The sequence below is a fragment of the Stegostoma tigrinum genome, chromosome 10, assembly GCF_030684315.1.
Source record: "Stegostoma tigrinum isolate sSteTig4 chromosome 10, sSteTig4.hap1, whole genome shotgun sequence".
In the NCBI taxonomy this organism is placed as follows: Eukaryota; Metazoa; Chordata; class Chondrichthyes; order Orectolobiformes; family Stegostomatidae; genus Stegostoma; species Stegostoma tigrinum.
In genome coordinates, this window is record NC_081363.1 from 1,849,196 (window position 1) to 1,990,748 (window position 141,553).

Below are 141,553 nucleotides of genomic sequence, written 5' to 3' on the forward strand. Positions count from 1 at the left end.
CGTTTCGGGCCTAGATCCTTCATCAGAGCTTCCTTTGTTAGGTATGACTCCAACCAGTGGACAGAGTTCTCCTCATTTACACTGCAGCTTTGCTCAGGCTCCTGGATGCTACACTCGGACGAATACAGTGTTGATGTCAAGGGCTGTCACTGTCACCTCACCTCTGGAATTCAGCTCTTTTGTCCATGTTTCACCCAGGGCTGTAATGAGGTCAGGAGTTGAGTGGTCCCAACGGAACCCAAACTGTGAAGCAGGTAATGGGTAAGTGTCACCTTTTTGTCTGGTATGATATGGTGTGGATGACAATAACCATTGTCCCCCACTTCACAGGTGATTGCACTGGGACATTCATTGGCCAGTTTGGATTTTTCTTGATTTTTATGAACAGGTATTAAACACAATGTTTGACTTTAAGTTTCTACGAGATGAAGACATAGAACATAGAACATTACAGCACAGTACAGGCCCTTCGGCTAGCACCACGAATAGAGCTGACTGAATCTGAGACTAAATGTTAACTCTCAGCCAGCCCCAGTCTGATAAGGTAGCAAAGATGAACAAGAAAATGCGAGAGTTTGAAAACAAGCTCTATTTTACTTGCTCTGGAACTTCCACATTAACATCCAGGTTGTGGAGGTGCTGGTGACAGACTGCGGTAGACAAAATCAGAAATCACACATCACCAGGTTATAGTCCAACAGGTGTATCTGAAATCACAAGCTTTCGGAGCCTCACTCCTCTGTCAGGTGAAGACAAAGAGGCTGTGCTCTAAAGCTTGTACTTTCAAATAAACATGTTGGACTATAACCTGGTGTCATGTGACTTCTGATATTAACATCCAGGACAAACAAAGGATCATCTACAACCAGTGAAAATGGGGTCAGAGATGGACAGTGTGGTTCCTGTTCCTGTCAGGCTGGTGCAGACAGTAGCTTTGCTTCATCCTCATCCTGGCCTGCCCCATCCTCTGACTCAGTCAGCAGCTCGGAGGATACCTCAGTGAACAAGTGATCCCAGCTCCATGATTCATCCTCCTGCTCGAAGGCAAAACAGCAACAATCACTATTGCAGTAAAGTTCAGAGTCTCCATTTCATCAAAGCATTCCGTGCTGTTCAAACCAAGTGATCTACACTCCCACTGTTCCCATCAAACACTCCCTGGGATTGGGACAGCACAGGGTTAGACACAGAGTAAAGCTCCCTCTACACTGCGCCCATCAAACCCTCCCAGGACAGGGACAGCACAGGGTTAGATACAAAGTAAAGCTCTCTCTACACTGTCCCCATCAAACCCTCCCAGGACAGGGACAGCACAGGGTTAGATACAAAGTACAGCTCTCTCTACACTGCGCCCATCAAACCCTCCCAGGACAGGGACAGCACAGGGTTAGATACAAAGTACGGCTCTCTCTACACTGTCCCCATCAAACACTCCCAGGACAGGGACAGGGTTAGATACAGAGTAAAGCTCCCTCTAGACTGTCCCCCATCAAACCCTTCCGGACAAGGACAGCACAGGGTTAGATACAAAGTACAGCTCTCTCTACACTGTCCCCATCAAACACTCCCAGGACAGGGACAGGGTTAGATACAGAGTAAAGCTCCCTCTAGACTGTCCCCCATCAAACCCTTCCGGACAAGGACAGCACAGGGTTAGATACAAAGTACAGCTCTCTCTACACTGTCCCCATCAAACACTCCCAGGACAGGGACAGGGTTAGATACAGAGTAAAGCTCCCTCTAGACTGTCCCCCATCAAACCCTTCCGGACAAGGACAGCACAGGGTTAGATACAGAGTACAGCTCTCTCTACACTGCCTCCATCAAACCCTCCCAGGACAGGGACAGCACAGGGTTAGATACAAAGTACAGCTCTCTCTACACTGTCCCCCATCAAACACTCCCAGGACAGGGACAGGGTTAGATACAAAGTACAGCTCCCTCTACACTGTCCCCCATCAAACACTCCCAGGACAGGGACAGGGTTAGATACAGAGTAAAGCTCCCTCTAGACTGTCCCCCATCAAACCCTTCCAGGACAAGGACAGCACAGGGTTAGATACAAAGTACAGCTCTCTCTACACTGCCTCCATCAAACACTCCCAGGACAGGGACAGGGTTAGATACAGAGTAAAGCTCCCTCTAGACTGTCCCCCATCAAACACTCCCAGGACAGGGACAGCACAGGGTTAGATACAAAGTACAGCTCTCTCTTCACTGCCTCCATCAAACCCTCCCAGGACAGGGACAGCACAGGGTTAGATACAGAGTAAAGCTCCCTCTAGACTGTCCCCCATCAAACCCTTCCAGGACAAGGACAGCACAGGGTTAGATACAGAGTACAGCTCTCTCTACACTGCCTCCATCAAACCCTCCCAGGACAGGGACAGCACAGGGTTAGATACAAAGTACAGCTCTCTCTACACTGTCCCCATCAAACACTCCCAGGACAGGGACAGCACAGGGTTAGATACAAAGTACAGCTCTCTCTACACTGTCCCCATCAAACCCTTCCAGGACAAGGACAGCACAGGGTTAGATACAGAGTACAGCTCTCTCTACACTGCCTCCATCAAACCCTCCCAGGACAGGGACAGCACAGGGTTAGATACAAAGTACAGCTCTCTCTAAACGGTCCCCATCAAACCCTCCCAGGACAGGGACAGCACAGGGTTAGATACAGAGTAAAGCTCCCTCTAGACTGTCCCCCATCAAACCCTTCCAGGACAAGGACAGCACAGGGTTAGATACAGAGTACAGCTCTCTCTACACTGCCTCCATCAAACCCTCCCAGGACAGGGACAGCACAGGGTTAGATACTGTAGTCCTCTAGTTATTCAGGCCCTTTGGAGACTACAATCAGCAACTAATAGTCATATTTTCAAAAATAAGGGGTCTCTTGTAAAGATGGGATTGAATTGATGTGTTTTTCAGAGTATCTTGAATGATTGGAATTCTCTTCTGCAAGGGGCAGTGGAGTCTGATTCACTGAATGATTTTAAGGCAGAAGTTGTTCTACTCTTGGGTGAGAAGGGGGTCTAAGTTATCAGGACAAGGCAAGAATGAGGAATAGAAGACACAGCCAGATTACCCATGATCATAATGAAGGTACAGCAGGCTTGAGGGGCCAAATGGCCTCTTTCTACTCCTAATTTCTGTGTTCATGTTCCCAAAGGAATGTAGGAATTACTTCCCAGTGTCATGAATCAATTGATTGATAGGTTTTTCAGTCTATGAACTGACAGCAGTGGTTCTGTGGTGGATTCCCCATCACAAAGCCTGCTTGGTGAGTCTGATGCTCCCTCCCTGGTCTAGGCCAACTGTCAGCTTATACCTAGCTGCTCTCTGCTTCCGATGGGTTACTTTACATTCCCCGTGTTCCTCAGGCTCACCTCTCTGACCTCCTGCTCCGCTGACAACACACGGCTCAGCAGCTTCAGGTCAATATCACCATCCTAATAGAGACACATAGAGAGTCAGGTCAGTTCCCCACACTCCGAAACGCAGTCCAGCTACAAAACACACATCCTAACCTTGCAGTTATTTCATGCACTAACATGGTCAAACATCTAGGCAGGATTCACAGAAGCATTAGCCAAACCTATTTGAGACAAAGCCCCACGATGAGATACTGGATGGCCAATAGATTGGTCAAAGAACGAAGTGTAAAGATGCATCATACATGGGGTAGAGATAGAGAGACAGGGTGTTGAGAGAATGAATTTGGAGCTTAGGTTCCAAGCAGCTGAAGGCTTGGTCACCATTGTTTGTGTAAAGAAAATTAGGGGCCAAACTGAAGCAGCACACATATCTCGGGGGATAGTGGGGCGAGAGAAGATTACCAGAGATGGGGAGGGGAAAGCCACTGAGACATTTGTAAACAGAGAAGATAAAACTGAGATGTACTAGATTGGGACCTAATACAGGACCCCTCCAAGCCACTTACCATCCTAACTGGGAAATATATCACCATTCCTTCACTATCATCCTGGAATTCCCTCCCAACAGCATTGTGGGAGCTGAACTACCCACCAAGGTTGAACCAATATTGGTTCAAGAAAGCAGCTCATCACCATCTTGTCCATGAGACGAGTGATTGGCAATAAATTCTGGCCCAGCTGGGAATGCCCACATCCCATGAAAAAATGAAAGAAAAGGCTGTTTATTGAATAGGACTTCGTGTGAGTTAGGCTACAGAAAGAGTTCAGGTAAGCTCAGGTCTACTTAGTGTGCAAGCTCGGAGACTGGTAAGGTTAGAATTGGAATAGCCCTTGCTCAAAGCACAGTCTCATGCCCTGTGGGAGGTACTGACACTCACCAGAGTTTGGAAAGCTCCACATTTCATTAAGTCATTGTCCAGGTCTCGATACGTCATTACTCGGTTCACCTGAATGCTGAGAAAATGGACAGGATTTCAAGCTCAATCCTCACTCCCTTAAATTACTGCTCCCAATTTCCCTGTTGAGCTGTCAAGCTCTGTGAGATGTGTACTGTCTTGTTATCCCAATCCCATTCTAACCCACCACATCCCATTCCACCTCCCATCCCACGCGAGTTTCCCATTCCAACACTGATACGCCTGAACAATGGCTAACAGCTCCCTCCAGGTTTCACTGTTTCGCAGCTCTCTCCCCTGGACACTGAGGCAGTTCATTATCTCAATCCTCTCCCTGCCCAGTTAATTGGAAAGCTAACTAACTCTTTGTTCCTTGGTTGGATGATTCTTGAGCCACTTGCTTCCAGCTCCAAGGCTTTATACAACTCACAAATGAAAGAGGCATCGACAGTCATAAAATTTCCACAGAAAGGAACCCTTCAGTCTATTGCGTCCATGCCAATGATCAAATATCCATCTATTCCGATTCCACATTCCAGCACTTGCTCACAGCCTTGTAAGCTGAAGTGTTCCAAGTGCTCATTGTTTTTAAATGTTTTGAGGGATGCTGCCTCCACCACCCTTCCAGGCAGTGAATTTCAGATCCCCACCACCCTCTGGATGGAAGATTCTTTTTCTCAAGTCCTTTCTAAGCCTCTGGCCTGTTACCTTATAACTGTGCCCCCAGGCTACTAACCCCTCTCATAAAGGGGAAGGTTTCTCTCCATCTTCTCTGCCTATGCTTCTCAGAACTTTGTAAACCTCAATCAGATTCCCTCCAGTGCAATCACATCCTTCGTATAGTGTAGGACCAGAACTGCACACAGTGCTCTGGCTGTGACCTAACTAATGTTATATACAAATTCATCAAAACCTCCCTGCTCTTATATTCAATGCTTTAACTAATAAAGGCAAGTATCCCATATGCCTTCTTCTCCTTCTTACCGACCTGCTGCCTTGAAGGATCTATGAACATGTACACCAAGGTCCCTCTGATCCTCTATACATCCCAGATCCTACCATTCATCGTGTACACTCTTGCCTTGCTAATCCTTCCAAAATGCATTTTCAGAATTAAATATCATCTGTTACCATTCAGCCCGTCTCATCCGGCCTGTCTACATCATCCTGTAGTCTAAGGTTTTCCTCCTTACTAATTACCACATTAGTTTTTGTGCTGTCTGCAAATATACTTCTTACATTCATGCCTAGATCATTAACTTACACAAAACACCCAGCAATGAATCCTGTTTATGTCACTCAACACAGGCTTCCAGTCACAAAAGCACCCTTCAACCATCACCCTCTGTCTCCTGCCTCTAAGACAATATTGAATCCAATTTACCAAATAAACCTGGATGCCACAGACCCATGTGAGGCCTGGTGAAAAGCCTTACTAAAGTCCATGTTGATAATACTAGCCGCACCACCCTCTTCTACACAGCTAGTCACCTCCTCACAAAATTCAATCACAAAATTTATTGGGCACAATCTCCCTGACAAAGACATGTTGACTTTCCTTAATTAATCCTTGCTTCATTAAGTGGAGATTAATTCTGTCCCTCAGATTCTTTTCCAATAGTTTTCCTGCTGCAGAGTTTAGACTCACTAGCCTGTAGCCTGGTTTATATCTACCACCCGTTTTGAAGAACAGCACCAGATTAGCTGTCCTCAAGTTCTCCTGTGGCCAGAGAGGATTTGAATATTTATGTTAGAGCCTCTGTAATCTCCACCCCTACCTCCCACAGCAGCCCTGCACACATCTCATCTGGGCCTGGTGATTTATGCACCTTCAACCCTGATAAAACCACTAATACCTCGTCACTCCCAAAGCAAATTGATTATTAGCAAGCATTACAGTCCCCTCCTTGTTTTCAATACCTAGTCCGTCCTTTTCTACAGTGAAAATAAACACAAGTACCCTTTTAAAATATCAGCTATGTCTTCCAAACTGAATCACAGTATCAAAGATTTGTTATTGGCAAGGAGGCCAATTGGCCTATTATGCCAGTACTGGTTTTATTAACTCATGCCAAACTCCTGCCTTTCCCCACACAATTTCCACCCAAATAATCATCAAATTCTCCTCTTGAGTCACTCAACTGAACCTGCCTACACCTCATTCCAGACCCTAACTACTTGCTGTGTGAAAATGCTTTTTCTAACAATGCTCTTGCTTTATTCGCACATCACTTTCAATCTATGCCCCCCCCATTCTTGTTCCTTTGACAAATGGGAACAGTTTCTCCCTCTCTACTCTGTCAAGCCCACTCATGGTTTTGAAATTCTTTACCAAATCTCCTCTCAGCCTTTTTCTTTCCAGGGAGAACGGTGTCACCTTCCTCACTCTGTCCTTATTGCTGAAATGTCTCATTCCTGGAAACACTCCTGTAAATCACTTCAGCACTCTCTCCGAGGCATTCATGACTTGCCTATAATGTAGTGCCCACAACTGTACACAACATTCCAGCTGAGGTCTAACAGTTGTCTTGTACATGTTCAATATCACCTCCCTGTCTCGTATTCTACAACCTTAGTAATAAAGCTGAGGATGCTATGTGCTTTATTAACTGCTCTCTCTGTCACCTGTTGATCTGTGCACATATACACCCAGTTCCCTCTGCTCCTGCACCCCCTTTAAAACTGTACCCCCTATTTCGTGTTGTCTTTCAATGTTCTTCTGACTAAAATGTATCACCTCACACTTCTCTACATTTTGCTAATGAGCTCTACCACTCCCTGGTGATTCGCTTCTCCCTGAAATCCTCACAAAATACCTTTGAATTGTCCTTAATGTTACTCACCAGGGTTTTCACACATCTCCCCTTTGTTCTCAGAATTTCTTTTTTGAGCAACCTCCCACATTTTCGATATTCCCCTATGGCATCCACTGTTTTTAGTTTGTCATATCTACGATAAACTTACCTTTCTCTCTGTTATGCAATCCTGGACATCCCTTGTCATTCCGGGTTCTCTGGTCCTGTTGGTCCCATCCTTTGCCTTTCCTGGAATATGTTGGCCTTACACTCTCAACATTACCTCTGACTCCCCCAGGCATTGATCTGAGCTGGGCCAAGAAAAATCCTTCTCACCTGTTCTCATCCTTCCTGCCTGGCTAGGTTACGCAGCACATCAAAAGTGCAATTTCTAAATGAAATTAATACTATATTAAAATCATTTATGAGTTCTTATGAGCTGACCTAATACTGGTGTTTACCTGGACATTGAGCTAACTTTATACTGGTGTTTACCTGGGCAGTGAGCTAACTTTATACTGGTGTATACCTGGGCAGTGAGCTAACTTTATACTGGTGTTTACCTGGGTAGTGAGCTAACTTTATACTGGTGTTTACCTGGGTAGTGAGCTAACTTTATACTGGTGATTACCTGGGCAGTGAGCTAACATTATACTGGTGTTTACCTGGACATTGAGCTAAGTTTATACTGGTGTTCACCTGGGTAGTGAGCTAACTTTATACTGGTGTTTACCTGGACATTGAGCTAAGTTTATACTGGTGTTTACCTGGGCAGTGAGCTAAGTTTATACTGGTGTTTACCTGGACATTGAGCTAAGTTTATACTGGTGTTTACCTGGGTAGTGAGCTAACTTTATACTGGTGTTTACCTGGACATTGAGCTAAGTTTATACTGGTGTCTATCTGGACACCAAGCTAACTTTATACTGGTGTTTACCTGGACATTGAGCTGACCTAATACTGGTGTTTACCTGAGCAGTGAACTGACCTAATACTGGTGTTTACCTCGGCAGTGAGCTAACTTTATACTGGTGTCTACCTGGACACCAAGCGAACTTTATACTGGTGTTTATCTGGGCAGTGCGCTAGCTTTATACTGGTGTCTACCTGGGCAGTGAGCTGACCTAATACTGGTGTCTACCTGGGCAGTGAGCTAACTTTATACTGGTGTCTACCTGGACACCAAGCGAACTTTATACTGGTGTCTACCTGGGCAGAGAGCTCACTTTATACTGGTGTTTACCTGGGCAGTGAGCTGACCTAATACTGGTGTTTACCTGGGCAGTGAACTGACCTAATACTGGTGTTTACCTGGGCAGTGAGCTAACTTTATACTAGTGTTTACCTGGGCAGTGAACTGACCTAATACTGGTGTTTACCTGGGCAGTGAGCTGACCTTATACTGGTGTTTACCTGGGCAGTGAGCTGACCTAATACTGGTGTTTACCTGGGCAGTGAACTGACCTAATACTGGTGTTTACCTCGGCAGTGAGCTGACCTAACACTGGTATTTACCTGGGCAGTGAGCTGACCTAATACTGGTGTTTACCTGGGCAATGAATTGACCTAATACTGGTGTTTACCTCGGCAGTGAGCTGGCCAGGATGAACACAGCGCTGGGGGAGTAGATAGCAGCAGAAAAGAGAATAGGGACTGACAGTTAAAGTCGGAGTAAAGGAGAAAGGAATGAAATAGAACATAGAAATTACAGCACAGTACAGGCCCATCGGTCCTCGATGTTGTGCCGACCTGTCATACCGATCTCAAGCCCATCTAACCTACACTATTCCATGTACGTCCATATGCTTGTCCAATGACGACTTAAATGTACTTAAAGTTGGCGAATCTACTACCGTTGCAGGCAAAGCATTCCATTCCCTTACTACTCTCTGAGTAAAGAAACTACCTCTGACATCTGTCCTATATCTTTCACCCCTCAATTTAAAGCCATGCCCCCTCGTGCTCGCCGTCACCATCCTAGGAAAAAGGCTCTCCCTATCCACCCTATCTAACCCTCTGTTTATTTTATATGTTTCAATATCCACCCTATCTAACCCTCTGCTTATTTTATATGTTTCAATGTGAATCAACATTACACTGCAGCATGAATAGAAACAATATTCAGTATTATTGGTGCAAAGTTAAATTGCCCCTGGGCCAGTGAGGACATGTGGAACAGAATGGCCAAGAGTTGTGCTGTCAGTATTCGGTGATTCCGTGACCTTAGAAGGACCAGGGTGAGCCGATAATATCCTCTCCTGGGAACTGGGGTTTACCTGGGTGGAGCGGCCACCTGCATGGCCAGATCTTCCTCCTGCACTTCCTCCAGGTCTGGGATCACAGGAATATCTGGATCAAGGTTAGAATACACAAGTTATGGTTCTCCATGGAATAAGAGACAGATTATCGATAGGCAACTTGTAGCGGGCTAGGTTAATCCTGTTTGCATTTCCTGTGAACAATCCATGTGTGTATATCAAAACATGCATAAACATCCATCACTTGTGCAACTCACAAATGTTCTCACTTGCCCTCATTCCGGACCACATACGTGAAATAGGTCCTTTGGTCCCATATGACCGGTCTCAGACAGAGTGACACCCACGTGAGACTGATAGCTTGACTCAGCAGGGACAGGGTCAGTACTAAGGGAGTGCTGTACTGTCAGAGGGTCAGTACTGAGGGAGCGCCACACTCAGGGAGGGTGAGTGCTGAGGGAGTGCCGCACTGTCGGAGGGTCAGTACTGAGGGAGACCCACACTGTCGGAGGGTCAGTACTGATGGAGTGCCACATTGTCGGAGGGTCAGTGCTGAGGGTGCCGCACTGTCGGAGAGTCAGTGCTGAGGGAGCGCCGCACTGTTGGAGGGTCAGTGCTGAGGGAGAGCCACACTGTCGGAGGGTCAGTACTGAGGGAGTGTTGCACTGTTGGAGGGTCAGTGCTCAGGGAGTGCCACACTATCGGAGGGTCAGTACTGAGGGACAGCCGCACTGTTAGAGGGTCAGTGCTGAGGGAGTGCCACACTGTCGGGAGGGTCAGTGCTGAGGGAGAACCGCACTCTCAGAGGGTCAGTACTGAGGAAGTGCCGCACTGTCGGAGGGTCAGCACTGAGGGAGTGCTGCACTATCAGAGGGTCAGTGCTGAGGGAGAACTGCACTATCAGAGGGTCAGTGCTGAGGGAGAACTGCACTATCAGAGGGTCAGTGCTGAGGGAGTGCTGCACTGTCGGAGGGTCAGTACTGAGGGAGAGCCACACTGTCGGAGGGTCAGTGCTGAGGGAGAGCCACACTGTCAGAGGGTCAGTACTCAGGGAGTGCCGTACTGTTGGAGGGTCAGTGCTGAGGGAGTGTTGCACTGTCGGATGGTCAGTGCTGAGGGTGCGCCGTACTGTCGGAGGGTCAGTGCTGAGGGAGTGGGCGCTGTTGGAGGGTCAGTGCTGAGGGAGTGCCGCACTGTCAGAGGGTCAGTACTGAGGGAGTGGGCACTGTCGGAGGGTCAGTGCTGAGGGAGGGCCGCACTGTCGGAGGGTCAGTGCTGAGGGAGGGCCGCACTGTCAGAGGGTCAGTGCTGAGGAGGTGCTGCACTGTCGGAGGGTCAGTGCTGAGGGAGTGGGCACTGTTGGAGGGTCAGTGCTGAGGGAGTTCCGCACTGTCGGAGGGTCAGTGCTGAGGGAGTGGGCACTGTTAGAGGGTCAGTATAGAGGGAGAACTGCACTATCAGAGGGTCAGTACTGAGGGAGTGCCGCACTATCAGAGGGTCAGTGCCGAGGGAGTGCCACACTGTCGGAGGGTCAGTGCTGAGGGAGGGCCGCACTGTCGGAGGGTCAGTGCTGAGGGAGGGCCGCACTGTCGGAGGGTCAGTGCTGAGGGAGGGCCGCACTGTCGGAGGGTCAGTGCTGAGGGAGGGCCGCACTGTCGGAGGGTCAGTGCTGAGGGAGGGCCGCACTGTCGGAGGGTCAGTGCTGAGGGAGGGCCGCACTGTCGGAGGGTCAGTGCTGAGGGAGGGCCGCACTGTCAGAGGGTCAGTGCTGAGGGAGTGCCGCACTGTCGGAGGGTCAGTGCTGAGTGAGTGGGCACTGTTGGAGGGTCAGTACTGAGGGAGAACTGCACTATCAGAGGGTCAGTACTGAGGGAGTGCTGCACTATCAGAGGGTCAGTGCTAAGGGAGCGCCACACTGTCGGAGGGTCAGTACTGAGGGAGCGCCACACTGTCGGAGGGTCAGTGCTGAGGGAGGGCCGCACTGTCGGAGGGTCAGTACTGAGGGAGCGCCACACTGTCGGAGGGTCAGTGCTGAGGGAGTGGGCACTGTCGGAGGGTCAGTGCTGAGGGAGTGGGCACTGTTGGAGGGTCAGTGCTGAGGGAGTGCCGCACTGTCGGAGGGTCAGTGCTGAGGGAGGGCCGCACTGTCGGAGGGTCAGTGCTGAGGGAGTGCCACACTGTCGGAGGGTCAGTGCTGAGGGTGCCGCACTGTCGGAGAGTCAGTGCTGAGGGAGCGCCGCACTGTTGGAGGGTCAGTGCTGAGGGAGAGCCACACTGTCGGAGGGTCAGTACTGAGGGAGTGTTGCACTGTTGGAGGGTCAGTGCTCAGGGAGTGCCACACTATCGGAGGGTCAGTACTGAGGGACAGCCGCACTGTTAGAGGGTCAGTGCTGAGGGAGTGCCACACTGTCGGGAGGGTCAGTGCTGAGGGAGAACCGCACTCTCAGAGGGTCAGTACTGAGGAAGTGCCGCACTGTCGGAGGGTCAGCACTGAGGGAGTGCTGCACTATCAGAGGGTCAGTGCTGAGGGAGAACTGCACTATCAGAGGGTCAGTGCTGAGGGAGTGCTGCACTGTCGGAGGGTCAGTACTGAGGGAGAGCCACACTGTCGGAGGGTCAGTGCTGAGGGAGAGCCACACTGTCAGAGGGTCAGTACTCAGGGAGTGCCGTACTGTTGGAGGGTCAGTGCTGAGGGAGTGTTGCACTGTCGGATGGTCAGTGCTGAGGGTGCGCCGTACTGTCGGAGGGTCAGTGCTGAGGGAGTGGGCGCTGTTGGAGGGTCAGTGCTGAGGGAGTGCCGCACTGTCAGAGGGTCAGTACTGAGGGAGTGGGCACTGTCGGAGGGTCAGTGCTGAGGGAGGGCCGCACTGTCGGAGGGTCAGTGCTGAGGGAGGGCCGCACTGTCAGAGGGTCAGTGCTGAGGAGGTGCTGCACTGTCGGAGGGTCAGTGCTGAGGGAGTGGGCACTGTTGGAGGGTCAGTGCTGAGGGAGTTCCGCACTGTCGGAGGGTCAGTGCTGAGGGAGTGGGCACTGTTAGAGGGTCAGTATAGAGGGAGAACTGCACTATCAGAGGGTCAGTACTGAGGGAGTGCCGCACTATCAGAGGGTCAGTGCCGAGGGAGTGCCACACTGTCGGAGGGTCAGTGCTGAGGGAGGGCCGCACTGTCGGAGGGTCAGTGCTGAGGGAGGGCCGCACTGTCGGAGGGTCAGTGCTGAGGGAGGGCCGCACTGTCGGAGGGTCAGTGCTGAGGGAGGGCCGCACTGTCGGAGGGTCAGTGCTGAGGGAGGGCCGCACTGTCGGAGGGTCAGTGCTGAGGGAGGGCCGCACTGTCGGAGGGTCAGTGCTGAGGGAGGGCCGCACTGTCAGAGGGTCAGTGCTGAGGGAGTGCCGCACTGTCGGAGGGTCAGTGCTGAGTGAGTGGGCACTGTTGGAGGGTCAGTACTGAGGGAGAACTGCAATATCAGAGGGTCAGTACTGAGGGAGTGCTGCACTATCAGAGGGTCAGTGCTAAGGGAGCGCCACACTGTCGGAGGGTCAGTACTGAGGGAGCGCCACACTGTCGGAGGGTCAGTGCTGAGGGAGGGCCGCACTGTCGGAGGGTCAGTACTGAGGGAGCGCCACACTGTCGGAGGGTCAGTGCTGAGGGAGTGGGCACTGTCGGAGGGTCAGTGCTGAGGGAGTGGGCACTGTTGGAGGGTCAGTGCTGAGGGAGTGCCGCACTGTCGGAGGGTCAGTGCTGAGGGAGGGCCGCACTGTCGGAGGGTCAGTGCTGAGGGAGTGCCACACTGTCGGAGGGTCAGTGCTGAGGGAGGGCCGCACTGTCGGAGGGTCAGTGCTGAGGGAGTGCCGCGCTGTTGGAGGGTCAGTGCTGAGGGAGTGCCGCGCTGTTGGAGGGTCAGTACTCAGGGAGCGCTGCAGTGCCGGAGGCTCAGTGGAAGTGTATCAGTGTAAGGCAGTGTGTGCCTGTTTGAGGAGTTTGGGAGTGAGTGAGAGTTTGACGACTGCGTACGAGAGACTGCATGAAGCACGGTATGTGAACAAGTGAGAGTAAATGCAAGGGAAGCGAAGAGAGACAGGACATGGGAGTGTTAAGGAATGTATGTGCAAAAGATAAGGCTGAAGCATTCACAACAATCTTAGGCCAACAGTGCCGACTGGATGATCTATCTCGGCCTCCTTCAGTCGTCCCCAACATCAGAGATACCAGTCTTCAGCCAATTTAATTCTCTCTATGTGATATCAAGAAACAGTTGGAGACACTGGATACTGCAAAGGCTACAGGCCCTGACAACATTCCAGCAACAGTACTGAAGACTTGTGCTCCAGAACCTGCTGCTCCCCGAGCCAAGTGTTCCAGAACAGTTACAACATTGGTATATCCGACAGTGTGGAAAATTGCCCAGGTATGTCCTGCACACAAAAAGCAGGTCAAATCCAACCCGGCCAATTCCCGCCCCATCAGTCTCCTCTCAATCATCAGTAAAGTGATGGAAGGTGTCAGTAACAGGGCTATCAAGTGGCACCTGCTCAGCAATAACCTGCCCAGTGACGCCCAGTTTGGGTTCCGCGAGGGCCACTCAGCTCCTGACCCCATTACAGCCTTAGTTCAAACATGGAGAAAGGAGCAGAATTCCAGAGGGGAGGTGAAAGTGACAGCCCTTGATATCATGGCTGCATTTAACCAAGTGTGGCATCAAGGAGCCCAAGCAGAACTGGAATCAATGGATATTTGGGGGGGTGGGGGGTGCAAACGCTCCGGTGGCTGGAGTCCTACCTGATACATAAGAAGATGGTCATGGATGTTGAAGGTCAATCATCACAGCTCCGGGATATCTCTGCAGGAGTTCCTCAGGGTAGTGTCCTCGACCCAACCATCTTCAGCTTTTTCTTATTCATATTCGGGATGTGTGTGATGCTAGCTGTCCAGCATTTATTGCCCATCCCTAGTTGCCCATCTGCTTCCGTCCATCATAATGGGGATATTCACTAATGATTACACAACATTCAGCACCAGTCATGACTGTTCAGATATTGAAACTGTCCGTGTTCAAATGCAACAAGATGTGCGTAATATTCAGGCTTTGGTTGACAAGTTGCAAGTCACATTCGTGCCACACAAGTACCAGGCTGTGACCATCTCCAGTACGAGACAATCTAACCACTATCCCTTGACATTCTATGGTGTTACCATCACTGAATCTCCCACTATCAGCATCCTGGGGGTTACCATTGACCAAAAACTCAATTGGACTCACCACATAAACACAGGGGCTACAAGAGCCCAGAGGTTAGGAATACTGTGGCATGTGACTCACCTCCTGACTCCTCAAAGTCTGTCCACCATCAACAAGGCACAAGTCAGGAGTGTGAGGGAACACTCCCCACTTGCCTGGATGGGTGCACCCCCAACAACACTCAAGAAGCTTGACACTATCCAGGAAAAAGCTTAATTGGCACCACATCCACAAGCATCCACTATCCCCCCACTGACGCTCAATAGCAGCAGTGTGTACCAGCTACAAGATGCACTGTAGAAATTCACCAAAGACCTACAGACTGCACCTTCCAAACCCACGGCCACTTCCGTTTTATAGGATGTTACATACAGGGGAGCACTATCACCAGCAAGTTCTCCTCCCAGCCACTCACCACCCTGACTTGGAAATAGTCACAGTCACGGGGAAAATTTTGAAATTACATCCTTAAGGGCATGTGAGTCTGTGTGGACTGCAGCAGTTCAACATGGCTGCTCATCACCTCCTTCTGAAGGGCAATTCAGGATGGGCAATAAATATTGGCAAGCCAGCGACGTTCACAACGCACAAGTAAATTTTTAAAAGTGCAGGACAGCAAAAATCCAGGAGAGTGTAAATGTGTCTGAATGATTGCGAGAACGAGCAAGTCATTCACATTTGCAGCGATAATTGATAAATACACACCTTGACATCCATCTGTAGCATTGTTAAATGTCTGACAATTGTTTTTTTTTAATGTTCCGCTTTGTTTAAAAGAAGAAATCAGAAATGCTGCCAATTCTGATTGCATCAAATTCAGATTGTTGTGAGAAGGAGAGAGCTAAGGCAGTGCTTGGTGATTGAAATCCAATGCTGAATGGGGAATGACTCGTGTGATTTGGCTTTCGGCATAAGACATAGACATGGTCAGAGGCACGTGCCACATGTGGCTGACTCAACACTGACCCTCCACTGAAATAGGGCTTTGTTCAGCAAATACTCCCCCTGAGGAACGTGCATCCCGGTTAGTGGTCCTGTCAGTCCGGCCCCAAAATGGACACATCACACACACATTCCCTCCCGACAGATGAAAGTAACACTGCTTAAAGCTACAGATTGCTTTAGATGTGACAACAGGGGTAGGGAATACAAAAAGGAACGCATGTGTCAGGAACTAACTAACAGCGCAGGGCAGAGAGTAAACAGTCTGCAGCAGTTAATGCACAGAAAGAAATCTAGTGACAGGCGTCACTGGGGAGGTGCCTGGACCTGAAGAGCAATGTGCGCCCGCGGTAATGGGAAATGGATTTTGGAAAATAGAAAAATCAACTGTTTATGTGCAGTAAGTGTTCCCATTTACACGAGGTTAACAGAGAGTGAGTCACCAGCACAGAACACTCCCCTTCCCTGTCAGATAACATGCCGGGTGGCACATTTCTTCACCAACAGGGGCAAATCCCCACCAGTTTAGAACAGACTAAGAGAACGGGAACCCCCACTTTATCCAAACTCTTCAGCTTACTCACCAGTTCCTGCTACTCTTTTCAACCAAAAATAAATTCCCTCTACACTGTCCCCTCTCAAACACTCCCAGGGCAGGGACAGCACAGGGTTCGATGCACAGTAAAGCTCCCTCTACATTGTCCCCATCAAACATGCTCAGAAAGGGATAGCATGGGGTTAGATACAGAGTAAAGCTGCCTCTATACTGTCCCCATTAAACACTCCCAGGACAGGGACAACACAGGGTTAGATACAGAGTAAAGCTCCCTCTACACTGTCCCCCCATCAAACATTCCCAGGACAGGGACAGCACGAGGTTAGATGCAGAGTAAAGATCCCAATGCCACCATCTACAGGAGTAGTAAACAATGCACTGCTATACATTGCCATATACAGTTGAAGCAGTGCTGTATGGTGGTGATGGCTGTGTGTTCAGAGTTGATTTCCGGCTGTCCCCTCTTAGGAGTGGTCAACCTTACTGCACCTTGAGGTCTGAGATCCCTCAACGTGAGGGAGCCCTCAGGCTGTCCAACTCTGGCTCTTCATCATTCGAATTTAGCACTTCAGCCCTGCACTTGACACAAGTGTCATCGCTCACTCTGAAGACAAATGCCTTGTGTTAGATGCCAGCCAATTTGCATTAGGTCACAAATTTAAATCTCATTCCAACCCACTTTATGAAAAGCTCTCTTCTATTCTTTCCTTGATTGTGGCACCAGGCCCACTCCCCCTCCCAACATCGATCAAATGGAATGAGGCAACACAGGGCCGGCAGCTAAAAACAGAAAAGAAAATTCCACTTCGCAACATATTGATTGAGATAGAGCAGGGCCTTATCAGTAAATACGCAGCAAATTAAAGTGTGGAAATGACGTGCTCTCGATCGTAATGTGTTATTTGGAGGATGTATTCAGCTGCTTGCAACTTATTTTCCCCTGTTGATACAGAGAGAAAATTGAACAATTATATCTAACTCTGGCACCATCAGCTTTACTAGATTGCGCTGCTCTGTTTAATAAGGGCGAGCGAACCCCTGGTGAACATCACATCAAAAAGCTCACCTCCGCCATCATCTGAGTTCTCCGGGCTCCTGGGCCTCAGTCGGCTGCTGAGTGTAGGGGCAAGAAAGAGAAACAGGCAAAGTCAGATCAGAATCAGATGGAGACGGAGACTGTATCCAGCGTGGCTTCCAAACACAAGATTCTGAACAGAGATTAACACGTTCGAATTTCAGCACACTTCACATCATGCATTGATCAGTCCCACACAGGGCAAAATTGGTCACTCTCACCCAGACCCCGTCAGTCACTCTCACCCAGACCCCGTCAGTCACTCTCTCACCCAGATCCCGAAAGTCAGTCTCGTACCCAGACCCCGTCAGTCACTCTCACCCAGACCCCGTCAGTCACTCTCGTACCCAGACCCCGTCAGTCACTCTCACCCAGACCCCGTCAGTCACTCTCGTACCCAGACCCCGTCAGTCACTCTCACCCAGACCCCGTCAGTCACTCTCGAACCCAGACCCCGTCAGTCACTCTCTCACCCAGACCCCATCAGTCACTCTCTCACCCAGACGCCGTCAGTCACTCTCACCCAGACCCTGTCAGTCACTCTCACCCAGACGCTGTCAGTCACTCTCACACAGACCCCGTCAGTCACTCTCTCACCCAGACCCCATCAGTCACTCTCTCACCCAGACCCTGTCAGTCACTCTCGTACCCAGACCCCGTCAGTCACTCTCACACCCAGACCCCGTCAGTCACTCTCGTACCCAGACTCCATCAGTCACTCTCACAACCAGACCCCGTCAATCACTCTATCCCAGACCCTGTCAGTCACTCTCACATCCAGACCCTGTCAGTCACTCTCTCCCAGACATCATCAGTCACTCTCGTACCCAGACCCCATCAGTCACTCTCGTACCCAGACCCTGTCAGTCACTTTCACACCTAGACCCTGTCAGTCGCTCTCACACCCAGACCCTGTCAGTCACACTCACACCCAGACCCCGTCAGTCACTCTCACACCCAGACCCTGTCAGTCACTCTCACACCCAGACCCTGTCAGTCACTCTCACACCCAGGCCCTGTCAGTCACTATCTCACCCAGACCCCGTCAGTCACACACACATCCAGACCCCGTCAGTCACTATCTCACGCAGACCCCGTCAGTCACTCTCACATCCAGACCCTGTCAGTCACTCTCTCCCAGACCTCATCAGTCACTCTCGTACCCAGACCCCATCAGTCACTCTCGTACCCAGACCCTGTCAGTCACTTTCACACCCAGACCCTGTCAGTCACACTCACACCCAGACCCCGTCAGTCACTATCTCACCCAGACCCCATCAGTCACACACACATCTAGACCCCGTCAGTCACTCTCACACCCAGACCCCGTCAATCACTCTATCCCAGACCCTGTCAGTCACTCTTACATCCAGACCCTGTCAGTCACTCTCTCCCAGACCTCATCAGTCACTCTCGTACCCAGACCCCATCAATCACTCTCGTACCCAGACCGTCAGTCACTTTCACACCCAGACCCTGTCAGTCGCTCTCACACCCAGACCCTGTCAGTCACACTCACACCCAGACCCTGTCAGTCACACTCACACCCAGACCCTGTCAGTCACTCTCACACCCAGGCCCTGTCAGTCACTCTCACACCCAGACCCCGTCAGTCACACACACATCCAGACCCCGTCAGTCACTATCTCACGCAGACCCCGTCAGTCACTCTCGTACCCAGACCCCATCAGTCACTCTCGTACCCAGACCCCATCAGTCACTCTCGTACCCAGACCCCATCAGTCACTCTCGTACCCAGACCCCGTCAGTTACTCTCACACCCAGACCCTGTCAGTCACTCTCACACCCAGCCCTGTCAGTCAATATCTCACTCAGACCCCGTCAGTCACTCTCACACCCAGACCCCATCAGCCACTCTCATACAGAGACCCTGTCAGTCACTTTCACACCCAGACCCTGTCAGTCGCTCTCACACCCAGACCCTGTCAGTCACACTCACACCCAGACCCTGTCAGTCACACTCACACCCAGACCCTGTCAGTCACTCTCACACCCAGGCCCTGTCAGTCACTCTCACACCCAGACCCCGTCAGTCACACACACATCCAGACCCCGTCAGTCACTATCTCACGCAGACCCCGTCAGTCACTCTCGTACCCAGACCCCATCAGTCACTCTCGTACCCAGACCCCATCAGTCACTCTCGTACCCAGACCCCATCAGTCACTCTCGTACCCAGACCCCGTCAGTTACTCTCACACCCAGACCCTGTCAGTCACTCTCACACCCAGCCCTGTCAGTCAATATCTCACTCAGACCCCGTCAGTCACTCTCACACCCAGACCCCATCAGCCACTCTCATACAGAGACCCTGTCAGTCACTCTCACACCCAGACCCTGTCAGTCACTCTCTCACCCAGATCCCGTCAGTCACTCTCGTACTCAGACCTCGTCAGTCACTCTCACACCCAGACCCCGTCAGTCAGTCTCATACCTAGACCCTGTCAGTCACTCTATCCCAGACTCTGTCAGTTGCTCTCACACCCAGACCCCATCAGTTACTCTCAGACCCAGGCCCTGTCAGTCACTCTATCCCAGACCCTGTCAATCAGTCTCACATCCAGACCCCGTCAGTCACTCTCGTACCCAGACCCCATCAGTCACTCTCGTACCCAGACCCCATCAGTCACTCTCACCCAGACCCCGTCAGTCACTCTCATACCCAGACCCCGTCAGTCACTCTCTCAACCAGACCCCGTCAGTCACTCTCACCCAGACCCCGTCAGTAACTCTCTCACCCAGACCCCATCAGTCACTCTCGTACCCAGACCCCGTCAGTCACTCTCGCACCCAGACCCTGTCAGTCACTCTCACACCCAGACCCTGTCAGTCACGCTCGTACCCAGACCCCGTCAGTCACTCACGTACCCAGACCCCGTCAGTTACTCTCACACCCAGACCCTGTCAGTCACTCTCACACCCAGACCCTGTCAGTCACTCTCTCACCCAGACCCCGTCAGTCAGTCTCGTACCCAGACCCTGTCAGTCACTCTATCCCAGACTCTGTCAGTCACTCTCACACCCAGACCCCATCAGTCACTCTCAGACCCAGGCCCTATCAGTCACTCTATCCCAGACCCTGCTAGTCACTCTCACACCCAGACCCTGTCAGTCACTCTCGTACCCACACCCTGTCAGTAACTCTCACACCCAGATCCTGTCAGTCACTCTCACACCCAGACCCTGTCAGTCAATATCTCACCCAGACCCCGTCAGTCACTCTCACACCCAGACCCCGTCAGTCACTCTCACACCCAGACCCTGTCAGTCACTCTCTCACCCAGACCCTGCCAGTCACTCTCGTACCCAGACCCCGTCAGTCACACACACATCCAGACCCCGTCAGTCACTATCTCACGCAGACCCCGTCTGTCACTCTATCCCAGACCCTGTCAGTCACTCTCACATCCAGACCCTGTCAGTCACTCTCTCCCAGACCTCATCAGTCACTCTCGTACCCAGACCCCATCAGTCACTCTCGTACCCAGACCCCGTCAGTCACTCTCACACCCAGACCCTGTCAGTCACTCTCACACCCAGACCCTGTCAGTCACTCTCACACCCAGGCCCTGTCAGTCACTATCTCACCCAGACCCCGTCAGTCACACACACATCCAGACCCCGTCAGTCACTCTCACACCCAGACCCCATCAATCACTCTATCCCAGACCCTGTCAGTCACTCTCACATCCAGACCCTGTCAGTCACTCTCTCCCAGACCTCATCAGTCACTCTCGTACCCAGACCCCATCAGTCACTCTCGTACCCAGACCGTCAGTCACTTTCACACCCAGACCCTGTCAGTCGCTCTCACACCCAGACCCTGTCAGTCACACTCACACCCAGACCCTGTCAGTCACACTCACACCCAGACCCTGTCAGTCACTCTCACACCCAGGCCCTGTCAGTCACTCTCACACCCAGACCCCGTCAGTCACACACACATCCAGACCCCGTCAGTCACTATCTCACGCAGACCCCGTCAGTCACTCTCGTACCCAGACCCCATCAGTCACTCTCGTACCCAGACCCCATCAGTCACTCTCGTACCCAGACCCCGTCAGTCACTCTCGTACCCAGACCCCGTCAGTTACTCTCACACCCAGACCCTGTCAGTCACTCTCACACCCAGGCCCTGTCAGTCAATATCTCACTCAGACCCCGTCAGTCACTCTCACACCCAGACCCCATCAGTCACTCTCATACAGAGACCCTGTCAGTCACTCTCACACCCAGACCCTGTCAGTCACTCTCGTACTCAGACCTCGTCAGTCACTCTCACACCCAGACCCCGTCAGTCAGTCTCGTACCTAGACCCTGTCAGTCACTCTATCCCAGACTCTGTCAGTTGCTCTCACACCCAGACCCCATCAGTTACTCTCAGACCCAGGCCCTGTCAGTCACTCTATCCCAGACCCTGTCAGTCACTCTCACATCCAGACCCCGTCAGTCACTCTCGTACCCAGACCCCATCAGTCACTCTCGTACCCAGACCCCGTCAGTCACTCTCTCAACCAGACCCCGTCAGTCACTCTCACCCAGACCCCGTCAGTAACTCGCTCACCCAGACCTCATCAGTCACTCTCGTACCCAGACCCCGTCAGTCACTCTCGCACCCAGACCCTGTCAGTCACTCTCACACCCAGACCCTGTCAGTCACGCTCGTACCCAGACCCCGTCAGTCACTCTCGTACCCAGACCCCGTCAGTTACTCTCACACCCAGACCCTGTCAGTCACTCTCTCACCCAGACCCCATCAGTCACTCTCGTACCCAGACCCCATCAGTCACTCTCACCCAGACCCCGTCAGTCACTCTCATACCCAGACCCCGTCAGTCACTCTCTCAACCAGACCCCGTCAGTCACTCTCACCCAGACCCCGTCAGTAACTCTCTCACCCAGACCCCATCAGTCACTCTCGTACCCAGACCCCGTCAGTCACTCTCGCACCCAGACCCTGTCAGTCACTCTCACACCCAGACCCTGTCAGTCACGCTCGTACCCAGACCCCGTCAGTCACTCACGTACCCAGACCCCGTCAGTTACTCTCACACCCAGACCCTGTCAGTCACTCTCACACCCAGACCCTGTCAGTCACTCTCTCACCCAGACCCCGTCAGTCAGTCTCGTACCCAGACCCTGTCAGTCACTCTATCCCAGACTCTGTCAGTCACTCTCACACCCAGACCCCATCAGTCACTCTCAGACCCAGGCCCTATCAGTCACTCTATCCCAGACCCTGCTAGTCACTCTCACACCCAGACCCTGTCAGTCACTCTCGTACCCACACCCTGTCAGTAACTCTCACACCCAGATCCTGTCAGTCACTCTCACACCCAGACCCTGTCAGTCAATATCTCACCCAGACCCCGTAAGTCACTCTCACACCCAGACCCCGTCAGTCACTCTCACACCCAGACCCTGTCAGTCACTCTCTCACCCAGACCCTGCCAGTCACTCTCGTACCCAGACCCCGTCAGTCACACACACATCCAGACCCCGTCAATCACTATCTCACGCAGACCCCGTCTGTCACTCTATCCCAGACCCTGTCAGTCACTCTCACATCCAGACCCTGTCAGTCACTCTCTCCCAGACCTCATCAGTCACTCTCGTACCCAGACCCCATCAGTCACTCTCGTACCCAGACCCTGTCAGTCACTTTCACACCCAGACCCTGTCAGTCACACTCACACCCAGACCCCGTCAGTCACTCTCACACCCAGACCCTGTCAGTCACTCTCACACCCAGACCCTGTCAGTCACTCTCACACCCAGGCCCTGTCAGTCACTATCTCACCCAGACCCCGTCAGTCACACACACATCCAGACCCCGTCAGTCACTCTCACACCCAGACCCCATCAATCACTCTATCCCAGACCCTGTCAGTCACTCTCACATCCAGACCCTGTCAGTCACTCTCTCCCAGACCTCATCAGTCACTCTCGTACCCAGACCCCATCAGTCACTCTCGTACCCAGACCGTCAGTCACTTTCACACCCAGACCCTGTCAGTCGCTCTCACACCCAGACCCTGTCAGTCACACTCACACCCAGACCCTGTCAGTCACACTCACACCCAGACCCTGTCAGTCACTCTCACACCCAGGCCCTGTCAGTCACTCTCACACCCAGACCCCGTCAGTCACACACACATCCAGACCCCGTCAGTCACTATCTCACGCAGACCCCGTCAGTCACTCTCGTACCCAGACCCCATCAGTCACTCTCGTACCCAGACCCCATCAGTCACTCTCGTACCCAGACCCCGTCAGTCACTCTCGTACCCAGACCCCGTCAGTTACTCTCACACCCAGACCCTGTCAGTCACTCTCACACCCAGGCCCTGTCAGTCAATATCTCACTCAGACCCCGTCAGTCACTCTCACACCCAGACCCCATCAGTCACTCTCATACAGAGACCCTGTCAGTCACTCTCACACCCAGACCCTGTCTGTCACTCTCTCACCCAGACCCCGTCAGTCACTCTCGTACTCAGACCTCGTCAGTCACTCTCACACCCAGACCCCGTCAGTCAGTCTCGTACCTAGACCCTGTCAGTCACTCTATCCCAGACTCTGTCAGTTGCTCTCACACCCAGACCCCATCAGTTACTCTCAGACCCAGGCCCTGTCAGTCACTCTATCCCAGACCCTGTCAGTCACTCTCACATCCAGACCCCGTCAGTCACTCTCGTACCCAGACCCCATCAGTCACTCTCGTACCCAGACCCCGTCAGTCACTCTCTCAACCAGACCCCGTCAGTCACTCTCACCCAGACCCCGTCAGTAACTCTCTCACCCAGACCTCATCAGTCACTCTCGTACCCAGACCCCGTCAGTCACTCTCGCACCCAGACCCTGTCAGTCACTCTCACACCCAGGCCCTGTCAGTCACGCTCGTACCCAGACCCCGTCAGTCACTCTCGTACCCAGACCCCGTCAGTTACTCTCACACCCAGACCCTGTCAGTCACTCTCTCACCCAGACCCCGTCAGTCAGTCTCGTACCCAGACCCTGTCAGTCACTCTATCCCAGACTCTGTCAGTCACTCTCACACCCAGACCCCATCAGTCACTCTCAGACCCAGGCCCTATCAGTCACTCTATCCCAGACCCTGCTAGTCACTCTCACACCCAGACCCTGTCAGTCACTCTCGTACCCAGACCCTGTCAGTAACTCTCACACCCAGATCCTGTCAGTCACTCTCACACCCAGACCCTGTCAGTCAATATCTCACCCAGACCCCGTCAGTCACTCTCACACCCAGACCCCATCAGTCAGTCTCGTACCCAGACCCTGTCAGTCACTCTATCCCAGACCCTGTCAGTCACTCTCACATCCAGACCCCGTCAGTCACTATTTCACGCAGACCCCGTCAGTCACTCTCGTACCCAGACCCCATCAGTCACTCTCGTACCCAGACCCCCTCAGTCACTCTCGTACCCAGATCCCGTCAGTGACTCTCGTACCCAGATCCTGTCAGTTACTCTCACACCCAGACCCTGTCAGTCACTATCTCACCCAGACCCCGTCAGTCACTCTCACACCCAGACCCTGTCAGTCACTCTCTCATCCAGACCCTGTCAGTCACTCTCTCATCCAGACCCTGTCAGTCACTCTCGTACCCAGGCCCCGTCAGTTACTCTCACACCCAGACCCTGTCAGTCACTCTCACACCCAGACCCTGTCAGTCAATATCTCACCCAGACCCTGTCAGTCACTCTCGTACCCAGACCCTGTCAGTCACTCTCGTACCCAGACCCTGTCAGTCACTCTCGTACCCAGACCCTGTCAGTCACTCTCACACCCAGACCCCGTCAGTCACTATCTCACCCAGACCCTGTCAGTCACTCTCACACCCAGACCCTGTCAGTCACTCTCGTACCCAGACCCTGTCAGTCACTCTCGTACCCAGACCCTGTCAGTCACTCTCACACCCAGACCCTGTCAGTCACTATCTCACCCAGACCCTGTCAGTCACTCTCACACCCAGACCCTGTCAGTCATTCTCTCACCCAGACCCCGTCAGTCACTCTCACACCCAGACCCTGTCAGTCACTCTCTCATCCAGACCCTGTCAGTCACTCTCTCATCCAGACCCTGTCAGTCACTCTCGTACCCAGGCCCCGTCAGTTACTATCTCACCCAGACCCTGTCAGTCACTCTCACACCCAGACCCTGTCAGTCACTCTCGTACCTAGACCCTGTCAGTCACTCTATCCCAGACTCTGTCAGTTGCTCTCACACCCAGACCCCATCAGTTACTCTCAGACCCAGGCCCTGTCAGTCACTCTATCCCAGACCCTGTCAGTCACTCTCACATCCAGACCCCGTCAGTCACTCTCGTACCCAGACCCCATCAGTCACTCTCGTACCCAGACCCCGTCAGTCACTCTCTCAACCAGACCCCGTCAGTCACTCTCACCCAGACCCCGTCAGTAACTCGCTCACCCAGACCTCATCAGTCACTCTCGTACCCAGACCCCGTCAGTCACTCTCGCACCCAGACCCTGTCAGTCACTCTCACACCCAGACCCTGTCAGTCACGCTCGTACCCAGACCCCGTCAGTCACTCTCGTACCCAGACCCCGTCAGTTACTCTCACACCCAGACCCTGTCAGTCACTCTCTCACCCAGACCCCATCAGTCACTCTCGTACCCAGACCCCATCAGTCACTCTCACCCAGACCCCGTCAGTCACTCTCATACCCAGACCCCGTCAGTCACTCTCTCAACCAGACCCCGTCAGTCACTCTCACCCAGACCCCGTCAGTAACTCTCTCACCCAGACCCCATCAGTCACTCTCGTACCCAGACCCCGTCAGTCACTCTCGCACCCAGACCCTGTCAGTCACTCTCACACCCAGACCCTGTCAGTCACGCTCGTACCCAGACCCCGTCAGTCACTCACGTACCCAGACCCCGTCAGTTACTCTCACACCCAGACCCTGTCAGTCACTCTCACACCCAGACCCTGTCAGTCACTCTCTCACCCAGACCCCGTCAGTCAGTCTCGTACCCAGACCCTGTCAGTCACTCTATCCCAGACTCTGTCAGTCACTCTCACACCCAGACCCCATCAGTCACTCTCAGACCCAGGCCCTATCAGTCACTCTATCCCAGACCCTGCTAGTCACTCTCACACCCAGACCCTGTCAGTCACTCTCGTACCCACACCCTGTCAGTAACTCTCACACCCAGATCCTGTCAGTCACTCTCACACCCAGACCCTGTCAGTCAATATCTCACCCAGACCCCGTCAGTCACTCTCACACCCAGACCCCGTCAGTCACTCTCACACCCAGACCCTGTCAGTCACTCTCTCACCCAGACCCTGCCAGTCACTCTCGTACCCAGACCCCGTCAGTCACACACACATCCAGACCCCGTCAATCACTATCTCACGCAGACCCCGTCTGTCACTCTATCCCAGACCCTGTCAGTCACTCTCACATCCAGACCCTGTCAGTCACTCTCTCCCAGACCTCATCAGTCACTCTCGTACCCAGACCCCATCAGTCACTCTCGTACCCAGACCCTGTCAGTCACTTTCACACCCAGACCCTGTCAGTCACACTCACACCCAGACCCCGTCAGTCACTCTCACACCCAGACCCTGTCAGTCACTCTCACACCCAGACCCTGTCAGTCACTCTCACACCCAGGCCCTGTCAGTCACTATCTCACCCAGACCCCGTCAGTCACACACACATCCAGACCCCGTCAGTCACTCTCACACCCAGACCCCATCAATCACTCTATCCCAGACCCTGTCAGTCACTCTCACATCCAGACCCTGTCAGTCACTCTCTCCCAGACCTCATCAGTCACTCTCGTACCCAGACCCCATCAGTCACTCTCGTACCCAGACCGTCAGTCACTTTCACACCCAGACCCTGTCAGTCGCTCTCACACCCAGACCCTGTCAGTCACACTCACACCCAGACCCTGTCAGTCACACTCACACCCAGACCCTGTCAGTCACTCTCACACCCAGGCCCTGTCAGTCACTCTCACACCCAGACCCCGTCAGTCACACACACATCCAGACCCCGTCAGTCACTATCTCACGCAGACCCCGTCAGTCACTCTCGTACCCAGACCCCATCAGTCACTCTCGTACCCAGACCCCATCAGTCACTCTCGTACCCAGACCCCGTCAGTCACTCTCGTACCCAGACCCCGTCAGTTACTCTCACACCCAGACCCTGTCAGTCACTCTCACACCCAGGCCCTGTCAGTCAATATCTCACTCAGACCCCGTCAGTCACTCTCACACCCAGACCCCATCAGTCACTCTCATACAGAGACCCTGTCAGTCACTCTCACACCCAGACCCTGTCTGTCACTCTCTCACCCAGACCCCGTCAGTCACTCTCGTACTCAGACCTCGTCAGTCACTCTCACACCCAGACCCCGTCAGTCAGTCTCGTACCTAGACCCTGTCAGTCACTCTATCCCAGACTCTGTCAGTTGCTCTCACACCCAGACCCCATCAGTTACTCTCAGACCCAGGCCCTGTCAGTCACTCTATCCCAGACCCTGTCAGTCACTCTCACATCCAGACCCCGTCAGTCACTCTCGTACCCAGACCCCATCAGTCACTCTCGTACCCAGACCCCGTCAGTCACTCTCTCAACCAGACCCCGTCAGTCACTCTCACCCAGACCCCGTCAGTAACTCTCTCACCCAGACCTCATCAGTCACTCTCGTACCCAGACCCCGTCAGTCACTCTCGCACCCAGACCCTGTCAGTCACTCTCACACCCAGGCCCTGTCAGTCACGCTCGTACCCAGACCCCGTCAGTCACTCTCGTACCCAGACCCCGTCAGTTACTCTCACACCCAGACCCTGTCAGTCACTCTCTCACCCAGACCCCGTCAGTCAGTCTCGTACCCAGACCCTGTCAGTCACTCTATCCCAGACTCTGTCAGTCACTCTCACACCCAGACCCCATCAGTCACTCTCAGACCCAGGCCCTATCAGTCACTCTATCCCAGACCCTGCTAGTCACTCTCACACCCAGACCCTGTCAGTCACTCTCGTACCCAGACCCTGTCAGTAACTCTCACACCCAGATCCTGTCAGTCACTCTCACACCCAGACCCTGTCAGTCAATATCTCACCCAGACCCCGTCAGTCACTCTCACACCCAGACCCCATCAGTCAGTCTCGTACCCAGACCCTGTCAGTCACTCTATCCCAGACCCTGTCAGTCACTCTCACATCCAGACCCCGTCAGTCACTATTTCACGCAGACCCCGTCAGTCACTCTCGTACCCAGACCCCATCAGTCACTCTCGTACCCAGACCCCCTCAGTCACTCTCGTACCCAGATCCCGTCAGTGACTCTCGTACCCAGATCCTGTCAGTTACTCTCACACCCAGACCCTGTCAGTCACTATCTCACCCAGACCCCGTCAGTCACTCTCACACCCAGACCCTGTCAGTCACTCTCTCATCCAGACCCTGTCAGTCACTCTCTCATCCAGACCCTGTCAGTCACTCTCGTACCCAGGCCCCGTCAGTTACTCTCACACCCAGACCCTGTCAGTCACTCTCACACCCAGACCCTGTCAGTCAATATCTCACCCAGACCCTGTCAGTCACTCTCGTACCCAGACCCTGTCAGTCACTCTCGTACCCAGACCCTGTCAGTCACTCTCGTACCCAGACCCTGTCAGTCACTCTCACACCCAGACCCCGTCAGTCACTATCTCACCCAGACCCTGTCAGTCACTCTCACACCCAGACCCTGTCAGTCACTCTCGTACCCAGACCCTGTCAGTCACTCTCGTACCCAGACCCTGTCAGTCACTCTCACACCCAGACCCTGTCAGTCACTATCTCACCCAGACCCTGTCAGTCACTCTCACACCCAGACCCTGTCAGTCATTCTCTCACCCAGACCCCGTCAGTCACTCTCACACCCAGACCCTGTCAGTCACTCTCTCATCCAGACCCTGTCAGTCACTCTCTCATCCAGACCCTGTCAGTCACTCTCGTACCCAGGCCCCGTCAGTTACTCTCACACCCAGACCCTGTCAGTCACTCTCACACCCAGACCCTGTCAGTCAATATCTCACCCAGACCCTGTCAGTCACTCTCGTACCCAGACCCTGTCAGTCACTCTCGTACCCAGACCCTGTCAGTCACTCTCGTACCCAGACCCTGTCAGTCACTCTTGTACCCAGACCCTGTCAGTCACTCTCACACCCAGACCCCGTCAGTCACTATCTCACCCAGACCCTGTCAGTCACTCTCACACCCAGACCCTGTCAGTCACTCTCGTACCCAGACCCTGTCAGTCACTCTCGTACCCAGACCCTGTCAGTCACTCTCACACCCAGACCCTGTCAGTCACTATCTCACCCAGACCCCGTCAGTTACTCTCACACCCAGACCCTGTCAGTCACTCACACCCAGAGTCTGTCAGGCAAGGAAGGAGCTCAAAAATGGTCTGAGGAGAGCCAGGAGGGGGCACGAGAAAGGCTTGGCAGAAGGAATCCGGGAAAACACAAAGGCATTTTACACTTACGTGAGGAATAAGAGAATGGTCAAAGAAAGAGTAGGGCCGATCAGGGATAGCATAGGGAACTTGTGTGTGGAGCCTGAGGAGCTAGGGGAAGCCCTAAATGAGTTTTTTGCTTCTGTCTTTACGAAAGAATCGAACTGTGTAGTGAATGAAACCTTTGAAGAGCAGGTGTGCATGCTGGAATGGATAGAGATAGAGGAAGCTGATGTACTGAAAATTTTGTCAAACATTAAGATTGACAAGTCGCCAGGCCCGGATCAGATTTGTCCTCGGCTGCTTTGGGAAGCGAGAAATGCAATTGTTTCGCCACTTGCGAAGATCTTTGCATCCTCGCTCTCCACTGGAGTCGTACCTGAGGACTGGAGAGAGGCAAATGTAATTCCTCTCTTCAAGAAAGGAAATAGGGAAATCCCCGGCAATTATAGACCGGTAAGTCTCACGTCTGTCGTCTGCAAGGTGTTAGAAAGGATTCTGAGGGATAAGATTTATGACCATCTGGAAGAGCATGGCTTGATCAAATACAGTCAACACGGCTTTGTGAGGGGTAGGTCATGCCTTACAAACCTTATCGAGTTTTTTGAGGATGTGACTAGTAAGGTTGATGAGGGTCGAGCTGTGGATGTGGTGTATATGGACTTCAGTAAGGCATTTGATAAGGTTCCCCATGGAAGGCTCATTCAGAAGGTCAGGAGGAATGGGATACAGGGGAACTTAGCTGCTTGGATACAGAATTGGCTGGCCAACAGAAGACAGCGTGTGGTAGTAGAAGGAAAATATTCTGCCTGGAAGTCAGTGGTGAGTGGGGTTCCACAGGGCTCTGTCCTTGGGCCTCTACTGTTTGTAATTTTTATTAATGACTTGGACGAGGGAATTGAAGGATGGGTCAGCAAGTTTGCAGACGACACAAAGGTCGGAGGTGTCGTTGACAGTGTAGAGGGCTGTTGTAGGCTGCAGCGGGGCATTGACAGGATGCAGAGATGGGCTGAGAGGTGGCAGATGGAGTTCAACCTGGATAAATGCGAGGTGATGCATTTTGGAAGGTCGAATTTGAAAGCTGAGTACAGGATTAAGGATAGGATTCTTGGCAGCGTGGAGGAACAGAGGGATCTTGGTGTGCAGATACATAGATCCCTTAAAATGGCCACCCAAGTGGACAGGGTTGTTAAGAAAGCATATGGTGTTTTGGCTTTCATTAACAGGGGGATTGAGTTTAAGAGTCGTGAGATCTTGTTGCAGCTCTATAAAACTTTGGTTAGACCGCACTTGGAATACTGCGTCCAGTTCTGGGCGCCCTATTATAGGAAAGATGTGGATGCTTTGGAGAGGGTTCAGAGGAGGTTTACCAGGATGCTGCCTGGACTGGAGGGCTTATCTTATGAAGAGAGGTTGACTGAGCTCGGTCTCTTTTCATTGGAGAAAAGGAGGAGGAGAGGGGACCTAAGTGAGGTATACAAGATAATGAGAGGCATAGATAGAGTCGATAGCCAGAGACTATTTCCCAGGGCAGAAATGGCTAGCACGAGGGGTCATAGTTTTAAGCTGGTTGGTGGAAAGTATAGAGGGGATGTCAGAGGCAGGTTCTTTACGCAGAGAGTTGTGAGAGCATGGAATGCGTTGCCAGCAGCAGTTGTGGAAGCAAGGTCATTGGGGTCATTTAAGAGACTGCTGGACATGCATATGGTCACAGAAATTTGAGGGTGCATCCATGAGGATCAATGGTCGGCACAACATTGTGGGCTGAAGGGCCTGTTCTGTGCTGTACTGTTCTATGTTCTATGTTCTAATATCTCACCCAGACCCCGTCAGTCACTCTTGTACCCAGACCCTGTCAGTCACTCTCACACCCAGACCCTGTCAGTCACTCTCTCACCCAGACCCCGTCAGTCACTCTCATACCCAGACCCTGTCAGTTACTCTCACACCCAGGCCCCGTCAGTCAGTCTTGTACCCAGACCCTGTCAGTCACTCTATCCCAGACCCTGTCAGTCGCTCTCACACCCAGACCCCATCAGTCACTCTCAGACCCAGACCCTGTCAGTCACTCTATCCCAGACCCTGTCAGTCACTCTCACATCCAGACCCCATCAGTTTCTTTCACACCCAGACCCAGTCAGTCACTCTATTCCAGACCCTGTCAGTCACCCTCACACCCAGACCCTGTCAGTCACTCTCACCCATACCTCATCAGTCTCTCTCACATCCAGACCTTGTCAGTCACTCTCACCCAGACCCTATTGGTTACTCATACACACACAGGCCGTGTTGGTCACTCTCACAGAGATATTATTGCTAAAAGTGGTTCAGATGGTATTTTTCTACTATATGTGGGGCAGTTTTGACAAAGCAGACCCTGTCAGTCACTCTCACCCAGACCCTGTCAGTCATTCTCACACGCAGACCCTGTCAGTCACTCTCACACCCAGACCCTGTCAGTCACTCTCACACCCAGACCCTGTCAGTCACTCTCACATCCAGACCCTGTCAGTCGCTCTCACGCCCAGACCCTGTCAGTCACTCTCACATCCAGACCCTGTCAGTCGCTCTCACACCCAGACCCTGTCAGTCACTCTCACCCAGACCCTGTCAGTCACTCTCACATGCAGACCCTGTCAGTCACTCTCACCCAGACCCCGTCAGTCACTCTCACACGCAGACCCTGTCAGTCTCTATATGTGGGCAGTTTTGACAAAGCAGACAGGGTCAGATTCCATTCAAACAGAATGGAAGAGGGATAGACATGAAAAGGCAGAGGGGGAAAAGAGAGAGAGAGATAGACAGAGATAAGAGACGCATAGTGCTAGGGAAAATAAGTGAAAAGCAGTCAGAAATTCAAAGACCGAGAAAACAGCTAAAAAAAGTATAACGAGGGCAACAGAAATACATAAGGATAGAGATACATAGAGAGAGAATACTAAAAGAGAGGAAAACAGAAGACAGAGGTTGACAGAGATAAAAACGTGATAAAGAAGGTATGGAAGAGGCAAAGACAGCAGTGGAGAGAGGGATGACATAAGTGGGCGAAGTGCGGACAGAAAGATTTACAGCGAGAATGAGACAGAATATTGGTCAGCAAGAACACCACAGAACAATGCATGATGTCTCATTTGAAGGATTTCATTTTCCGAAAGCAGCATTCTCTCAGTCCTTTGCTGCGTTTCTGTATTCAAGTCAAAGAGTGGATCTCAAGTTCACAAACTTCCAACTCAGAGGGATAGCACTGGTCCAGAGCTGGCACTGTTGGGGAGGCAGTGACAGAAACACGGTGTTGAGGATGGACTCATTGGACTGTTGGGAGCATTGGTTATCTCAGGAATTGGGAGATCAGCTGTTTGGGTGGAGCTGGATACAACATTGAACATTGATCATTGCATTACATTTCATTACAACTTTGAAAATACATGTGGATGGGTACATGAATAGGAAGGATTTTTGGAGGGATCTAGGCCAAATGTTGAAAAACGGGACAATATGAGAGTGGGATGTCTGGTCAGTGCGGATGAGTTGGAGTGGATGACCCTATGTGTACAGTCTGCAGTTCATTGTGAGGAACTCACACAAACCTGCTAAAGCAGAGGAACGGGGGTTTAGTGATAATGACAGTCCAGAGACAGTACGTTCCTGTTAGGGTGAAGGGCGAGGCTGGGAGGTGCAGTGAATGCTGGATGATGAGAGAAGTTGAGGTTTTAGTCAAGAAAAAGGGAGAAGGACATGTCAGATATAGAAAGCAGAGGTGGAGTGAATCCCTAGAAGGGTATAAAGGCTGTAGAAGTATATTGAAGAGGGTAATCAAGTGAGCAAAAAGGGAATATGAAATAGCTTTGGCAAACAGGGTTTGGGGGAATCCAAAGGGATGCTACAAACACATGAAGGACAAAAACGTAACTAGGGACAGAACAGGGCCCCTTAAAGATCAGCAACGCAGGAACTGCAGGAGATGGGGGGAGACACTAAACAAGTATTTTGCATTAGTGCTTACAATGGAGAAGGATATGGAATATATAGAACGTGGGGAACTAAATACTGACATCTTAAGATAACATCCATAGACAAAGGAGGAGGTGCTGGATGTCCTAAAACACAATAATGTGGATAAATCCCTGAGATCTGATCAGGTGCACCTGAGAGCTCTGTGGAAAGACAGTGACGAGGTTACTGTCCCCTTGCTGAGATATTGTATCATTGACAATCACCGGTAAGGTGCCGGAAGATTGGAAGTTGGCTAATGTGGTGCCACTATTGAAGAAAGGTGGTAAGGAAAAGCCAGGGAACTATAGACAGTGAGCCTGGCATCAGGGCTGGGCAAGTTGCTGGAGGGAATCCTCAGGGACAGGATTTACACGTATTTGGAAAGGCAAGGACTGATTAGGGACAGTCAGCAAGGTTTTGGTGCGTTGGAAATTGTGTCTCACTAACTTGATGGAGTTTTTTGAAGAAATAACGAAGAGGATTAATGAGGGCAAAGTGGTGGATATGATCTTTATGTACTTCGTAAGGCATTCAACAAGGTTCGTCACGGTAAACTGGTTAGTAAGGTTAGATTGCGTGGAATACAGGGAGAACCAGCCATGTGGATACAGAACTGGCTCAAAGATAGAAGACAGAGAGTAGTGATGGAGGGTTGCTTTTTAGTCTGGAGGCCTGTGACCAGTGAAGTGCCATAATGATCGGTGCTGGGTCCACTGGTTTTCGTCATTTAGATAAATGATTTGGATGTGAGCATAGCAGGTAGGGTTAGTAAGTTTGCAGGTGGCACCAAACTTTGAGGTGTCATGGGCGGTGAAGAAAATTACCTCAGAGTACAACAGGATCCTGATCAGGTGGGCTAATGGGCCTATTTTAGATAAATGTGAGGGGCTGCGTTTTGGAAAGGTAAATCAGGTCAAGACTTATACAATTATTGATAAGGTCATGGAGAGTGTTGCTGCGCAAAGAGGCCTTGGAGTGCAGGTTCACAGTTCCCTGAAAGTGGAGTCACAGGTAGACAGGACAGTGAAGAAGGCATTTGGTACTCTTGCCGTTATTGGTCAGTGCATTGAGTGTAGAAGTTGGGAGGTCATGCTGCAGCTGTACAGGACATTCGATAGCTTACTTTTGGAATACTGCTTTCAATTCTGGTCTCCCTGATGTAGGAAGGGTGTTGTGAAACTTGAAAGGTTTCAGAAAAGACTTACAAGGATGTTGCCAGGGCTGGAGGGTTTGAGCTTAAGGGGTGGCTGAATAGGCTGGGGCTATTTTCCCTGGAGTATCAGAGGCTGAGGGGTGACCTTATACAGAGGTTTATAAAATCATGAGGGGCATGGATTGGGTAAATAGACAAGGTCTTTCTCCCAGGATAGTGGAGTCCAAAACTAGAGGGTTTAGGGTGAGGGGGTAAGATTTAAAATGGGCCTAAGGGGCGCCTTTTTCATGCAGAGGGTGGTGTGTGTATGGAATGAGCTGTCAGAGGAAGTGGTGGAGACTGGGCCATATGGTGGCAAATGGGCCTAGATTAATTGAGGATATCTGGGCGGCATGGATAAGTTGGACCATATCCAGCTCTATGATTATGACTGGTATGAGGAGGCAATAACCTGACATTTGAAAAACTTACTCTTCGATCTCTTCTGCTCCCTTGCGTCCTGACCTGCAATTAGAAAACATGAACTCAATATCAGTCAGTACAACATGAAAGAGGAAGGCAAATTAACACCATCAAGACCAATATTACATTATATCTCTATCTTTCTCAATATCTCTACATTTACACAAACAGTACCAGGGTTACATTAATACAAACAAGACCTGAATTATAATAACTTGGGGAGTGATGAAGTGAGGAGAGATGAAGTATGGGAAATGAAACTGGCAAAGTCAAGGACCCTGTCACCAAAGTGTCAGGAATCTTCTACTGCAGAAAGAGGAAAGACACATCCGAAGTGTTAGTATGGAAGATGATCTCATCAGAATAAAGCATAGAAACTGGGAGAGTGAAATAGACTGCTGACAGGAAGTTGGGTGTGAGGACATTTCATTGAGGTAGTTCTGGGAGTGCTTTGACTTACAATTAATATTGACATTAAGACCGTAAAAAGTGGGAGCAGAAGTAGGTCATTCAGCTCATCAAGTCTTCTTTGCCATTCAATGAGATTAGGACTGATTTGGTAATCGTCCATTTCACTTTCTTGCCTTTTCTCCACAACCCTCAATTCCCCTTATCATTAAAAATCTGTCCATCTCAGCCTTTAGTATCACTGTTGATCCAGCTTTGACAGCCCCCTGTAGTAAAGAATTCCACTGATTGACGGCCCTCTGAGAAAAAAAAATCCTCTTCATCTCTGTCTTAAATAGGCAACCTTATGGTTGTACACTCCCCAAAAAAGGCAAACAATCTTTCCATATCGATCCTGTCAAGTCCCCTAAGAATCTCGTATGTTTCAATAAGGCCCCTTCTCACTCTTCTGAACTTCAATCAGAACAGACCCAAACTAATCAACCTCTCCTCATAAAACAGTCCCTCCACAGCCTGGAGAAAATTCTCTGAACTATCTCCAATTCCCACATATCTTTCGATAGATGAGGGGCACCAAACTGTTGACAGTCATAGAACATAAAACAGAACAGTACAGCACAGTACAGGTTCTTCGGCCCACCATGCTGGGCCGAACTTTTACCCTAAACTTAAGGTCTATCTAACCTCCACCCCCACCTTATACTATCATCCATATGCCTATCTAACAGCCATTTAAATGCTCCTAATGAGGCTGACTTAACTACCCTCTCTGGCAATGCAGTCCACATCCCTACTACTCCCTGAGTAAAGAACCAGCTCTGACGTCTCCCCGAAATCTACCTGCACTCAGTTTAAAACTATGTTCCCTCAAAAAAGCTACATCCACCCTCGCAAAAAGTCTCTGTCTGTCCACTCTATCTATCCCTCTGATCATTCTGTACACCTCTATCAAGACACCTCTCAACCTTCGTCGTTGTAAAGAGGAAAGCCCTCGCTCTCTCAACCTTTCCTCGTAATATCTTCCTGCTATTCCAGGCAACATCCTGGTAAATCTCCTCTGCACCTTTTCCAATGCTTCCACATCTTTCCTGTAATGAGGTGACCAGCACTGGACACAATACTCCAGATGTGGCCGAACCAGGCTTTTGTATAGCTGGAGCATAACTTCACGGGTCTTGAACTCAATCCCTCTGTTAATAAAAGCTAACACACCACACGCCGTCTTAACAACTCTATCCACCTGGGTGGCAGCTTTCAGGGAATTGGGGACATGAACCCCAAGTTCCCACTACTCCTCCACACTGCCAAGAATCTTTCCGTTAACCCTGTACTGTGCTTTCAAATTTGTTCTTCCAAAATGAATCACCTCACACTTTTCAGAGTTAAACTCCATCTGCCACTTCTCAAGGCAGCTCTGCATCCTATCAATGTCCCTTTGTAACCCAGAACAGCCCTCCGCACCACAACGCGGCCCACCTTTGCATCATCCGCAAACTTGCTAATCCACCCTTCCACTCCTACATCCAAATTATTTACAAAAATCACAAATAGAAGAGGACCCAGAACAGATCCTTGTGGTACACCACTTGTAACTGAGCACCATGTTGAATATTTTCCATCCACTACCACCCTTTGTCTTCTAAGGGTCAGACAATTCTGAATCCAATCGGCCACGTTTCCTCCATCCGATGCCTCCTTACCTTCTGCATGAGCCTACCAATGGGCTAGAGATAGAGATGTCATAGAGATGTACAGCATAGAAGCAGAACCTTCGGTCCATGTTGACCAGATAGCCTAGATTAACCTAGTCCATTTCCCAGCATTTGGCTCATGTTCCTCTAAACGCTTTCCATTCATATCCCCATCCACAGTGTTAAGAAAAGGCAGGGTCACGGTAATGCACACGGTGGAACTGGCAGTCTGAAGTACATTTATTTAATGCACCGAGTATAAAAGGTAAAGCAGGAGAGTTTCAAGCCTGGATTGGTACATGAAACTACGACGCGGTAGCCATTACAGAAACTTGGTCGAAAGAAGGTCAGGACTGGAAGCTCAATGCTACGGGGTTTCAGGTGTGGCAGAGAGGGATATAAAATGTGTCAGGGAGCTGCATTACTGATTAAGGAGAATATCACAGCTACAGTAAGAGACAACATCTTAGGGGGCTCACCCAGTGAGGCTGTATGGGTAGAACTCAGGAATAGAAAAGGTGCAATCACTTTGATAGGGTGATATTATAGGCCCCCCAATTTCCAGCAGGGGATGAATGAATAGATTTGTAAGTAAACCATGGAATGATAAAAAAAATAGGGTTGTTGTAGAGGGTGATTTTAACTTCCCCAAAATGGACTGGGACTCTATTAGTGTCAAGGGCATAGATGGGGCAGAATCTGTTACATGCATCCAGGAGGGATTCTTGAAGCAATACATCAATAGTGCAATTAGTAAAGGGGCTACACTTGATCTCAACTTGGGGAATGAGCCTGGCCAGGAGATCAAAGTTTCAGTCGGGAAGCATTTTGAGAACAGTGATCATAATTCAAACCACAGAAAGATGGTTAAAAATTGGCAGAGAAATGGCAGATGCGGTTTAATCTGGGTAAGGGTGAGGTGATACATTTTGGGAGGTCAAATGCAAGAGATAAATGTGTAAATAGCAGGACCCTCAGGAGCACTGATATTTCCGAGGACAATGAGGTGCAAGTCCATAGTTCCCTAAAAGTGACAACACAAGTGGATAAGGTGGTAAAGAAAGTGTACGACATGCTTGCCTTCATCTGTCAGGGCACTGAACATAAAAGTTGGCGAGTCCTGTGACAGCTATACAAAGCTTTAGGTGGGCCACATTTGGAGTATTGTGTGCAGTTCTGGCCACAACACCATTGAAAAGCTTTGGACAGAGTGTGAAAGAGGTTTACAGCATGTTGCCTGGATTGAAGTATTTTAACTCGAAGGAAAGATTGTACAAACTTGGATTTACTGCAGCGTCAGAGGCTGAGGGATGAACTTGAAATTTGAGATCACACAATCCCCACAGTGTGGAAGCAGGCCATTCGGCCCATAGAACCTATCCAATCCCAGCCACCTACCAAATCCTTGTAACCCTGCATTTCCCATGGCCAATCCCCTTTGCCAGCACATCTTTGGACTGTGGAAGGAAACCGGAGCACTCGGAGGAAACCCATGCAGACACAGGGAGAATGTGCAAATACCACACAGTCACCTGAGGGTGGAATCGAACCCAGGTCCCTGGCACCGAGGCAGCAGTGCCAACCACTATACCACCATGCCACCCCTACAGAAGTCAGTGCTGATTGACCTTCCTGGTGACACTCACATCCCAGGAGTAAATAAAGAAACAGAAGTGGGGCTTGGAACCACAACGTTCTGATTCAAAGGCAAAAGTGAAGTTTTATGTAGCCACAGGCAAGAGCAGGTGAAGCAATAAGCAGATTGAAGATGTTGCTGAGTGTCAGTGAACAAGGACTGATGCTCTCTCACACAGGAAACCAGCAGATTGAGAATTAAAAGGACAAATGCACTGAAAAAAACCAAGGATGGAAATTCGCCTCAGATCAGTAACCTCACAGAATTTGGAATGAAAAACAATAGTTACTGAATCGGCGATGTGAAAAGTTAATTAAAGTGACAGTTGTAGGCTAGGCTGCCACTCCATCACTCTGTGAACATGTCAGCAACTCACTCTCTACTGCTTCACTGACTCATCACCATTTCCAGCTGTCATTCACCACAAAGATGTGTATCCCATTCCATCCGTTATCAGCCACTTTGTTCACCAGTCGTTTGAAACACTGCAGCTGAAGTAGCTATAGATGTGTTTGGAACATTTCAAACACCATTGACCTACATGCAGATCACTGCTCATGCTCTCCCACATCACTTTGTACTTTCCTTCAGCACACATACAAAGACTAACTAGATATCTCGTTACCACATTAACCCCATGGCATTCTTACTCATAGTCACCAATCAACATTGCAGATCCAACACAGTGTCACAGGTAACAAGGTGTAGAGCTGGATGAACACAGCAGGCCACGCAGCATCAGAGGAGCAGGAAAGCTGATGTTTCAGTCCTCGACCCTTCTTCAGAAATGGGGGCGGGGAAGGGGATTCTGAAATAAATATGGAGAGAGGGGGAGGCGGATAGAAGATGGATAAAGGAGAAGACAGGTGGAGAGGAGACAGACAGGTCAAGGAGGTGGGGACGGAGCCAGTAAAGGTGAGTGTAGGTGTGGAGGTGGGGAGGAGATATGTCAGTCCAGGGAGGATGGACAGGTCAAGGGGGCAGGATGAGGTCAGTAGTCAGGAGATGAGGATGGGGGTTGAGGTGGGAGAAGGGGATAGGTGAGAGGAAGAACAGGTTAGGGAGACGGGGACGAGATGGGCTGGCTTTGGGATGCGGTAGGGGAGGGGAGATTTTGAAGCTTCAGTACTGAGCGAGTGCCGTACTGTTGGAGGGTCAGTACTGAGGGAGTGCCACACTGTCAGTGGGTCACAACTGAGGGAGTGGGCACGGTTGAAGGGTCAGTACTGAGGGAGTGCTGCACTGTTGGAGGGTCATTGCTGAGGGAGCGTCGCACTGTCAGAGAGTCAGTGCTGAGGAAGCGCCGCACTGTCGGAGGGTCAGTGCTGAGGATGTGCCGCACTGTTGGAGGGTCAGTGCTGAGGGAGCAGGCACTGTCGGAGGGTCAGTGCTGAGGGAGTGGGCACTGTCGGAGGGTCAGTGCTGAGGGGAAGCCGCACTGTCAGAGGGTCAGTGCTGAGGATATGCCACACTGTCGGAGGGTCAGTGCTGAGGGGGCGCCGCACTGTCGGAGGGTCAGTGCTGAGGATATGCAACACTGTCGGACGGTCAGTGCTGAGGGGGCGCCGCACTGTCGGAGGGTCAGTGCTGAGGCTATGCCACACTGTCGGAGGGTCAGTGCTGAGGAGGCGCCGCACTGTCAGAGGGTCAGTGCTGAGGATATGCCACACTGTCGGAGAGTCAGTGCTGAGGGGGCGCTGCACTGTCGGAGGGTCAGTGCTGAGGATATGCCACACTGTCGGAGGGTCAGTGCTGAGGATATGCCACACTGTCGGAGGGTCGGTGCTGAGGGGGCGCCGCACTGTCGGAGGGTCAGTGCTGAGGATATGCCGCACTGTCGGAGCGTCAGTGCTGAGGATATTCCACACTGTCGAAGGGTCAGTGCTGAGGCAGTGCCACACTGTCGGAGGGTCAGTGCCAAGGGAGCGCCGCACTGTCGGAGGGTCAGTTCTGAGGATGTGCTGCACTGTCGGAGGGTCAATGCTGAGGAAGCGTTGCACTGTCAGAGAGTCAGTGCTGAGGAAGCGCTGCACTGTTGGAGGGTCAGTGCTGAGGATGTGCCGCACTGTCGGAGGGTCAGTGCTGAGGGAGTGGGCACTGTCAGAGGGTCAGTGCTGAGGGGGAGCCGCACTGTCGGAGGGTTAGTGCTGAGGGTGCCGCATTGTTGGAGAGATGAAGTGAAAGAGAGTTAGGGATGGAGTGAAATAGAGCACTCCACAAGGAAGTAGAGCGATTGTGTCAGTGAGACAGGGAGACAGATGTGACGGATGAGATATGATGGATGAGGTGGGATAGCGGGAAAGATAGAGGCACAGATGGAGAGAAATAGAGAGTGTGGTGTGGTAGATTGGGAAAACAAGAGACGTCAGAGAGTATGAAGGACAGATGCGAGAGAGTGTGAAATGGGGAGAGAGAGGGAAAATAAGACTAGGAGGGAATGTGAGAGAGGCATTGATTTCGGAAGAGAAAGTGTGAGACAGGGACAAATAATGGCACACAGAGATAGATGCAGGGATAGAGAATGAAAGTGACAAAAGGAGAGACAGAGAGGAAGAGATAAACTATGGAGACAGAGACAGACGGAAAGAGTAAGAAACTGAGTGATAGACAGGAAGAGGGAGAAAGAGACAGATAGGTGCTTAAAAGAGATGGTGAAATGGGGAGACAGTGAAAGCAAGACAATGAGAAACAGAGAGAGAATACGTCAGTGAGAATGAGTAAGAAAGTGTGAGGCAGAGAGAGCGAGTCAGTGAGAGAGACATAGATAAATGGACACTGATAGAGACAGAGAGAAAGAGAGAAATAGAAGCAGGGATAGAGGGACAGGGAGAGACAGTAGAGCAGGAGAAAAAGGGCGAGACAGGAAAAGAAAGGAGAAAAAAGCAGAAGAATTAGAAACACAAAGAGACAGGGATGGAGTGAGAGAGACAGACAGGGAAAGAGTGTAGCCATTACAGAGCCATTACTGAGACATGGATGCAGGATGGTCATAATTGGGAATTAATATCCAGGGGTATCAGAGTATTTGGAAGGACAGGCAGGAAGATATGGGAGGGTGGAGTTGCTCTGATATTTAAGAATGACATCAGGGTGACAGTGAGGGACATTACAGGTTTTGTGGAGAATAAGGTTGAATTTATTTAGGTGAAATTAGAAATTCTAAACAGAAAAAAATCACTGATAGGTGTAGTCTATAGGCTATGACACCAAACTAGCTCAGAATATAAAGACAGATAGCAAAAATATATACAAATATTTAAAACAAAAAAGTGGCTAAGGTAAACATTGTATTTTAGAGGATGAGAAGGGGTATTTAATAACGGGAAATGAAAAAATAGCCGAGGCATTAACCATTGTGTGTCGGTCTTCACAGTGGAGGAAATGAATAGCTTGCCAGTAATTGATGACAAAGAGGCTGAGGTAGGTGAGGGCCTAGACACGATCATTATCACATTGAGCAAGCCAACACAGCTAAAAGTAGACAAGTCTCCTGGCCCTGATGGAATGTACACCACATGTAGTGTCTCTAAGTTTGCAGATGACACGAAGATGAGCGGGAGAGCAAAGTGTGCTGGGGACTCTGAATGGAGTGAAATATAGATAATTTAAGTGAGTAGGCAAAAGTCTGGCAGATGAAGTACAATGTTAATAAATGTGAAGGCATCCACTTTTTGTAGGAATAACAGTAAAAGGAACTATAACTTCAATGGTAAAATATTGCAGCATGCTGCTGTGCAGAGGTACCTGGGTGTCCTTGTACATAAATCGCAGAAGGTTGGTTTGGAGGTACAAGGGCTAATTAAGAAGGCAAATGGAATATTGTCCTTCATTGCTAAAGGGATTGAGTTTAAAAACAGGGAGGTTATGTTACAGCTGTACAAGGTGCTGGTGAGGCCACACCTGGAGTACTGTGTACAGTTTTGGTCTCCTTACTTGAGAAAGGATATACTGGCTCTGGAGGGGATGAAGAGAGGTTCACTGGGTTGATTCCAGAGTTGAGAGGATTGGCATATGAGGAGAGGCTGAATAGACTGGGATTATATTCATTGGAATTTAGAAGAATGAGGGGGCATCTTCTGGAAACCTATAAAATTATCAAGGGAGTAGATAAGATAGAAACAGGGAAGTTGTTGTTTCCACTGGGAAACTAGATCAAGAGGGCGTAGTCTCAAAAGTAGGGGGACCAGATTTAGGACTGAATTGAAGAGGAATTTCTTCACCCAAAGGGTTATGGATCTGTTGAATTCCCTGTCCAGTGAAGCAGTTGTGGCTTCCTCGTGGAATGTATTTTAAGTTAGGATAGATAAATTTTTGAACAGTAAAGGAATTCTAGCTGAGGATTCTCTGAAGTTAAACTTGCAGGTTGAGTCATTAGCTAGGAAGGCAAATGCAATGTTGGCATTTATTTTGAGAGGAGTTGAATATAAAAGCAGGGATGTGCTACTGAGGCTTTATGAGGCTCTGGACAGGCCACATTTAGAGTATTGGGTGCAGTTTTGGGCCCCATATCTCAGGAAAGATGTACTGGCCCTGGAGCAGGTTCAGAAGTTCACGAGAATGGTCCCAGGAATGGAAAGCTTAACATATGGGGAATATTTGAGGACTCTGGGTCTATATTCATTGGAGTTTAGAACGATGAGGGGGGGATCTAATTGAAACTTACAGAATACATGCAGCCTGGATGTTGGGAAGATGTTTCCATTGGTGGAGAGACTAGGACCTGAGGGCACAGCCTTAGAGTAAAGGGAAGATGTTTTAGAACGGAGATAAGGACAAACTTCTTCAGCCATAGAGTGGTGAATCTATGGAATTCACTGCTACAGAAGGCTGTGGAGGCCAGGTCATTGAGTACATTTAAGAAAGAGATAGATAGGTTCTTGGTTATCAAGGGGATCAAGAGTTATGGGAAAAAAGTGGGAGAATGAGGGGTTCAGAAACTTATCAGCTATGATTGAATGGCGGAGCAGACTCGATGGACTGAATGGCCTAATTTCAGCTCCTATGTCTTATGGTCTATTTAAGGGCTATGGTGAGAGGGTGGGTAAGTGGAGCTGAAGCCATGAAAAGATCAGCCATGATCTTAGTGAATGGCAGGGCAGGTTGGAAGGGCCAGAAGGCCTGCTCCAGATCCTGGCTCTTATGTTCTTATGAGTGACAAAGAGATTGACGGAGAGAGAGAGAGACAGAGAGAGATAGAGGTAGGGATAGATAAATTAGAGACAGAGAATGAGAGAGAGAGACAAAGCAAGCAAGGGAAAGAGAGAGAGAGAAAGAGAGATAAACAGTCAAAAAGAGACACAGAGGGAAATGTACACAAATATACATAGTGAGTGTGAGCGAGAGAGAGAGAGACAGCGACAGGCAGAGAATGAGATTTGACGGAGAAAAGGCAGTGAAAGGGGGAAACAAGGTAACAGAGAAAGAAGAAAAATACAGCGTATTTGGAAATTGAGAAAGTGAGAGAGAAAGGTTGATGCAGATATGCAAAAGGATATGAGACAACGTGGAACTGCAAGGTGAGAGTGGGGTCACCCAGTAAGCACACTTAATTGTATCTTGATGAGTACATGATAGGGCCAGCGTTCCTTTAAACAATTATGCAGTTACCATTCTGTAAAGTTCCTAGTGACCGTAACTGATAGGAGGAGGCTGCATACTGGCAATCAGCACGGACACCAGAATCCGCCAGCATTATGCCAATGCTGCCCTCTGCTGTATGCTTCTCACTGATAGTTTGCCATAAGAAAGGAAAACAACTAAAAGACCGAAACAAACAGGAGAAAATCAAGCAATTACACTCACACTTACTGCACAGGAAAGAGCTATTCTGCCCATTAGGCATGCACTGCCTCTTTGAAAACTATCCCCTCATGTGAACATACAGTCATAATCATAAAAGAATATAACACAGCCGATCAAATCTGTGGCACTCAAAAACAGTCATCTAATTATTCTAATCCCATTTTCCAGCACTTGACACAAAAACTTGTGTATGGTGGCAGAATAAACATCCATTCCATGTCATCAAGATTTACCAGGATCTTACAGATCCAATAAGATGGCAATTCCTTAGCCTATTTGCTCCATCTACTTTTTGTATCTTTTTCCATTTTTTGTCTCTTTTCTTGCAATATTAATGTTATTTTACTTTTCTCCTGTTGAAAAGCATGATTGCTGAGATGGCATTGGCAATCGGTGGGTGAGATCAGTACAGTCTCATGGCGATCGGTGAGTGAGCTCAGTACAGTCTCATGGCAATCGGTGAGTGAGCTCAGAACAGTCTCATGGCAATCGGTGGGTGAGCTCAGTACAGTCTCATGGCGATCGGTGAGTGAGCTCAGTGCAGTCTCATGGCGATCGGTGAGTGAGCTCAGTACCGTCTCATGGTGATCGGTGAGTGAGCTGAGTACAGTCTCATGGCAATCGGTGAGTGAGCTCGGTACAGTCTCATGGCGATCGGTGAGTGAGCTCAGTACAGTATCATGGCAATCGGTGTGAGCTCAGCACAGTCTCATGGTGATCGGTGAGGGAGCTCAGTACAGTCTCATGGCAATCGGTGAGTGAACTCAGTACAGTCTCATGGTGATCGGTGAGTGAGATCAATACAGTCTCATGGCGATCCGTGAGTGAGCTCAGTACAGTCACATGGCGATCGGTGAGTGAGCTCAGTACAGTCTCATGGCGATCGGTGAGGGAGCTCAGTACAGTCTCATGGCAATCGGTGAGTGAGCTCAGTACAGTCTCATGGCGATCCGTGAGTGAGCTCAGTACAGTCACATGGCGATCGGTGAGTGAGCTCAGTACAGTCTCATGGCAATCGGTCAGTGAGCTCAGTACAGTCTCATGGTGATCGGTGACTGAGCTCAGTACAATGGCTGAGCTCAGTCCAGACTGATGGTGGTCGGTGAGTGAGTTCAGTGCAGTCTCATGATGGTCACTGAGTGACCTCAGTACAGACTCATGGCGATCCGTGAATGAGCTCAGTACAGTCTCATGGCGATCGGTGAGTGAGCTCAGTGCAGTCTCATGGCGATCGGTGAGTGAGCTCAGTACCGTCTCATGGTGATCGGTGAGTGAGCTGAGTACAGTCTCATGGCAATCGGTGAGTGAGCTCAGTACAGTCTCATGGCGATCGGTGAGTGAGCTCAGTACAGTATCATGGCAATCGGTGTGAGCTCAGCACAGTCTCATGGTGATCGGTGAGGGAGCTCAGTACAGTCTCATGGCAATCGGTGAGTGAGCTCAGTACAGTCTCATGGTGATCGGTGAGTGAGATCAATACAGTCTCATGGCGATCGGTGAGTGAGCTCAGTGCAGTCTCATGGTGATCGGTGAGTGAGCTCAGTACAGTCTCATGGCGATCGGTGAGTGAGCTCAGTACAGTCTCATGGCGATCGGTGAGTGAGCTCAGTACAGTATCATGGCAATCGGTGTGAGCTCAGCACAGTCTCATGGCGATCGGTGAGGGAGCTCAGTACAGTCTCATGGCAATCGGTGAGTGAGCTCAGTACAGTCTCATGGTGATCGGTGAGTGAGCTCAGTACAGTCTCATGGCGATCGGTGAGTGAGCTCAGTACAGTCTCATGGCAATCGGTCAGTGATCTCAGTACAGTCTCATGGTGATCGGTGAGTGAGCTCAGTACAATGACTGAGCTCAGTCCAGACTGATGGTGGTCGGTGAGTGAGTTCAGTACAGTCTCATGATGGTCACTGAGTGACCTCAGTACAGACTCAGGGCGATCCGTGAATGAGCTCAGTACAGTCTCATGGCGATCGGTGAGTGAGCTCAGTGCAGTCTCATGGCGATCGGTGAGTGAGCTCAGTACCGTCTCATGGTGATCGGTGAGTGAGCTGAGTACAGTCTCATGGCAATCGGTGAGTGAGCTCAGTACAGTCTCAAGGCGATCGGTGAGTGAGCTCAGTACAGTATCATGGCAATCGGTGTGAGCTCAGCACAGTCTCATGGTGATCGGTGAGGGAGCTCAGTACAGTCTCTTGGCAATCGGTGAGTGAGCTCAGTACAGTCTCATGGTGATCGGTGAGTGAGATCAATACAGTCTCATGGCGATCGGTGACTGAGCTCAGTGCAGTCTCATGGCGATCGGTGAGTGAGCTCAGTACAGTCTCATGGCGATCGGTCAGTGAGCTCAGTACAGTCTCATGGTGATCGGTGACTGAGCTCAGTACAGTCTCATGGCGATCGGTCAGTGAGCTCAGTACAGTCTCATGGTGATCGGTGAGTGAGCTCAGTACAATGACTAAGCTCAGTCCAGACTGATGGTGGTCGGTGAGTGAGTTCAGTACAGTCTCATGATGGTCACTGAGTGACCTCAGTACAGACTCATGGCGAACCGTGAATGAGCTCAGTACAATCTCATGACGATTGGTGAGTGAGCTCAGTACAGTCTCATGGCGATCGGTGAGAGAGCTCAGTACAGACTCATGGCGATCCGTGAATGAGCTCAATACAGTCTCATGGTGATCGGTGAGTGAGTCTTGTACAGATTCATAATGATCGGTGAGGGATCTCAGTACAGTCTCATGGCGATCAGTGAGTGAGCTCCGTACAGTCTCATGGCGATCAGTGAGTGAGCTCCGTACAGTCTCATGGCGTTCAGTGAGTGAGCTCAGTACAGTCTCATGGCGATCGGTGAGTGAGCTCAGTACAGTCTCATGGCAATCGGTCAGTGAGCTCAGTACAGTCTCATGGTGATCGGTGACTGAGCTCAGTACAATGGCTGAGCTCAGTCCAGACTGATGGTGGTCGGTGAGTGAGTTCAGTGCAGTCTCATGATGGTCACTGAGTGACCTCAGTACAGACTCATGGCGATCCGTGAATGAGCTCAGTACAGTCTCATGGCGATCGGTGAGTGAGCTCAGTGCAGTCTCATGGCGATCGGTGAGTGAGCTCAGTACCGTCTCATGGTGATCGGTGAGTGAGCTGAGTACAGTCTCATGGCAATCGGTGAGTGAGCTCAGTACAGTCTCATGGCGATCGGTGAGTGAGCTCAGTACAGTATCATGGCAATCGGTGTGAGCTCAGCACAGTCTCATGGTGATCGGTGAGGGAGCTCAGTACAGTCTCATGGCAATCGGTGAGTGAGCTCAGTACAGTCTCATGGTGATCGGTGAGTGAGATCAATACAGTCTCATGGCGATCGGTGAGTGAGCTCAGTGCAGTCTCATGGTGATCGGTGAGTGAGCTCAGTACAGTCTCATGGCGATCGGTGAGTGAGCTCAGTACAGTCTCATGGCGATCGGTGAGTGAGCTCAGTACAGTATCATGGCAATCGGTGTGAGCTCAGCACAGTCTCATGGCGATCGGTGAGGGAGCTCAGTACAGTCTCATGGCAATCGGTGAGTGAGCTCAGTACAGTCTCATGGTGATCGGTGAGTGAGCTCAGTACAGTCTCATGGCGATCGGTGAGTGAGCTCAGTACAGTCTCATGGCAATCGGTCAGTGATCTCAGTACAGTCTCATGGTGATCGGTGAGTGAGCTCAATACAATGACTGAGCTCAGTCCAGACTGATGGTGGTCGGTGAGTGAGTTCAGTACAGTCTCATGATGGTCACTGAGTGACCTCAGTACAGACTCAGGGCGATCCGTGAATGAGCTCAGTACAGTCTCATGGCGATCGGTGAGTGAGCTCAGTGCAGTCTCATGGCGATCGGTGAGTGAGCTCAGTACCGTCTCATGGTGATCGGTGAGTGAGCTGAGTACAGTCTCATGGCAATCGGTGAGTGAGCTCAGTACAGTCTCAAGGCGATCGGTGAGTGAGCTCAGTACAGTATCATGGCAATCGGTGTGAGCTCAGCACAGTCTCATGGTGATCGGTGAGGGAGCTCAGTACAGTCTCTTGGCAATCGGTGAGTGAGCTCAGTACAGTCTCATGGTGATCGGTGAGTGAGATCAATACAGTCTCATGGCGATCGGTGTCTGAGCTCAGTGCAGTCTCATGGCGATCGGTGAGTGAGCTCAGTACAGTCTCATGGCGATCGGTCAGTGAGCTCAGTACAGTCTCATGGTGATCGGTGACTGAGCTCAGTACAGTCTCATGGCGATCGGTCAGTGAGCTCAGTACAGTCTCATGGTGATCGGTGAGTGAGCTCAGTACAATGACTAAGCTCAGTCCAGACTGATGGTGGTCGGTGAGTGAGTTCAGTACAGTCTCATGATGGTCACTGAGTGACCTCAGTACAGACTCATGGCGAACCGTGAATGAGCTCAGTACAATCTCATGACGATTGGTGAGTGAGCTCAGTACAGTCTCATGGCGATCGGTGAGAGAGCTCAGTACAGACTCATGGCGATCCGTGAATGAGCTCAATACAGTCTCATGGTGATCGGTGAGTGAGTCTTGTACAGATTCATAATGATCGGTGAGGGATCTCAGTACAGTCTCATGGCGATCAGTGAGTGAGCTCCGTACAGTCTCATGGCGATCAGTGAGTGAGCTCCGTACAGTCTCATGGCGTTCAGTGAGTGAGCTCAGTACAGTCTCATGGCAATCGGTGAGTGCGCTCTGTACAGTCTCATGGCGATCGGTGAGAGAGCACAGTACAGTCTCATTGCGATCGGTGAGTGAGTTCAGTACAGTCTCATGGCAATCGGTGAGTGGGCTCAGTACAGTCTCATGGTGATCGGTGAATGAGCTCAGAGCAGTCTCATGGTGATCGGTGGGTGAGCTCAGTACCGTCTCATGGCAATCGGTGGGTGAGCTCAGTACATGTCATGGTGATCAGTGAGTGAGCTCAGTAGTTTCATGGCGATCGGTGGGTGAGCTCAGTACAGTTTCATGGCGATCGGTGGGTGAGCTCAGTACGGTCTCATGGCAATCGGCGAGTGAGCTCAGTACAGTCTCATGGCGATCGGTGAGTGAGCTCAGTACCGTCTCATGGCAATCGGTGAGTGAGCTCAGTACAGTCTCATGGCAATCGGTGAGTGAGCTCAGTACAGGTAATGGTGATCAGTGAGTGAGCTCAGTACAGTCTCATGGCAATCGGTGAGTGAGCTCAGTACCGTCTCATGGCAATCGGAGGGTGAGCTCAGGACAGGTCATGGTGATCAGTGAGTGAGCTCAGTACAGTCTCATGGCGATCGGTGAGTGAGCTCAGTACAGTCTCATGGTGATCGGTGAGCGAGCTCAGTACAAGGTCATGGCGATCAATGACTGAGCTCAGTCCAGACTGATGGTGGTCGGTGAGTGAGTTCAGTACAGTCTCATGATGGTCACTGAGTGACCTCAGTACAGACTCATGGCGATCCGTGAATGAGCTCAGTACAGTCTCATGGCGATCGGTGAGTGTCCTCAGTACAGTCTCATGGCGATCGGTGGGTGAGCTCAGTACCGTCTCATGGCAATCGGTGGGTGAGCTCAGTACAGGTCATGGTGATCAGTGACTGAGCTCTGTACAGTCTCATTGCAATTGGTGAGTGAGCTCGGTACAGTCTCATGGTGATCGGTGAATGAGCTCAGTACAGTCTCATGGCGATCGGTGAGTGAGCTCAGTACCGTCTCATGGCAATCGGTGGGGGAGCTCAGTACAGGTCATGGCGATCGGTGAGTGAGCTCAGTACAGTCTCATGGTGATCGGTGAGTGAACTCAGTACAGTCTCATGGCGATCGGTGAGTGAGCTCAGTACAGTCTCATGGCGATCGGTGAGTGAGCTCAGTACAGTCTCATGGTGATCGGTGAGGGAGCTCAGTACAGACTCATGGTGATCGGTGAGTGAGCTCAATACAGTCTCATGGTGATCGGTGAGTGAGCTCAGTACAGTCTCATGGCAATCGGTGAGTGAGCTCAGGACAAGGTCATGGCGATCAATGACTGAGCTCAGTCCAGACTGATGGTGGTCGGTGAGTGAGTTCAGTGGAGTCTCATGATGGTCACTGAGTGACCTCAGTACAGACTCATGGCGAACCGTGAATGAGCTCAGTACAGTCTCATGACGATCGGTGAGTGAGCTCAGTGCAGTCTCACGGCGATCGGTGTGAGCTCAGTACAGTCTCATGGCGATCAGTGTGAGCTCAGTAAAGTCTCATGGAGATTGGTGAGTGAGCTCAGTATGGACACATGGCGATCGGTGGGTGAGTCTTGTACAGATTCATAATGATCGGTGAGTGAGCTCAGTACTGACTCATGGCGATCGGTGAGTGAGTTCAGTACAGTCTCATGGTGATCGGTGAGTGAGTCTTGTACAGATTCATAATGATCGGTGAGTGAGCTCAGTACAGACTCATGGCGATCGGTCAGTGAGCTCAGTACAGTCTCATGGCGATCGGTGAGTGAGCTCAGTACATGGTCTTGGCGATCAATGACTGAGCTCAGTCCAGACTGATGGTGGTCGGTGAGTGAGTTCAGTGCAGTCTCATGATGGTCACTGAGTGACCTCAGTACAGTCTCATGGCGATCCGTGAATGAGCTCAGTACAGTCTCATGACGATTGGTGAGTGAGCTCAGTACAGTCTCAGGGCGATCGGTGAGAGAGCTCAGTACAGACTCATGGCGATCTGTGAATGAGCTCAATCCAGTCTCATGACGATCGGTGATTGAGCTCAGTACAGTCTCATGGCGATCGGTGAGTGAGCTCAGTACAGTCTCATGGCGATCAGTGAGTGAGCTCAGTGCAGTCTCATGGTGATCGGAGAGTGAGCCCAGTACAGTCTCATGGTGATCGGTGAGTGAGTCTTGTACAGATTCATAATGATCGGTGAGTGAGCTCAGTACTGACTCATGGTGATGGATGAGGGATCTCAGTACAGTCTCATGGCCATCAGTGAGTGAGCTCAGTACAGTCTCATGGCAATCAGTGAGTGAGCTCAGTACCGTCTCATGGCAATCGGTGGGTGAGCGTAGTACAGGTCATGGTAATCAGTGAGTGAGCTCAGTACAGTCTCATGGCAATCGGTGAGTGCGCTCTGTACAGTCTCATGGCGATCGGTGAGAGAGCACAGTACAGTCTCATTGCGATCGGTGAGTGAGTTCAGTACAGTCTCATGGCAATCGGTGAGTGGGCTCAGTACAGTCTCATGGTGATCGGTGAATGAGCTCAGAGCAGTCTCATGGTGATCGGTGGGTGAGCTCAGTACCGTCTCATGGCAATCGGTGGGTGAGCTCAGTTCATGTCATGGTGATCAGTGAGTGAGCTCAGTACAGTCTCATGGCGATCGGTGAGTGAGCTCTGTACAGTCTCATGGCGATCGCTGTGAGAGCTCAGTACAGTTTCATGGCGATCGGTGGCTGAGCTCAGTACAGTCTCATGGCAATCGGCGAGTGAGCTCAGTACAGTCTCATGGCGATCGGTGAGTGAGCTCAGTACCGTCTCATGGCAATCGGTGAGTGAGCTCAGTACAGTCTCATGGCAATCGGTGAGTGAGCTCAGTACATGTCATGGTGATCAGTGAGTGAGCTCAGTACAGTCTCATGGCAATTGGTGAGTGAGCTCAGTACCGTCTCATGGCAATCGGTGGGTGAGCTCAGTACAGGTCATGGTGATCAGTGAGTGAGCTCAGTACAGTCTCATGGCAATCGGTGAGTGAGCTCAGTACAGTCTCATGGTGATCGGTGAATGAGCTCAGTACAGTCTCATGGTGATCGGTGACTGAGCTCAGTACAGTCTCATGGCGATCGGTCAGTGAGCTCAGTACAGTCTCATGGTGATCGGTGAGTGAGCTCAGTACAATGACTAAGCTCAGTCCAGACTGATGGTGGTCGGTGAGTGAGTTCAGTACAGTCTCATGATGGTCACTGAGTGACCTCAGTACAGACTCATGGCGAACCGTGAATGAGCTCAGTACAATCTCATGACGATTGGTGAGTGAGCTCAGTACAGTCTCAGGGCGATCGGTGAGAGAGCTCAGTACAGACTCATGGCGATCCGTGAATGAGCTCAATACAGTCTCATGGTGATCGGTGAGTGAGTCTTGTACAGATTCATAATGATCGGTGAGGGATCTCAGTACAGTCTCATGGCGATCAGTGAGTGAGCTCCGTACAGTCTCATGGCGATCAGTGAGTGAGCTCCGTACAGTCTCATGGCGTTCAGTGAGTGAGCTCAGTACAGTCTCATGGCAATCGGTGAGTGCGCTCTGTACAGTCTCATGGCGATCGGTGAGAGAGCACAGTACAGTCTCATTGCGATCGGTGAGTGAGTTCAGTACAGTCTCATGGCAATCGGTGAGTGGGCTCAGTACAGTCTCATGGTGATCGGTGAATGAGCTCAGAGCAGTCTCATGGTGATCGGTGGGTGAGCTCAGTACCGTCTCATGGCAATCGGTGGGTGAGCTCAGTACATGTCATGGTGATCAGTGAGTGAGCTCAGTACAGTTTCATGGCGATCGGTGGGTGAGCTCAGTACGGTCTCATGGCAATCGGCGAGTGAGCTCAGTACAGTCTCATGGCGATCGGTGAGTGAGCTCAGTACCGTCTCATGGCAATCGGTGAGTGAGCTCAGTACAGTCTCATGGCAATCGGTGAGTGAGCTCAGTACAGGTAATGGTGATCAGTGAGTGAGCTCAGTACAGTCTCATGGCAATCGGTGAGTGAGCTCAGTACCGTCTCATGGCAATCGGAGGGTGAGCTCAGGACAGGTCATGGTGATCAGTGAGTGAGCTCAGTACAGTCTCATGGCGATCGGTGAGTGAGCTCAGTACAGTCTCATGGTGATCGGTGAGTGAGCTCAGTACAAGGTCATGGCGATCAATGACTGAGCTCAGTCCAGACTGATGGTGGTCGGTGAGTGAGTTCAGTACAGTCTCATGATGGTCACTGAGTGACCTCAGTACAGACTCATGGCGATCCGTGAATGAGCTCAGTACAGTCTCATGGCGATCGGTGAGTGTCCTCAGTACAGTCTCATGGCGATCGGTGGGTGAGCTCAGTACCGTCTCATGGCAATCGGTGGGTGAGCTCAGTACAGGTCATGGTGATCAGTGAGTGAGCTCTGTACAGTCTCATTGCAATTGGTGAGTGAGCTCGGTACAGTCTCATGGTGATCGGTGAATGAGCTCAGTACAGTCTCATGGCGATCGGTGAGTGAGCTCAGTACCGTCTCATGGCAATCGGTGGGTGAGCTCAGTACAGGTCATGGCGATCGGTGAGTGAGCTCAGTACAGTCTCATGGTGATCGGTGAGTGAACTCAGTACAGTCTCATGGCGATCGGTGAGTGAGCTCAGTACAGTCTCATGGTGATCGGTGAGGGAGCTCAGTACAGACTCATGGTGATCGGTGAGTGAGCTCAATACAGTCTCATGGTGATCGGTGAGTGAGCTCAGTACAGTCTCATGGCAATCGGTGAGTGAGCTCAGTACAAGGTCATGGCGATCAATGACTGAGCTCAGTCCAGACTGATGGTGGTCGGTGAGTGAGTTCAGTGGAGTCTCATGATGGTCACTGAGTGACCTCAGTACAGACTCATGGCGAACCGTGAATGAGCTCAGTACAGTCTCATGACGATCGGTGAGTGAGCTCAGTGCAGTCTCATGGCGATCGGTGTGAGCTCAGTACAGTCTCATGGCGATCAGTGTGAGCTCAGTACAGTCTCATGGCGATTGGTGAGTGAGCTCAGTATGGACACATGGCGATCGGTGGGTGAGTCTTGTACAGATTCATAATGATCGGTGAGTGAGCTCAGTACTGACTCATGGCGATCGGTGAGTGAGTTCAGTACAGTCTCATGGTGATCGGTGAGTGAGTCTTGTACAGATTCATAATGATCGGTGAGAGAGCTCAGTACAGACTCATGGCGATCGGTCAGTGAGCTCAGTACAGTCTCATGGCGATCGGTGAGTGAGCTCAGTACATGGTCTTGGCGATCAATGACTGAGCTCAGTCCAGACTGATGGTGGTCGGTGAGTGAGTTCAGTGCAGTCTCATGATGGTCACTGAGTGACCTCAGTACAGTCTCATGGCGATCAGTGAATGAGCTCAGTACAGTCTCATGACGATTGGTGAGTGAGCTCAGTACAGTCTCAGGGCGATCGGTGAGAGAGCTCAGTACAGACTCATGGCGATCTGTGAATGAGCTCAATCCAGTCTCATGACGATCGGTGATTGAGCTCAGTACAGTCTCATGGCGATCGGTGAGTGAGCTCAGTACAGTCTCATGGCGATCAGTGAGTGAGCTCAGTGCAGTCTCATGGTGATCGGAGAGTGAGCCCAGTACAGTCTCATGGTGATCGGTGAGTGAGTCTTGTACAGATTCATAATGATCGGTGAGTGAGCTCAGTACTGACTCATGGTGATGGATGAGGGATCTCAGTACAGTCTCATGGCCATCAGTGAGTGAGCTCAGTACAGTCTCATGGCAATCAGTGAGTGAGCTCAGTACCGTCTCATGGCAATCGGTGGGTGAGCGTAGTACAGGTCATGGTAATCAGTGAGTGAGCTCAGTACAGTCTCATGGCAATCGATTAGTGCGCTCTGTACAGTCTCATGGCGATCGGTGAGAGAGTACAGTACAGTCTCATTGCGATCGGTGGGTGAGCTCAATACAGTCTCATGGCAATCGGTGAGTGGGCTCAGTACAGTCTCATGGTGATCGGTGAATGAGCTCAGTGCAGTCTCATGGTGATCGGTGGGTGAGCTCAGTACCGTCTCATGGCAATCGGTGGGTGAGCTCAGTTCATGTCATGGTGATCAGTGAGTGAGCTCAGTACAGTCTCATGGCGATCGGTGAGTGAGCTCTGTACAGTATCATGGCGATCGCTGTGAGAGCTCAGTACAGTTTCATGGCGATCGGTGGCTGAGCTCAGTACAGTCTCATGGCAATCGGCGAGTGAGCTCAGTACAGTCTCATGGCGATCGGTGAGTGAGCTCAGTACCGTCTCATGGCAATCGGTGAGTGAGCTCAGTACAGTCTCATGGCGATCGGTGAGTGAGCTCTGTACAGTCTCATGGCGATCGCTGTGAGAGCTCAGTACAGTTTCATGGCGATCGGTGGCTGAGCTCAGTACAGTCTCATGGCAATCGGCGAGTGAGCTCAGTACAGTCTCATGGCGATCGGTGAGTGAGCTCAGTACCGTCTCATGGCAATCGGTGAGTGAGCTCAGTACAGTCTCATGGCAATCGGTGAGTGAGCTCAGTACATGTCATGGTGATCAGTGAGTGAGCTCAGTACAGTCTCATGGCAATTGGTGAGTGAGCTCAGTACCGTCTCATGGCAATCGGTGGGTGAGCTCAGTACAGGTCATGGTGATCAGTGAGTGAGCTCAGTACAGTCTCATGGCAATCGGTGAGTGAGCTCAGTACAGTCTCATGGTGATCGGTGAATGAGCTCAGTACAGTCTCATGGTGATCGGTGACTGAGCTCAGTACAGTCTCATGGCGATCGGTCAGTGAGCTCAGTACAGTCTCATGGTGATCGGTGAGTGAGCTCAGTACAATGACTAAGCTCAGTCCAGACTGATGGTGGTCGGTGAGTGAGTTCAGTACAGTCTCATGATGGTCACTGAGTGACCTCAGTACAGACTCATGGCGAACCGTGAATGAGCTCAGTACAATCTCATGACGATTGGTGATTGAGCTCAGTACAGTCTCAGGGCGATCGGTGAGAGAGCTCAGTACAGACTCATGGCGATCCGTGAATGAGCTCAATACAGTCTCATGGTGATCGGTGAGTGAGTCTTGTACAGATTCATAATGATCGGTGAGGGATCTCAGTACAGTCTCATGGCGATCAGTGAGTGAGCTCCGTACAGTCTCATGGCGATCAGTGAGTGAGCTCCGTACAGTCTCATGGCGTTCAGTGAGTGAGCTCAGTACAGTCTCATGGCAATCGGTGAGTGCGCTCTGTACAGTCTCATGGCGATCGGTGAGAGAGCACAGTACAGTCTCATTGCGATCGGTGAGTGAGTTCAGTACAGTCTCATGGCAATCGGTGAGTGGGCTCAGTACAGTCTCATGGTGATCGGTGAATGAGCTCAGAGCAGTCTCATGGTGATCGGTGGGTGAGCTCAGTACCGTCTCATGGCAATCGGTGGGTGAGCTCAGTACATGTCATGGTGATCAGTGAGTGAGCTCAGTACAGTTTCATGGCGATCGGTGGGTGAGCTCAGTACGGTCTCATGGCAATCGGCGAGTGAGCTCAGTACAGTCTCATGGCGATCGGCGAGTGAGCTCAGTACCGTCTCATGGCAATCGGTGAGTGAGCTCAGTACAGTCTCATGGCAATCGGTGAGTGAGCTCAGTACAGGTAATGGTGATCAGTGAGTGAGCTCAGTACAGTCTCATGGCAATCGGTGAGTGAGCTCAGTACAGTCTCATGGCAATCGGAGGGTGAGCTCAGGACAGGTCATGGTGATCAGTGAGTGAGCTCAGTACAGTCTCATGGCGATCGGTGAGTGAGCTCAGTACAGTCTCATGGTGATCGGTGAGCGAGCTCAGTACAAGGTCATGGCGATCAATGACTGAGCTCAGTCCAGACTGATGGTGGTCGGTGAGTGAGTTCAGTACAGTCTCATGATGGTCACTGAGTGACCTCAGTACAGACTCATGGCGATCCGTGAATGAGCTCAGTACAGTCTCATGGCGATCGGTGAGTGTCCTCAGTACAGTCTCATGGCGATCGGTGGGTGAGCTCAGTACCGTCTCATGGCAATCGGTGGGTGAGCTCAGTACAGGTCATGGTGATCAGTGACTGAGCTCTGTACAGTCTCATTGCAATTGGTGAGTGAGCTCGGTACAGTCTCATGGTGATCGGTGAATGAGCTCAGTACAGTCTCATGGCGATCGGTGAGTGAGCTCAGTACCGTCTCATGGCAATCGGTGGGGGAGCTCAGTACAGGTCATGGCGATCGGTGAGTGAGCTCAGTACAGTCTCATGGTGATCGGTGAGTGAACTCAGTACAGTCTCATGGCGATCGGTGAGTGAGCTCAGTACAGTCTCATGGCGATCGGTGAGTGAGCTCAGTACAGTCTCATGGTGATCGGTGAGGGAGCTCAGTACAGACTCATGGTGATCGATGAGTGAGCTCAATACAGTCTCATGGTGATCGGTGAGTGAGCTCAGTACAGTCTCATGGCAATCGGTGAGAGAGCTCAGTACAAGGTCATGGCGATCAATGACTGAGCTCAGTCCAGACTGATGGTGGTCGGTGAGTGAGTTCAGTGGAGTCTCATGATGGTCACTGAGTGACCTCAGTACAGACACATGGCGAACCGTGAATGAGCTCAGTACAGTCTCATGACGATCGGTGAGTGAGCTCAGTGCAGTCTCATGGCGATCGGTGTGAGCTCAGTACAGTCTCATGGCGATCAGTGTGAGCTCAGTACAGTCTCATGGCGATTGGTGAGTGAGCTCAGTATGGACACATGGCGATCGGTGGGTGAGTCTTGTACAGATTCATAATGATCGGTGAGTGAGCTCAGTACTGACTCATGGCGATCGGTGAGTGAGTTCAGTACAGTCTCATGGTGATCGGTGAGTGAGTCTTGTACAGATTCATAATGATCGGTGAGTGAGCTCAGTACAGACTCATGGCGATCGGTCAGTGAGCTCAGTACAGTCTCATGGCGATCGGTGAGTGAGCTCAGTACATGGTCTTGGCGATCAATGACTGAGCTCAGTCCAGACTGATGGTGGTCGGTGAGTGAGTTCAGTGCAGTCTCATGATGGTCACTGAGTGACCTCAGTACAGTCTCATGGCGATCCGTGAATGAGCTCAATACAGTCTCATGACGATTGGTGAGTGAGCTCAGTACAGTCTCAGGGCGATCGGTGAGAGAGCTCAGTACAGACTCATGGCGATCTGTGAATGAGCTCAATCCAGTCTCATGACGATCGGTGATTGAGCTCAGTACAGTCTCATGGCGATCGGTGAGTGAGCTCAGTACAGTCTCATGGCGATCAGTGAGTGAGCTCAGTGCAGTCTCATGGTGATCGGAGAGTGAGCCCAGTACAGTCTCATGGTGATCGGTGAGTGAGTCTTGTACAGATTCATAATGATCGGTGAGTGAGCTCAGTACTGACTCATGGTGATGGATGAGGGATCTCAGTACAGTCTCATGGCCATCAGTGAGTGAGCTCAGTACCGTCTCATGGCAATCAGTGAGTGAGCTCAGTACCGTCTCATGGCAATCGGTGGGTGAGCGTAGTACAGGTCATGGTAATCAGTGAGTGAGCTCAGTACAGTCTCATGGCAATCGATGAGTGCGCTCTGTACAGTCTCATGGCGATCGGTGAGAGAGTACAGTACAGTCTCATTGCGATCGGTGGGTGAGCTCAATACAGTCTCATGGCAATCGGTGAGTGGGCTCAGTACAGTCTCATGGTGATCGGTGAATGAGCTCAGTGCAGTCTCATGGTGATCGGTGGGTGAGCTCAGTACCGTCTCATGGCAATCGGTGGGTGAGCTCAGTTCATGTCATGGTGATCAGTGAGTGAGCTCAGTACAGTCTCATGGCGATCGGTGAGTGAGCTCTGTACAGTCTCATGGCGATCGCTGTGAGAGCTCAGTACAGTTTCATGGCGATCGGTGGCTGAGCTCAGTACAGTCTCATGGCAATCGGCGAGTGAGCTCAGTACAGTCTCATGGCGATCGGTGAGTGAGCTCAGTACCGTCTCATGGCAATCGGTGAGTGAGCTCAGTACAGTCTCATGGCAATCGGTGAGTGAGCTCAGTACATGTCATGGTGATCAGTGAGTGAGCTCAGTACAGTCTCATGGCAATTGGTGAGTGAGCTCAGTACCGTCTCATGGCAATCGGTGGGTGAGCTCAGTACAGGTCATGGTGATCAGTGAGTGAGCTCAGTACAGTCTCATGGCAATCGGTGAGTGAGCTCAGTACAGTCTCATGGTGATCGGTGAATGAGCTCAGTACAGTCTCATGGTGATCGGTGACTGAGCTCAGGACAGTCTCATGGCGATCGGTCAGTGAGCTCAGTACAGTCTCATGGTGATCGGTGAGTGAGCTCAGTACAATGACTAAGCTCAGTCCAGACTGATGGTGGTCGGTGAGTGAGTTCAGTACAGTCTCATGATGGTCACTGAGTGACCTCAGTACAGACTCATGGCGAACCGTGAATGAGCTCAGTACAATCTCATGACGATTGGTGATTGAGCTCAGTACAGTCTCAGGGCGATCGGTGAGAGAGCTCAGTACAGACTCATGGCGATCCGTGAATGAGCTCAATACAGTCTCATGGTGATCGGTGAGTGAGTCTTGTACAGATTCATAATGATCGGTGAGGGATCTCAGTACAGTCTCATGGCGATCAGTGAGTGAGCTCCGTACAGTCTCATGGCGATCAGTGAGTGAGCTCCGTACAGTCTCATGGCGTTCAGTGAGTGAGCTCAGTACAGTCTCATGGCAATCGGTGAGTGCGCTCTGTACAGTCTCATGGCGATCGGTGAGAGAGCACAGTACAGTCTCATTGCGATCGGTGAGTGAGTTCAGTACAGTCTCATGGCAATCGGTGAGTGGGCTCAGTACAGTCTCATGGTGATCGGTGAATGAGCTCAGAGCAGTCTCATGGTGATCGGTGGGTGAGCTCAGTACCGTCTCATGGCAATCGGTGGGTGAGCTCAGTACATGTCATGGTGATCAGTGAGTGAGCTCAGTACAGTTTCATGGCGATCGGTGGGTGAGCTCAGTACGGTCTCATGGCAATCGGCGAGTGAGCTCAGTACAGTCTCATGGCGATCGGCGAGTGAGCTCAGTACCGTCTCATGGCAATCGGTGAGTGAGCTCAGTACAGTCTCATGGCAATCGGTGAGTGAGCTCAGTACAGGTAATGGTGATCAGTGAGTGAGCTCAGTACAGTCTCATGGCAATCGGTGAGTGAGCTCAGTACCGTCTCATGGCAATCGGAGGGTGAGCTCAGGACAGGTCATGGTGATCAGTGAGTGAGCTCAGTACAGTCTCATGGCGATCGGTGAGTGAGCTCAGTACAGTCTCATGGTGATCGGTGAGCGAGCTCAGTACAAGGTCATGGCGATCAATGACTGAGCTCAGTCCAGACTGATGGTGGTCGGTGAGTGAGTTCAGTACAGTCTCATGATGGTCACTGAGTGACCTCAGTACAGACTCATGGCGATCCGTGAATGAGCTCAGTACAGTCTCATGGCGATCGGTGAGTGTCCTCAGTACAGTCTCATGGCGATCGGTGGGTGAGCTCAGTACCGTCTCATGGCAATCGGTGGGTGAGCTCAGTACAGGTCATGGTGATCAGTGACTGAGCTCTGTACAGTCTCATTGCAATTGGTGAGTGAGCTCGGTACAGTCTCATGGTGATCGGTGAATGAGCTCAGTACAGTCTCATGGCGATCGGTGAGTGAGCTCAGTACCGTCTCATGGCAATCGGTGGGGGAGCTCAGTACAGGTCATGGCGATCGGTGAGTGAGCTCAGTACAGTCTCATGGTGATCGGTGAGTGAACTCAGTACAGTCTCATGGCGATCGGTGAGTGAGCTCAGTACAGTCTCATGGCGATCGGTGAGTGAGCTCAGTACAGTCTCATGGTGATCGGTGAGGGAGCTCAGTACAGACTCATGGTGATCGATGAGTGAGCTCAATACAGTCTCATGGTGATCGGTGAGTGAGCTCAGTACAGTCTCATGGCAATCGGTGAGAGAGCTCAGTACAAGGTCATGGCGATCAATGACTGAGCTCAGTCCAGACTGATGGTGGTCGGTGAGTGAGTTCAGTGGAGTCTCATGATGGTCACTGAGTGACCTCAGTACAGACACATGGCGAACCGTGAATGAGCTCAGTACAGTCTCATGACGATCGGTGAGTGAGCTCAGTGCAGTCTCATGGCGATCGGTGTGAGCTCAGTACAGTCTCATGGCGATCAGTGTGAGCTCAGTACAGTCTCATGGCGATTGGTGAGTGAGCTCAGTATGGACACATGGCGATCGGTGGGTGAGTCTTGTACAGATTCATAATGATCGGTGAGTGAGCTCAGTACTGACTCATGGCGATCGGTGAGTGAGTTCAGTACAGTCTCATGGTGATCGGTGAGTGAGTCTTGTACAGATTCATAATGATCGGTGAGTGAGCTCAGTACAGACTCATGGCGATCGGTCAGTGAGCTCAGTACAGTCTCATGGCGATCGGTGAGTGAGCTCAGTACATGGTCTTGGCGATCAATGACTGAGCTCAGTCCAGACTGATGGTGGTCGGTGAGTGAGTTCAGTGCAGTCTCATGATGGTCACTGAGTGACCTCAGTACAGTCTCATGGCGATCCGTGAATGAGCTCAATACAGTCTCATGACGATTGGTGAGTGAGCTCAGTACAGTCTCAGGGCGATCGGTGAGAGAGCTCAGTACAGACTCATGGCGATCTGTGAATGAGCTCAATCCAGTCTCATGACGATCGGTGATTGAGCTCAGTACAGTCTCATGGCGATCGGTGAGTGAGCTCAGTACAGTCTCATGGCGATCAGTGAGTGAGCTCAGTGCAGTCTCATGGTGATCGGAGAGTGAGCCCAGTACAGTCTCATGGTGATCGGTGAGTGAGTCTTGTACAGATTCATAATGATCGGTGAGTGAGCTCAGTACTGACTCATGGTGATGGATGAGGGATCTCAGTACAGTCTCATGGCCATCAGTGAGTGAGCTCAGTACCGTCTCATGGCAATCAGTGAGTGAGCTCAGTACCGTCTCATGGCAATCGGTGGGTGAGCGTAGTACAGGTCATGGTAATCAGTGAGTGAGCTCAGTACAGTCTCATGGCAATCGATGAGTGCGCTCTGTACAGTCTCATGGCGATCGGTGAGAGAGCACAGTACAGTCTCATTGCGATCGGTGGGTGAGCTCAATACAGTCTCATGGCAATCGGTGAGTGGGCTCAGTACAGTCTCATGGTGATCGGTGAATGAGCTCAGTGCAGTCTCATGGTGATCGGTGGGTGAGCTCAGTACCGTCTCATGGCAATCGGTGGGTGAGCTCAGTTCATGTCATGGTGATCAGTGAGTGAGCTCAGTACAGTCTCATGGCGATCGGTGAGTGAGCTCTGTACAGTCTCATGGCGATCGCTGTGAGAGCTCAGTACAGTTTCATGGCGATCGGTGGCTGAGCTCAGTACAGTCTCATGGCAATCGGCGAGTGAGCTCAGTACAGTCTCATGGCGATCGGTGAGTGAGCTCAGTACCGTCTCATGGCAATCGGTGAGTGAGCTCAGTACAGTCTCATGGCAATCGGTGAGTGAGCTCAGTACATGTCATGGTGATCAGTGAGTGAGCTCAGTACAGTCTCATGGCAATTGGTGAGTGAGCTCAGTACCGTCTCATGGCAATCGGTGGGTGAGCTCAGTACAGGTCATGGTGATCAGTGAGTGAGCTCAGTACAGTCTCATGGCAATCGGTGAGTGAGCTCAGTACAGTCTCATGGTGATCGGTGAATGAGCTCAGTACAGTCTCATGGCGATCGGTGAGTGAGCTCAGTACCGTCTCATGGCAATCGGTGGGTGAGCTCAGTACAGGTCATGGCGATCGGTGAGTGAGCTCAGTACAGTCTCATGGCGATCCGTGAGTGAGCTCAGTACAGTCTCATGGCGATCGGTGAGTGACCTCAGTACAGTCTCATGGCGATCGGTGAGTGAGCTCAGTACAAGGTCTTGGCGATCAATGACTGAGCTCAGTCCAGACTGATGGTGGTCGGTGAGTGAGTTCAGTGGAGTCTCATGATGGTCACTGAGTGACCTCAGTACAGACTCATGGCGATCCGTGAATGAGCTCAGTACAGTCTCATGGCGATCGGTGAGTGACCTCAGTACAGTCTCATGGCGATCGGTGGGTGAGCTCAGTACCGTCTCATGGCAATCGGTGGGTGAGCTCAGTACAGGTCATGGTGATCAGTGAGTGAGCTCTGTACAGTCTCATTGCAATTGGTGAGTGAGCTCGGTACAGTCTCATGGTGATCGGTGAGTGAGTCTTGTACAGATTCATAATGATCGGTGAGTGAGCTCAGTTCAGTCTCATGGTGATCGGTGAGTGAACTCGGTACCGTCTCATGGTGATCGGTGAATGAGCTCAGTACAGTCTCATGGCAATCGGTGAGTGAGCTCAGTACAGTCTCATAGCAATCGGTGAGTGAACTCAGTACAGTCTCATGGCGATCGGTGAGTGAGCTCAGTGCAGATTCATGGTGATCGGTGAGTGAGCTCAGTACAAGGTCGTGGCGATCGATGACTGCGCTCAGTCCAGACTGATGGTGGTCGGTGAGTGAGTTCAGTGCAGTCTCATGATGGTCACTGAGTGACCTCAGTACAGACTCATGGCGATCCATGAATGAGCTCATTACAGACTCATGGTGATCGGTGTGAGCTCAGTACAGTCTCATGACGATTGGTGAATGAGCTCAGTACAGTCTCAACACGATCGGTGAGTGAGCTCAGTACAGTCTCATGGCGATCGGTGAGTGAGTCTTGTGCAGATTCATAATGATCGGTGAGTGAGCTCAGTACAGACTCATGGTGATGGGTGAGGGATCTCAGTACAGTCTCATGGCGATCGGTGAGTGAGTCTTGTGCAGATTCATAATGATCGGTGAGTGAGCTCAGTACAGACTCATGGTGATGGGTGAGGGATCTCAGTACAGTCTCATGGCGATCGGTGAGTGAGCTCAGTACAGTCTCATGGCGATCGGTGAGTGAGCTCAGTGCAGACTCATGGTGGTCGGTGAGTGAGCTCAGTACAGTCTCATGGCGATTGGTGAGTGATCTCACTACAGTCTCAAGGCGATCGGTGAGTGAGCTCAGTGCAGTCTCATGGCGATCGGTGTGAGCTCAGTACAGTCTCATGGCAATTGGTGAGTGAGCTTAGTACAGTCTCATGGCGATCGGTGAGTGAGCTCAGTACAGTCTCATGGCTATCGGTGAGTGAGCTTAGTAAGGTCTCATGGCGATCGGTGAGTGAGCTCTGTACAGTCTCATGGCGATCAGTGAGAGAGCTCAGTACAGTCTCATGGCGATCCGTGAATGAGCTCAATACAGTCTCATGGTGATCGGTGAGTGAGTCTTGTACAGATTCATAATGATCGGTGAGGGATCTCAGTACAGTCTCATGGCGATCAGTGAGTGAGCTCCGTACAGTCTCATGGCGATCAGTGAGTGAGCTCCGTACAGTCTCATGGCGTTCAGTGAGTGAGCTCAGTACAGTCTCATGGCAATCGGTGAGTGCGCTCTGTACAGTCTCATGGCGATCGGTGAGAGAGCACAGTACAGTCTCATTGCGATCGGTGAGTGAGTTCAGTACAGTCTCATGGCAATCGGTGAGTGGGCTCAGTACAGTCTCATGGTGATCGGTGAATGAGCTCAGAGCAGTCTCATGGTGATCGGTGGGTGAGCTCAGTACCGTCTCATGGCAATCGGTGGGTGAGCTCAGTACATGTCATGGTGATCAGTGAGTGAGCTCAGTACAGTTTCATGGCGATCGGTGGGTGAGCTCAGTACGGTCTCATGGCAATCGGCGAGTGAGCTCAGTACAGTCTCATGGCGATCGGTGAGTGAGCTCAGTACCGTCTCATGACAATCGGTGAGTGAGCTCAGTACAGTCTCATGGCAATCGGTGAGTGAGCTCAGTACAGGTAATGGTGATCAGTGAGTGAGCTCAGTACAGTCTCATGGCAATCGGTGAGTGAGCTCAGTACCGTCTCATGGCAATCGGAGGGTGAGCTCAGGACAGGTCATGGTGATCAGTGAGTGAGCTCAGTACAGTCTCATGGCGATCGGTGAGTGAGCTCAGTACAGTCTCATGGTGATCGGTGAGTGAGTCTTGTACAGATTCATAATGATCGGTGAGGGATCTCAGTACAGTCTCATGGCGATCAGTGAGTGAGCTCCGTACAGTCTCATGGCGATCAGTGAGTGAGCTCCGTACAGTCTCATGGCGTTCAGTGAGTGAGCTCAGTACAGTCTCATGGCAATCGGTGAGTGCGCTCTGTACAGTCTCATGGCGATCGGTGAGAGAGCACAGTACAGTCTCATTGCGATCGGTGAGTGAGTTCAGTACAGTCTCATGGCAATCGGTGAGTGGGCTCAGTACAGTCTCATGGTGATCGGTGAATGAGCTCAGAGCAGTCTCATGGTGATCGGTGGGTGAGCTCAGTACCGTCTCATGGCAATCGGTGGGTGAGCTCAGTACATGTCATGGTGATCAGTGAGTGAGCTCAGTACAGTTTCATGGCGATCGGTGGGTGAGCTCAGTACGGTCTCATGGCAATCGGCGAGTGAGCTCAGTACAGTCTCATGGCGATCGGTGAGTGAGCTCAGTACCGTCTCATGGCAATCGGTGAGTGAGCTCAGTACAGTCTCATGGCAATCGGTGAGTGAGCTCAGTACAGGTAATGGTGATCAGTGAGTGAGCTCAGTACAGTCTCATGGCAATCGGTGAGTGAGCTCAGTACCGTCTCATGGCAATCGGAGGGTGAGCTCAGGACAGGTCATGGTGATCAGTGAGTGAGCTCAGTACAGTCTCATGGCGATCGGTGAGTGAGCTCAGTACAGTCTCATGGTGATCGGTGAGCGAGCTCAGTACAAGGTCATGGCGATCAATGACTGAGCTCAGTCCAGACTGATGGTGGTCGGTGAGTGAGTTCAGTACAGTCTCATGATGGTCACTGAGTGACCTCAGTACAGACTCATGGCGATCCGTGAATGAGCTCAGTACAGTCTCATGGCGATCGGTGAGTGTCCTCAGTACAGTCTCATGGCGATCGGTGGGTGAGCTCAGTACCGTCTCATGGCAATCGGTGGGTGAGCTCAGTACAGGTCATGGTGATCAGTGACTGAGCTCTGTACAGTCTCATTGCAATTGGTGAGTGAGCTCGGTACAGTCTCATGGTGATCGGTGAATGAGCTCAGTACAGTCTCATGGCGATCGGTGAGTGAGCTCAGTACCGTCTCATGGCAATCGGTGGGTGAGCTCAGTACAGGTCATGGCGATCGGTGAGTGAGCTCAGTACAGTCTCATGGTGATCGGTGAGTGAACTCAGTACAGTCTCATGGCGATCGGTGAGTGAGCTCAGTACAGTCTCATGGCGATCGGTGAGTGAGCTCAGTACAGTCTCATGGTGATCGGTGAGGGAGCTCAGTACAGACTCATGGTGATCGATGAGTGAGCTCAATACAGTCTCATGGTGATCGGTGAGTGAGCTCAGTACAGTCTCATGGCAATCGGTGAGAGAGCTCAGTACAAGGTCATGGCGATCAATGACTGAGCTCAGTCCAGACTGATGGTGGTCGGTGAGTGAGTTCAGTGGAGTCTCATGATGGTCACTGAGTGACCTCAGTACAGACACATGGCGAACCGTGAATGAGCTCAGTACAGTCTCATGACGATCGGTGAGTGAGCTCAGTGCAGTCTCATGGCGATCGGTGTGAGCTCAGTACAGTCTCATGGCGATCAGTGTGAGCTCAGTACAGTCTCATGGCGATTGGTGAGTGAGCTCAGTATGGACACATGGCGATCGGTGGGTGAGTCTTGTACAGATTCATAATGATCGGTGAGTGAGCTCAGTACTGACTCATGGCGATCGGTGAGTGAGTTCAGTACAGTCTCATGGTGATCGGTGAGTGAGTCTTGTACAGATTCATAATGATCGGTGAGTGAGCTCAGTACAGACTCATGGCGATCGGTCAGTGAGCTCAGTACAGTCTCATGGCGATCGGTGAGTGAGCTCAGTACATGGTCTTGGCGATCAATGACTGAGCTCAGTCCAGACTGATGGTGGTCGGTGAGTGAGTTCAGTGCAGTCTCATGATGGTCACTGAGTGACCTCAGTACAGTCTCATGGCGATCCGTGAATGAGCTCAATACAGTCTCATGACGATTGGTGAGTGAGCTCAGTACAGTCTCAGGGCGATCGGTGAGAGAGCTCAGTACAGACTCATGGCGATCTGTGAATGAGCTCAATCCAGTCTCATGACGATCGGTGATTGAGCTCAGTACAGTCTCATGGCGATCGGTGAGTGAGCTCAGTACAGTCTCATGGCGATCAGTGAGTGAGCTCAGTGCAGTCTCATGGTGATCGGAGAGTGAGCCCAGTACAGTCTCATGGTGATCGGTGAGTGAGTCTTGTACAGATTCATAATGATCGGTGAGTGAGCTCAGTACTGACTCATGGTGATGGATGAGGGATCTCAGTACAGTCTCATGGCCATCAGTGAGTGAGCTCAGTACCGTCTCATGGCAATCAGTGAGTGAGCTCAGTACCGTCTCATGGCAATCGGTGGGTGAGCGTAGTACAGGTCATGGTAATCAGTGAGTGAGCTCAGTACAGTCTCATGGCAATCGATGAGTGCGCTCTGTACAGTCTCATGGCGATCGGTGAGAGAGCACAGTACAGTCTCATTGCGATCGGTGGGTGAGCTCAATACAGTCTCATGGCAATCGGTGAGTGGGCTCAGTACAGTCTCATGGTGATCGGTGAATGAGCTCAGTGCAGTCTCATGGTGATCGGTGGGTGAGCTCAGTACCGTCTCATGGCAATCGGTGGGTGAGCTCAGTTCATGTCATGGTGATCAGTGAGTGAGCTCAGTACAGTCTCATGGCGATCGGTGAGTGAGCTCTGTACAGTCTCATGGCGATCGCTGTGAGAGCTCAGTACAGTTTCATGGCGATCGGTGGCTGAGCTCAGTACAGTCTCATGGCAATCGGCGAGTGAGCTCAGTACAGTCTCATGGCGATCGGTGAGTGAGCTCAGTACCGTCTCATGGCAATCGGTGAGTGAGCTCAGTACAGTCTCATGGCAATCGATGAGTGAGCTCAGTACATGTCATGGTGATCAGTGAGTGAGCTCAGTACAGTCTCATGGCAATTGGTGAGTGAGCTCAGTACCGTCTCATGGCAATCGGTGGGTGAGCTCAGTACAGGTCATGGTGATCAGTGAGTGAGCTCAGTACAGTCTCATGGCAATCGGTGAGTGAGCTCAGTACAGTCTCATGGTGATCGGTGAATGAGCTCAGTACAGTCTCATGGCGATCGGTGAGTGAGCTCAGTACCGTCTCATGGCAATCGGTGGGTGAGCTCAGTACAGGTCATGGCGATCGGTGAGTGAGCTCAGTACAGTCTCATGGCGATCCGTGAGTGAGCTCAGTACAGTCTCATGGCGATCGGTGAGTGACCTCAGTACAGTCTCATGGCGATCGGTGAGTGAGCTCAGTACAAGGTCTTGGCGATCAATGACTGAGCTCAGTCCAGACTGATGGTGGTCGGTGAGTGAGTTCAGTGGAGTCTCATGATGGTCACTGAGTGACCTCAGTACAGACTCATGGCGATCCGTGAATGAGCTCAGTACAGTCTCATGGCGATCGGTGAGTGACCTCAGTACAGTCTCATGGCGATCGGTGGGTGAGCTCAGTACAGTCTCATGGCAATCGGTGGGTGAGCTCAGTACAGGTCATGGTGATCAGTGAGTGAGCTCTGTACAGTCTCATTGCAATTGGTGAGTGAGCTCGGTACAGTCTCATGGTGATCGGTGAGTGAGTCTTGTACAGATTCATAATGATCGGTGAGTGAGCTCAGTTCAGTCTCATGGTGATCGGTGAGTGAACTCGGTACCGTCTCATGGTGATCGGTGAATGAGCTCAGTACAGTCTCATGGCAATCGGTGAGTGAGCTCAGTACAGTCTCATAGCAATCGGTGAGTGAACTCAGTACAGTCTCATGGCGATCGGTGAGTGAGCTCAGTGCAGATTCATGGTGATCGGTGAGTGAGCTCAGTACAAGGTCTTGGCGATCGATGACTGCGCTCAGTCCAGACTGATGGTGGTCGGTGAGTGAGTTCAGTGCAGTCTCATGATGGTCACTGAGTGACCTCAGTACAGACTCATGGCGATCCATGAATGAGCTCATTACAGACTCATGGTGATCGGTGTGAGCTCAGTACAGTCTCATGACGATTGGTGAATGAGCTCAGTACAGTCTCAACACGATCGGTGAGTGAGCTCAGTACAGTCTCATGGCGATCGGTGAGTGAGTCTTGTGCAGATTCATAATGATCGGTGAGTGAGCTCAGTACAGACTCATGGTGATGGGTGAGGGATCTCAGTACAGTCTCATGGCGATCGGTGAGTGAGTCTTGTGCAGATTCATAATGATCGGTGAGTGAGCTCAGTACAGACTCATGGTGATGGGTGAGGGATCTCAGTACAGTCTCATGGCGATCGGTGAGTGAGCTCAGTACAGTCTCATGGCGATCGGTGAGTGAGCTCAGTGCAGACTCATGGTGGTCGGTGAGTGAGCTCAGTACAGTCTCATGGCGATTGGTGAGTGATCTCACTACAGTCTCAAGGCGATCGGTGAGTGAGCTCAGTGCAGTCTCATGGCGATCGGTGTGAGCTCAGTACAGTCTCATGGCAATTGGTGAGTGAGCTTAGTACAGTCTCATGGCGATCGGTGAGTGAGCTCAGTACAGTCTCATGGCTATCGGTGAGTGAGCTTAGTAAGGTCTCATGGCGATCGGTGAGTGAGCTCTGTACAGTCTCATGGCGATCAGTGAGAGAGCTCAGTACAGTCTCATGGTGATCGGTGAGTGAGTCTTGTACAGATTCATAATGATCGGTGAGTGTGCTCAGTACTGACTCATGGTGATGGTTGAGGGATCTCAGCACATATCAGCACCCCAAATAAAGGTGACAATGAGGATTGGTGTGAGGACAGAAGATGAGTACGTGGATTGGTGTGAGGACTGAAGGTGAGAACAAGGATCAGCGTGCGGACTGAAGGTGAGAACAACAATCGGTGTGAGGACTGAAGGTGAGACTGAGATCCGGCACATAGTATAAAGGTGAGACCAAGGATCGGTGTGCAGTAAGCCGAACGGCCTATTTCTTGACTCTTCGACTCTGACCCATGTACAAATGACATGTTTCAAAGTGTCCATGGTTCCATCACCTACACCTTGGAGAACACAAGTATAGATGTTCCTTCAGTGCAAAAACACCACCACGAGTGTGTTGCATATCACTCAGTCAATTTCTATCCTTTACGTCACATTCCCTTTGGTCCTATGGGCTTGAATCTTGCAGTCCACCTTACTGAGCATGGTTGACCTGAGCACAGGGCATCTTCATAATCTTGTGTTCCAAGTTGCTTCAAGATCTGCTCTTGCAAAGATGTTGGCATTACTCTGATATGCTACACTTGTCAAGTGAGTTATGAGGCTATGATCAGAGCAGTGAGTCTCCATATTTCACAGCTGAGGGGAAGTTTGATTGAACAGCATATGAAGAAAGAGGGAAGAAATTGTGTGGATGAGGAACAGGGCTGTAGGAAGGTCGTTGAGGCGATGGCCTAGTGGTATTATCGCTGAACTGCGAATTCAGAGACCCAGATAATGTTCTGGGGACCCGGGTTCTAGTCCTGCCATAGAAGATGGTGCAATGAGAATTCAATAAAATATCTGGAATTCAGAATTTAGTGGTGACCATGAATCCATTGCCGATTGTTGGAAAAACCCATCTGATTCACTCATGTCCTTCAGGGGAAGGAAACTGTCATCCTTATCTGGTCTGGGCCTCGATGTGACTCCAGACCCACAGCAATGCGGTTGACTCTTAACAGCCCTCCGGGCATTTAGAGATGGGCAATAAATGCTGCCTGGCCAGCGATGACCTCATCCTGTGAATGAATAATTAAATCATGGCACCGTGGCATGGGAGACCATTGAAGGGTGTGGGGGGGCAGATCCAGAAAGATAAGTGGTAGCTGTAGGGGATTCTATAATCAGAGGAGTAGTATCCTTTGTCCCGCGTGGTGTGTTGCCTGTCTGGTGCCAGGGTAAAGGATGTGTCTGATAGGTTTGAACGGATATTGGGCAGGGAAGGAGAGGAACCAGTTGTTGTGGTCCATGTCAGAATAAACAACATAGGCAAGACTAGGGAACATGGCCTGTTCAGGGATTTTCAAGAGTTAGCAATGAATTTAAAGAGCAGATCCTCGAGGGTTATAATCTCTGGATTACTGCCCGAGCCATGTGCAAACTGGCACAGGGACACGAGAATAAGGGAAGTAAACACGTGATGAAATGCAGGGAAGAGGGGTTCCTTGTCATGGGCCACTGGCGTCAGTACTGGAACAGAAGGGATCTGTGCCATTGAGGCAGTCTCCACCTGAATCGAGCTGGGACCGATGTTCTAGCAAAAAGGGTAAATAGGGTGGTCAGCAGGACTTTAAACTAGAAAGTGGGAGGGACAGGCATGGGCAAAACTCCAAGAAGTATAAAGGCCAGTGGGAAAAAAGCAGCAGGTGGGGCGGATTCAGCTGCATGGAAAAATATTTTAAAATGAAAAGAAAGGAGACCTCAGGAGTTCTACTAAAGTCTCCAGAACACAAAACAGGACAGGGACTTCAGAAAGAGTTAGGAATCAAACTTCAAGCACACCAGATTAACAAATGACAGTGAGAAGAGGTAACATTAATACAGGACTGAAGATGTTGTATCTGAATGCACACAGTATATGAAATAAGGTAAATGAGCTTGTGGAGCAGATCAAAATTGGCAGGTATGATGTGGTGGGCATCACAGTGATGTAGCTGCAAGGGAATCAGGACTGGGAGCTACATATCCAAGTATATACATCCTACTGAAAAGACAGGCAGGTGGGCATAGGGGGTGGGATTGTCTTATTAGTAATGAGTGTAAGAAACAACGTAAGGTCAGATGATGTAGAATCTGTGTGCGTAAAACCAGAAAGGTAAAAAAATTATAATGGGAGTTATGTGTGGGCCTCAAGATACAGCAGGAGATAGAAAAGGTGTGTAAGAAAGGTAAGGTTACAGTGATCTTGGGGAATTTCAATATGCAGGCGGATGGGGAAATCAGGTTGGTAGTAGACCATAAGAAAAGGAATTTGTGGAGTGTCTACAAGATGGCTTTTTGGAGCAACTTGTGGTGGAGCCCACAAAGGGAACAGGCAATTCTGGATTTAGTGTTGTACAATGAGGCAGATTTGATAGGGGATCTTAAGATTAGATTAGATTAGATTAGATTAGATTCCCTACAGTGGGAAACAGGCCCTTCGGCCCAACAAGTCCACACCGCCCCTTGAAGCATCCAACCCAGACTCATCCCCCTTTAACCCACACATCCCTGAACATTACGGGCAATTTAGCACAGCATATTCACCTAGCCTGCACATCTTTGGACTGTGGGAGGAAACCGGAGTACCCGGAGGAAACCCACGCAGACACAGGGAGAATGTGCAAACTCCACACAGACAGTCGCCCGAGGCTGGAATTGAACCCGGGTCCCTGGCTCTGTGAGACTGCAGTGCTCACCACTGAGCCACAATGCAGCCCATTAAGGTGAAGGAACCCTCTGCAAATTGAGAAGGAGAAGGTGGAATCAGATGTAACGGTATTACAGTTGAACAAAGGCAACTTCACAGGCATGAGGGAGGAGCTGACCAGAGCTGACTGGCTGAGGAGCCTGGTGGGAAAGACAGTGGAGCAGCAATGGCAGGACTTTCTGGGAGTAATTCAGGACACACAGCAAAAATTCATCCCCAGGAGAAAGAAGCACACTCAAGGGAAGATGAGGTAACTCTGGCTCACAAGGGAAGTCAAGGACAGCATAATAGCAAAAGAGAATGCATGCAATGTGGTGAAGGGCAGTGGGTAGCTAGAAGATTGGGAGCCTATAAAGACCAACAGGGAGCAACAAAAAAAGTAAGGAAGGAGAAATTATATATGAGGGTAAGCTAACTAGTAATTTAAAAGGAGATTGCAAGAGTTTCTTTAGATATGAAAGGGCAAAAGAGAAGCAAAAGTGGACATAGGGCCGCTGGAAAATGAGGTTGGAGAAGTAGTAATGGGGAACAAAGAAACAGCTGAGGAACTGAATAAGTACTTTTCATTGGTCTTCACAGTGGAAGACATGACAAATATCCTAAAAATTCAAGAGCGTTGGGGGGCAGAGGTCAGTATGGTGGCCAACACCAAGGAGAAGGTGTTAAAAAACCTGAAAGGTCTGAAGGTGGATAAATCACTTGGACCAGATGGATGATGCCTCAGAGCTCTTAAGGAAACAGCTGAGCAGATAGTGAAAGCTTCATTGGTAATCTTTCAGGAATCACTGAAGTCAGGGAAGATCCCAGAAGACTGGAAAGTCACTAATATAACCCTCCTGTTTAAAAAAGGAGTAAGGGAAAAGACAGGAAATTACAGGCCAATGAGCCAAACCTTGGTCCTGGGTGAGATTTGAAAGACCATTGTGAAGGATGCGATTTCTGAATACTTGGAAGTACATGGTATAATAGGGCAAAGTCAGCATGGTTTCAGCAAGGGGAGGTGCCAAAACTGTTAGAATTCTTTGAGGAAGTAACGAGCAGGTTAGACCAAGTGGAGTCAATGGATGTTATCTACCAGGACTTCCAGAAAGCCTTTGACAAGGTGCCACACAGGAGACTGCTGAGTAAGATAAGGGCCCATGGTTTTAAAGGCAAAATGCAGCATGGATAGGAGATTGGCTGTCTGGCAGAAAGCAGAGAGTGGGGATAAAGGGGTCTTCCTCAGGATGGCAGCCACTGACAAGTGGTGTTGGGACCACAACTTTTCACTTTGTACATTAATGATCTAGATGAAGGAGCTGAGGGTATTCTGGCTAAGTTTGCAGGTGATACAAAGGCAGATAGTGGGACAGGTAGTATGAGGAGGCAGGGAGACTGCAGAAGGATTTGGACAGGTTAGGAGAGTGGGAAAAGAAATGGCAGATGCATACAACATGGGAAAGTGTGAGGTCATGCACTTCGGTAAGAAGAATAGAGGCATGGACTATCTTCCCAATGTGGAGAAAATTCTGAAATCTGAACTGCAAAGGGACTTGGGAGTTCTAGTCCAGGATTCTCTTAAGGTAAACCTGCAGGTTGAATCAGCAGTTAAAAAGGCAAATACAATGTTGGTATTATTTCACGAGGGCTAGAACATAAAAGCAGGGATACATTTCTAAGGCTTTATAAATGTCTGGTCAGACATTTTAGAGTATTGTGCCACAGGGAACAGAGCTGGCACCATAATTGTTTATAAGAAATACTGATGTGGATGAGGGAAGTGAATGTACTGGAGGCATGTTAATATATACAATAAAAAGAGTTGGAAGGCAAGTAGTGAGGATCACTCAAAGAGATAATGGGAACTGCAGATGCTGGAGAATCCGAGATAACAAAGTGTGGAGCTGGATGAACACAGCAGGCAAAGCAGCATCTTAGGAGCACAAAAGCTGATGTTTTGGGCCTAGACCCTTCATCAAAAAAGGGGGATAGGGAGAGGGTCCTGAAATAAATAGGGAGAGAGGGGGAGGCGGATCGAAGGTGAATAGAGAAGAAGATAAGTGGAGAGGAGACAGACAAGTTAAAGGGGCGGGGATGGAGCCTGTAGAGGTGAGTCTAGGTGGGGTTGGTAGGGAGGGGGTAGGTCAGTACGGGGAGGACGGACAGGTCAAGGGGGCACGATGAGGTTAGGAGGTAGGGAATGGAGGTGCGGCTTGAGGTGGAAGGAGGGGATAGGTGAGAGGAAGAACAGGTTAGGGAGGCAGGGATGAGCTGGGCTGGTTTTGGGATGCAGTTGGGGGGAGGGGAGATTTTGAAGCTTGTAAAATCCACATTGATACCATTGGGCTGCAGGGTTCCCAAGCGTAATATGAGTTGCTGTACCTGCAACCTTCGGGTGGCATCATTGTGGCACTGCAGGAGGCCCAGGATGGACATGTCGTCTGAGGAATGGGCGGGAGAGTTAAAATGGTTCGCGTCTGGAAGTTCTAGTTGTTTATTGCGAACCGAGTGGAGGTGTTCCGCAAAGCAGGTCCGAAGCCTCCGCTTGGTTTCCCAGATGTAGAAGTAGCCACAACGGGTACAGGGGGTGCAGTATACCACATTGGCAGATGTGCAGGTGAACATCTGCTTGATGTGGATGAGGGAGGTGGTGTCGGGGCAAGTGTAGCACTTCCTGCGGTTGCAGGGAAAAGTGCCGGGTGTGGTGGGGTTGGAGGGGAGTGTGGAGCGGACAAGGGAGTCCTGGAGAGAGTGGTCTCTCCAGAAGGCAGACAAGGATGGGGATGGAAAAATGTCTTTAGTGGTGGGGGTCAGATTGTAGATGGCGGAAGTGTTGGAGGATGGTGCGTTGTATCTGAAGGTTGGTGGGTGGGATGTGAGAATGAGGGGGATTCTCTTCTGGTGGTTATTGTGGGGGCGGGGTGTGAGGGATGAGTTGTGGGAAATGCGGGAGACATGGTCAATGACGTTCTCGACCACTGCGGGGGGAAGTTGTGGTCCTTGAAGAACAAGTATATCTGGGATGTACGGGAGTGGAAGCCTCATCCTGGGAGCACATGCAGCGGAGGTGAAGGAGTTGGGAATAGGGGATGGCATTTTTGCAGGAGGGTAGGTGAGAGGAGGCGTATTCTAGGTAGCTGTGGGAGTCAGTGGGCGTGACATGGACATCAGTTACAAGCTGGTTGCCTGAGATGGAGACTGAGAAGTCCAGGAAGGTGAGGGATGTGTTGGAGATGGCCCAGGTGAACTTGAGGTTGGGGTGGAAGGTGTAGGTAAAGTGGATGAACTATTCGAGCTCCTCTTGGGAGCACGAGGCGACGCCGATACAGTCATCAATGTAACGGAGGGAGAGGTGGGGTTTAGGGCCAGTATAGGTACGGAAGAGGGATTGTCCCACGTAACCTACAAAGAGGCAGGCATAGCTGGGGCCCATGCGGGTGCCCATGGCCAACCCCTTTGTCTGTAGGAAGTGGGAGGAATTGAAAGACAAGTTGTTGAAGGTGAGGACAAGTTCGGCTAAGCGGATGAGGGTGTCTGTGGAGGGGGACTGGTCGGGCCTTTGGGACAGGAAGAAGTGGAGGGCCTTTAGGCCATCTGCATGGCTGCCATGGTTACCCGCACGGGCCCAAGCTATGCCTGCCTCTTTGTAGGTTACCGCATTGGTCAAGAATGCTCTCGACCGTGTCTCCCGCATTTCCCATAACTCATTCCTCACACCGTGTCCCCCCAATAACCGCCAAAAGAGAATCCCCCTCATTCTTACAAACCACCCCATCAACCTCCGCATACAATGTATCATCTACCAACAGTTCTGCCATCTACAATCCGACCCCACTACCAAAGACATTTTTCCATCCCCACCCTTGTCTGCCTTCCGGAGAGACCACTCTCTCCAGGACTCCCTTATCCACTCCACACTCCCTTCCAACCCCACCACACCCGGCAAACCGCAGGAAGTGCTACACTTGCCCCGACACCTCCTCCCTCACCCACATCCCAGGCCCCAAGATGACTTTCCACATCAAGCAGATGTTCACCTGCACATCTGCCAATGTGGTATACTGTATCCACTGTACCCGGTGTGGCCTCCACTACAACGAGGAAACCAAACAGAGGTTTGGGGACCGCTTTGCAGAACACCTCCGCTCGGTTCGCAATAAACAACTGCACCTCCCAGTCGTGAAACATTTCAACTCCCCCTCCCATTCCTCAGACAACATGTCCATGGGCCTCCTGCAGTGCCACAATGATGTCATCCGAAGGTTGCAGGAACAGCAACTCATATTCCTCTTGGGAACCAACTCATATTCCTCTTGGGAACCCTGCAGCCCAATGGTATCAATGTGGATTTTACAAGCTTCAAAATCTCCGTTCCCCCCGCCCCCACAACATCCCAAAACCAGCCCAGCTCGTCCCTGCCTCCCTAACTTGTTCTTCCTCTCACCTATCCCCTCCTCCCACCCCAAGCCGTACCTCCATTTCCCACCTTCTAACCTCATCCCGCCCCCTTGACGTGTCCGTCCTCCCTGGACTGACCTAACCCCTCCCTACCTCCCCACCTAGACTGACCTCTACAGGCTCCATCCCCGCCCCTTTAACTTGTCTGTCTCCTCTCCACCTATTTTCTCCTCTATCCACCTTCGATCCGCCTCCCCCTTTCTCCCTATTTATTTCAGAATCCCCTTCCCCTCCCCCTTTTTTGATGAAGGGTCTAGGCCCGAAACGTCAGCTTTTGTGCTCCTTTGATGCTGCTTGGCCTGGTGTGCTCATCCAGGATCACCCAAAGAGGCTGCAAATGGATACAGACATGTTAAGTAATAAGCAAAACCTGGCAGATGGAATGTAACGTGGGGAATGATGAGGTTATATACTTTGTCAGGAAGAATAGAGGGGCTGAATATTGGTTAAACAGGGAAAGACTGGAGAAAGCTGTGGCAGCACAGAGGGATCTGGGAATCCTCATCTGTAAACCTCAAACAGCTAGCATACAAATTCAGCACATAATAGGAAGGCAAATAGGTTGTTGGTCTTTCATAGAATGGAGAATAAAACTCAGAAAGTCTTGCCAAAACTGTATGAATCAGATCACAGCTGCATTACTGTCGACAGTAACATATCTAAGGAAAGATATACTGGCATTGGGTGCAGTCCAGAGAAAGTTCACTCGGCTGATACCAGGAATGGAGGTTCTATCTTATGAGCAGAGGTTGAGTAGAGTTAGAGTTAACTCATTAGAGTTTAGAAGAATGACAAGCAACTTTATTTAAACAAGCAAATGTCTTAAAAGGACTTGACAGCAAAGATGTGGAAAGGTTGTTTGCCCCTTGGGAAATTGTACGGCCAAAGGGTAAGGGATTGCTCATTTAAGACAATGATGATGAGGAAGTTCTTCTCTCAGGAACGGGTGAATCCGTGGTATTCTTTACCACAGGGAGCTATCGAGGCTGGGTTGTTAAGTAAAGACATTTTTAATCAGTAAGGGAACTAAGCATCATGGTGTTATGGACCAGACCAGAACCCCTCAAAATATTTTAAGAAAGTAGTCTAGAACCTAAACGTTTTCTTATTTTAAAGGCAAATGTGAAGTACTGTGTCCAGGTGCAATGCGACTGGTCAGACTACTCGACGTTAGGCAAAACACAATTTATTTAAACACTGTAGTTAAATACAATCAAAGAAAGATGAATTTTGATTAACTCAACTCTACTGGAACAGAATAACAGATACAGTAACTTACTAATTAACTGTTTCAATGTAGTAACATCCCATAAATATATCCTTTGGCAAAAAGGCAAAGTCAGAAACAGATTCTCACAGGCAGTCCTCCAATCCAGGAGGGAAAAAATCAGAGACAGTAGCAGGATGGGTTAGTAAATTTGCAGACGACACTAAGGTCGGTGGAGTTGTGGATAGTGACGAAGGATGCTGTAGGGTGCAGAGAGACATAGATAAGCTGCAGAGCTGGACTGAGAGGTGGCAAATGGAGTTTAATGCAGACAAGTGAGAGGTGATGCACTTTGGTAGGAGTAACCGGAAGGCAAAGTACTTGGCTAATGGTAAGATTCTTAGTATTGTAGATGAGCAGAGAGTCCTTGGTGTCCATGTACACCGATCCTTGAAAGTTGCCACCCAGGCTGACAGGGCTGTTAAGAAGGCACACAGTGTTTTAGCTTTTATTAATAGAGGGATCGAGTTCCGGAACCAAGAGGTTATGCTGTAGCTGTACAAAACTCTGGTGCGGCTGCATTTGGAGTATTGTGTACAGTTCTGGTCACCGCATTATAAGAAGGATGTGGAAACTTTGGAAAGGGTGCAGAGGAGATTATTTAGGATGTTGCCTGGTATGGAGGGAAGGTCTTACGAGGAAAGGCTGAGGGACTTGAGGCTGATTTCGTTTGAGAGAAGAAGGTTGAGAGGTGACTTAATTGAAACATATAAAATAATCAGAGGGTTAGATAGGGTGGATAGGGAGAGCCTTTTTCCTAGGATGGTGACGGCAAGCACGAGGGGGCGTAGCTTTAAATTGAGGGGTGAAAGGTATAGGACAGATGTCAGAGGTAGTTTCTTTACTCAGAGAGTAGTAAGGGAATGGAACGCTTTGCCTGCAATGGTAGTAGATTCGCCAACTTTAGGTACATTTAAGTCGTCATTGGACACGCATATGGACGTACATGGAATAGTGTAGGTTAGATGGGCTTGAGATCGGTATGACAGGTCGGTACAACATCGAGGGCCGAAGGGCCTGTACTGTGCTGTAATGTTCTATGTTCTTCTAAATCCCAGTGGAAAGTGACTCAATTTACTCAGCTTCTCGTCTCAGGAACCAATTTACAGAGTATTATTGGGGTTGCATCCACCCAGGGAGTATTCCTTTACCGTTCTGACTTGTGCCTTGCGGATAGTGGGCAGACTTTTGGAGAGTCAGGAAGTGAGTTACTTGCTGCAGTATTCCTCGTCTCTTAATAGCCACTGTATCTATACAGCAAGTCTAGTTGGGTTTCTGAATCCCCTGGATGTTGATAGTGCGGGATTCAGTGATGGTAACACCATTGAATGTCAAAGGACGGTGGTTAGATTGTCTCTGATGGGCATAGCCTGGCATTTATGTGGTGCAAATGTTACTCGTCCCTTGACAGCCCAAGCCTGGATACTGTCCGCACCTTGCTGCATTTGAACACGGACTGCGTCAGTATCTGAGGAGTTGGGAATGGTGTTGAATATTGTATAATCATTGGTGACCACAGAGAATGTTGAAGGGAAAGAGAAAACAAAGGGTGAATTGGCTCTGACTGGGTTTAGATCAAGACACAGTTTTTCTCAAGGAAGTTTCCGGACTGCTGTTTTGTGGTTACCTCTCTAATTTCTCTCCGGTTATCAATGTGTTGAATTTTTTGAGAAACAAATCTCAGTTGGTAAAAAAATAACCAGAAGTCTCCAGAGAACAGCTGTAACTGTTACCATTAACTGACTTTGAAATTCAAGCAAGATATTCAGTTCTATCCAAGTATTATCCATCCTCCAAGGATTTCATGAAGACCTGGTAATCATCGTTGAAATCGTAATTGAACAAACAAATTGATACTCTTTCATTTTTAAAAAAAATAGCCCTTAACTGTGTTTGTCTCTTAGTTTGAGAATGGGGGTTTATGGTCAAAGAAGATTGTGCTTAGATCATAGACAGTAATTAGGTTGCCTTGCTGGTTATTTGTGTTACGCTAAAAGCTACATTTTTAATAAATTGCTAATTTTTGTTTGAGTTATACGCTTGATGTCAAAGATCTGTTATTCATAAAATCTGGTTAAGAGCAACTGAGTAATTTTGAGGATCATTGAATGTTTGAATTTCACACTGTGAATCCAGTGACAATCCAGATTTGGTTGGACTTGCTATCTCTGTATTGTTACATGAGTAAGAGTCCAGCAGTTTTCTACCAAAGTAAAACCGGGTCAGGAATGTTCAAATACCTTATCTACAGCAGACGACGTAATCCCTTTAACACTCTGAAGTATTTGCCACTTACTTGGATGAACGAGGGGTATCATCTGCCCACCCTCCTTGCCGCCGTGCAGGTTTACTTATAGGACCCTATAACAAATGCAGAGCAGTTTCGTTAGCTGGGTTGCACATAGATAGAACAAAGCAGCAAGGAAGTGTCTATGAAACTGAACCCCAGGTGAGTCAATGTTTATGAAACTGTACCCAGGGGACATCAGTGTCAAAGGAACTATAACCCATTGGGTGTCAAAATGTACACCTGTGAGCATCAGTGAATGTGGAACTGTATCCCAGTGAGCGTCAGTGAATGTGGAGCTGTACCCCAGTGAGTGTCAGGGATTGTGGAACTGTACATCAGTGAGTGTCAGTGAATGTGGAGCTGTACCCCAGTGAGTGTCAGGGATTGTGGAACTGTACATCAGTGAGTGTCAGGGAATGTGGAGCTGTACCCCAGTGAGTGTCAGTGAATGTGGAACTGTACCCCAGTGAGTGTCAGGGAATGTGGAACTGTACCCCAGTGAGTGTGAGTGATTGTGGAGCTGTACCCCAGTGAGTGTCAGTGAATGTGGAGCTGTACCCCAGTGAGTGTCAGGGAATGTGGAACTGTACCCCAGTGAGTGTCAGGGATTGTGGAACTGTGTATCAGTGAGTGTCAGGGAATGTGGAACTGTACCCCAGTGAGTGTCAGGGATTGTGGAACTGTACCCCAGTGAGTGTCAGGGATTGTGGAACTGTACCCCAGTGAGTGTCAGTGAATGTGGAGCTGTACATCAGTGAGTGTCAGTGAATGTGGAGCTGTACATCAGTGAGTGTCAGGGATTGTGGAGCTGTACCCCAGTGAGTATCAGGGAATGTGGAACTGTACCCCAGTGAGTGTCAGTGAATGTGGAACTGTACCCCAGTGAGTGTCAGTGAACGTGGAACTGTACATCAGTGAGTGTCAGGGAATGTGGAACTGTACCCCAGTGAGTGTCAGTGAATGTGGAACTGTACATCAGTGAGTGTCAGGGATTGTGGAGCTGTACATCAGTGAGTGTCAGGGATTGTGGAGCTGTACCCCAGTGAGTATCAGGGAATGTGGAACTGTACCCCAGTGAGTGTCAGTGAATGTGGAACTGTACCCCAGTGAGTGTCAGTGAACGTGGAACTGTACATCAGTGAGTGTCAGGGAATGTGGAACTGTACCCCAGTGAGTGTCAGTGAATGTGGAACTGTACATCAGTGAGTGTCAGTGATTGTGGAACTGTACATCAGTGAGTGTCAGGGATTGTGGAGCTGTACATCAGTGAGTATCAGGGATTGTGGAACTGTACATCAGTGAGTGTCAGTGAATGTGGAACTGTACCCCAGTGAGTGTCAGTGATTGTGGAGCTGTATATCAGTGAGTGTCAGTGAATGTGGAACTGTACATCAGTGAGTGTCAGTGAATGTGGAACTGTACCCCAGTGAGTATCAGTGATTGTGGAGCTGTACATCAGTGAGTGTCAGTGAATGTGGAACTGTACCCCAGTGAGTATCAGTGATTGTGGAGCTGTACCCCAGTGAGTATCAGGGATTGTGGAGCTGTACATCAGTGAGTGTCAGTGAATGTGGAACTGTACCCCAGTGAGTGTCAGTGATTGTGGAGCTGTATATCAGTGAGTGTCAGTGAATGTGGAACTGTACATCAGTGAGTGTCAGTGAATGTGGAACTGTACCCCAGTGAGTGTCAGTGAATGTGGAACTGTACCCCAGTGAGCGTCAGTGAATGTGGAACTGTACATCAGTGAGTGTCAGGGATTGTGGAGCTGTACCCCAGTGAGTGTCAGTGATTGTGGAGCTGTACATCAGTGAGTGTCAGGGATTGTGGAGCTGTATATCAGTGAGTGTCAGTGAATGTGGAACTGTACATCAGTGAGTGTCAGTGAATGTGGAACTGTACATCAGTGAGTGTCAGGGATTGTGGAGCTGTATATCAGTGAGTGTCAGTGAATGTGGAACTGTACATCAGTGAGTGTCAGTGAATGTGGAACTGTACCCCAGTGAGTATCAGTGATTGTGGAGCTGTACATCAGTGAGTGTCAGTGAATGTGGAACTGTACCCCAGTGAGCGTCAGTGAATATGGAACTGTGTATCAGTGTCAGTGAATGTGGAACTGTACCCCAGTGAGCGTCAGTGATTGTGGAGCTGTACATCAGTGAGTGTCAGGGAATGTGGAACTGTACATCAGTGAGTGTCAGGGAATGTGGAACTGTACCCCAGTGAGTGTCAGTGAATGTGGAAATATACCTGTGATGTCGGTGTGTCGTATATTGCTGTTATTTGGGATCTTGCATTCTGAATTGGAGTAAAAATCGACTTTAGCTTTCAGTTCTATGTTTTTAACTAAGGTCATAAAATTATTTTTGAAACAATTAGTTCAAATGTCATTTCCAAGAAAGCATCTGATTGAAACTAAAGGACTCGATCTGTTCATTGTGAAGTTACTTGATTAAATATTTACAAAGTTGAATTTCTGTGATGCACAGAGAGACTCCCATCTCAGTGAGAGTCACAGTTAGAGAAACACAGAAAATAGGATGTGGGAAAACTCACTAGGCAACGCCGACCAGGTCTCAGGGAATCGAGATAATCTGCACAAATTATATCAGTCACAGATTTGATGCATTGTGGGTGGATGATTGAGAGATCCTTCAGAATTCCGCAAGCTGCCATCCTGAAATAGACCCCTTTATCCCCACTCTTTGTCCTCTGCCAATCAGCCAATCCTCTAGCCATGCCAGTACCTTGTTTCCCAACACCATGGCCTCTTATCTTATTTAGCAGCTTTCTGTGCAACACCTTGTCAATGGATTTCTGAAAATCCAACTAGATCATGTCCACTGGCTCTCCTTTGTCTCACTTGCTCATTGCGTCTTCAACGAATTCTAACAGATTTGTCAGGCATGATGTCCCTCGGATAAAACTGTCCTGACCTCACCCCATTTTGCCATAAAAATTACTTCACAATCACACCCTTAACAATGGGCACTAAAATGTAACGAATGACAGACACCAGACCAACTGGCCTGTAGTTTCCTGTCTTCTGCCTCCCTCCCTTCTTAAACAGGGTTGTAACATGAGCAACATTCCAGTCCTATGGGACCCTCCCCAATTCCACTGCTTCCTGAAAGATCACCACCAATTCCTCCACAATTTCCTCATCGATCTCCTTCAGAACTCTGGGGTGTAGTCCATCTGATCCAGGTGATTTATCCACCTTCAGCTCTTTCAGCTTCCCAGTGCCATCTCCTCAGTGATGGCCACCACACTCACCTCTGCACCCTGAATGTCTTGAAGTTCTGGTATGCTACTGGTGCCTTCCACAGTGAAAACTGATGCAAACTACCTATTCAGTTCCTCCACTATTTCCCATTACTGCTTCTCCACTGTCATTTTCCAGTGGCCCAGTGTTCATAGAACATAGAACATTACAGCACAGTACAGGCCCTTCAGCCCTCGATGTTGTACCGACCTGTCATACTGATCCCAAGCCCATCTAACCTACACTATTGCATGTATGTCCATATGCTTATCGAATGGCAACATAAATGTACCTAGAGTTGGCAAATCTACTACCGTTGCAGGCAAAGCATTCCATTCCCTTACTACTCTGAGTAAAGAAACTACCTCTGACATCTGTCCTATATCTTTCAACCCTCAATTTAAAGCTATGGCCCCTCGTGCTCACCGTCACCATCCTGGGAAAAAGGCTCTCCCTATCCACCCTTTCTAACCCTCTGATTATTTTATATGTCTCAATTAAGTCACCTCTCAACCTTCTTCTCTCTAACGAAAACAGCCTCAAGTCCCTCAGCCTTTCCTCATAAGATCTTCCCTCCATACCAGGCAACATCCTAGTAAATCTCCTCTGCATCCTAACCCTAACCCTAACCCTAACCCTAACCCTATCGCAATTCGCCAGGACTCTGGTCCCAGCATGATTCACGCAGAACAGCTCCCCCTTCCATTCTTCTACCGGTGGTAAAGGCCCATGAATTTGAACCCTTTTCTCCCATATCCACTCTTTGAGCCACAAATTTATCTCTTTAATCTTGTTGACCCTGTGCCAATTAGATCATGGTTCACGTAGCAAACCTGACGTTAGTACCCTATTGGTGATAATGGGAACTGCAGATGCTGGAGAATCCAAGATAATGAAATGTGAGGCTGGATGAACACAGCAGGCCCAGCAGCATCTCAGGTGCTCCTGAGATGCTGTTAGTACCCTCTTGATTCTGTTTTATAATTTAATCCATAGCTGTTTATATTCCCTCTGCAGAATCTCTTACTTCTTAATACCTATATTATTGTTAACTACTTATGGAACTATGATCACTGTTCGCCCACTGAAACTTTGATCACCCGGCCAGGCTCATTGCCCAATACAAGATCTAGTATGTCCCCTTCTCTAGTTGGACCATCTACATATTGTTTCAAGAAACCCTCCTAGGTACGCTTGATAAATTCTGACCCATTTAAGCCCTGGCACTAGTGGGGACCCAGTCAATATTGCGGAAGTTAAAAGCACCCACTACAACAATTTGGTGGCACATTTGTTCCTCTTCCGTTTCTCTGGACTTTTGTGGCATCATACCAACAGTGACAATAAGCCCTGCTGCAGCTGAATCCATCAGTAATGTCCACAATGCCCCAGTGTGGGGAGATGAAACAGAGCAAGTGGGAGGAGTGGGCCATTCATCCTTTCAAGTTTGTTCTGCCATTTAATATGATCATGGCTGGTCATCCATCTCAGGCCCCTTCCCACTTTCTCCCCATAGCCCAGTGATCCCTTTAACCCTAAGAACTATGTTTAACCCCTACGTAGAAACATTCAATGATTAGCCCACAACTGCTTTCCCTGGTGGAGAATTCCACAGGTTTATTACTCTCTGGGTGAAAACATTTCTCCTCATCTCAGTCCTAAACGGCCTAACTCAGTGTCCCCTGACTGTGACCCCTAGTTCATCAGGAACATCCTTCCTGCATTCTTCTAAACGCCACTCAAAACGAGAATGTTCTTAAGTTGGAATAATAAACTGCTGAGTAAGGATTTAATACCTTCATTTTACTGAAGGGGACACTCTTGGTTCAAGAAACATTTCAGAATTTCTTCAACTTAATTGACAAAAATAAACTTCTGAGGAATTTTGAGAGATCACATTGCTTAAAATAAAAGATGACTAACTGAAGTGTGGGAAAAGAACTGATGGGAGGCTGAGGATACTTTCGCTGTCCGAGAATCCGTGATGCTGGCACTGACATGGCCAAAGCTAACCTGAACCCAGACTATCTAAAGATAAGCTCTTCTGAGAGAGACCAGCACTAAACTAGATCCAACAGAGAGAAGGCAATGTAGCCATTGGGCAGATACACCCTAGAACTCTCTTTCCAACAGCACTGGGTATGTCCCTACAACCAAGGAATGTGAGCTATTCAAGATAGTAGCTCAACGTTGACTTCTTAAGGGTAAATTAAGGATAAATTAAGCTTCAGTGTGATTTGGACAGGTTGAGTGAGTGAGCAAATGCATGGCAGTTTGGGAAAGGGGAATGTGTAACAAAACCTGGATGTCCTTGTACATGTTGCTGAAAGGAAACATGCAGACACAGCAGGTTATGAAGAAGGAAAGTGGGATGTTGGCCTTGATAGTGAGAGTACAGGAACAGTGATATCTTACTGCAATGGTATAGGGGCTCACTGAGGCCACATTCGGGATCCTGTGTGCAGTTTTTGTCTCCTATCAGAGGAGGGATGCTCTGGCTTTGGAGGGAGTGCAATGAGGGATAGCCAAACTGATTCCGGGCACTGCATGACTTATGCATGAAGAGTGACTCGACCATATAAAACAAAATCCACTGGAGTTTAGAAGAATGAGGTGGGATCTCATAGAAACCAAGTTGAATTCCAGAAGGAATTAGATACAAGATAACAAAGTGTGAAGCTGGATGAACATAGCAGGCCAAGCAGCATCTCAGGAGCACAAAAGCTGACGTTTCGGGCCTAGACTCTACATCAGAGAGGTTGAAGGGTCTGATGAAGGGTCTAGGCCCAAAACATCAGCTTTTGTGCTCCTGAGATGCTGCTTGTCCTGCTGTGTTCATCCAGCCCCACACTTTGTTATCTTGGATTCTCCAGTATCTGCAGTTCCCACTATCTCAGGAATTAGATACAGTTCTTTGAGCCAAAGGGGTAAAATGATATGGGGAGAAAGCAGGCACAGGGCACTGAGTTAGCTGGTCAACCATGATCATACTGAATGGCGGAGGAGGCTTAAATGGCCTACTCCTGCTCCTATTTATTATATTCCGATGCTGACATAGCCAGTGGTTGATATTTGATGAACAATTTGGTTACAAGGTATTTTCTGTGTGTATTTGCAACAAAGAGAGAAAGTGACTGATTGTGTGTGCGCATGTAGGAGGAAAAACATGAATGTGTGTGCAAGAGTAAAACTGTGAGATCATAAATAATAGGAACAGGAGTAGGTCGTTCAGTCCTTCTAGCCTGCTCTGCCATTCTATAAAATTATGGCTAGTCCGTCATTCTTCATGTCAACTTTCCGGCCTTTTCCCGTCACCCTAGACTTCTGACTGGTCAACAATCTATCTACCTATCTCATCTTTAAATATACACAAGGACTCTGCTCCACAGCTCTCTGTGGCAAGGAGTTCCAAAGACTCACAACCCGCTGAGAGAAGAAATTCGTCCTCATAATGGTGTTAAACTGGTGCCCCTTTATCCTGAGGCTATGCTCTCTGGTCCTAGACTCTCCTATGAGGGGAAACATCCTCTCAGCATTTACCTTGTCAAGCTCCTTAAGAATCCTGTATGTTCCAAAGAGATCACCTCTCATTCTTCTAAACTCCAATGAGTAGAGTCCCATACTTCTTAGTCTTCGCTCGTAAGACAATCCCGCCAGACCAGGGGTCATCCTAACCGACCTACTCTGAACTGCGTACAACAAAATGATATCTTCCCTTCAAAATGGGGACCAAAACTACTCACAATACTCCAGAAGTGGTCTCACCAACACCTTGTACAGTTACAGTTTCCTACTCTTATACTCCAACCACCTTGAAATAAGGACCAACATTCCATGACCCTTCCTCATTACCTGTTGCCCCTGTGTACTACCTTTCTGTTTTTCAAGCACAAGTTCCCCCAAATCCCTTTGTGTTGCAGCTTTCTGCAGTTTTCACCAGTTAAATAATGTTCTGTTCTTTTGTTTTCCCTTACAAAATGAACAACTTCAAATTTCCCACTTTATACACCATTGCCAACTTTTTTTTAACCAATCAATGTTTCTCTATAACTTTCCTTTCCACCTATTTTTTTACACTTGTCTGCAAGTTTGGCAACAGTACATTCATTTTCTTCCTCCAAGTTACTTTGTGAGCTGTTGCAGTCCCAGCACTGATCCCTATGGAACCCCATGAGGCACACGCAAACCTGAAAAAGAACTCCTAATTCCCACTCGCTGCTTCCTGGCCATGAGCCAATAAAGCACCTCCAACACCATGGGCCCTTATAATGTAACCATTTATGAGGTGTCTTGTCAAACACCTTCTGGAAGAGAGTAAGATTGTGTGAGTGAATATGTGTGAGAGAGAGAGAGGCTGTGTGTGTTTGCACGTGTATTTGTGCATACTCACTCACTCACAACAATAACAGAACACGTATTAATTATGACACCATCTTCTTCCTGCCAATAAAAGTGAATTTCAGTGCAATACACAGAAATGCATCCTTTATACATTTTTTACTCATTCACAGGATGTGGGCATTGCTGGCTGGTCCAGCGATTATTGCCCATCTGTAGCTGCCCTTCAGACGGTGGCGGTGAGCTGCCATATTGAACAACTGCAGCCCATCTGCAGTATGAAATGTAAAAAACACACTTCTAGCTGTCAGCTGTGGTAAACTGTTAGCAGCACTCATGCCTCAGAATCAGAATGTTCAATCCCTGCTCCAGACACACCTGAACCCATACCTAGCCTGTCAGTCCAGCACGTTACTCAGGCAGTCCTTGCACTGCTCCAGAAATGCTGTCTTTCAGGTGAGACATTAAACCAAGATCACATCTTCTGAAAGAGATTTCTGCATGAGGGTAAAGAATTAGGTAGAGTGCCCAGAATTGTAAATACCATGTCTTTTTATTTTTCTGTAGTTTCAATGACAGACTGAAATGAGGAAAATACTGTTTTAAAAATCAAGGAGGTTGAAGGATTTCTGCACCTTTATCTGCCACTCACTGTAAGTGTTGCTTTTACAGCTGCTTGCTCAAGCAATGAGGTGGGGAAAAGTCTGCTTTCAGACAAGCTGGAAGCAAAAGATGTGCACAAATGTAGCTTCAGCTAGCAATAATTAGTAGATTGGTCTGTGGAATGGTGACTAGTTATTGATGACAAAAGTCTTCTGCCTATCAACAATTGTGTGATCAGCTCCTAATTAGCTGAACAGCTTGTGTAAATGCTCAAGGGAGAAGCAACTGAATCTTCGAAAGGGAAGGGGCTGCCCTTTCTCTGCAGTCAAAAACAAACCACCTCAAGCCTAGGTAAAGTCAGTTTATTCTTGCCTCAACAGTTGCTGTAAGCTATGATTATTAGTCAATAAGTCAGACAAAAGTAGTGAACCAGTAATTCTGTGTTTCCTGTAAGCAAATGAAAATAACTGTAGAAGCAAGTTCATAGGGCAATCCAAAAGATTCATCTTAGCAAATTCTGCAGACAGAGACTATTGAACTGTCTGCCTCATCTTTCACTCCACCCATAACACCAATGATGTTTTTTGCCCTGTGTACGTCTGTGTTTTTGACCATGTGGTGCGAGTTTATAAGGGCACTGGAGTTTCGAATAGTAGCTATATGTCAATGTTTCATAGTTGTTTATCTATCGTTAGAATTTACTTATTTGTAATAAATAGCCACCCTTGTTAAATACAGAAACCAGGTCTGTGCTTTCCATCGTCTAGTAGACAGGCAAATTGAGGAATTCTGTGCATCTTTAGAAGTCTTTAGCTGTATGAAGACTTGGAATAGTACTGCCCGTTTTCCAGCACATTACTCAGTGTTCACTATCTGAGTTTGAGTGAGGACAAGCTTTCAGCAGAGGGTGGTGACATGCTGATTGGCAACTGGGGCGAACGTATGCATCGGCACAGTCACCACGACCAAACAGGGGTTTGTGGAGAAAGTTTACCTCCTTCCCTCCATCCTCCTCTAACCAACAAAAAAATAGCCACTGTGAAAACCACAAGTGGAGCAGCAGAGTGAGTATAAACTACTGGAGCTCAGGACACATTGTAGCTGTGAGAAAAATCTGGAGTGACATCACGGGGAAGCTGTGACCTGATTTGCTGGTACAACCAAGAACTATCAATAAATTTACTTAATTCAATGAAATAGTTAACTAAGTAGAAATGGCTGGACAAGTGATGTGTTGTAGCTGTATGATGTGGGAGCTGGCTAATCCCATTGCAAACTGCAGTGACCACATCTGTAGCAACGGTTGGTTGCTTGAGGAACTTTGGCTCAGAGTTGACAAACTGGAATAGGCGCTTCAAACACTGTGGCACATCCGGGAGGGGGAGAAGTACCTGGAAACCTGGTTTCAGGAGGCAGTCCACCTGGTAGGTTAATTACTTCAAATTCAGTCAGTGGCCAGGGACAGCAGGGTGTGACTGTAAGAGAGGCAGGTAGAGGGATCCTGCAGTCAGGATCAGAGGAGCCTCAGCGCTTGACCTTGTCCAACAGGTACGAGGTACTTTCTCCCTGTGTGGATGAGGAAAAGGGCAGAGGGAAGGATGAGCCAACTGACCACTGCACCGTGGTACGGGAGAGTCCCACATTGTGTGTTGCCTGCCTGGTGCCAGGGCTAAGGATATCTCTGACCGGTGATGAAATGCAGGGAAGAGGGGTTCCTTGTCATGGGCCACTGGCGTCAGTACTGGAACAGAAGGGATCTGTGCCATTGAGGCAGTCTCCACCTGAATCGAGCTGGGACCGATGTTCGAGCAAAAAGGGTAAATAGGGTGGTCAGCAGGACTTTAAACTAGAAAGTGGGAGGGACAGGCATGGGCAAAACTCCAAGAAGTATAAAGGCCAGTGGGAAAAAAGCAGCAGGTGGGGCGGATTCAGCTGCATGGAAAAATATTTTAAAATGAAAAGAAAGGAGACCTCAGGAGTTCTACTAAAGTCTCCAGAACACAAAACAGGACAGAGACTTCGGAAAGAGTTAGGAATCAAACTTCAAGCACACCAGATTAACAAATGACAGTGAGAAGAGGTAACATTAATACAGGACTGAAGATGTTGTATCTGAATGCACACAGTATATGAAATAAGGTAAATGAGCTTGTGGTGCAGATCAAAATTGGCAGGTATGATGTGGTGGGCATCACAGTGATGTAGCTGCAAGGGAATCAGGACTGGGAGCTACATATCCAAGTATATACATCCTACTGAAAAGACAGGCAGGTGGGCATAGGGGGTGGGATTGTCTTATTAATAATGAGTGTAAGAAACAACGTAAGGTCAGATGATGTAGAATCTGTGTGCGTAAAACCAGAAAGGTAAAAAAATTATAATGGGAGTTATGTGTGGGCCTCAAGATACAGCAGGAGATAGAAAAGGTGTGTAAGAAAGGTAAGGTTACAGTGATCATGGGGAATTTCAATATGCAGGCGGACGGGAAAATCAGGTTGGTAGTAGACCATAAGAAAAGGAATTTGTGGAGTGTCTACAAGATGGCTTTTTGGAGCAACTTGTGGTGGAGCCCACAAAGGGAACAGGCAATTCTGGATTTAGTGTTGTACAATGAGGCAGATTTGATAGGGGATCTTAAGGTGATGGAACCCTCAGGAGTGACCATGTTATCACAGAACCATAGAATCCCTACTGTGTGGAAACAGACCCTTCGGCCCAACAAGTCCACACCTACTCTCAAAGCTTTCCACCCAGACCCATCCCCCTATAACCCTATAATTGAGTTTAAGAGTCGTGAGATCTTGTTGCAGCTCTATAAAACTTTGGTTAGACCGCACTTGGAATAATGCGTCCAGTTCTGGTCGCCCTATTATAGGAAAGATGTGGATGCTTTGGAGAGGGTTCAGAGGAGGTTTACGAGGATGCTGCCTGGACTGGAGGGCTTATCTTATGAAGCGAGGTTGACTGAAATTGGACTTTTTTCATTGGAGAAAAGGAGGAGGAGAGGGGACCTAATTGAGGTATACAAGATAACGAGAGGCATAGATAGAGTTGATAGCCAGAGACTATTTCCCAGGGCAGAAAAGGCTAACACGAGGGGTCATAGTTTTAAGCTGGCTGGAGGAAAGTATAGAGGGGATGTCAGAGGCAGGTTCTTTACACAGAGAGTTGTGAGAGCATGGAATGCGTTGCCAGCAGCAGTTGTGGAAGCAAGGTCATTGGGGTCATTTAAGAGACCGTTGGACATGCATATGGTCACAGAAATTTGAGGGTGCATACATGAGGATCAATGGTCGGCACAACATTGTGGGCTGAAGGGCCTGTTCTGTGCTGCACTGTTCTATGTTCTATGTAACCCACCGACTCCACACATCCTCAACACTCTGGGCAATTTTTCATAGCCAATCCAACTAGCCTGCACATTGTTGGATTGTGGGAGGAAACTGGAGTACCCAGAGGAAACCCTCGCAGACACAGGGAGAATGTGCAAACTCCACACAGACAGTCGCCCAAGGGTGGAATCGAACCTGGGTCCCTGGCGCTGTGAGGCTGCAGCGCTAACCATAGAGCCACCATGCACCGCTAAATATGATAGAATTTAATCTGCGAATTACAAAGGAGAGGGTGGAATCAGATGTAACTGTATTACAGTTGAATAAAGGCAACTACAGAGGCATGAGGGAGGAGCTGATAAATCAGTTGGACGACAACCCGGAGTTCTAAAAGATATAGATGAAGAGACAGTGGAAGAGTTAGTTGTGATCTTTGAGGAATCACTGGAGTCAGGGAGGGTCCCAGAGGACTGGAAAATCACTCACGTGGCGCCATTGTTTAACAAGGGAGTAAGGCAAAAGATGGAAAATAACAGGCTGATTAGCCCAACCTCGGTTGTGGATAAGATTTTAGAGTCCATTTTGAAGGATGAGATTTCTGAATATTTGTAAGTGCATGATAAAATAGGCCAAAGTCAGCATGGTTTCATCAAGGGGAGGACATGCCTGACAAATCTGCTAGAATTCTTCGAGGAGAAAACAAGAAGCCCAGGGTTGCAATAACAAGGGGATCTGATCTTGCATCCCACACTAATGCCCCGGTCCACGGCCCCACAATCCTTCTTCCCCTCCGGGCCACATTCCGTGTAAAATTTGTGCATGTGCTGCTCAAAGAACAGCATACAGCGCATGTATCAGAGAGAAAAGGAACTGCAGATGCTGGAGAATATGAGATAACAAAGTGTAGAGCTGGATGAACACAGCAGGCCAAGCAGGATTTTGGGAGCACAAAAGCTGACGTTTCGGGCTTAGACCTTTCATCCGAAATGGGGAAGAGGGTTCTGAAATAGACAGGGAGAGAGGGGAAGGCGGATCGAGGATGGATCGAGGAAGAGATAGAAATAACAAGATGTCGAGATGGATTATCACAGATAGGTCAATCCAGGGAGGATGGACAGGTCAAGAGGGCGGGATAAGGTTAGTAGGTAGGAAATGGGGGCGCAGCTTGAGGTGGGAGGAGGGTATAGGTGAGAGGAAGAACAGGTTAGGGAGGTGGGAACGAGCTGGGCTGGTTTTGGGATGCAGTGGGGGAGAGGAGATTTTGAAGCTTGTGAAGTCCACATTGATACCATTGGGCTGCAGGGTTCCCAAGCAGAATATGAGTTGCTGTTCCTGCAACCTTCGGGTGGTATTACTGTGGCACTGCAGGATGCCCAGGATGTACGTGTCATCTGAGGAATGGAACGGGGAGTTAAAATCGTTTGCAACTGGGAGGTGCAGTTGTTTATTGTGAACCGAGCGGAGATGTTCTGCAAAGTGGTCCCCAAGCCTCTGCTTGGTTTCCTCGATGTAGAGGAGGCCACAACGGGCACAGAGGATGCAGCATACCACATTAGCAGATGTGCAGGTGAACATCTGCTTGATGTGGAAAGTCTTCTTGGGGCCTGGGGTGGGGGTGGGGGAGGTGGTGTGGGGGCAGGTGTAGCACTTCCGGCGGTTGCAGGGGAAAGTGCCGGGTGTGGTGGGGTTGGAGGGGAGTGTGGAATGGACAAGGGAGTCCCGGAGAGAGTGGTCCCTCTGGAAAGCAGACAAGGGTGGGGAGGGAAAGATGTCTTTGGTGGTGGGGTTGGATTGCAGATGGTAGAAGTGTTGGAGGATGATACGCTGGATCCGAAGGTTGGTGGGGTGGTATGTGAGGACGAGGGGGATTCTCTTGTGGTTGTTATTGTGTGGATAGGGTGTGAGGGATGGGTTGCGGGAGACACGGTCAAGGGCTTTCTCGACCACTCCGGCAGGGGGGGGGGGGGGGGGGGGGGCGGGGGGAGGTGGCAGTCCTTGAAAAATGAGGATGTCTGAGATGTATGGGAGTGGAATGCCTCATCCTGGGAGCAGATGCGGCAGAGACAAAAGGAATTGGGAACAGGGCATGGCATTTTTGCAAGGAGGGTGGGAGGAGGTGTATTCGAGGTAGCTGTGGGAGTCGGCGGGCTTGAAATGGATATCGGTTTCTAGGTTCTTGCCCGAGATGGAGACAGAAAGGTCCAGGAAGGTGAGGGAGGTGTTAGAGATGGTCCAGGTGAACTTAAGGTTGGGGTGGAAGGTGTTGGTGAAGTGGATGAACTGTTCAAGCTCCTCGTGGGAACAGGAGGCGGCGCTGATATAGTCATCAATGTAACGGAGGAAGAGGTGGAGTTTAGGGCCAGTGTAGGTGCGGAAGAGGGAATGTTCCACGTAACCCACAAAGAGGCAGGCATAGCTTGGGCCCATGCCAGTACCCATGGCCACCCAATTTGTATGTAGGATGTGGGAGGAATTGAAAGAGAAGTTGTTGAGGATGAGGACGAGTTCAGCTAGGCCGATGAGGATGTCGGTGGAGGGGGACTAGTCGGGCCTGCGGGACAGGAAGAAGTGGAGGGCCTTTAGGCCATCTGCATGGGGAATGCAGATGTATAGGGACTGGATATCCATAGTAAAAATGAGGTGTTGGGGACTGGGGAATTGGAAGTTCTGGAGGAGGTCGAGGACATTAGTGGTGTCACGGACGTAGGTAGGGAGTTCCAGGACCAAGGGAGTGAAAATGGAGTCCAGATAGGTGGAGATGATTTCAGTGGGGCAGACGCAGGCGGAGATAATTCGTCAACCAGGGTAGTCAGGTTTGTGGATTTTAGAAAGGAGATAGAAGCAGGTGGTGGGGCGTTGGGGAACGATGAGGTTGGAGGCTGTTGGTGGGAGGTACTAGAGTTGGTGAGGTTGTGAATGGTTTGGGAGATGGTGGTTTGGTGCTTGGGGATGGGGTCATGATCCAGGGGGCAGTAGGAGGAGGTGTCGGAGAGTTGGCGACTGGCCTCAGTGACACAGAGGTCAGTGCTTCCCCAATGCAGTGGTCGCAACTCATCCCTCACACCCCATCCCTGCAATAAAATCCAAAAGAGAATCCCCCTCGTCCTCACATACCGCCCTACAAACCTCCGGATTCAACGCATCATCCTTCGACACTTCTGCCATCTACAATCCGACCCCTACAGCTCCTCGCTCACCTCCACCCCAGGCCCCAAGAAGACTTTCCACATCAAGCAGATGTTCACCTTCACATCTGCTAATATTGTATAATCTATCTGCTGTTCCCGTTGTGGCCTCCTTTACATTGGGGAAACCAAGCTGAGGCTTGGGGACCTCTTTGCAGAACACCTACGCTCAGTTCGCAATAAAAAAATGCATCTCCCAGTCATGAATTTCAACTCCCCCTCTCATTCCTTGGAAGACATGTCCATCCTGAGCCTCCTGCAGTACCTCAACGACGCCACCCAAAGGTTGCAAGGACAGCAACTCATATTCCGCTTTGGAACTCAGCAGCCCAATGGTATCAATGTGGATTTCACAAGCTTCAAAATCTCCCCTTCCGCCATTGCATCCCAAAACAAACCCAGCTTGTCCTTGCCTCCCTGACCTGTTCTTCCTCTCACCTATCCCCTCCTCCCACCTCAAGCCGCACCTCCATTTCCCACCTTCTAACCTCATCCTGCCCCCTTGACCTGTCTGTCCTCCCCGGCCTGACCTATCCCCTCCCTACCTATAATCACCTCTGCAGGCTCCATCCCCGCCCCTTTAACTTGTCTGTCTCCTCTCCACCTATCTTCTCCTCTATCCATCTTCGATCCGCTTCCTCCTCTCCCCCTCCCTCTTTTCTGATGAAGGGTCTAGGTCCGAACCGTCAGCTTTCCTGCTCCTAAGGTGTTATCTCTATATACTGTGCATGTGCTGGTGTCAGTAAATGCGGCCACAGGAAATAGGAATTCCTAGCTTATAACTCAACCACAAATACTTGCTGAGTTCTTCCTTTCTCTGTTTGTCAATTTCTTTAGTGCTGATGCAGGGTTGTTTGCACAGTGGTGCTTTCTTTCATTCACTGGTTAAAAATTCACAGTCTTTGACGGTATCCAATCCTCCTTCAACAAGGAATTTTCAGAGGGGTGAGTGAAAGATAGCCATTACTCAGACTTTCTGGTGCCTGCATGTGTGTGATGGAGAGAGACCACAGAGAAAGATATTTTTATGCTTTTTTATCCAGGCTAGGTGATTCTCTTCCACACTGGCCCCACAAAAGCTATGGTCACCTAGTCAGAAGCCAAGCAGAATACTGTCAGCAATTTTCTTTTGTTCAGAACTCACTGGCTCTGTGATATTACTATTATCCTGTTCCAGAACAAAAGCAACAATGTACACAAGTCACAATTTGCTCCAGGGAAATGATTTTGACACTGTACTCATCTCTTTGTACAGTCTACTCAGCTTCTGCAGTATCCTACTTCCTTCAGTCCAGAGTCCAAACATAAAGGCAAAAAAAAGTGGTATTTACACCAGATAATGGGAACTGCAGATGCTGGAGAATCCAAGATAATAAAATGTGAGGCTGGATGAACACAGCAGGCCAAGCAGCATCTCAGGAGCACAAAAGCTGACGTTTCGGGCCTAGACCCTTCATCAGAGAGGGGGATGGGGTGAGGGTTCTGGAATAAATAGGGAGAGAGGGGGAGGCAGACCGAAGATGGAGGCAAAAGAAGATAGGTGGAGAGAGTACAGGTGGGGAGGTGGGGAGGGGATAGGTCAGTCCAGGGAAGACGGACAGGTCAAGGAGGTGGGATGAGGTTAGTAGGTAGATGGGGGTGCGGCTTGGGATGGGAGGAAGGGATGGGTGAGAGGAAGAACAGGTTAGGGAGGCAGAGACAGGCTGGGGCTGGTTTTGGGATGCAGTGGGTGGAGGGGAAGAGCTGGGCTGGTTGTGTGGTGCACTGGGGGGAGGGGACGAGCTGGGCTGGTTTTGGGATGCGGTGGGGGAAGGGGAGATTTTGAAGCTGGTGAAGTCCACATTAATACCATTAGGCTGCACGGTTCCCAGGTGGAATATGAGTTGCTGTTCCTGCAACCTTCGGGTGGCATCATTGTGGCACTGCAGGAGGCCCATGATGGACATGTCATCTAAAGAATGGGAGGGGGAGTGGAAATGGTTGGCGACTGGGAGGTGCAGTTGTTTGTTGCGAACAACACATCCCTCACACCCCGCCCCCGCCACAACCGCCAAAAGAGAATCCCCCTCGTTCTCACACACCAGCCCACCAACCTCCGGATACAACGCATCATCCTCCGACACTTCCGCCATCTACAATCTGACCCCACCACCCAAGACATTTTTCCATCCCCACCCTTGTCTGCTTTCCGGAGAGACCACTCTATCCGTGACTCCCTTGTTCGCTCCACACTGCCCTCCAACCCCACCACACCCGGCACCTTCCCATGCAACCGCAGGAAATGCTACACTTGCCCCCACACCTCCTCCCTCACCCCTATCCCAGGCCCCAAGATGACATTCCACATTAAGCAGAGGTTCACCTGCACATCTGCCAATGTGGTATACTGCATCCACTGTACCCAGTGTGGCTTCCTCTACATTGGGTAAACCAAGCGTTGGCTTGGGGGCCGCTTTGCAGAACACCTCCGCTCAGTTCGCAACAAACAACTGCACCTCCCAGTCGCAAACCATTTCCACTCCCCCTCCCATTCTTTAGATGACATGTCCATCATGGGCCTCCTGCAGTGCCACAATGATGCCACCCGAAGGTTGCAGGAACAGCAACTCATATTCCACCTGGGAACCCTGCAGCCTAATGGTATCAATGTTGACTTCCCCCACCGCATCCCAGAACCAGCCCAGTTCGTACCCTCCCCCACTGCACCACACAACCAGCCCAGCTCTTCCCCTCCACCCACTGCATCCCAAAACCAGTCCAACCTGTCTCTGCCCCCCTAACCTGTTCTTCCTCTCACCCATCCCTTCCTCCCACCCCAAGCCGCACCCCCATCTACCTACTAACCTCATCCCACCTCCTTGACCTGTCCGTCTTCCCTGGACTGACCTATCCCCTCCCTACCTCCCAACCTATACTCTCTCCACCTATCTTCTTTTCTCTCCATCTTCGGTCCGCCTCCCCCTCTCTCCCTATTTATTCCAGAACCCTCACCCCATCCTCCTCTCTGATGAAGGGTCTAGGCCTGAAACGTCAGCTTTTGTGCTCCTGAGATGCTGCTTGGCCTGCTGTGTTCATCCAGCCTCACATTTTATTATCTTGGTATTTATACCAGACTTGGACCTAAAATTTGCAGATGATACAAAATGTGGCGTAAAGAAAACTAGGAAGCTCGTAATACAGAACATAGAACATTACAGCACAGTACAGGCCCTTCGGCCCTCGACGTTGTGCCAACCTGTCATACCAATCTCAAGCCCATCTAACCTACACTATTCTATGTACGTCCATATGCTTTTCCAATGACGACTTAAATGGACCTAAAGGTGGCGAATTTACTACCGTTCCAGGCAAAGCGTTCCATTCCCTTACTACTCTCTGAGTAAAGAAACTACCTCTGACATCTGTCCTTTATCTTTACCCCCTCAATTTAAAGCTATGCCCCCTCGTGCTCGCCGTCACCATCCTAGGAAAAAGGCTCTCCCTATCCACCCTATCTATGTTTCAATTAAGTCACCTCTCAACCTTCTTCTCTCTAATGAAAACAGCCTCAAGTCCCTCAGCCTTTCCTTGTAAGACCTTCCCTCCATACCAGGCAACATCCTAGTAAATCTCCTCTGCACCCTTTCCAAAGCTTCCACGTCCTTCTTACAATGCGGTGACCAGAACCGTACACAATACTCCAAGTGCGGCCACACCAGAGTCTTCTACAGCTTCACCATAACCTCTTGGTTCCGCAACTCGATCCCTCTATTAATAAAAGCTAAAACACTGTATGCCTTCTTAACAGCCCTGTCAACCTGGGTGGTAACTTTCAACGATCTGTGTACATGGACACCGAGATCTCTCTGCTCATCTACACTGCTAAGAATCTTACCATTAGCCCTGTACTTTGCCTTCTGGTTACTCCTACCAAAGTGCATCACCTCACACTTGTCCGCATTAAACTCCATTTGCCACCTCTCAGCCCGGCTCTGCAGATTATCTATGTCTCTCTGCAACCTACAGCATCCTTCGTCACTATCCACAACTCCACCGACCTTAGTGTCATCTGCAAATTTACTAACCCATCCTTCTACGCCCTCATCCAGGTCATTTATAAAAATGACAAACAGCAGTGGACCCAACACCGACCCTTGCGGTACACCACTAGTAACTGGTCTCGAGGATGAACATTTCCCATCAACTACCACCCTCTGTCTTCTTTCAGCAAGCCAATTTCCGATCCAAACTGCTATATCTCCCACAATCCCATTCCTCTGCATTTTGTACAATAGCCTATTGTGGGGAATCTTATCGAACGCCTTGCTGAAATCCATATACACCACATCAACCGGTTTACTCTCATCTACTTGTTTGGTCACCTTCTCAAAGAACTCAATAAGGTTTGTGAGGCACGACCTACCCTTCACAAAACCCTGCTGACTATCCCTAATCAATTTATTCTTTTCTAGATGATTATAAATCCTATCCCTTCTAACCTTTTCCAACACTTTACCAACAACGGAGGTAAGACTCACTGGTCTATAATTACCAGGGTTGTCTCTACTCCCCTTCTTGAATAGGGGAACCACATTTGCTATCCTCCAGTCATCTGGCACTATTCCTGTAGACAATGACGAGTTAAAGATCAATGCCAAAGGCTCGGCAATCTCCTGCCTGGCTTCTCAGAGGATCCGAGGTTAAATCCCATCCGGCCCAGGGGACTTATCTATCTTCACCTTCTGAAGGATTTCTAATACCTCTTCCTTGTGAACCTCAATCCCACCTGTATCTCAGTATTCTCCTCGACAACATTGTCGTTTTCTAGAATGAATACTGTTGAAAAATATTCATTTAGCGCTTCCCCTATCTCCTCTGACTCCACACACAACTTACCACTACTATCCTTGATTGGGCCTAATCTTACTTTTGTCATTCTTTTATTCCTTAAATACCTATAGAAAGCCTTCGGGTTTACCCTGATCCTATCCGCCAACAACTTCTCATGTCTCCTCCTGGCTCTTCTGAGCTCTCTCTTTACGTCTTTCTTGGCTACCTCGTAGCCCTCAAGTGCCCTAACTGAGCCTTCACATCTCATCCGAACATAAGCCTTCTTCTTCCTCTTGAACAGAGATTCTACCTCCTTCGTAAACCACGGCTCCTGCACTCTACAGCTTCCTCCCTGCCTGACAGGTACATACTTACCTCGGGCACACAGGAGCTTTTCCTTGAATAAGCTCCACATTTCTAATGTGCCCATCCCCTGCAGTTTCCTTCCCCATTCTATGCTCCTTAAATCTTGCCTAATCTCATCGTAATTGCCTTTCCCCCAGCTATAACTCTTGCCCAGTGGTATACACCTATCCCTTTCCATCACTAAAGTAAACATAACAGAATTGTGATCGCTATCACCAAAGTGCTCACCTCCTTCCAAATCTAACACCTGGCCAGGATCATTACCCAGTACCAAATCTAATGTGGCTTCGCCCCTTGTTGGCCTGTCTACATACTGTGTCAGGAAGCCCTCCTGCACACACTGGACAAAATCTGACCCATCTATAGTACTTGAACTATAGTGTTCCCAGTCAATATTTGGAAAGTTGAAGTCCCCCATGACAACTACCCTGTCTCTCTCACTCCTATCGAGAATCATCTTTGCTATCCTTCCTCTACATCTCTGGAACTATTCAGAGGCCTATAGAAAACTCCCAACAGGGTGACCTCTCCTTTCCTGTTTCTAACCTCAGCCCATACTACCTCAGTTGACGAGTCCCCAAACATCCTTTCTGCAACTGTCATACTGTCCTTGACTAACAATACCACACCTCCGCCCCTTTTACCATCTTCTCCGTTCTTACTAAAGCATGTAAATCCCGGAACCTGCAACAACCATTCCTGTCCCTGCTCTATCCATGTCTCCAAAATGGCCACAACATCGAAGTCCCAGGTACTAACCCACGCTGCAAGTTCACCCACCTTATTCCGGATGCTCCTGGCACTTCAAACCAACTTCTTGCTTGCCGGTGCCATCTTGCTTCCCTGAAACTTTATTTCGGACCACCCGACTCTCAACCTTTTCTATAGTCGAACTACAATTTTGGTGCCCATCTCCCTGCTAAATTAGTTTAAACCCACCCGAATAGCCTTAGCAAATTTCCCCCCCTGGATATCGGTACCCCTCTGGTTCAGGTGAAGACCATCTTGCTTGTAGAGGTCCCACCTACCCCAGAAAGAGCCCCAATTATCCAAGAATCCAAAATCCTCCCTCCGGCACCATCCCTGTAGCCACGTGTTCAACTCCTCTCTCTCCCTATTCCTCGCCTCACTAGCACGTGGCACAGGCAACAAACCAGAGACAAACTTCAAGAGGGCACAGACAGGTTCATCGATTGGTGGACAAATAGCAGACGAAATTTAATCCAAATAAATGTGAAATGATTAACTTTGCCAGAAAGAGAGGCAATTCTAAAGGGGACACAGGAACAGAGTCTTCTGGGCATATACGTGCACCATTTGCTAAAGGTTGCAAGACAGGTTGAGAAAGTGATTAACAAAGCATATAGAATCCTAGGCTTCATTAATAGGGAATACAGTATGAAAGCAAGAAGTAGATGATGCACTTTCATAAAACTCTGATTTGGCCTCTGCAATATCGTATTCGTTTTTGGGCACCATATCTGAGGGCGGCACGGTGGCTCAGTGGTTAGCACTGCTGCCTCACAGCGCCAGGGACCCGGGTTCAATTCCACCCTCGGGCGATTTTCTGTGTGGAGTTTGCACATTCTCCCTGTGCCTGCATGGGTTTCTTCCAGGTGCTCCGGTTTCCTCTCACGGTCCAAAGATGAGCAGGCTAGATGGATTGGCCATGATAAATTGCCTATAGTCTTCAGGGATGTTTAGGTTAGGTGGATTAGACATGGGAAATGCAGGGGTAGGGTAATGGGTCTGGGGGGGATGCTCTTCAGAAGGCCAGTGTGGGATTGTTGGGCTGTATAGCCTGCTTTGACACATAGGGAATCTATGATCTTAAGCAGAATGTGAAATTATTAGACGCAGAGGAGATCCATGAGAATGAAATTTGCCAACTCTGGAACCAATTATGCGGTTAGAATAGAAAGGCTGTAAACAGTGGAGAGTTGCAGGGACACGTCCTAGGGGCTCAACTATTTTTAATAGATGAAGAGGCCATGGGTATTGTAGCTACATTTGCTGCTGATGCAAAGAAAGCTAGGAAAGCAAGTTTGTAGGTGGCAGGAGTCATACCTGACACGTAGGAAGATGGCTGTGGTTGTTGATGTTGGAGTCAATCATCTCAGCTCCAGGACATCTCTGCAGGAGCTCCTCAGGGTAGTGTCCTAGGATTAACCATCTTCAGCTGCTTCATTAATGGCCTTCCCTCCATCGAAAGGTCAGAAGTGGGTATGTTTGCTGATGATTGCATAATGTTCAGCACCATTCGTGACTCCTCAGATACTGAAGCAGTCCGTGTTCACATATAACAAGATCTGGACAATATCCAGGTTTGGGCTGACAAGTGGCAAGTGTCATTCACGCCACACCAAGTGCCAGGCTGTGACCAGCTCCAATAAGAGACAATCTAACCACCGTCCCTTGACATTCAAAGATGTTACCATCACTGAATCCCCCACTATCAGCATCCTGGGGGTTAACATTGACCAGAAATTCAACAGGACTCACCGCAGTAACACAGGGACTACAAGAGCAGGCCAGAAGCTAAGAATACTGCAGTGAGTAACTCACTTCCTGACTCCTCAAAGCCTGTCCAACATCTACAAGGCACAAGTCAGCAGTGTGATGGAACACTCCCCACTTGCGTGGATAGGGGCAGTTCCAATAACTCTCAAGAAACTTGACACCATCCAGGACAAAGCAGCCGCTTGATTGGCACTGCATCCACAAATATCCACTCCTACCACACTGATGCTCAGTAGCAGCAGTGTGTCCCATCTGCGAGATGCACTGCAGAAATTTACCAAACATCCTCAGACAGCACCTTCCGAACCTACGACCACTTACATCTAGAAGGACAAGGGCAGCAGACATTTGGGAACACCGCCCTCTGCAAGTTCCCCTCCAAGTCACCCACCATCCTGACTTGGAAAAACATCTCTGTTCCTTCACTGTTGCTGGGTCAAAATTCTGGAATTCTCGCCTTCATATCATTGTAAGTCAACCTACAGCAGGAGGACTGCAGCAGTGCAAGAAGGCAGCTTACCACCACCCTCTCAAGGACAGCTAGGGATGTACAAGAAATGCTGGGCCCAGCCAGTGATACCTATGTCCCACAAATCAATAGACAAAAGAAATTCCTCTGTAGCTCTTTTCAAGACGCTATCATCACCTTAGAGTGAGATACTGAATCAGTGACACACCCGAGGGCCGAATTCTATTAACTGATCTCCCTCTCTCTTCATGAACCCTGAAGCATCCATGCCCAATAAGATTCAGTCTGAATTTTTGTCATTAGCAGGACGATGTGCCTTCCTGACAGTTTACTGGCATTCATGACCAAGCTCAAACATTTCTGCAATACTTTTGGGAGAAAAGACATGCATTTTATTTGCAGAAAGGGTCACTGGGGCTTTGAAACACCCAATCCTACCCGGGCACTTAGCCTAATTTGGCATTGCCGATGCAGCAACATATTTGCCATTCTTTTAGAACCAATGACTCAGATTAGCATGAAAGACCAGTTCACCGGGGAATTTATTTACTTTGTTATTTCAGTTATGCCACAAGGCACCCGTTTTACCCTATATAGGTTTCAGTGCAGAACAGAAATAATGTTACCAATTACGACATTGAATAAGAGTGATACACACTCGTATTAGAGAAATTTTCTCAGCAACCTGTTCAGAAATGTTGTAACATCCTCTTGAAAAGGTGGTACTTGAACCCTGGCCTCCTGGCTCAGAGGTAAGGACACAACCGCTGCACAATGAGGACAGGACAGAACAACACAGCACAGCACATGAACAGACCCTTTGTCCACCAAGTCTGTGCTGACTATGATGAAATTCAAAACTAATTCCACCTGCCTACACATGGTCTGTATCCCTCTATTCCTGCCTGTTCATGTGTCTGTCTAAATGCCTCTTAAATGTTGTGAAGAGAAAAAGGTGTCATGTTTTAATTTTATCTTGAGTTTTGAGCAGTCCTGCAAAGTCTTTCGAATAGAAATTACTTCTCCAGACCTTCAGGGGACCCCAGTGAGAGTCAGCAATTCAGGAGAGGAGGGGACCCGTATCTGAGTAAGAGTTAACACCTTTGGGAGAGGATCATCATTATGGCTGATAAACAGAAACACAGTCTTGTCAGTCCGTGTCACTGCCAAGATGCTGAGAGGTTGTTTTCTCTTGTGGGAGAATCTGGGACCAGACAACATCATCTCACAGTAAGGGATGGCCCATTTAAGACAGAGCTGAAGAGGAATTTCTTCTCTCAGAGAAAAGTGAATCTGAAATTCTTTACCATAGAAGATTGTCAAGGCTGTGTTGTTAAGAATATTACAGGCCGAAGATTTTTAATCAAAAAAGGAATGAATGGTTATGGGGCAAGTGGAGTTGAGAAGCATCATGATTTCATGAATGGTGGAGCAGATTCAATGGGCTGAATGGCCAGCTATTGCTCCTGCATCTTATGGTCTTACAGCCTCTGATGTGTGCCTACATGCGTTTACATGGTGAAACCAAATGAGTTTCTGGCCAATGGTAACCACCAGAATGTTGATAGTGGGGGAGTTGAGTGATGGTAACCCCACTGAATATAAAGGGGAAATGGTTAGATTCTTTCTTATTGGAGCAAATGTCATTTGTCACTTGATGATACTGCTGAAGATGGTTAGGTCTAGGATAGTACCCTGGGGAACTCCTGCAGAGATGTCCTAGAGCTGATGATCACTGGCTTACAACATCTACTACGGTCTTTCTATGTCATTTATGACTTTCAGATAACTTCATGACCTCAGTCTCCTCATTTCCATTATCTCCTCCAGCTCTACACCATCTGAGATTTCTATATCCTCCATTCTATATCCTCCTCTATTATGGCTGTACCTATAGCTTCGTAGGCACCAAGCGCCTAACCACTCTTCCCAAACTGTTCAAACACTTTAGCTCTTGCTATCAGGAGAGTCTCCAGAGACACACTCTGCTTTGTATTCCCAAATGTGGACATTTGGACAACATGTAATCCACTGAAATTCAGGTCCAACTGTACAGAACCCAGGACGAGGAACCCACAGACTGATGGCAGGCAGAATTCCAGATGTTTAACAACCATCAACTGCATTAAACAGAAATAAGAACAAAAAGTTGCTGGAGAAATTCAACGGGTCTGGTAACATCTGTGGACAGAAAGCAGAATCAACCTTTAAGTGTCACTTGGATTTCTCTCCACAGATGCTGCCAAACATGCTGAGTTTCTCTAGCAATTTTTGTATTTTTCAATTTCAGATTTCCAGCACTGCCAGTTTTGTTATATATAAATAAAAACAAAACGGAACTAAAGAAATGAAGTGTAAACACAACTGTGCCTGTAGTCGATAACTGTGACGCTGATGTTAATGCAAGTGGTTGTTATCCTTGAGCAGCTGAAGGCACTGGCTATTTTAAAGCTGAGTGGTTTAGGTGGTGGAAACGCTGCTGTCTTTCCTGGCTACGTCTTGAGGACAAAAGCAAGAGTGGGAGAAATGTTTAAAGCGGCTCACAGAGGCACTCACCTCTGTTCCAGTGCTGCTGGAAGGTGCTTTGTGGCTCGAACGAGTCTCCTCCTGTGAGGTATCAAGGGACTGTCTGGCACGTCGCCCAGTCTTCACAATCTGGAAGGGGGAGGATTGCAAAAAGACCAGTGATTCAAAGACAAACAGTTCACAACCCAACAGGTTAGAACAGACAGAGTGTCTATTAGCCTGTGGTGAGTTCATACACATACTCAAAATGTTCCCCTACTGCCTCAGCATTTCTCTGTCACTGCTTTAGTCAAATGCGTCTCCTCTCCTCAACGCCATCAGTCATATCAGCAATTCTCAGATTTCTGCTGAAAATCAGTAACTCAAAGACTCTCAGCTCTCGATTCTGAATGTTCTAGCTTTGAATCCCATGCCACAAATCTGAGCATAGAGTTCAGGTTAACCCTCACAGTGCAGCACTGAGGGTTGAGCACACTGGTGCTGCCGTTTGGATTAGATGTAAAGCAAAGGGCTCATCAGGAGGAAATGAATGATGTCACGGGTCCTACTGGAAAATGAGTAGAGGCGGTCTTCCTGGAGCGTTAGAGCCTACATTTGTCCCCAAACCAACACTGTTAAAACTGCGTTCTTTTTCATTCATGGGATTGTGTTCATAACAGGCCAGGCAGCATTTACTGCCCATTCCTAATGCCCAGAGGGCATTTGAGAGTCAACCACATTGTTGGGGTATAGAGTAACATGTAGAGCAGACTGGGTAAGGATGGCAGTTTCCTTCCCTGAAGGACATGAGAGAACCAGATGGGTTTTTCCGGCAATTGGCAATGGACTCATGATCATCTGTCGACTCTTAATCCCAGAGTTTTTTAAATTCAATTCGAAGTCCATCATTTGCCGAGACAAGATTTCAGCCTGGGTCCCCAGTTACCCTGGGACTCTGGATTAATATTCTAGAAATCACACCATGAGACCATCACATTCCCTATCTTCTCCATCTCACTGTAGTTTATAAATTATCTTGTGCAAGGGTTTTCCAGCCTACAGTAATTCATTGGCTCTGAAGCCTTTTTTTCCTCTCTATCCTACTGTATCTCCCCTCGTCTCTCCCTCACTATCCACCCCTCCATAACCTTTCTCTAACCCCACAACTCTGTATCCCGCCCTTCTTTATACCCACTCCCTCCGTCTCCATCATCCCTGACCCCCTCTCGCAAACTCAATCTCTCACTCTCTCTCTATCCCCTCTCTCTCATATATGCTCTCTAGGCCCCTCTCTTTCCCTCTGTCCCCTCCTCTCTACATTCCCCCGAATCTCTCGATATCTCCTTCACTCTCTATACCACTTTCTATTAACTCCTCTCTCCCAGTAGCCTCACTTTCTCTATGCCTCTCAGTCACACTCTCCTTATCCATCTCACTCACCATATACCCCTCTCTCTCTCTTTCTCACACTCCATTTCTCCTCTCTCGTACTTTCTATCACAATCTCTGTTTCCATCCTACCTACTCTGTATTCACCTCATTGTCTGTTTCTCTCTCAATTTCCCATTCTTTATGGTCCACCCCGTTCCTCTATCACATTATTTCACTGTCTTTCCCATTCTCTCTGTCACATTCTCTCTCTGTTAGATTCTCTCCCATTCCCAGGCACATTCTCTCACTCTTTATTACATTCTCTCCCTCTGCCAAGTTCTCTCTCTATCAGAATCTCTCTCTCCATGACTACTGCATTCCCTCTCTCCATCACTACTCAATTCCCTCTCTCCATCACTATTATATTTCTCTATCACTCTAGCACACACACTCACTCCTCTTTCTATCACACGCCCTCTCTCTCTCTATCACACACTCTTTCTCTCCCGTCTCCCTATCACACTTTCTCTACCTCGCGCTCTCTATTACACACTCTCTCTCACACATTCTCTCCCTCCCTCTATCACAGTCTTTCTCTCTCCCTCCCGCCATCTCAATCTCAGTCTCTCTCTCCCTCCCTCCATCACACTCTCTCCTTCCCTCTATCACATTGTCGATGTCATTCCCTTTATCAGACTCTCTCCCTCCCTCCCTCTATCACACTCTCACATTCCCTCCCTCCATCACACTGTCTCTCTCTCCCTCCATCACACTCTGACTTTCCCTCTCTCCATCACTCTCTCCCACGCTCCATCACGCTCTGTCTCTCCCTCCCTCTATCACACTCTCTCATTTCCTTCCTCTATCACTCTCTCTCTTACTCTCCCTCTATCACACTCTGTCCATCCATCCATCACACACACTCTCTCCATCACACTCTGTCTCCCTCCCCTGTCACACTCTCTCTCCCTACCTCTATCACTCTCTCTCACTCTCCCTCTCTCCCTCCATCACACTCTCTCTTACTCTCCCTCTATCACACTCTCTCCCTCACTCTATCACACACACTCTCTCTTCCTCCATCACACTCCCTCCATCACACTCCCTCTCTCTCCATCACACTCCCTCTATCACCCTCTCTCTCTCTCCCTCCCACTACCACATTCTGTCTCTTACTCTCCCTCTATCACAATCTCTCACTCTCTCCATCACACATACACTCACTCTCCCACACTCTCTTCCTCCCTCCTTCTATCACACGCACTCTCCCTTCCCCTCCATCACACTCTCTCTCTTCCTCCATCACACTCTCTCTTACTCCCTCTATCACACTCTCTCTGTATCTCCCTCTATCAGACTCTCTCTATCTCTTCCTCCATCACATTCTCTCTTTCACTCCCTCCATCACACTCTCTCTCACTCACTCCATCACACTCTCTTTCCCTCCATCACCCTCTCTCTCTCCCTTCCTCTATCTCAATCACCCTCTCTCTGTCCCTCCCTCTACCTCTATCACACTCTCTCCCCCTCTATCACACTCTCTCCCTCCCTCCATCATACACTCTCACACTCCCTCTATCACACTCTCTCTCTCTCTCTTTCTTCCTCCATCACACTCTCTCACTCCCTCTATCACATTGTCTTTCCCTCCATCACCCTCTCTCTCCGTCCCTCTACCTCAATCATCCTCTCTCTGTCCCTCCCTCTACCTCTATTACACACTCTCTCTCTCTCTCCCTCCCTCTATCACTCTCTCTCCCTCCCTCCCTTCATCACACGCTCTGTCTCTCTCCCCCGCTCCTTCTATCACACACTCTCTCTCCCCCTCCATCACACACTCTCTCCCTCCGTCTATCACATCCTCTTTCTCCCTCCCTCTATCACACTCTCACAGTCTCACCCTCTATTGGACTCTCTTCCTCCTTCAATCACACTCTCTACCTCCCCCCATCACACTCTGTCTCTCCTTCCCTCTATAACACTCTCTCCCTCCCTCTATCACACTCTGTCTCTCAGAACAAAGAACAAAGAAACCTACAGCACAGGAACAAGCCCTTCGGCCCTCCAAGCTTGCGCCGATTGAGATCCTCTGTCTAATCTGTCATCTATTCATCTATTTTCTAACAATCTGTGTCCATTTGCTCCCTGCCCATCCATGTACCTGTCCAGATACAGCTTAAAAGACGCTAACGTGTCTGTGTCTACCACGTCCACTGGCAACGGCTCTACCTCTTCCTCCATCATACTCTCTCTCTCACTCCCTCTATCACATGCTGTATCTCCCTCTATCAGACTCACACATAGAGTTCCAGGCACCCACCACCCTCTGCGTAAAGAACTTTCCACACATATCTCCCCTAAACTTTCCTCCTCTCACTTTGAACTCATGACCCCGAGTAATTGAGTCCCCCATTCTGGGGAAACTTACTGTCCCTTTATCATACTCTCTCCCTCCCTCTATCACACTCTCTCTCTTACTCTCCCGCGATCACACTCTCTCTCTCGCACTGACACACTCTCTCTCTCTCTCCCTCTGTCACACTCTCTCTCCCTCTGTCACACACTCTCTCTCCCTCTGTCACACACTCTCTCTCTCCCTCTGTCACACACTCTCTCTCTCCCTCTGTCACACTCTCGCTCTCTTACTCTGTCACACTCTCTCTATCTTACTCTGTCACACTCTCTCTCTCTTACTCTGTCACTCTCTATCTCTCCATCTGTCACTCCCTCTCTCTCCCTCTGTCACACTCTCTCTCTCCCTGTCACACTCTCTCTCTCCCTGTCACACTCTATCTCTCACTCTGTCACACACTCTCTCTCTCCCTCTGTCACACACTCTCTCTCTCCCTCTGTCACACACTCTCTCTCTCCCTCTGTCACACTCTCTATCTCTCCCTCTGTCACACTCTCTCTCTCCCTCTGTCACACTCTCTCTCTCTCTCCCTGTCACACACTCTCTCTCTCTCCCTCTGTCACACACTCTCTCTCTCTCTCTCCCTCTGTCACACTCTCTCTCTCTTACTCTGTCACTCTCTCTCTCTCTCTTACTCTGTCACTCTCTATCTCTCCCACTGTCACACACTCTCTCTCTGCCCCTCTGTCACACACTCTCTCTCTCCCTCTGTCACACACTCTCTCTCCCTCTGTCACACTCTCTATCTGTCCCACTGTCACACACTCTCTCTCTCCCACTGTCACACACACTATCTCTCCCTCTGTCACACACTCTCTCTCTCTCCTCTGTCACACTCTCTCTCTCTTACTCTGTCACCCTCTATCTCTCCCACTGTCACACACTCTCTCTCTCTCTCCCTCTGTCACACTCTCTCTCTCTTACTCTGTCACTCTCTATCTCTCCCACTGTCACACACTCTCTATCTCTCCCTCTGTCACACACTCTCTCTCTCCCTCTGTCACACACTCTCTCTCTCCCTCTGTCACACACTCTCTCTCTTACTCTGTCACTCTCTATCTCTCCCACTGTCACACACACTCTTTCTCTCCCTCTGTCACACACTCTCTCTCTCCCTCTGTCACACACTCTCTCTCTCCCTCTGTCACACTCTCTCTCTCTTACTCTGTCACTCTCTATCTCTCCCACTGTCACACTCTCTCTCTCTCCCTCTGTCACACTCTCTCTCTCTTACTCTGTCACTCTCTATCTCTCCCACTGTCACACACTCTCTCTCTCCCCCTCTGTCACACACTCTCTCTCTCCCTCTGTCACACACTCTCTCTCCCTCTGTCACACTCTCTATCTGTCCCACTGTCACACACTCTCTCTCTCCCTCTGTCTCACACACTCTCTATCTCTCCCTCTGTCACACACTCTCTCTCTCTCCCTCTGTCACACACTCTCTCTCTCCCTCTGTCACACACTCTCTCTCTCCCTCTGTCACACTCTCTCTCTCTTACTCTGTCACTCTCTATCTCTCCCACTCTGTCACTCTCTATCTCTCCCACTGTCACACTCTCTCTCTCTCCCACTGTCACACACACTCTCTCTCTCCCTCTGTCTCACACACTCTCTATCTCTCCCACTGTTACACACTCTCTCTCTCTCCCTCTGTCACACAATCTCTCTCTCTCCCTCTGTCACACAATCTCTCTCCCTCTGTCACACTCTCTCTCCCACTGTCACACACTCTCTCTCTCCCCCTCTGTCACACACTCTCTATCTCTCCCACTGTCACACACTCTCTCTCTCCCTCTGAAACACACTCTCTCTCTCCCTCTGTCACACTCTCTCTCTCTTACTCTGTCACTCTCTATCTCTCCCACTGTCACACTCTCTCTCTCTCTCCCTCTGTCACACTCTCTCTCTCTTACTCTGTCACTCTCTATCTCTCCCACTGTTACACACTCTCTCTCTCCCCCTCTGTCACACACTCTCTCTCTCTCCCTCTGTCACACACTCTCTCTCCCACTGTCACACACTCTCTCTCTCTCCCTCTGTCACACTCTCTATCTCTCCCACTGTCACACACTCTCTCTCTCCCTCTGTCTCACACTCTCTCTCTCTCCCTCTGTCACACTCTCTCTCTCTTACTCTGTCACACACTCTCTCTCCCTCTGTCACACACTCTCTCTCTCTCCCTCTGTCTCACACTCTCTCTCTCTCCCTCTGTCTCACACACTCTCTCTTACTCTCCCAGATTCTCTCCCTCCCTCCCTCTGTCACTCTCTCTCTCTCTGCGTCTCTCTCTATCACCACACACTCTCTCTCTCTCTCTCTCTCGCACTGTCACAGTCTCTCTCTCCCACCTGGAACACATAGACACTCCCTCCCCCTCCCTCTATCACACTCTATCCTATTACCCGCTGAGGTTCCTCCAGAACATCCTCCATTGCCAGGCCAAGCGCCAATGCGCATGCGCGACGGTCTCCCCGACAACGGAGAGAGAGACTGGGATAGAAAGAGAGAGAGAGACTGGGATAGAGAGAGAGAGTGAAACTGGGATAGTGAGAGAGAGAGACTGGGATAGAGAGAGAGAGAGAGACTGGGATAGAGAGAGAGAGACTGGGATAGAGAGAGAGAGAGAGACTGGGATAGAGAGAGAGAGAGAGACTGGGATAGAGAGAGAGAGAGACTTGGATAGTGAGAGAGATAGAGACTGGGATAGAGAGAGAGAGAGACTGGGATAGAGATAGAGAGAGACTGGGATAGAGAGAGAGATAGAAACTGGGATAGAGAGAAAGAGCGACATAGATAGAGAGAGACAGAGACTGGGATAGAGAGAGAGAGATACTGGGATAGACAGAGAGAGAGACTGGGATAGAGAGAGAGAGAGAGACTGGGATAGTGAGAGAGAGAGAGTGGGAAAAAGAGAGAGAGAGAGACTGGGATAGAGAGACGGAGAGAGACTGGGATAGAGAGATAGAGAGAGACTTGGATAGTGAGAGAGATAGAGACTGGGATAGAGAGAGAGAGAGACTGGGATAGAGAGAGAGAGACTGGGATAGAGAGAGACTGGGATAGAGATAGAGAGAGAGAGACTGGGATAGAGAGAAAGAGAGATAAAGAGACTGGGATAGAGAGAGTGAGACTGGGATAGATAGAGAGAGAGACTGAGAGAGAGAGGGACTGGGATAGAGAGAGAGAGAGGAATAGTGCCAGATGACTGGAGGATAGCAAATGTGGTTCCCCTGTTGAAGATGGGAGTAGAGACAACCCTGGTAATTATAGACCAGTGAGCCTTACCTCAGTTGTTGGTAAAGTGTTGGAAAAGGTTATAAGGGATAGGATTTATAATCATCTAGAAAAGAATAAATTGATCAGGGATAGTCAGCATGGTTTTGTGAAGGGAAGGTCGTGCCTCACAAACCTTATTGAGTTCTTTGAGAAGGTGACCAAACAGGTAGATGAGAGTAAACCGGTTGATGTGGTGTATATGGATTTCAGCAAGGCGTTCGATAAGGTTACCCACAATAGGCTATTGTACAAAATGCAGAGGAATGGAATTGTGGGAGATATAGCAGTTTGGATCGGAAATTGGCTTGCTGAAAGAAGACAGAGGGTGGTAGTTGATGGGAAATGTTCATCCTGGAGACCAGTTACTAGTGGTGTACCGCAAGGGTCGGTGTTGGGTCCACTGCTGTTTGTCATTTTTATAAATGACCTGGATGAGGGTGTAGAAGGATGGGTTAGTAAATTTGCAGACGACACTAAGGTCGGTGGAGTTGTGGATAGTGACGAAGGATGCTGTAGGTTGCAGAGAGACATAGATAAGCTGCAGAGCTGGGCTGAGAGGTGGCAAATGGAGTTTATTGCAGACAAGTGTGAGGTGATGCACTTTGGTAGGAGTAACCAGAAGGCAAAGTACTGGGCTAATGGTAAGATTCTTAGCAGTGTAGATGAGCAGAGAGATCTCGGTGTCCATGTACACAGATCCTTGAAAGTTACCACCCAGGTTGACAGGGCTGTTAAGAAGGCATACAGTGTTTTAGCTTTTATTAATAGAGGGATCGAGTTGCGGAACCAAGAGGTTATGGTGAAGCTGTACAAGACTCTGGTGTGGCCGCACATGGAGTATTGTGTACAGTTCTGGTCACCGCATTATAAGAAGGATGTGGAAGCTTTGGAAAGGATGCAGAGGAGATTATTTAGGATGTTGCCTGGTATGGAGGGAAGGCCTTACGAGGAAAGGTTGAGGGACTTGAGGCTGTTTTCATTAGAGAGAAGAAGGTTGAGAGGTGACTTAATTGAAACATATAAAATAATCAGAGGGTTAAATAGGGTGGATAGGGAGAGCCTTTTTCCTCGGATGGTGACGGCAAGCACGAGGGGGCATAGCTTTAAATTGAGGGGTGGAAGATATAGGTCAGATGTCAGAGGTAGTTTCTTTACTCAGAGAGTAGTAAGGGCATGGAACGCTTTGCCTGGAATGGTAGTTGATTCGCCAACTTTAGGTCCATTTAAGTCGTCATTGGACAAGCATATGGACGTACTTGGAATAGTGTAGGTTAGATGGGCTTGAGATTGGTATGACAGGTTGGCACAACGTCGAGGGCCGAAGGGCCTGTACTGTGCTGTAATGTTCTATGTTCTATGAGACTGGGATAGAGAGAGAGAGAGAGACTGGGATAGAGAGAGAGAGAGACTGGGATAGAGAAAGAGTGTGACTGGGACAGAGAGAGAGAGCGTGACTTGGATAGAGAGAGAGACTGGGATAGAGAGAGAGAGACTGGGATAGTGAGAGAGAGAGACTGGGATAGAGAGAGAGAGTGACTGGGATAGAGAGAGAGAAAGAGAGGCTGGGATAGTGAGAGAGAGAGACTGAGATAGAGAGAGAGAGTGACTGGGATAGAGAGAGAGAAAGAGAGGCTGGGATAGAAAGAGAGAGCGAAACTGGGATAGAGAGAGAGACACTGGGATAGAGAGAGAGAGAGCGACTGGGATAGAGAGAGTGAGAGAGACTGGGATAGAGAGAGAGAGACTGGGATAGAGAGAGAGAGAGAAAGAGAGACTGGGATAGAGGGAGACTGGGATAGAGAGAGAGAGAGCGACTGGGATAGAGAGAGAGAGAGCGACTGGGATAGAGTGAGAGAGAGCGACTGGGATAGAGAGAGAGACTGGGATAGAGAGAGAGAGAGACTGGGATAGAGAGAGAGAGAGACTGGGATAGAGAGAGAGAGAGCGACTGGGATAGAGTGAGAGAGAGCGACTGGGATAGAGAGAGAGAGAGAGAGACTGGGATAGAGAGAGAGAGAGACTGGGATAGCGAGAGCAAGAGCAGAACTGGAATATAGAGTGACCCTAGATTGTTTGTTTCAGCCACTCCCTGACATTCGCTCTCTGTATGTCGCGGTGGGATGCAGTTATCTCAGTTTAATAATAATCGTGTTATCATTTTTAAGCAAACCGGTGACGGAGATCTTGTTAGATCTCAGCTGAAGTATTGTGTCCAGTTGTAGGTACCACATTGTAGGGAAGATGTGAATATATTACAGACAGTACTGAAATTATTAGTATGAATGATGCCAGGAATGAAAATTTCAGTGATGAGGATAGACTGAAGAAGCGGTGAGCTTGTGGTGCCACGGTAGCACGTCTGGCTCCAAATCAGAAGGTTGGGTGTTCAAATCATGGCGGGCTCACTGATGTTTGGTGGTAATGTATTGCTACTTATTTAGAGGGCACCACGGTGGCTCAGTGGTTAGCACTGCAGCCTCACAGCACCAGGGACCCAGGTTCAATTCCAGCCTCAGGCGACTGTCTATGTGGAGTTTGCACATTCTCCCCATGTCTGCATGGGTTTTCTCCGGGTGCTCCGGTTTCCTCCCACAGTCCAAAGATGTGCAGGCTAGGTGGGTTGGCCATGATAAATAGCTAATAGTGTTCAGGGAGGTATAGATTAGGTGGGCTAAGGGGGGATGGGTCTGGGTGGGATGCTCCGTGAATTGGTGTGGATTTGTTGGGCCGAAGAGCCTGTTACCACACTGTCGGGATTCTATAATAAATAAGTTGGGACTATTCCCTATTGAGAGGAGAAGCCTAAGAGAAGATTTGATTGAGGTATTCAAGATCGTGAGCAGGGCCTGGTCAAGGTAGATAGGGAGAAGCCTTTCCCATTCTTAAGGGGCTTTCTCAAGATGGCAGCCAGTGACAAGTGGTGGTCCGCAAGGGTCAGTACTGGGGCCACAACCTTTCACTTTATACAATTTCCTTTGATGATCATGGGATGTGGGCATCACTGGCCAGGCAGCATTCATTGCCCATCCCTAGTTGCCCAGAGGGCAGTTAGGAGTCAACCACATCGCTGTGGGTCTGGAGTCACATGGAGGCCAGACCAGGTAAGGATGGCAGTTTCATTCCCTAAAGGTCATTAGTGAACCAGATGGGTTTTTTCGATTATCAACATCGTATTCATGGTCATCATTAGATTCTCAATTCCAGATATTTATTGAATTCAAATTCCACCATCTGCCCTGGCAGGATTTGAATCCAGATCCCCAGAACATTATCTGAGTCTCTGGATTAACAGTCCAGCGGTTATACCACGAGACAAGTACCTCCCATAATCGAGATGAAGGAACTGAGGGTATTCTGGTTAAGTTTGCAGATGATACAAAGTTAGGCGGAGGGACAGGTAGTATTGAGGAGATGGGGAGGCTTCAGAAGGATTTCGACATGTCAGGAGAGCGAGTAAAGAAGTGGCAGATGGAGTACAACGTGGGAAAGCGTGAGGTCATACACTTTCGTAAGAATAATAAAAGCATGGGCTGTTTTCTAAATGGGGAGGAAATGCAGAAAGAGACTTGGGAGTTCTAGTCCAGGATTCTCTCAAGGTAAACTTGCAGGGTGAGTCAGCAGTCAGGAAGGCAAATGCAATGTTAGCATTTATTTTGAGAGGTGTTGAATATAAAAGCAGGGATGTACTACTGAGGCTCTATAAGGCTCTGGTCAGGCCACATTTGGAGTATTGTGTGCAGTTTTGGGACCCATATCTCAGGAAGGATGTACTGGCCCTGGAGCAGGTTCAGAGGAGGTTCACGAAAATGGTCCTGGGAATGGAGAGCTTAACATATGGGGAATATTTGAGGACTCTGGGACTATACTCATTGGAGTTTAGACGGATGAGGCGGGTACTATTGAAATTTACAGACTATGAATGGCCTGGACAGAGCGGATGTTGGGAAGATGCTTCCATTGGTAGGAGAGACTAGGACCCGGGGGCACAGCCTTAGAGTAAAGGTAAGACCTTTTAGGACGGAGATAAGGAGAAACGTCTTCAGCCAGAGAGTGGTGAATCTATGGAATTCACTGCCACAGAAGGCTGTGGAGGCCGGGTCATTGAGTACATTTAAGACAGAGATAGATAGGTTCTTGATTATTAAGGGTTATGGGGAGAAAGTGGGAGAATGGGATTGAGGAACTTATCGGCCATGGTTGAATGGCGGAGCAGACTCGATGGGCTGATTGGCCTGGCCTAATTTATGCTTCTATGTCTTATCGCCATATGAAAGAAACAAGAATGGCAGGGCATAGGTCGATAGTGATGTGCAAACGAAGAATGGCCTCGATTCCCTGAGACCTGGTCGGCGTTGCCTAGTGAGTTTTCCCACATCCTATTTTCTGTGTTTCTCTAACTGTGACTCTCACTGAGATGGGAGTCTCTCTGTGCATCACAGAAATTCAACTTTGTAAATATTTAATCAGGTAACTTCACAATGAACAGATCGAGTCCTTTAGTTTCAATCAGATGCTTTCTTGGAAATGACATTTGAACTAATTGTTTCAAAAATAATTTTATGATCTTTGTTAAAAACATAGAACTGAAAGCTAAAGTCGATTTTTACTCCAATTCAGAATGCAAGATCCCAAATAACAGCAATATACGACACACCGACATCACAGGTATATTTCCACATTCACTGACACTCACTGATGTACAGTTCCACATTTTCGTACAGCAAGTATTTACAATCTGGATGCATTGCCTGAGAAGTTGTGTAGGTTGTTTCAGCTGAGGCATTCAAGAATGTCATTGGATGATTATTTGGGTAAAAATAGTGTGGGGAAAGGCAAGAGGTTGGTAGGTAGCAGTAGAGCTGGACTAGGCAATAAAACCAGTGCAGGCATGATGGGCCGAATGGCTCTCCTGCACCCTAATAATTGTGTGATTCTCAAAGGCAACTAGGGATGGCAATAAATACTGACCCCAGGAGAATATAGACTGCAATTTTCCCATCGCCTGTACGAAAAGTTCAAGACATGGTCAAGAAGGAAGTGTTGTACACAAAAAGCAACTGAATGAGATGAAAGAGAATATGGGAACTGCAGATGCTGGAGAATCCGAGATAACAAAGTGTAGAGCTGGATGAACACAGCAGGAGAAGCAGCATCAGAGGATGAAGACATGTATGCAGAATAGGAGGCGAGTATGGAACCTGCTGAATCTGTAATATGTTAACTTTTAGGTTTTTAGGATTATTAACTTTTTGGGACTTATGAAGTTGGTTTGTAGTAATCTCCTCTAGAGGTCCCCAGTGTCACAGATACCAGTTTTCAGAAAATTTGATTCAAACTACGATATTTGGAGACAGGTGGATACTGCAAAGGCTATGGACCCTATGATATTGAGAGTTAAGCTTTGAATTAAAAAGGGATATTAATATACAAAATGCATCATTTTAGTGAGTAAGAAGTGAGTCCCGTATCCCTTGCATGAATAAAATGGTGCAATTTTGTGATCAAGTCTCCAGTGGGATCTCGAACTCATGATCTGCCAGTGAAACCCCTCCCACCGATCTAAGGCTAGCACTCGGAAACGTATGGACATGTTACTCAATAACAGGACTGTGATGGTGCAGAAGATTCATCATAACTGGCTGGGCCTTTTCTCCCTGGAGCATCCGAGGCTGAGGGTTGACCTTGTCGGGATTTATGAAATTGTGAGGGGTTTGGATAGGAAAATAGCCAAGACCTTTCCCCTGGGGTGGGAAGTCCAAAACTAGAGGGTATATGTATAAGGTGAGAGGGGCAAAATTTAATAAAGACCCAAGGGGTAATTTTTTCATGTGGAGGGTGGTGCTTGCATGGAATGAGCTACCAGGGAAAGTGGTGGAGGCTGGTACAATTACCACATTTAAAACACACCTGGATGGGTACATGAATAAGAAGGGTTTAGAGGGTTGTGGGCCAAATGCTGGCAAATGGGAATAGGTCAGATTAGGATAACTGGTCAGCATAGATGAATCGAATTGAAGGGTCTGTTTACGTACTGTATGACTCTGTAAGTGCACCAGTTCTCTGATTGATCATTATGACTTATTGCGAATCTCCTTTCTCTTACCAATATCCCTGCCCACCATTTCCATCCAGAAAAGTCATTCAGTACCTGCCTTGATTGTACCCGTCTCTGCCACAATTTGAGGCCATGCATCCCAAACCCTGACTACACACATGTCAAAGTTTTATCCCACCTTACATTTTGCATCACACTTTGACTGTGTGTCCTGTCTGCCTTAAAAGCATTCAGAAAGGAGAACAGGTAAGGTTTTATACTCTTACTACACCTTAGTGGAGCAATAGAGTGTGCCTGTGCTCCCACCAATTCACCACGCGAGAGTGGGAACTTCATTCCCAGGTCATTTTGTAAACCAGGGCTGATTGAAGTCTGGAAGCTGGTTTCAGTGAAACTGCTGCTGTTTCATCAATGACCTTCCCTCCATCAGAAGGTCAGAAGTGGGGATGTTCGCCGATGATTGCACAATGTTCAGCACCATTCGTGACTCCTGAGATGCTGAAGCAGTCCATGTTCGCATACAACCAGATCTGGGCAATATCCAGGCTTAGGATGGCAAGTGGCAAGTGGCATTCGTGCCACACAAGTGCCAGGCTGTGACCATCGTCAATAACAGACAATATGACCACCGTCCCTTGACATTCAATGGTGTTACCATCACTGAATCCCCCACTATCAGCATCCTTGGAGTCATCAATGATCAGAAACTCAGCTGGACTCACCCCATAAATGCACTGTTTACAAGGACATGTCAGAGGCTTGGAATACTGAAGTGAATAATTCACCTCCTGACTCCTCAAAGCCTGTCCACCGTCTGTAAGGCACAAGCCAGGAGTGTGAGGGAACACTCCCCACTTGCCTGGATGAGTGCAGCCTCAACAACACTCAAGAAGCTTGACACCATTCAGGACAAAGCTTAATTGGCACCACATCCACAAGCATCCACTCCCCCCACCATCGACACTCAGTAGCTGCAGTGTGTACTATCTACGAGATACTCTGCAGATCTTCACCAAAGGATAGTCAGACAGCACCTTCCAAACCCACAACTCCTTCCATCTAGAAGGACAAGGGCAGCAGATACATAGAAACATCACCCCCTGCAAGTTCCCCTTCAAGCCACTCACCATCCTGACTTCAAAATACGTCGCTGTTCCTTCGCTGTCGCTGGGTCAAAATCATGGAATTCCCTACCTAAGGGCATTTTGGGTCACCCCACAGCAGGTGGACTGCCATGGTTCAAGAAGACAGCTCACCCCCACCTCAAGGGCAACTAAATGCTGGTCAGCCAGTGACGCCCACATCCCACAAAATGTATAAATAAAAACAACCCTCCTTTTCCTCAAAACTGTGTGCCAACTTGCCTTGGAACCTGTGAGCTCTTTCTTTTGGAACAGCTTTCCATGAGGGACCTTGTCAAAAGCCTTACCAACGTCCTTGTAAACCACATCATCTGCACAACCCTCATCAATATATTTGAATGAAAAATGATTTATTGTTACGTCTACTCCACAGTGAATAAAACAGTAAAATACAGAGAAGAGCTTCAACTATCGTCACAGCCTGGGGCCATTTTGAATATTTCAAGAATAAAAAGAAGAAGCTGAAAGAAAGACCATATTCATCAAGCCATCTCCACCCTGAGTCCTAACCCCCGGGCTAGCTGATCAACATTGGAGTTGCCACTCTTCAGACAGCATCACTCGTCGCTGTGCCCACCTTTCTAAGGAGCCACCGATGGCAGGTCCTCTGCTGGACCCACGCTCACCCCGCAGCCAGGAAACCCTGGCTCCAGGCCTACCACAGTCAGGAGCTGCCACCACTGCCTCACTGTCAACCAGGAGTCCCCACCACACACCTACACAGTCAGGAGTCTCTGACTCTGCTAAAGCTACAGCCTTGCCAATGCCTGGAGTCTCCGCTCCAAGCTTACCACAGTCAAGATTCCCTGGCTCTTCTGCCAGGCCAGGCCACCGCCATGCCAAGAGTGCCGCTCCAGCTACCATCCCCGACAATGTCCTCCTCCTCTGCCGCTGCCAACAGGGAGATCTAACCAGATAGCTAGCTCTCCCTCAATTCCATGTGATCTAACCTTGCTAAACAGTCTACCTCGTGGAATCGTGTTGAAGGGCTTGCTGAAAGCCCTGTAGATAATGTCTACCACTCTGCCTTCATCAATCTTCTTTGCCACTTCTTCAAAAAACTCAATCAAGTTAGTGAGACAAGATTTCCTACAAACAAAGCCGTGTTGACAATCCCTCATCATTCCATGCCTTTCCAAGTATATGTAAATCCTGTCCCTCAGTCAGAATTTGACACTGTATCACATTGGGACAGGTGATAACCATTTCTGGTTGCAGCAACAGTGCGAGCGGGAGCTTGGACCAGGTGCCTGTCGGGAAGCCGGTGAGTCAGAGATTTTGAATCGTTAAAAAGCTAACCTCGTGAATAGGCAGAGGTATACTGAGCAGGAGCGGACACGGGACTGCGGAGTAAGTGAGGTATATATTTGTGTGATAAGAAAGTGTGAAGCTGGTTGAACACAGCAGGCCAAGCAGCATCTTAGGAGCACAAAAGCTGATGTTTCGGACCTAGACCCTCTGATGAAGGGTCTAGGCCCGAAATGTCAGCTTTTGTGTTCCTGAGATGCTGCTTGGCCAGCTGCGTTCATCCAGCTTCACATTTTATTATCTTGGATTCCCCAGCATCTGCAGTTCCCATTATCTCTAATATATTTGTGTGGTTGCGTTACCCAAAACACTACTCGGGTAGTGTCTCTCACCCATCCTCCTCCTCTAACCAAAAAAAAAGGTTCTGTGTGCCTGATTGGTAAGGTAACTAGTTTATTTTTTATTCTTTATTTTTTGAACAGTCTCTTTGGGAATTGAGGATAATGGGAATGGAGGTCAGGGCAGTTGAATGTTCCTCCTGCAGAATGTGGGAGGTAAGGGTCACCACTAGTGTCCCTGCTGACTACATCTGCGGGAAGTGCACCCAACTCCAGCTCCTTGAAAATCGCGTTAGGGAACTGGAGCTGGAGCTGGATGAACTTCGGATCATTCGGGAGGCAGAGGGGGTTATTGAGAGGAGTTACAGGGAGGTAGTCACTCCTCAAGTACAGGAAGAAGGCAGGTGGGTTACAGTCAGAGGATGGAAAGGGAACTGGCAGGCAATGCAGGGATTCCCTGTGGCCACTCTCCTCAACAATAAGTATACCGTTTTGGATACTGTTGGGGGATGACTGACCGGGGAAAACAGTGGGGAGCAGGTCTCTCGCACAGAGTCTGTCCCTGCTGCTCAGAAGGGAAGGGGGAAGAGGAGCAGAGCAGTAGTCATTGGGGACTCCATAGTTAGGGGGACAGATAGGAGGTTCTGTGGGGACGAGAGAGACTCATAGTTGGTGTGTTGCCTCCCAGGTGCCAGGGTGCGTGATGTCTCTGATCATGTTTTTGGAATCCTTAAAGGGGAGGGGGAGCAGCCCCAAGTCGTGGTCCACGAAGGCACCAATGACAGAGGTAGGAAGAGAGATGGGGATTGAAGGCAGAAATTCAGGGAGCTAGGAAGGAAGCTGAGAGCTGGGACGAACACAGTTGTTGTCTCTGGTTTGTTGCCCGTGCCACGTGCTAGTGAGGCGAGGAACAGGGAGAGAGAGGAATTGAACATGCGGCTACAGGGATGGTGCAGGAGGGAGGGTTTTGGATTCTGGAATAATTGGGGCTCCTTCTGGGGTAGGTGGGACCTCTACAAGCAGGATGGTCTTCACCTGAAGCAGAGGCGTCCCGATATCGTGGGGGGGGGGGAGTTTGCTAAGGCTATTCGGGTGGGTTTAAACTAATTCAGCAGGGGGATGGGAACCAAAATTGTAGTTCGAGTGTAGAGAGGGTTGAGAGTAGGGAGGTCTGAAATAAAGCTTCAGAGACACAAGATGGCACCAGCAAGCAAGAAGTTGATTTGAAGTGTGTCTACTTCAATGCCAGGAGCATCCGGAATAAGGTGGGACATGCAGCATGGGTGAGTACCTGGGACTTCAATGTTATGGCCATTTCGGAGACATAGATAGAGCAGTTGTTGCAGGTTCCAGGATTTAGATGTTTCAGTAAGAACAGAGAAGATGGTAAAAGGGCTGGAGGTGTGGCATTGTTAGTCAAGGACAGTATTACAGTTGCAGGAAGGATGTTTGGGGACTCGTCAACTGAGGTAGGATAGGCTGAGGTTAGAAACAGGAAAGGAGAGGTCACCCTGTTGGGAGTTTTCTATAGGCCTCCGAATAGTCCTAGATAAGTAGAGGAAAGGATAGCAAAGATGATTCTTGATAGGAGTGAGAGAGACAGGGTAGTTGTCATGGGGGACTTCAACTTTCCAAATATTGACTGGGAACACTATAGTTCGAGTACTATGCATGGGTCAGTTTTTGTCCAGTGTGTGCAGGAGGGCTTCCTGACACAGTATGTAGATAGGCCAACAAGGGGTGAAGCCACATTAGAGTTGGTACTGGGTAATGAGCCCGGCCAGGTGTTAGATTTGAAAGTAGGTGAGCACTTTGGTGATAGCGATCACAATTCTGTTATGTTTACTTTAGTGATGGAAAGGGATATGTGTATACCACTGGGCAAGAGTTATAGCTGGGGGAAAGGCAATTACGATGAGATTAGGCAAGATTTAGGGAGCATAGGATGGGGAAGAAAACTGCAGTGGATGGGCACATTAGAATGTGGAGCTTATTCAAGGAAAAGCTCCTGTGTGCCCTAGATAAATATGTACCTGTCAGGCAGGGAGGAAGCTGTAGAGCGTGGGAGCCGTGGTTTACGAAGCAAGTGGAATCTCTGGTCAATAGGAAGAAGAAGGCTTATGTTCGTATGAGATGTGAAGGCTCAGTTAGGGCGCTTGAGGGTGACAAGGTAACCAGGAAAGTCCTAAAGAGAGAGCTCAGAAGAGCCAGGAGGAGACATGAGAAGTTGTTGGCAGATAGGATCAGGGTAAACCCTAAGGCTTTCTATAGGTATATAAGTAATAAAAGAATAACAAAAGTAAGATTAGGCCCAATCAAGGATAGTAGTGGTAATTTGTGTGTGGAGTCAGAGGAGATTGGGAAAGCACTAAATGATTATTTTTTGACAGTATTCACTCCAGAAAATGACAATGTTGTCGAGGAGAACACTGAGATACAGGCTACTAGACTAGATGGGATTGAGGTTCACAAGGAAGAGGTATTAGAAATCCTTAAGAGTGTGAAGATAGATAAGTCCCCTGGGCCGGATGGGATTTATCCTAGGATCCTCTGGGAAGCCAGGGAGGAGATTGCCGAGCCGTTGGCATTGATCTTTAACTCATCATTGTCTACAGGAATAGTGCCAGATGACTGGAGGATAGCAAATGTGGTTCCCCTGTTCAAGAAGGGGAGTAGAGACAACCCTGGTAATTATAGACCAGTGAGTCTTACCTCAGTTGTTGGTAAAGTGTTGGAAAAGGTTATAAGAGATAGGATTTATAATCATCTAGAAAAGAATAAATTGATTAGGGATAGTCAGCATGGTTTTGTGAAGGGTAGGTCATGCCTCACAAACCTTATTGAGTTCTTTGAGAAGGTGACCAAACAGGTAGATGAGAGTAAACTGGTTGATGTGGTGCATATGGATTTCAGCAAGGCGTTCGATAAGATTCCCCACAATAGGCTATTATACAAAATGCGGAGGAATGGAATTGTGGAAGATATTGCAGTTTGGATCGGAAATTGGCTTGCTGAAAGAAGACAGAGGGTGGTAGTGGATGGGAAATGTTCATCCTGGAGACCAGTTACTAGTGGTGTACCGCAAGGGTCGGTGTTGGGTCCACTGCTGTTTGTCATTTTTATAAATGACCTGGATGAGGGCGTAGAAGGATGGGTTAGTAAATTTGCAGATGACACTAAGGTCGGTGGAGTTGTGGATAGTGACGAAGGATGCTGTAGGTTACGGAGAGACATAGATAAGCTGCAGAGCTGGGCTGAGAGGTGGCAAATGGAGTTTAATGCAGACAAGTGTGAGGTGATGCACTTTGGTAGGAGTAACCAGAAGGCAAAGTACTGGCTAATGATAAGATTCTTGGTAGTGTAGATGAGCAGAGAGATCTCGGTGTCCATGTACACAGATCCTTGAAAGTTGCCACCCAGGTTGACAGGGCTGTTAAGAAGGCGTACAGTGTTTTAGCTTTTATTAATAGAGGGATCGGGTTCCGGAACCAAGAGGTTATGCTGCAGCTGTACAAAACTCTGGTGCGGCCGCACTTGGAGTATTGTGTACAGTTCTGGTCACCACATTATAAGAAGGATGTGGAAGCTTTGGAAAGGGTGCAGAGGAGATTTAGAACATAGAACATTACAACACAGTACAGGCCCTTTGGCCCTCGATGTTGTGCCGACCTGTCATACCGATCTCAAGCCCATCTAACCTACACTATTCCATGTACGTCCATATGCTTGTCCAATGACGACTTAAAATGTACCTAAAGTTGGCGAATCTACTACCATTGCAGGCAAAGCTTTCCATTCCCTTACTACTCTCTGAGTAAAGAAACTACCTCTGACATCTGTCCTATATCTTTCAACCCTCAATTTAAAGCTATGCCCCCTCGTGCTCGCTGTCACCATCCGAGGAAAAAGGCACTCCCTATCCACCCTATCTAACCCTCTGATTATTTTATATGTTTCAATTAAGTCACCTCTCAACCTTCTTCTCTCTAATGAAAACAGCCTCAAGTCCCTCACCCTTTCCTAGTAAGACCTTCCTTCCATACCAGGCAACATCCTAGTAAATCTCCTCTGCACCCTTTCCAAAGCTTCCACATCCTTCTTATAATGCGGTGACCAGAACTGTACACAATACTCCAAGTGCGGCCACACCAGAGTTTTGTACGGCTTCGCCATAACCTCTTGGTTCCGTAACTCGATCCCTCTGTTAATAAAAGCTAAAACACAGTATGCCTTCTTAACAGCCCTGTCAACCTGGGTGGCAACTTTCAAGGATCTGTGTACATGGACGCTGAGTTCTCTCTGCTCATCTACACTACTAAGAATCTTGCCATTTGCCCTGTGCTTTGCCTTCCGGTTACTCCTACCAAAGTGCATCTCCTCACACTTGTCTGCATTAAACTCCATTTGCCACCTCTCAGCCCAGCTCTGCAGCTTGTCTATGTTTTTTTTTCAATGTTTTTCTTTGTACAGGCACTCAATGTTGTGCCGACCCGTCATACCGATCTCAAGCCCATCTAACCTACACTATTCCATGTACGTCCATATGCTTATCCAATGTGACCTTAAATGTACCCAAAGTTGGCAAATCTACTACCGTTGCAGGCACAGCGTTCCATTTACTAGAATGTTGCCTGGTATGGAGGGAAGGTCTTACGAGGAAAGGCTGAGGGACTTGAGGCTGTTTTCATTAGAGAGAAGAAGGTTGAGACGTGACTTAATTGAAACATATAAAATAATCAGAGGGTTAGATAGGGTGGATAGGGAGAGCCTTTTTGCTAGGATGGTAACGGTGAGCACGAGGGGGCATAGCTTTAAATGGAGGTTTGAAAGATATAGGACAGATGTCAGAGGTAGTTTCTTTACTCAGAGAGTAGTAAGGGTATGGAACGCTTTGCCTGCAACGGTAGTAGATTCGCCAACTTTAGGTACATTTAAGTCGTCATTGGACAAGCATATGGACGTACATGGAATAGAGTAGGTTAGATGGGCTTGAAATCGGTATGACAGGTCGGCACAACATCGAGGGCCGAAGGGCCTGTACTGTGCTGTGATGTTCTATGTTCTATGATAGCTGTTCCTATTCATTTTTGGGCACCGCGTTTCTTGCCCGTTCCTAGTTGCCCTTGAGAAGGTGGTGGTGAGCTGCCTTCTTGAACCGCTGCATTCCTGCTGCTGTGGGTTGCTGTGGCTCAGTGAAAAGAGGTCTCGTTTAAAGACCATCCTAAGGTAGCGGAGTAAGATGAAAGGGTGCAGAGGTTTTGGGAGTTTTGGCCATAGGCTGCTGAATGTCCTGCTGCCAACAGTCAAGGCGCGGATATCGAGTTTGCTCTTTGTTTCTATACTGCGCTGTTTGGTTTCTCCCTCTGTACCTTTATCTTTCTCTCAGTGTCCGGCTTTCCTGGCTGCTTACTCATTTTCTCTCTTTCTCTTCCGCTGTTCGTTTCCACATGTTTCTTTTTGCAGTTTTTGTCTGTACATTTCTCTTTCTCCACATACAAAGAGCTGCAGTAGGCCATTCAACCCATTGCACCCAAGATTGTGGCTAATCTGACTGTAATCTCAAATCCACTTTCACACCTACTCCCGGTAACCTGTCATCCCCACCCCTCCCTGGGCAAGCATCTGTCTCCGTTAAAACTAAAAGAACTGCCCATGCTGTAAATCAGGAACAAAAACAAAGTTGCTGGAAAAGATCAGCAGGTCTGGCAGCATCTATCTCAGTTCTGAGGAAGGGTCACCGGACCCAAAACATTAACTCTGTTTTCTCCTCCGCAGATGCTGCCATACCTGCTCAACTTTTCCAGCAACTTTGTTTTTGTAAGCATCTATCTACATTAGCCTTAAACATATTCAAGGACCTCAGCTTCCAACAGCTTTTCAGGGAGAAAGTTACAAAGATACCCAACTCTGTTTTAAATGGTCAAGGCTTCAGTTTTTTTTAACAGTGGGCTCAAGTTCTAAATTCACATAGAAGAGGAAACATCCTCTTCCCCATCCACCCTATCCAGACCTGTCAGGGTTTCATATGTTCCAAAAAAAGTCACCTCTTACTCTTCTAAACTCCAACAGAATCAGGCCCAGTCCGTTCAAGATAACAAAGTGTGGAGCTGGATGAACACAGCAGGCCAAGCAGCACCTTAGGAGCACAAAAGCTGACGTTCGGGTCTAGACCCTTCATCAGGAGGGTCTAGGCCACAAACATCAGCTTTTGTGCTCCTGAGACGCTCCTTTGCCTGCTGTGTTCATCCAGCTCCACACTTTGTTATCTCGGATTCCCCAGCAACTGCAGTTCCCATTATCTCTGATACAATATTAACCCCAGTACTTTCAATGTTTCTTCCTAAGACAAAGCAGTCACTCCAGGGACCTATCCAGCAAATCTTCTCTAAATCCCCTCCAATATCTTAATATCTTCAATAATCTAACCCAGTACACAGTACTCCAGATGCAGTATCACCAATGCCCTTTATAACTGAAGTATAATCTCCCTACTCTTGGATTCAATTCCCCTCACGAGAACTGATAACATGCTGTTAGCCATTTCACGTCTCACTAGGGGAGCACACTGGAAATCAAACCCTTCTATTCTTTCAGTCCTCACAAAAGTTCAAAATTTTATTAAAGTATGCAAAAATCTGATTTATCTGTAGGGTAATTTCAGGTTAAAAGAAACAATGGCATAAGTTTCTGTACTGAACAAGGTTATTCAGTTATGGAATGAGGGTGTCACTGGCTAGGCAGCATTTATTGCCCATCCCTAATTGCCCAGTGGGTCTGGAGTCACATGTAGGTCAGACCAGGTAAGCATGGCAGTTTCCTTCCCGAAAGGGCATTAGTGACACAGATGGGTTTTTGTGACAATTGGGAATGGATTCATGGTCATGAACATAGAACGTAGAACAGTACAGTACAGCACAGCACAGGCCCTTCGACCCACAATGCTGTGCCGACCTATTTTCCTACTAAGATCAATCTACCCAGTATACCCTACATTTTACTCTCCCCCATGTGCCTATCCAAGAGTCATTTAAATGTCTCTAAAGTTGTCATTAGACTCCAGGAGCCCAGAACTTTACCTGGGTTTCTGGATTAACAGTCCAGCGATCATACCACTAGGCCATTGCCCCGCTAATTACTATTTGTTACAAAGAGATTCTAGCTACAGATGAACAGCTATGAACCATCAATATCTCACTCTACTGGTTAAAACTGTAACCCTCTTACAAAACTCCCCTTACACCTCACTAAAAGTCAAATACATACATAGACATTCACAAATAAGATGGACAGAAGTCCAACAGTTTAACACATATGTTACAGACAGAAAAATATAAAGAAGAAAAGCAAAATTCTGAAGATCCAAGTCCTGAGAGTTATTTCTCACAGTTCAATAATGAGGGGTCACAATTTCGAGATTGTCAGCGAGAGAGACGAGAGTGCAATGAGGAGAAATTTATTAGAGAGTCGTTAGGATTTAGAATGCACTGCCTGGGAGAGTGGTAGAGGCGGATTCCACACAAGGTTTCAAAAGAGAGCTGAATATATGTTTGAAAATGTTGAATTTTCGGAGCTATGGAGACAGGGCTAGCCAGCACAGGCACAATGTATCAAATGGCCTCCGGTAAAATTATATGATTCTTTTCATTTTAGCAATGACAATCTCTTGTCAGCAGAATGATGCTCATTCTTGAATTTGATAAGCTGATTGAGTGAACATAGAACAGTACAGCACAGAACAGGCCCTTCAGCCCACAATGTTGTGTCGACCATTGATCCTCATGTATGCACCCTCAAATTTCTGTGACCATATGCATGTCCAGCAGTCTCTTAAATGACCCCAATGACCTTGCTTCCACAACTGCTGCTGGCAACGCATTCCATGCTCTCACAACTCTCTGTGTAAAGTGGACCTGGGTCTTTTCACGGATTAGAATTCTTTCTTCTAAATGTTTAGGTGTTTTTGTCTTTTCACTCACACAAGCTAAAGGAATGACGTGGAGGTGCTGGTGTTGGACTGGATGGACAAAGTCAGAAATAACATAACACCAGGTTATAGTCCAACAGGTTTATTTGAAAACACAACCTTTCAGAGTGCTGCTCCTTTGTCAGATAAAGTGACAAGAGATATGCATGATAGAACAGAACAGCACAGTACAGGCCCTTCGGCCCATGATGTTGTGCCGAACTTTTACGCTAATCCTAAGGTCTATCTAACCTCCACCCCTACTTTATACTAATATCCATATGCCTATCTAATGCTGCTTAAATGCCCCTAATGAGGCCGACCCACTACCCTCTCCAGCAACGCATTCCACACCCCAACCACTCTCTGAGTAAAGAACCTACCTCTAACGTCTCCCCTTTATCTACCTCCACTCACTTTAAAACTATACCCCCTTGTATTAGCTACCTCCACCCTCGGAAATAGTCTCTGGCTGTCCACCCTATCGATACCTCAGTTCATTTTGTGCACCTGTATCAAGCCACCTCTCATCCTTCGTCATTCTAAAGAAGCCCTAGCTCTCTCTTTCCTCATAAGACCTTCCCTCCATTCCAGGCAACATCCTGGTAAATCTCCTCTGCACCATTTCCAATGCTCCCACATCTTTCCTGTAATGAGGCGACTTGAACCGGACACAGTACTCCAGATGTGGCTGAACCAGGCTTTTGTACAGCTGGAGCGTAACTTCACAGGCTTGAACTCAATCTCTCTATTAATGAAAGCTAACACACCATACGCCTTCTTAACAACTCTATCCACCTGGGTGGCAGCTTTCAGGGAACTGTGGACATGAACCCCAAGATACCTCTGCTCCTCCACACTGCCAAGAATCTTTCCGTTAACCCTGTATTCTGCTTTCAAATTTGTCCTTCCAAAATGAATCATCTCACACTTTTCAGGGTTAACCTCCATCTGCCACTTCTCAGCCCAGGTCTGCATCCTATCAATGTCCCTTTGTAACCCAGAACAACCCTCTGCACTGTCCACATTGTGACCCACCTCCGCATCATCCACAAACTTGCTAATCCACCCTTCCACTCCTACATCCAAATCATTTACAAAAATCACAAACAGAGGAGGACCCAGAACAGATCCTTGTGGTACCTGACTCATAACTGAGCACCATGTTTAATATTTTCTATTAATTAATTACTTAATATTTAATACCACCCTTTGTCTACTAAGGGTCAGCCAATTCTGAACCCAATCTGCCACATTTCCCCCTATCCCATGCCTCCTTACCTTCTGCATGAGCCTACCATGGGGAACCTTATCAAAAGCGTCACTTAAATCCATGTATACCACATCCACTGCTCCACCTTCATCCACGTGTTTGGTCACCTCTTCAAAGAATTCAGTAAGGTTTGTGAGGCATGTTCTAGCCCTCACAAATCCATGCTGATTGTCACGAATCAAACTGTGCCTTTCCAAATGATCATAAATCCTGTCTCTCAGAGCCCTTTCCAATAATTTCCCCACCACTGATGTAAGACTAACTGGCCTGTAATTTCTGGGGTTGTCCCTATTCCCTTTTTTGGACAATGGAATGACACTTGCCTCTCTCCCATCTTCCGGCACTATCCCTTTGGACAGTGAGGATGAAAAGATCATTGCCAAAGGACTTGCGATCTCGACCCTCGCTTCCCATAGAAAATGATCTTCTTGGAGGTCCTCACCACCTTGATCTGACAGTTCATGGTATCGATGATTGCCATGGTGTGGAGTTGCTGGTGTTGGACTGGGATGGACAAGGTCAGAAGTCACACAACACCAGGTTGTCGTCCAACATGTTCACCTGATGAAGGAGCAGAGCTTCGAAAGTTTGTGATTTAGAATAAACCTATTGGACTATAACCTGGTGTCATGTGACTTCAGGCAAAAGAAAGAGAGAGATTTTTCCGCAACTTTCCCCCAACAGTGATCAAGAACGCCCTTGACCGCGTCTCCCATATTTCCCGCAACACATCCCTCACACCCCGCCCCCGCCACAACCGCCCAAAGAGGATCCCCCTCATTCTCACACACCACCCCACCAACCTCTGGATACAACGCATCATCCTCCGACACTTCGCCATCTACAATCCGACCCCACCACCCAAGACATTTTTCCATCCCCACCCCTGTCTGTTTTCCGGAGAGACCACTCCGTGACTCCCTTGTCCGCTCCACACTCCCCTCCAACCCCACCACACCCGGCACCTTCCCCTGCAACCGCAGGAAATGCTACACTTGCCCCCACACCTCCTCCCTCACCCCTATCCCAGGCCCCAAGATGACTTTCCATATTAAGCAGAGGTTCACCTGCACATCTGCCAATGTGGTATACTGCATCCAGTGTACCCGGTGTGGCTTCCTCTACATTGGGGAAACCAAGCGGAGGCTTGGGGACCGCTTTGCAGAACACCTCCGCTCAGTTCGCAACAAACAACTGCACCTCCCAGTCGCAAACCATTTCCACTCCCCCTCCCATTCTTTAGATGACATGTCCATCATGGGCCTCCTGCAGTGCCACAATGATGCCACCCGAAGGTTGCAGGAACAGCAACTCATATTCCGCCTGGGAACCCTGCAGCCTAATGGTATCAATGTTGACTTCACCAGTTTCAAAATCTCCCCTTCCCCCACCGCATCCCAAAACCAGCCCAGTTCGTCCCCTCCCCCCATTGCACCACACAACCAGTCCAGCTCTTCCCCTCCACCCACTGCATCCCAAAACCAGTCCAACCTGTCTCTGCCTCCCTAACCTGTTCTTCCTCTCACCCATCCCTTCCTCCCACCCCAAGCCGCACCCCCATCTACCTACTAACCTCATCCCACCTCCTTGACCTGTCCGTCTTCCCTGGACTGACCTATCCCCTCCCTACCTCCCCACCTATACTCTCTCCACCTATCTTCTTTACTCTCCATCTTCGGTCCGCCTCCCCCTCTCTCCCTATTTATTCCAGTTCCCTCTCCCCATCCCCCTCTCTGATGAAGGGTCTAGGCCCGAAACGTCAGCTTTTGTGCTCCTGAGATGCTGCTGGGCCTGCTGTGTTCATCCAGCTTCACATTTTATTATCTTGGATTCTCCAGCATCTGCAGTTCCCATTATCTCTGAGAGATTTTTCTGTTTGCTGCCTCTAGATGTTACTGGTTGCACTGCCCTTACCTGTCTGTTACAAACTGCAGCTGAACCAATCCAAGAACTAACATCAGACAACTTTCGCTGAAACTGAAAGTCTCCAGAATGAAAGACTGAGTCTCAATAATGAGACAAACTCACTGTGCCAAAAACAACATCTAAAAATTTGTACAACTAGATTTTCCAAGTTGCAAAACATTCGTGGTATTTTAACTGTCATAGAATCATAGTCATACATTGTAGAAAAAGCCCTTTGGCCCATCAAGCCTGCACTGACAAAAAATACTCTAAAACTATTCTAGTCCCACTTTCCTGCACTTGGCCCGTAGCTTTGAATGTCATGACTGTTATTTTTAAAAGTTGTGGGGTTTCCCATTTCGGCTATTCTCCCAGGAGTAGTATTACAGACCTCACCACTTTCTGGTGTATAAAAGGTTTTCCTCAAATTCTCTGTAAACCTCCTTTCACCTTACGCTTCCTTGTTATTGACCCTTCTACTAAGGTGTTCAGTTGCTTTCTATCTATCCTGTCCATGTCCCTCACACCTCTATCAAGTGCCCGATATAACAAGGTGTAGAGCTGGATGAACATAGCAGGGCAAGCAGCTTCTTAGGAGCAGGAAGGCTGACATTTCAGGCCGAGACCCTTCATCAGAAATGGGGGAGGGGAAGGGGGTTCTGTAATAAATAGGGAGAGAGGGGGAGGTGGATCAAACATGGAGAGAGGAGAAGATGGGTACAGAGGAGACAGACAAGTCAAAGAGGCAGGGATGGAGCCAGTAAAGGTGAGTGTAGGTGGGGAGGTAGGGACGAGATAGGTCAGTCTGGGGAGGACGTACAGGTCAAGGGGCGGGATGAGGTTAGTAGGTAGGAGACGGGGATAGGGCTTGTGGTGGGAGGAAGGGATAGGTGAGAGGAAGAACAGGTTAGTGAGGCAGGGACAAGCTGGGCTTGGGATGAGGGAGGGGGAGGGGATATTCTGAAGCTTGTAAAATTCACATTGATACCATTGCGCTGCAGGGTTGCTGTTCCTAAAACCTTCAGGCGGCATTGTTGTGGCACTGCAGGAGGCCCAGGATGGACATGTCATCTGAGAAATGCGAGGGGGAGTTGAAATAGTTTGCGACAGGGAGGTGCAATTGTTTATTGTGAACCAAGCGGAGGTGTTCTGCAAAGCGGCCCCCAAGCCTCTGCTTGGTTTCCCTGATGAAGAGGAAGCCACAATGGGTACAGCGGATACAGTATACCACATTAGTAGATGTGCAGGTGAACATCTGCTTGATGTGGAAAGTCATCTTGGGGCCTGGGATGGGGCTGAGGGAGCAGGTGTGGCGGTGGGAAAGTGCCGGGCGTGGTGGGGCTGGAGGGGAGTGTGGAGCGGACAAGGGAGTCATGGAGAGAGTGGTCCCTCTGGAAAGCAGACAAGGGTGGGGATGGAAAAATGTCTTGGGTGGTGGGGGTCGGATTGTAGATGGCGGAGGTGTCGGGGGATGATGCGTTGTATGCGGAGGTTGGTGGGGTGGTATGTGAGGACGAGGGGGATTCTCTTAGGGCGGTTATTGCAGGGGCGGGGTGTGAGGGATGTGTTGCGGGAAATGCGGGAGACACGGTCAAGGGCGTTCTCAACCACTGCGGGGGGGGAGATTGCAGTCCTGGTCCTTGAAGAACGCGGCCATCTGGGATGTGCGGGAGTGGAATGCCTCATCCTGGGAACAGATGCGGCGGGCTGAAGGAATTGGGAATAGGGGATGGCATTTTTGCAGGAAGGTGGGTCGGAGGAGATGTATTCTAGGTCGCTGTGGGAGTTGGTGTGCTTGAAATGGATATGGGTTCAGTCCTGACTGAAGGCAGTCTGGAGACAGAGAGGTCCAGGAAGGTGAGGGATGTGTTAGAGATTGTCCAGGTGAACTTAAGGTTGGGGTGGAAGGTGTTGGTGAAGTGGATGAACTGTTCGAGCTCCTCGTGGGAGCACGAGGCGGCGCAGATACAGTCATCCATGTACTAGAGGAAGAGGTGGGGTCTCGGGCCAGTGTAGATGCGGAAGAGGGACTGTTCCACATAACCTACAAAGAGGCAGGCATAGCTTGTGCCCATGTGGGTACCCATGGCCACCCCATTGTCTGTAGGAAGTGGGAGGAATTGAAAGAGAAGTTGTGAGGGTGAGACCAAGTTCGGCTAAGCGGATGAGGGTGCCAGTGGAGGGGACTGCAGAAATGCCATCCCCTATTCCGAATTCCTTCGCCTCTGCCGCATCCGCTGCCAGGATGACGCATTCCACTCCCGAACATCTCAGATGTCCTCGTTTTTCAAGGGCCGCAACTACCCCCCACAATGGTCGAGAACGCCATCAAACGTGTCTCCCGCATTCCCCGCAACTCATCCCTCACACCCCGTCCCCGCAATAACAACCAAAACAGTATCCCCCTCATCCTCACGTACCATCCCATCAATCTCCAGATCCAACGCATCATCCTCCATCACTTCTACCATCTGCAATCCAACCCACCACCAAAGACATTTTTCCCTCCCCACCCTTGTCTGTTTTCCGGAGGGACCACTCTCTCCGTGACTCCCTTGTCCGCTCCACACTCCCCTCCAACCACACCACACCCGGCACTTTCCCCTGCAACAGCAGGAAGTGCTACACCTGCCTCCACACCTCCCCCCTCACCTCCATCCCAGGCCCCAAGATGACTTTCCACATCAAGCAGATGTTCACCTGCACATCTGCCAATGTGGTATACTGCATCCGCTGTACCCATTGTGGCCTCCTCTTCATCAGGGAAACCAAGCAGAGGCTTGGGGACCGCTTTGGAGAACACCTACACTCAGTTCGCAATAAACAACTGCACCTCCCAGTCGCGAACCATTTCAACTCCCCCTCCCATTCCTCAGACAACATGTCCATCCTGGTTCTCCTGCAGTACCACAATGATGCCACCCGAAGGTTGCAGGAACAGCAACTGATATTCCGTTTGGGAACCCTGCAGCCCAATGGTATCAATGTGGACTTCACCAGCTTCAAAATATCCCCTCCCCCTCCCGCATCCCAAGCCCAGCTTGTCCCTGCCTCCCTAACCTGTTCTTCCTCTCACCTATCCCCTCCTGCCACCTCAAGCCCCACCCCCATTTCCTACCTACCAGCCTCATCCCACCACCCTGACGTGTTCGTCCTCCCTGGTCTGACCTATCCCCTCCCTATCTCCCCACGCACACTCACCTTTACTGGCTCCATTCCTGCCTCTTTGACTTGTCTGTCTTCTCTCCAGCTATCTTCTCCTCTATCTGCCTCCCCCTCTCTCCCTATTTATTTCAGAAATCCCTTCCCCTCCCCCATTCCTGATGAAAGGTCTAGGCCTGAAACGTAAGCCTTCCTGCTCCTCTGATGCTGCATGGCCTGCTGTGTTCATTCAGCTCTACACCTTGTTATCTCAGATTCTCCAGTATGTGCAGTTTCTATTATCTCTGTCAAGTCCCCGTTAGCTTTCTCTGCTCTAAAGAAAACAACCTATGTTTATCCAGCTTCTCTTCATCGCTGAAGTGCTCCATCTGAGACAACATCCTGGTGAATCTCCTCTGTACCCCCTTCCAGTGTAATGACATCCTTACTGTAATGCAGTGATCAGAAACGGGGCAGCACGGTGGCTCAGTGGTTAGCACTGCAGCCTCACAGCACCAGGGACACAGGTTCAGTTCCCACCTCGGGCAACTGTCTGTGTGGAGTTTGCACATTCTCCCTGTGTCTGTGTGGGTTTCCTCCGGGTGCTCCGGTTTCCTCCCACAGTCCAAAGATGTGCAGGCTAGGTGGATCGGCCTTGCTAAATTGCCCATAGTGTTCAGGGGTGAGTGGGTTATAGGGGGATGGGTCTGGGTGGGATGCTTCAAGGGGCGGTGTGGACTTGTTGGGCTGAAGGGCCTGTTTCCACACTGTAGGGAATCTGGTATCTGAAAAGATATCTAATACATAACTGCATACAGTACTCCAGCCGTGGCCTAATCTTAGTCCTGTACAGCTCCATCATCGTTTCCCTGCTCTTAAAATCAAAGCCTTGACTGAAACAGTAGTGTCCCAAATGCCTTCTTAACTTCCCTATTAAGCTGCTGTGCTTCATTCAGTGATCTCGTCCCCAAGACCGCTCTGTTCCTCTGAGCTTCCTAGTGTCCTGCCGTTCATTGAGTGTCCAACTTGTTGTGTTAATTCTTCCAAAGTGCATCTTCTCCCGTTTATCAGGGTTAAGTTCCATCTGCCCATCCAACCAATCCATTTATATCCCCCTGTAACTTAACACCTTTCTCCTCACTGTCACCAACGCGACCAATCTTTGTGTCATCTGCAAACTTATTGATCATCTCTCCCACGTTCTCAGCTATATTATTTATGAAAACCACAAACAATGAGGGGCCAGCACTGATCCCACTGTACAGCAGGGTCCAGTCACATTAACAGCCTTCCACCACCACCCTCTGTCTCCTGTCAGAAAGTCAATTTTGGATCCAAGCCCCACCCACCTCCCACCCTCCATTAGTTCTGACCTACCACATGTTCCCACCCAACTCTTTCATCATCCTCAACATGACCCCCCCTGAGCCCTACAGCTGAGCCAGGCTGCGTTGTCCCCATGTTGAAGCTGGGCTTGTGGAAACCATCCATGAGCACCCCCCACCCCCCCAGAGGAACCAATGTTCTGCAGTGCTCAACTGTCTCCCTTCCAAGTGTTGAGAATCCCCTTTTCACCATCATTGTTCCCTCTGCATCCCAGCACACTGCCTTCAGTCCTGACTACTAACTTCCCCAACTTCTCTACCACAGCACTGGGCCCTGACAAAGACATTTGATTTTCAGTGAGCAGACCCCCAGAAGTAATTGTGGTCCACTCAGACTGCCCCCAGCCCCCAATCCCCACCCTCACTGACTTGGAAAGTTGAGTGACTGAACCCGCTGATTGATCTCTGTGCAGCTTAGTGATTGGCTTACTGTGAGTGCCTAAATGGAGGCACAGAGCCGTACGGCATGGAAACAAGCCCTTCAGCCCAACTTGTCCATGCCAACCAAGTTTCCTGGACTAAACTAGTCCCAGTTGCCTGCATGTGGCCCATATTCCTCCAAGCCTTTCCTATTCATGTGCCTGTCCAAATATCTTTTAAATGTTGTAACTGCACCTGCATCTACCACATCCTCTAGCAGTTCTTTACACACATGAGCAACCCTTTGATTATGTTGGTTGCCTTTCTGAGACACTAAGAAGTATGGATGGAGTCAATGGGTGGAGGCTTGGCTTGCATGATGGACTGGGCTATGTACACAACTCTTTGTAGTCTCTTATGGTCCTAACTGCTATACAGCCTCATTAATTCATCTCTGGTCACAGGAAAGGTGCCAGAGGATTGGAGAACAGCTAATGTGATTCCATGTTTCAAGATGGGTGATAGAGATCAACCAGGGAACTACAGGGAACCATCAGTGTCAGGGAAACGTTTGCAGAAAATAGTGAAGGAGAGAATTAATCTCCACTTGGAGAGGCAAGGTTTGATCATGGATAGTGAAGGGACAGGTAGTATGAGGAGGCAGGGAGGCTGCAGAAGGATTTGGACAGGTTAGGAGAGGGGACAAAAAGTGGCACATGGAATGCAACATGGGAAAGTGTGAGGTCATGCACTTTTGTAAGAAGAATAAAAGCATGTGCTATTTTCTAAATGTGGAGAAAATTCAGAAGCCTGAAGTGCAGAGAGACTTGGGAGTTCTAGTCAAGGATTCTCTCAAGGTAAACTTGCAGGTTGAGTCAGCAGTCAGGAAGGCAAATGCAATGTTGGCATTTATTTTGAGAGGAGTTGAATACAAAAGCAGGAATGTACTACTGAGGCTCTATAAGGCTCTGGTCAGGCCACATTTGGAGTATTGTGTGCAGTTTTGGGCCCCATATCTCAGGAAGGATGTACTGGCCCTGGAGCGGGTTCAGAGGAGGTTCGCGAGAATGGTCCTGGGAATGGAGAGCTTAATATATGAGGAATGTTTGAGGACTCTGGGACTATACTCATTAGAGTTTAGACGGATGAGGCAGGATCTAATTGAAACTTACAGACTACTGAATGGCCTGGACAGAGTGGATGTTAGGAAGGTGTTTTCATTGGTAGGAGAGAATAGGACCTGAGGGCACAGCCTTAGAGTAAAGGGAAGACCTTTTAGAACAGAGAGAAGAAGAAACTTCTTCAGCCAGAGAGTGGTGAATCTATGGAACTCACTGCCACAGAAGGCTGTGGAGGCCAGGTCATTGAGTACATTTAAGAAAGAGATAGATAGGTTCTTGATTATCAAGGGGATCAAGGGTTATGGGGAGAAAGCAGGAGAATGGGGTTGAGGAACTCATCAGCCATGATTGAATGGCGGAGCAGACTCAGGAGTAGGTATAAAGGGCTCTTTTTCATGGATGGCAATCAGTGACTATGAGAATTCAGCAGGAGTCAGTGTTAGGACCACAACCATTAACGTGATACATTAATGATGTGGATGAAGAAACTGAGGACAGTATTGCTAAGTTTGCAGATGACTCAAAGACAGGTGGAGGGACAGGTAATGTTAATGAAGCATGGAGACAGCAGAAGGACTTAAAAAGGCATGGGGAATGGGTGAAGAAGTGGCAAATGGAATACAATATGGCAAAGTATGGTGTTGTGTACTGTATTAGGAAGAATAAATGTGTAGACTATTTTCTAAATGGGGAAAGGGTTTGGAAATATGAAGTTCAAAGGCATTGGGAGTCCTAGTTCAGGATTCTCTTCAGGCTAACAGACATGTTCAATTGGCAGGTAGGAAGGCAAATGTAATGTTAGCATTCATTTCAAGAGGGCTAGAATACAAGAGCAAGGCTGTGTTGCTGATGCTGTGTAAGGCTGTGGTCAGACTACATTTGGAATATTGTGAGCAGTTTTGGGTCCTATATCTAAAAAAGGATGTGTTGACTTTGGAGGGGGTCCACAGGAAGTTCACAAGAATGATCCTGGGGATGAAAGGCTTGTCATATGATGAGCATTTGAGGACTCTGAGTCTGTACTGTTTGGACTGTATAGGACTAAATTAGGCCATTTAGCCCATCAAATCTGCTCTGCCATTGGATCATGGCTGATATGTTTCTTAACCCTGTCTCTGACCTTCTATCTGTAACCTCTGATCCCCTTATTGATCAAGAACCTGTCTCTGTCTTAATTATAGTCAATGACGTGACCTCCACGGCCCTCTGTGACAATGAGTTCCACAGGTATATCACCCTCTGGATGAAGAAATTCCTCCTTTTGTCAGTTCTAAAGGGTCATCCCTTCACCCTGAGTCTGTCCTACTGGTGGGAACATCTTCTCCATCTCAGTATTCTGTAAGTTTCAATGATATCCCCCTCATTCTCCTAAACCCCATTGAGCACAGACACAAAGTTCTCACCCTACTCCCAGATAATCCTATCCTTTTGATTTTTTGGCCAATAGCTGTAACCCAGAATGGGCAGAGTCAGTGTTTATTTTCTGACTGAGCTCACGGGCTGTACTTGCAAGAGATGTGAGACTCTTCAAGGATCACTTACACAGGACAGCCTGAAGACATTGTTATCATGTAGTGTCTGACTGTGTGGTATTAATCTTGATCAACAGAAAATCTGACCATGCCATTGGTCAACACAGATTGATCAGAGTCATCTCTGTGAAGCAGAAGTGATCACAGATGACCTGTCACAATCACAACGTGAATCCAGGCAGCACAGGGCAGAGGAACTCCTTCCCCCTTCCAATGAACTGTAAGCATTGCTGATATGTACTCATTTGTAATGTGGCCTTTCTTGGGTGATGTTGGGGGAATGGGAACAAGGTTTCCTTAAAACTCACCCGCCTACAATCTCCCAGTATATTA

The 141,553-nt window shown here is 49.1% G+C and overlaps 1 protein-coding gene across 2 annotated transcripts; it reads right to left on the minus strand.

The window, feature by feature from the left end:
• Positions 1–574: 574 nt before the first annotated feature.
• LOC125455886 (intraflagellar transport protein 43 homolog B) lies at positions 575–112,949 on the minus strand. 2 transcript variants are annotated; one of them, XM_059648889.1, is made up of 9 exons: positions 112,884–112,949; positions 106,746–106,844; positions 81,309–81,373; positions 35,348–35,380; positions 17,189–17,232; positions 9,408–9,480; positions 4,319–4,394; positions 3,393–3,455; positions 575–1,034 (listed from the first exon to the last, which is right to left on the minus strand). In XM_059648889.1, exons 1-9 carry the CDS (start codon positions 112,911–112,913, stop codon positions 912–914), a joined length of 606 nt encoding a protein of 201 aa, XP_059504872.1. In that variant the 5' UTR covers positions 112,914–112,949; the 3' UTR covers positions 575–911. The 2 variants fall into 2 exon arrangements, with proteins under 2 accessions (XP_059504872.1, XP_059504871.1); XM_059648888.1 differs by having other exon boundaries at positions 17,189–17,235.
• Between the last annotated feature and the right edge of the window lie 28,604 nt (positions 112,950–141,553).

Bases quoted from the DNA above. Each gene is read 5' to 3' on its own strand.
- LOC125455886 (XM_059648888.1), bottom strand. From the start codon at position 112,913: ATGGAGGATGTTCTGGAGGAACCTCAGCGG. The intron at 35,381-81,308 runs GTAAGTGGCAAA...TTCTAATTGCAG, and splicing joins GATACCCCTCGTTCATCCAA to GTCAGGACGCAAGGGAGCAG. The intron at 3,456-4,318 runs GTGAGTGTCAGT...TGTCTCTATTAG, and splicing joins GTGGAGCTTTCCAAACTCTG to GATGGTGATATTGACCTGAA.